General features: G+C 38.0%; 11 protein-coding genes and 1 long non-coding RNA gene across 18 annotated transcripts; 6 read left to right on the top strand and 6 right to left on the bottom strand.

Moving 5' to 3' along the window:
• The first annotated feature begins 8289 nt into the window (after positions 1–8289).
• Positions 8290–13002, top strand: LOC121795777 (probable zinc metalloprotease EGY1, chloroplastic). Its single transcript, XM_042194376.1, has 10 exons — positions 8290–8791; positions 9400–9855; positions 9989–10129; positions 10215–10316; positions 11038–11249; positions 11535–11585; positions 11656–11725; positions 12279–12347; positions 12553–12603; positions 12705–13002. Exons 1-10 carry the CDS (start codon positions 8456–8458, stop codon positions 12861–12863), a joined length of 1647 nt encoding a protein of 548 aa, XP_042050310.1. The 5' UTR covers positions 8290–8455; the 3' UTR covers positions 12864–13002.
• A 9983-nt stretch (positions 13003–22985) lies between these two features.
• Positions 22986–27798, top strand: LOC121795778 (cationic amino acid transporter 2, vacuolar-like). Of its 2 annotated transcripts, none has more exons than XM_042194379.1 (14): positions 22986–23554; positions 23835–24036; positions 24601–24685; positions 24925–25065; positions 25151–25269; positions 25412–25508; positions 25595–25767; positions 25861–25927; positions 26087–26245; positions 26360–26636; positions 26748–26856; positions 26965–27077; positions 27180–27255; positions 27339–27798. In XM_042194379.1, the coding sequence occupies exons 1-14, from the start codon at positions 23395–23397 to the stop codon at positions 27493–27495; spliced, it is 1935 nt and encodes a 644-aa protein (XP_042050313.1). In that variant the 5' UTR covers positions 22986–23394; the 3' UTR covers positions 27496–27798. The 2 variants fall into 2 exon arrangements, with proteins under 2 accessions (XP_042050313.1, XP_042050311.1); XM_042194377.1 differs by having other exon boundaries at positions 22987–23554; positions 26745–26856.
• Positions 27799–35857: 8059 nt separating this feature from the next.
• Positions 35858–38541, top strand: LOC121797372 (NADH--cytochrome b5 reductase 1-like). The gene is made up of 10 exons (XM_042196127.1): positions 35858–36016; positions 36141–36258; positions 36466–36607; positions 36679–36769; positions 36849–36926; positions 37152–37232; positions 37381–37470; positions 37840–37905; positions 38064–38150; positions 38232–38541. The coding sequence occupies exons 2-10, from the start codon at positions 36153–36155 to the stop codon at positions 38322–38324; spliced, it is 834 nt and encodes a 277-aa protein (XP_042052061.1). The 5' UTR covers positions 35858–36016; positions 36141–36152; the 3' UTR covers positions 38325–38541.
• Positions 38542–42642: 4101 nt separating this feature from the next.
• On the top strand, positions 42643–43810 carry LOC121795780 (probable arabinosyltransferase ARAD1). Its single transcript, XM_042194381.1, has 2 exons — positions 42643–43188; positions 43256–43810. The coding sequence occupies exons 1-2, from the start codon at positions 42889–42891 to the stop codon at positions 43808–43810; spliced, it is 855 nt and encodes a 284-aa protein (XP_042050315.1). The 5' UTR covers positions 42643–42888.
• A 72-nt stretch (positions 43811–43882) lies between these two features.
• Positions 43883–47008, bottom strand: LOC121795779 (replication factor C subunit 3-like). The gene is made up of 11 exons (XM_042194380.1): positions 46751–47008; positions 46556–46666; positions 46309–46341; positions 46015–46183; positions 45534–45715; positions 45231–45367; positions 45048–45146; positions 44689–44758; positions 44543–44617; positions 44321–44366; positions 43883–44207 (listed from the first exon to the last, which is right to left on the bottom strand). Exons 1-11 carry the CDS (start codon positions 46832–46834, stop codon positions 44149–44151), a joined length of 1065 nt encoding a protein of 354 aa, XP_042050314.1. The 5' UTR covers positions 46835–47008; the 3' UTR covers positions 43883–44148.
• A 6095-nt stretch (positions 47009–53103) lies between these two features.
• On the bottom strand, positions 53104–62014 carry LOC121795781 (probable polyribonucleotide nucleotidyltransferase 1, chloroplastic). 3 transcript variants are annotated; one of them, XM_042194384.1, is made up of 16 exons: positions 61824–62014; positions 61566–61754; positions 61387–61455; positions 61103–61209; positions 60973–61015; positions 60752–60835; positions 59926–59990; positions 59666–59822; positions 59350–59406; positions 58483–58596; positions 57567–57833; positions 57002–57076; positions 56346–56459; positions 55644–55736; positions 53704–55043; positions 53104–53621 (listed from the first exon to the last, which is right to left on the bottom strand). In XM_042194384.1, exons 1-15 carry the CDS (start codon positions 61899–61901, stop codon positions 53769–53771), a joined length of 2787 nt encoding a protein of 928 aa, XP_042050318.1. In that variant the 5' UTR covers positions 61902–62014; the 3' UTR covers positions 53104–53621; positions 53704–53768. The 3 variants fall into 3 exon arrangements, with proteins under 3 accessions (XP_042050318.1, XP_042050317.1, XP_042050316.1); XM_042194383.1 differs by having other exon boundaries at positions 53104–53551; positions 61566–62014; XM_042194382.1 differs by having other exon boundaries at positions 61566–62014.
• A 12519-nt stretch (positions 62015–74533) lies between these two features.
• LOC121793514 (cation/calcium exchanger 1-like) lies at positions 74534–76383 on the bottom strand. Its single transcript, XM_042191533.1, has one exon. It carries the CDS (start codon positions 76200–76202, stop codon positions 74586–74588), a length of 1617 nt encoding a protein of 538 aa, XP_042047467.1. The 5' UTR covers positions 76203–76383; the 3' UTR covers positions 74534–74585.
• Positions 76384–93389: 17006 nt separating this feature from the next.
• On the top strand, positions 93390–94732 carry LOC121793674. Its single transcript, XM_042191712.1, has 3 exons — positions 93390–93633; positions 93953–94202; positions 94488–94732. The coding sequence occupies exons 1-3, from the start codon at positions 93475–93477 to the stop codon at positions 94544–94546; spliced, it is 468 nt and encodes a 155-aa protein (XP_042047646.1). The 5' UTR covers positions 93390–93474; the 3' UTR covers positions 94547–94732.
• An 8173-nt stretch (positions 94733–102905) lies between these two features.
• On the bottom strand, positions 102906–104982 carry LOC121794584. The gene is made up of 4 exons (XR_006049318.1): positions 104489–104982; positions 104362–104402; positions 103320–103903; positions 102906–103195 (listed from the first exon to the last, which is right to left on the bottom strand). It is a non-coding gene; the product is annotated as an uncharacterized LOC121794584 (long non-coding RNA).
• Positions 104983–109028: 4046 nt separating this feature from the next.
• Positions 109029–110369, top strand: LOC121796911 (peroxidase 44-like). The gene is made up of 2 exons (XM_042195679.1): positions 109029–109229; positions 109602–110369. The coding sequence occupies exons 1-2, from the start codon at positions 109029–109031 to the stop codon at positions 110367–110369; spliced, it is 969 nt and encodes a 322-aa protein (XP_042051613.1).
• Positions 110370–112763: 2394 nt separating this feature from the next.
• On the bottom strand, positions 112764–114252 carry LOC121793908 (transcription factor CSA-like). Of its 4 annotated transcripts, none has more exons than XM_042191931.1 (4): positions 113876–114252; positions 113486–113794; positions 113221–113412; positions 112764–113140 (listed from the first exon to the last, which is right to left on the bottom strand). In XM_042191931.1, exons 1-3 carry the CDS (start codon positions 114084–114086, stop codon positions 113246–113248), a joined length of 687 nt encoding a protein of 228 aa, XP_042047865.1. In that variant the 5' UTR covers positions 114087–114252; the 3' UTR covers positions 112764–113140; positions 113221–113245. The 4 variants fall into 4 exon arrangements, with proteins under 4 accessions (XP_042047865.1, XP_042047864.1, XP_042047866.1 ...); XM_042191930.1 differs by having other exon boundaries at positions 112764–113109; positions 113207–113412; XM_042191932.1 differs by having other exon boundaries at positions 112764–113129; positions 113207–113412.
• A 14763-nt stretch (positions 114253–129015) lies between these two features.
• LOC121793636 (protein PLANT CADMIUM RESISTANCE 10-like) lies at positions 129016–131540 on the bottom strand. Its single transcript, XM_042191671.1, has 4 exons — positions 131386–131540; positions 130546–130778; positions 129859–130085; positions 129016–129323 (listed from the first exon to the last, which is right to left on the bottom strand). Exons 2-4 carry the CDS (start codon positions 130718–130720, stop codon positions 129153–129155), a joined length of 573 nt encoding a protein of 190 aa, XP_042047605.1. The 5' UTR covers positions 130721–130778; positions 131386–131540; the 3' UTR covers positions 129016–129152.
• Between the last annotated feature and the right edge of the window lie 12639 nt (positions 131541–144179).

Raw genomic sequence — 144179 nt, forward strand, 5'->3', positions numbered from 1 at the left:
CCTTCTACAGGGGAGGCACGCTGGAGGCAATGCGCGAACTGAACATGAGCGCCGGAGGATCTCTCTTGAAGTTGGGAGAAGCTGAAGCGCTTGAAGTGATTGAGAGAGTGGCTTCAAATGATGATGGATGGAGAAACGATAGAAGCAAATCCTATAGAGTGGCATCCACCTCCGATTTCGATAGGATGGATACAATATCCAAGCAGCTGGAATTCCTAACTGACAAGCTTGGGTATATGGGAACAAGGCAGGTTGGGACTGAGATGCAACAAGGAGTCGAAGATGTAAACTACGTTTACCAAGGTGGCAATAGCAGAAATTTCAACAATTACCGCCCCAACCTAGGAGGAGGCAATTACAACCACTATGGGAACAAGGGGCATCCCAACTTGTCCTACGGGAACCCAAATAATGCCTTGCAACCACCACCCGGATTGCAGGTATCAGATGGCCAAATCATAGAACCGAAGAAGGATGAGCTGAAAGATGTGTTAATGGCTTTTATGAAACAAACGGGAGAGTGCATGAAAGACTCCAACAAAAGGCTAGTGCAGGTTGAAACTAATGTGAATGCCTTTAATATTCACATGAAGAGCATCGATAACCAGATGAGCCAGGTTTCACAGGCTGTGGGTATTCAGCATCAATCAGGCCAATTTCCTTCACAAACGGTTGTAAATCCTAAAGACTGTAAGGATTGCAAAGCCATTAATCTGAGAAGTGGAAAGAGCTATGAAGGCCCAACCATGCCTGCAGAGAAGGAGAAAATCTCTCAAGAGGAGACAGTGGTAGAAGAGGTGGTGGAAGAAGAAGAACCAGTGGAAGAGGTGCCGCCTCCCAAGGCAAGTACCGTGATACCTGCACCCCCTGCTGAGGTTAAGATCCCATTTCCACAGCGCGTGCAGAAGAAGAAACTAGATGATCACTTCTCTAGGTTTCTCGACATATTTAGAAAAGTGAACATCAACATCCCGTTGGTAGAGGCGTTACAGCAAATGCCTACATATGCAAAGTTTTTAAAAGATGTGCTCTCCAAGAAGAAGAAGTGGACTGACTATGAGACGGTGAACATATCTGAAAACTGTAGTGCCATAATTCAGAAAAAGCTACCGGCCAAGCTTAAAGATCCTGGGAGTTTCAACATCTCATGCGTCATTGGAAATGACAGACAGACAAAGGCACTTTGTGATCTGGGGGCGAGTATAAATTTGATGCCATTATCGTTTTTCAGAAAGATGAAGATCGGCACTCTCAAGCCGACAACAATCACGCTACAGATGGCAGATAGAACCGTCACCTATCCCAAAGGAATTGTTGAGGACTTTCTTGTGATGGTACACGACTTCATATTCCCCGTCGATTTTGTAGTGTTGGATATGGAAGAAGACGTGAATGTACCGCTTATCCTGGGGCGCCCATTCCTTGCAACGGGAAAAGCATTGATAGATGTAGCAAAGGGAGAGCTCACTCTTCATATGGGCAACAAACGTCACATCCTATCTATCTACAATGCTATGAAGAGTCGTGAGGAAGAAAAACTTGTTATGAAGAAGGAGTGCAAAGCTGTGCACGTTGTAGAGGTCCAAAAGGCACAAGAAATTGAGTCCACATTTGGGGATTTTTCTTTACCGCAATGGATGTTTGCTTCATGTGGTGGATCAATTTCTAAAGAAGAGACTACATCAAATCCTAAAGTGAAGGTGAAGAAAACAAAAGCTGAAAATTCACCCAAAGTGGAAACCAAAATTTCTGATGGAGCTCTGAAAAATACTTGGTGGAAGAAGAGATTGGCTAGATCATATGCTTCCAATATTGACAGAAAGTCTAACACCACCAGTTATGGCGTGACATGATGCAGCTCATGGAGGACGTCGAGCCAACGACGATAACCAAAGGCACTATAGGGGAGGTAACCCCTAGTAGGTAACTTTTAATTTTACCGTTTCAGTTTGTTTTTGGTGTGTTTTGTGTTGCTTGCATACCATGTAAGTCTCCCTTCTCCACCAACTTTTCAAACTTATTCTTTGCATAGCTTTGAATAAGTTTGGGGGATGATATGGTGGATAGGACACTAATGAGGTACTTATTTTATTGCTTTATTTTTGCTTTAGATTGATTAGTTGTGATTGATTGAAAATTTTGGGCTTGAGTTGAAAAAAAATTTGGTAGTAATTGGGGTGAAGACTAGTCGTCTATGATAAAAGAACCATCCATTTTGAGCTATCACTTGACCATTGACTTGAGAGTTTGAGTAATAGGGTGCATAAGTAACGAATTGCTTGTTTGCCTTGCTTCATGCTATTTACCCAAGTGAGATTTTTGAGCCTTCAATTCTTTCATGTGTGTTTTATCATCAATTGTGCATGTGTTTCTATAACTTGCTCCTGGTCTTCTTGAGTCTACATAGTGACCTTAAATATAGGGGAAGATGTTAGGCCATCGTTGTTAGCCTCATTTTTACCTAAACACTAACCTTAGTATATAACACCCTTGTTAGCCAAGTTTGAGCCTTGCCTTTTCTTTTGTCAAGCTAATCAAGTGGATTGAGAATCCTAGACTCTAAATTTGTTGAGATTTGAAAAGAAGAGTTGGGAAAGTATAATTGAAAAAGGTTGGTTGAGTTTGTTCTTAAAAAAAAACGTGAACGAAAAAGAAAAAAAAAAGAGAAAAAAATGAAAAAGAAAAAAGAAAAAAAAATTGTATATAGAGAATAATTTGAGGTCTTTGGAAGTTGGGAAGAAATTAGACAAAGTCTAGTTATTACCGAGAAGTGTTTTGAGAATGGTTGAAGTTAAAAGTTGATTGTTGTGATTTCTTGGGATTTTACGTTTTGGGAATTTCAGTCACTTTAGCCAAATATTTCATCACCTTACCAAAGAGCCTACATTATAACCTAAATAAAAGACCTTTCGGACTCTTGATTTATTATCACACAAGGTAGAGGAGAGGTTAGACATTGAGCAAGCTTATGGTAAACCATGCATTTTTACTTGATTTGAGTGACTACTTGATATCTTATACACTTTTTACTGAGGTGAATATACACACACATATACATCCCGAGTGAAGCATGAAACCAAGGTGATATACGAGTTAGTAGTAAAAGTGCATTCGACAGCTTAACTTGATAGAATTTGTATTGTGATATGCTCCTTTATTCCATAATCTTTGAGACGATGATGATGTCTAAAACCCCTTTAAATCCAAGTCTTCTTTTAGTTCTTTTTCTTCATTACTCGAGGACTAGCAATTATGTAAGTTTGGGGGAGTTGACACACTTGGATTTTACATGGTTTTAGAGGGTGGTTTTGTATGAATTTGATCATATTTCATCTATTATTAGGCGTGTTTACATCTACTTCTGTATTATGTTGGTATATTGATCATTTTGTTAAGAATGTGTAGAAAAATGTGCAAAATAGGTGGATGTGCAGCAGTCTTGGCTTGAGACAATTTTACTGGAGATTTTGAAGTCCAATCAACCCCCAATGTACATCATTCTCTTTGTCTTCGAAAGAGCTTCGCGTAGGTACCTCACACGCCCCAATCGGAGTTTGGATGAGAGAGATATGGCCATTTTACGAACACTGCGCTGTCAAGAAAATCTCACGCGGCCGGGTGAATTATTACCCTGTAAATACACCCGGCCGGGTGTCTCAAATGGAGCAGAATCTGGTCGAAAATCATCACCCGGCCGGGTGAATTTTACCCTTTATAATTCCACCCGGCCGGGTACGTTGTTTTGACATATTTTTATGCCAAAAACGCGATTTTTGAAGGGGATTAAGAGGAGAAGAAGCCTAGGGTTCATTCCACACCACATCTAACGCCTCCTACACTCACACACCACCCCAAGCACACCTTTGAGAGAGAGAATTGAAGATTGAAGACTTCCAATCGGGAGATTGAAGTCACCTATCCATCGATTGATCTCACAGGAGTCTTACTATCTTTACTTCATGTATTTGTTGAATTCATTTGTTTTGAACATGGTTTTCTCTATAAACATGAGTAGCTAAACATCTCTTGTAGAATTCTGGGTGATGATGCACTGATTTCATAGTTTTTATCCGATTGATTTTGTTCTTGCCGTGCTCTTGTAGTTATTTGATTATTCTTGGGTTTATTCCTTTCAATTGCTTGATCACCACTTGATTGTGTAGGATTAATTAGATTAATCGGGAGATGAAATAATTAATCCGGAAAGAAGAATAATTCACACCTTAATACAATAGAACTCGGGAGAGTTGAGGTTTTGAGTGAGGTCATTGACCTAATCGAGCTTTTGGGAGTTAGGAGTTTAGGATTAGAAGGGGACTTCGATCCTAGCACCTAATCTACAGGTTTCTCACCTCGGGAGGGGGTTTAATCTATAATTGTGGTCGGCTTAGTAACTCTAGAGACACCAAAAGGTAAAGCGAATTGACTGGATAAGAGCTTGGAATTGTGCATCGGATCCTTGAGTTCTGTCTCCTTTATTCTCCTATTTATAATAGTTCATATTGGGCCCAGACAGGGATCTATGGAAGGTTTTGGATATGGGCTCCCCCAATTAGCTTTTTACTAATTAAATTGAACCCACAATTTAATACAAGCTTATATTGGAATATTACGAGCAGCCACTACAGAAGTAATATTGAACTCCCCATCCAAATCCGAAATTACAAGTAATCCGGGTTTCCATTTTGTTTATTATTTATTTCCCGCGCTTAAGATATAAATGTCCATTAATTAATTAAAGTTTGCTATGGACTTAATTAATTAACATCTTATTAATTCCAAGAGTGGACTTAGCAAGAAACACTTATTTATTATTCATGGAATAATTAAATTCCAACTGGCCAGTTTCCGAATAATAAAACCTTGTTCAAGCTCCTCTTGAGGACATTATCAAACGAGATTCACCTCGCGCACGATTCAACATAATAGCAATCCTAGCACCGCTAGATAATGATCACCACTACCCAATATACCTGGATCGTTGGGTGACGAAACCTTTGGTAAGTCAAAGTAGTAGATACTCAATATCGTATGCTCAATGCTAACGTATGTAGATTAAGAAATAGATATTTATCAAGACCCCGTCTTTCAGTAGATAGCATAAAGACTCGTCTTGTTGTTAGATCCATTCAGTGCTATACCACACCAACGTCATCTTATTTCAATAAGGCTTTGAAATAATCGGACTGACATTGCAACTTTCGCGATAGGTAGCCAAAGCCTATCTAGGTTGTGAAATTCTTCTTTTTCTTTTGCAAAGCATTGCATAGAACCGACTGTAGTTACCTTAAAGTGGACGACGCCCACAACCAGTCTACTAAGCAAAATACTTAGGCTTTGTTTACTTCTTATGCATTTAAATGTTTATAAAACATCTTATAAACGCACAAGCAAACACAGTGTAATAATATACTGATTCTATTCGTGCGAAATGCTCGAATAATACTGAATCGGGTCAAAAGTGGATTGTAGAGTTTTTTCGTACACAAGCAAGATTCTATTCGTGCGAACTCGCTCGAAACATGTTTTTCAGTATACTAAACCTAACACCATCTCCATATGCTGCAAGTAGGGATGTCAATCGGGCCGGCCCGTTGGGTTTCGGGCCAACCCTATTCGGATTGCGGGTCAATTGGGTGCAGGCTAATCGGGTTGTGATTTCTTTCGGGTTATAAAAGTTCAACTATAATCCTAAAAGGTTGGGTTTCGGGCTAGCCCAACGGGTTAATCGGGTTGCTACCGATAATATTAACATGCGGTCAATCCAATAAATAATGATTAAAATTACTAATATTCATACAATGTAAAATATTTAATTATGATATATTTTAGATATATGCTTAAACTCAATCATAAACATGATCAAATACTAATATTTGAGATATTTCATGGAATTTTAATGCATGTTTTAGAAATTTAAATATTTTGTTAGTGAATTTAAAGTTTTTAATTTATTTATCAATTATTATATTAATAAAAATTTTATATATAATTTTATATATTTTTTATAAAATTGAAAGTTATTTTTTTAGTTAAAATTAATCAATGAAGTGTCGAATTAGAAGTAAAAAAATAGAATAATTAAAATTTTATCCGGTTTTCGGGCTAGCCCATTGGGGTTTTGGGTCTGGCCCTAACAAGTTGCGGGTTAATCTGATTTTGATTTTATCGGGCTATAAAAATCCAGCCATAACCCTATAAATTTGGCAGGCTATTCAGGCCAGACTATGGGTTATGGGCTACATTGACATCCCTAGCTGCAGGGGAAGACCGACAAGATGAAGAGAGAGAAGAATTTGCTTTGCAATTAATACGCTTCTCAAGAATAACTGTTTTTTTTAAATTAACATCACCTTAAAGATAAGTAGCAAGGTACTTCACTCCATCTTCCATTTTCCCTTCAACAAAGGACAAAAGTGTCTTTTCAACCTACTTTTGATAAGTATAGATATAGATTTGAACTCTTAACTCATTTAGAAAGTGAATTCAAGCTCTTTTTTTTAAAAAAAATTCTCATGTATTTTTAAATTTATTTTAAATATTATAAATAAAAATAGTTAGTTATATTTATGGGATTAAAACTTTATAAAATTTTATATTGCTAAATAATTGTTATATTTGTTGGATATTAAAATTACATGAAATATGAAATTATCATTTATTGAACAAATATGTTTATTTAAGTATATTTTATTACAATTATTTTTTGAAAATACAAATATAAAGAATAATTTTGACAAATCCCATAAATTAAATAAAAATTTTAAGGAAATACTCCTTCCGTCCCACAACATGAGTCACATTTGTTGGAAGCACGAGTTTTAAGAAATGTAAATAGTAGTGGGTTGAAAAAGTTAAAGGAATATGGAGTCCACTTTTTTATACTATTGGTTTTATAATATAATAATGTGAGTGAAGTGAGTGAAGTGAGTATGAGATCTACTTATTATTTTATGTTAAAAGTGAAATGTGACTTTTGTTGTGGGACAGACCGAAATATCAAAATGTGACTCTTATTGTGGGACGAATGGAGTATAATTTAAATTATTTTAAAATTAGATGATCCTATGTCGGAAAGCATGTGCCTAACTCCTTTGTTGTGCAAATGTGTTTAATTTACAATGATTTTTTTTTGTAGCGCAGGAAATTCGGTCGGTTCGGTTAAAATCGAACCGACAACCAGATTAACCGAAATCAAAAGTAACTGAGATTGAAGCAACCGAACCGAAACCGAATTGGCCTCAGTTCGGTTCGGTTCGGTTCGGTTCCTGTTACCGAATAGGGTCGGTCGGTTTTGGTTAACCAAACTGGAACCGAATTTTTTTAAAAAAAAATTTGCGGTTCATAGGTATCGATCCTTGGATACTGGATAGGAAAAATGCTCACCCTAGCCACCACTTACACTACATTGCATATTTGGTATTTATATTTATAGAAATAATTATGTATGTACTTTGTATTAGAAATTAAAAAAATTAAAACAATCTATTTATAATATGCTTAATCCAACAAAACAAAAAAGTTTACAACCTGCTCAATCCAAAAATTGAAATATTTAAAAAAGTAAACAGTTCCAAGCTCAAAGCTTCCAAAACAACAAGGTCAATTAATCAAAGTATACAACCTACTTATAATATGCTTAATCCAAAAGTTGAAATATTAAAAAAAAAAAGCTTACAACATGTTCAATCCAAAAGTTCAAATATTCAAAAAAGTAAACAACTCCAAGTTCAAAGATTCCAAAACAACAAGGTTAATCCATCAAAGTTTACAACCTACTCAATTCAACAACCATTCAAAATTCAAATATTAAAAAGAAAACCTTCAAGTTCAATATTTTCAAATTCCAAAACAAATGCACGATAAATTTTACTTTAATCATGATCACTTAAATAATTTCTTTCCAATTCTCTCAATTCTGCATCTGTATCTACATTGTCCAATAGCCATGTTACTTTGCCATCCTTAAGGAGTGCCTCCACCGCGTAAAAACCAATGAATTAAAGAAAATGAGTTAAAATGTAGAATAAATAAATTTATTAGTAAATAGCAATAAATTACTCACTTTCATAGTATTACTTTCTTAAAAATGGTATTGGTTCTCCTTCTTGAATGAGTTCGGCAGGATAATTGTATACATCCCATATCATAATCAGCCAGAGATTATTTTCTGTGTTACACACAAATGTTTTCATTGTGTATTGTATTTTAAAAATTGTTTCTTAAATAATTAAATTAAAGTGAAAATAAAAATAAGGAAAACGAGGTTGTGATAGGCTGAGAATGATAGCAGAGATATTTTGAAATGGCGGAAGAGATATGCTTTAGATAAAAGCCTCAAATAAAATCTCTCGCAGTTTCTCCCTTTCTCCCATCTTATATTCAAATATAGGAGAGGAGTATTAATTTATCTGAAAAATATCACGCAGTGTAAGCTGTTGTTAATTTCCGTGAAATGGCAACACTATCCAGCTTCAGTTTCAGCTTAATCTCTCCGAATGGAGGTATTTACAGGGATAAATTTCAGAACAATCGGACCAATTGCTTACTGTGCGGTGAGATTTTGCTGAAGAGGCGACGGCGGTTGGTTGCCGGAGGGGATTTCGGGAGGTTGAATTCTGTAATTAGGTCTTGTTACAGTGGTGAAAGTAATCAGAGTGATGATAGTACTAGTAGTACCAGCAACGGTGAAAGAGAAAGCAACGACAGTTCGAATTTGGCTACGATGACGCCTGCTGAGAATGAATCCGAGGATAATGCCGATGATCCGCCGGCTTCTGCGTCTTCGCGGGTAAGCCAGTTCTTCAAAAATTTTGTGCTTTAAAATGGCGTGGTGGTGTGTGTGCTGCGAATGCCAATAGGAGTTTCACTTCGTGAATTGAAAACTTTTACTGTGTTATGAAAAATAAATATATATTATTAGAATTGTCACCAGTAGTAATAGTTTTATTACAAAGAGCGATTGCAATTAGTAGTAATTTATTGCTGCTTGCTAAATTTCAATACAATTCAAGGTAACATAGATTTATTACAAAGAAAGCTTCTGGTTTAGCACGCTTATGAAGATTGAGTTCGAGTTGAGTCTCATTCATAGTTCATACTACTTCACTTGGCTTGGGAGATATCTTTATCTCTATTGCAACTTATCAAGTATGGGAACTGCAAAGAACTTTAAAGTTGCGAACACGCGTTATAATTAAATGGTTGTGGTGCAAAAATATCCTTTTGCCTTGTGAAATTTGTAATTGCGCTCTGACGGCTGAGGGTGCTGCATAATTTAGAAGCAAAGGTTAAACGTCGTTTTATTTCCAAACAAGAACTTGTAGCTAACTCTGACAACAATTTGAGTCGAGATCAACTAAAGCTTATACCAACTCAACTTGTAAGTAATTTTCTCAGGAACCATCATTTACACCTGCCTACAGTAATTTCCAAGTAGACTCTTTTAAATTGATGGAATTGCTCGGCCCAGAAAAAGTTGACCCTTCTGATGTAAAAGTTATCAAGGACAAGCTTTTCGGTTATTCAACATTTTGGGTAACTAGAGAAGAGCCTTTTGGGGATTTTGGAGAAGGCATTCTTTTTCTTGGAAATCTTCGGGGAAAGAGAGAAGATGTTTTCGCAAAACTTCAGACTCAGCTGAAAGAGATAATGGGAGACAAGTACAAACTGTTCATGGTGGAGGAGCCTAATTCTGAAGAGGAAGACCCTCGCGGTGGCCCCCGTGTCAGTTTTGGCATGCTGCGCAAAGAAGTTTCAGAGCCAGGTCAAACAACACTTTGGCAATATGTGATAGCGTTTCTATTGTTTCTTTTTACTATTGGTTCCTCGGTGGAGCTTGGAATAGCATCTCAGGTATGTTTATCTATTTGGGAATATTTGTTAATTTATGGCTTATGTGAATATTCGTATCATAGTGAGTCAGTGACTAATATATGAACTCTCTCTGCGTCAATCTTCGTAATTAGTTCTGGTTTTCACAATGAAGGTAAGCAGACTTCCTCCAGATATAGTGAAATACTTCACAGATCCCGATGCTGTTGAACCACCAGATATGCAGCAGCTGGTTCCATTTGTGGAATCTGCTTTGCCTCTGGCCTATGGCGTATTGGGGGTTCAGATATTTCATGTAAGTATTACTTTTTCTCCCTCCATGACTATTGAAGTCATTTGTTGTCCTTTTCTTAATTTCTACATGGAATTATTCCCTGCAGGAAGTGGGACATTTTTTTGCTGCTTTTCCGCGAAACGTGAAATTGAGTATTCCATATTTTATTCCAAACATTACCCTTGGTAGTTTTGGTGCGATCACTCAGGTAAGCATGTAGATTGTAGCCACAGAGAGGATCTTCTGGACATAACTGTTCATGTACACAACTACTTATTTACAATTTAGTCCATCTGTTATTGATTTAACTTTTTTGTTATAATCTGTTTCTATGTTTGATATATTGCTTCTTTACGCATCAAATGTCTTTTTATTTTGTATCCTCATCTGATAATTTTATTGGACTTTGGTGCTTTTACTGGTGAACATACTACTTTGATATTCAGAAGGAAGGAGATACCATGACATAGTCATGTAAAAACAGGATGTTAAAGTTCATAATTATTGTCAAAATTCTTAATACGATGAAACATGAGTTACAGTCTATACTGTACTTGAGAAATTATGTCTACTTTAATACGGAGTACATTGTCAAGAATCAGAGATCAATTTTACTTTGAAATTGTCTTCAGTTATTTCTTCTGAGATCTATCAAAACATGAAGCTATCAATCTGATCTCATTATGCACTTGAAATAGAAGTATGATAAACCTATTTTCAAGTACCATTAGTATGTTAATAACCTTTCCAGCATTCTCAACGTGTTCCAGTTTTACTCATTTTTATGACGAGCTGATATCTAGCTGCATTTGCCTCTGTGAAATCTGACAATCTGAAATCTGGCAACATTTTTCTCATCATGCCTTCTTTCTTTTGTGCCATCTAGATTATTGTGGATTGCTGGGCTTATGTGGTGGTCTTTTCTGCAGTTCAAGTCTATTCTTCCTGATCGGAAATCAAAAGTAGATATTTCCTTGACGGGACCATTTGCAGGAGCAGCTCTGTCTTTTTCAATGTTTGCTGTTGGGCTGCTGCTTTCATCGAACCCATCTGAGGCGGGAGATATGATTCAGGTTCCAAGCATGCTCTTCCAGGGCTCTTTGCTACTTGGGCTTATTAGCAGAGCTGTTCTAGGTTATACGTAAGTTTTTTTTCACAACTTTGTCCACTATATAGTTCTAGTAAAACTATAGTGCTGGCATTATGAGATAGTACGAGATCTTAGCATGCATTGATTTGTATTCCTTCACAATTAGAAGATATATTCAATCTTATTTTTGTTTATTTTACTTTATTGTATCTCTGTGAGTGTTGCTTTCTAAAGCCTTCGTCCAGCATGTGTTATTTTCTGTCACCTTGGCTATCAGTAGAATTTTTTAGTTTCAGACCCAAGATAAATAGTGACATTTCTCATTTACATCAACAGGACTATGCATGCAGCAACAGTTTCAATTCATCCTCTGGTGATTGCTGGATGGTAATTAGTTTTACGTAGTCCTATGTTATGTTTTGAAGAGCATGCTTAACAATCAACTCTGTGTTTGTAGGTGTGGGTTGACAACATCAGCCTTTAACTTGCTACCTGTTGGATGTCTCGATGGGGGAAGAGCCATGCAGGTTTAGCAGTTTTCTTATTACGTTAGTTTTGTCAGTTGAGGTGCAGAATGGAGATAATGACCATTACCCACAAATAAGTCTAGAACATTGCCTCATTTAGATTAATACGTGAAAATATTTTCTGGGTTTTGGTATTTACTTTTATACATACTATGATGACTACAGATGTCATATACTGCTTGCTCCACATAAGGGCTTCAAACGACTGTATATAATCTACCTAACTTTTTCAGTGAACAATCTTCACATATGCCTATTCTTTCAAATCTCACGAAGGAGCGGTTTCTGAATGAAGGTAGGAGAGCTCCAAAGCTCTCAATATGGATTAAAAGCTCCATGTTTAAGAATGACATGACTCGTAAGACACCAAGGAACATACTAACTTATTTCTCAGATGGTTTCCTGATCGTAAACTTGGGTCTTAAATCCGTTATCCACCTGCTGCATGTGCTAATAACTGTACACATATTTTCATGTCTTATAGGAGGTTGAAGTTTGTGGTTTGGAACCTTCACATCCTTATTGCTGCTGTACATGTTGATATTTTTGTCAGGGCGCTTTTGGGAAAAATGCACTGATTGCTTCTGGTTTGGCTACATACAGTCTGCTGGGTTTGGGAGTGGTATGCCTCAACTTTTCCTTCTCAATATTAAGCCAAGTTCATGATCTGGATCTTCTCTTTGCAAAAGATAATTCTATTTTCTGAATTTAATAGTAATGACTTCCTGTCTGATCTGCAAAGCCCATAAAAATAGATTGTCATTCTGTTGGTCGGTGATTTTACCTATTACTCAGTATCTCCAACTGATATTTCGTTTTCCTATCAGCTGGGGGGTCCGTTATCGCTTCCATGGGGATTATACGTGCTGATATGTCAGGTATGAATACTTAGAGAATAAAATAAGTTTTTGGATGACGAGCATTTATGAAATGAAGTGGTGATGTTGGGGCAACTAAGGGTGGGTAATGAATGATGCAGAGGAACCCAGAAAAGCCATGCTTGAACGATGTATCAGAAGTTGGGACTTGGCGAAAGGCGGTGTTTGCTGCTGCAATTTTTCTAGTGGTGATGACGCTTCTTCCGGTGTGGGATGAGCTTGCAGAAGAGTTAGGTATAGGGCTTGTAACGTCGTTGTAGCTCCTACCCGCTTGGACTTAAAAATGCCATTTTTTGGTGGGATATACAGCTACTTTTCTTCCTCATATTGAACATGGTATGGTTGATATTTACATTTACCATTACAAAATAAATGAATCTAAAATCGGTATGGTTGATATTTACATTTACCATTACAAAATAAATGAATCTAAAATCGATGATAGTACTAGTCTTTATTCTAAAAGTCTTCTTTTTTTGTGTGCGTTTAGCATTTTGATACTAAAATTTTCTGCTCAGTGATGGGATAAATTATTATGGGTACAGTATAATTTTATTTTATATTTATTGACTTACGTGTAGGTACTTATTTCTTGTTTCTGGGCCCAACTATTTGATCTCTTCTGAATAACGTCTCATTTAAAAATACCAAAGTCTTTGATCTGTTTTAAATTAAGGACGTATGAAAGTAAAAGACTAATATAAATTCAAATAAAGGAGGTGACCATATTAATCCAAAGCCTACCTTGGTCAATTAATTAGTGGTCAGAAAAAGAAAAAAACATGAGTTTTACCTAAATAGAAAATTCCTAGTAATAAATACTCACGTTTTCAAAACCGAACCATTCTGAATTTAATTATCTTCTGAATCTGAAATTTTCATTACTATTATAAGGGCATCCGCAGGGGTGCGGATATCCCGGCGGACATCCTAAAAATACCTCCTTCCACGTCATAAGGACTTCCCAGTGTACAGTGGCGGACATCCTCAAGTACATCCTGACGGACTTCCCACACTAATAAAAATTCACCAAATTATACAATTTACGGAATTAAAATTTCGACACAAAAACGGAGAAATTACAACCACTTTATTTAAAAAAAACATACATAGTACAAAAAAAACATATATAATTATTAAAAGTATTTATCTTCGAAAGAAAAGTATTTAGAGAGAGATATTGTTGATTATTTTAATGTAATTGGATTAACTTGATTGATCAATATTATCATAATGAGACACCATATAAGTTTGGAAGTGCGGAGTGCACGCTTGTTTGAATTCATTGTGATTAGACGGGGTTCGGGGGCAGCACTCCCGAGTTGCAGGGTCCAAGGGGCGGCTGCCCCTGGCGTGGTCGAAGGGGCAGAGCCCTTGGCTGGGGTTGAGAAATGGAAGAGACTGATTTTTATTTCCATTAAAGTTGTTGGGTAGAAAATTCATCCGAAAATATATAATTATTAAAAGTATTTATCTTCACGCAATGCTTCGTGAAGAGACGCGATGTTTCGTTTCAGGCCGTATTTATAGAATTTTCGAAAAAAAATAATCAAATAATCAGGACGTCCGCGCCGACGCCCGTGGGGTCAACTCAATGGCAGACGTCCACAAGGACGTCGCGACGAACGTCCCGGGAACGTCGCGGAACTCCGGTGTCAGTAGCGGACGTTCGTATCCGCGTCACCCTTGCATAATGGCGGATGTCCGGCACGCCGGTCTGACGTACGCCGGGACGGGCGCCGTTGCGGATTATATATAAATGGTCCCCTTACCTATTGGTGTAAATAAAATAAACTGGAGTATTCTGATTCGGCCATTTCATCTAAAAATAAATAAAATAACCTACCCAGTTGCAGAATAGATATGGGGCGGCGATCACCGTTTTTGAGTTTAGCTATGATTGGTGGGCAACGCCGCAACAGATGACTAAATAATTGTAAACTAAAATTAAAAAGAAAACAAAAAATAGGAAAGGATTTTATACTCTAATTAACTTTTATTTGTGAGATGAGAACAATATACATTGGGGAAAGGATGATCTGATTAGGGATGTCAATCGGGCCGGCCCACCGGATTTCGGGTCAACCCTATTCGAGTTGCAGGTCAATCGGGTGCGGGCTAATCGGGTTGAAATTTTTTCGGGTTATAAAAGTTCAACCCTAACCCTAAACGCTCGGGTTTCGGGCTGGCCCAACGGGTTAATCGGGTTGCTACCGATAAAATTAACATGCAATCAATTCAATAAATAATGACGAAAATTAGTTATATTTATAAAATATAAATATTTAATTATGATAAATTTGAAATATATACTTAAACTCAAACACAAACATGATCAAATACTAATATTTGAGATTTGTGTAAAATAAAACATAAATTTAAATATTTTAAAGCATGTTTTAAAATTTTAAATATTTATTAATGAATTAGAAGTTTCTAATTTATTTATTTATTATTATATTAATAAAAATTTAATATATAATTTATATATTTAATATAAAATTGAATGTTATTTTTTTAGTTATCTATATTAGAAAAATAATCAATGAAATTGTCCAATTAGTAGTCAAACAAATAGACCAATAGAAATTTTATCGGGTTTTCGGGCAAGCCTATCGGGTTTTCGGGTCTGACCCTAACGGGTTACGGGTTAATCGGGTTAGAAATTTTCAACCCTAACCCTATAAATTTGGCGGGTTATTCGAGCCAGTCCACAGGTTGCGGGCTGCATTGACATCCCTAGATGTGATCTTGATTTCTCATATTTCACGTGATGATATTGAAATCATAGAATCTTCTAACACTATTAAATTTTGAATTTTCATTACGGAAATTTTTTAGTTCGACTGTATTATCTGGATGATAATTTGATTATAATAAAATATGAGTAAGAATTAATTAGTGGAACGTGGGGTCTACTGTCAAAAATGGTAAAAGTGAAATAGGACAAATTTTTAGGAACAGACGAAAATAGAACTAAGTGATAAATTTTTAGGGACGGAAATGGAGTATTAAAATAACAATTGACTGTTTTGACGTGAGATGCAGGGAAATGAGTAGTCCGGTTCACCTTTTATCTGAAGACTAATGGCTAAATTCCTAACGCCTATCAATATTTTGTTTTGTTTAGATGTCAAGTGTCAACCAATATTGATATGTGTATAATAAGATGATGATCATTACTAGTAATCAACATACTATTAATATAAGGAATCTACACAAGTTCGAAATTCACAAAGTTACCTTCTATTCTAAATAAAGGATGAGGAACTAATTTCTTCAACGTGAATACATGTTGTATTGAAATAGTTTGAACTAATTAATTATTTGGCCCTTTAATTCGTGGCCACATTATTGGTGCAAGACATATCTCAGCTACTAAATATAAGGACTGAACATCTTTTTTTTTCCTTTAATTATTGATTGGTATTAAGTTAAGTATTTGATTTGTCTATAATAAATGTTATACTTACTTTGGTAATCACACAAAATTTTAGCAAATGATGTTTTGTTTATTAAGTGGTGAGAAAATTATATTTTTATATACTGATTTAAGAGAACTTTTTCTAAAAAAATAAAATGTGATATCATTTATAGGATAAACTAAAAAAGAAATGTAACAACTATTCTGGGATAGAGAGTATTAAAACTTTAAAAATAGCATTAGAGGTCCTTCAATTTTTATTTAACATCATTTGAAATACTTTTCACTTTTTGAATATTATTTTGCTCAAAATATACCCTCAAGCCTCTAAAGAGCATTTAAGTCGATTACTTTTCACATTTTACACATAATTTCAAAATAAAGATGTAAACAGTTCATAAATATAACATCAATTATGCAAAAGAAGTTCATGTGTATTGTGTTGAGCTAACAAAGACTAAGGCTATAGTGAAGGCTAAACAAGATCAAGACAATTTATTGGATGAGTTCTACAAAGTGAAGTCGAAAGGAGTTGTTTCGAAGAAATTGTGGAGCCGGATGTCCCTTGGCCAAAACCAAAACTTAGAAACAAGGTGAAATGGAATACAAGTCAACTGTTACTCAGGTGGTATAACTTTATTCTCTCTTATTTTACAGTACTAGTTAGTGTTGGAATAATTGTGTGGACAATTACATAAAGCTCTCTATGATGATTAACCAAGAACGATAGAGAAGGAGCATAAACTGTAAAGCGGAAGCGTACCTTGATCCATAACGAATTGAAAGGCGGAATTGCTTTGCAGCGGTTATGGATCTTCCAAACAATCAGAGACATTCTTCATAATAGTCTGCCGAGAGAATAAAGAGATATCGAATGTTCTTCCGACGTCTGGGGACCATAACCGTAACTTATATTTATAAGTAATATAAGTTCCTTTATTTTCTATTTGGTCCCTCAACAAATAGAAAATCACAAATTAGTATCTACACTTATTTTCATAACAAATAAATACACTTTAGCTCAAACTGTAATCTTTATAGGATCACTTTAATTTGGCAACTGAAAGATAGTCATACACATTAAATTAGTCATGTGGAAGCTCAAATTTCTAACAGTTAGCATATAAGATACTCCCTCCGTTCACAAATAGGAAGTTGAGTTTTAAGAAATACTATATAATAGAAAATTAATGAGAGGAAGAAAGTGGAAGGAGGAGTCTTATATTAATTTTATAATAAAATATAAGTGAAATAAAATTAATTGAATATGAGGTTGGTTATTAAAAAAATAGTAAAAAAATTAAATATGACATTTATTACTATTGACGAACAAAATTAGTACTCCCTCCGTCCCATGCTACTCGCACTTTTCATTTTAGGCCGTAAATTTGGGATTGATTTTTTTGTGTAATTAAAAAAGAATTTTAGGTGTAATGAGACATCACTTAATAAAAGAGCTCTTAACTTAAACTAACATATTAATTAAATGCATTAATTCTAACTTAAATTATAAATAGTGTAAGGACTTTGTGACGAGCCGAAAAGCAAACGTGCGAGTAGCACGGGACGGAGGGAGTACAATTTTGTGGATGGAAGGGAATAGTAATTTGGACTTTGAACACATACGTGTCTACATATATCTAAATTGACACCCATACATAAGTTAATATACAAGCAACACTCTAGGGCATCCACTGTAGCGGCGCGCCGGTCGCCCCCAATGCGCCGCCGCCCCGCCGATCTATAGTGCATGGAGCGTCTGCCCCGAGGCGGACGTCATTTTTGGGGCGGAAGGTCCTCCGGCGATAATGGTGCGAGGACACGCCGGTCACGCCTCGCCGCGCCTATAGGCGCGCCGGCCGCCCCCAGTATTTTTTTAAAAATTATTTTTGAAAATTGTATTATAAATACCACTCCTCCACCACCCATTTTACATTATTTTCAAACACTCTCCATTAATTCACTCTCTACACTTTCACTCTAAAAAAATGCACGGTGGAGACGACGAATCACCCGGCACTGACGAATTGGGATATGGCGGCTATCCTTCCCAGCCGTGGGGTTGGAGTCAAACTCCTCCTCCGTAGGGATCGAGTCCAACTCCTCCTCCATCTCAGCCGTGGAGGTCGAGTCTCACGCCCCAACCTTTTTAGAGGAATTTGAACCGCTCGGCGTTTGGAGATTACAGACCCAACCTGGACGCGCTTAACCATCTGCGGTCGGAGACCCCTTTCCATTCCAGCCAATCTCCTTTCACCGATGCAGATCGAGACGCACTGGAGACGATGATGGGTCTGCTCAGTCCGGGAGAGAGTTGGCGGGTCCGGTGGGGCGGGTGGAAGCGGGGGCGGCGGAAGAGGCGGCAGCGGCGGTGGCAGCGGCGTTGGCAGTGGCGGTGGCAGCTCGGGCAGCGGTGCGAGTAGCGGCGACGGCAGCGAGGTAGCGAAGCCGGCGGTGGACGGGCCACGCACTAAACCAAAGCGGAGTCCATTGTTGTGGTGCGGGCGTGGGATGCCGTCACATCGGACCCCGTAGTGGGCACCGATCAGACCGAGAGGAGCTTTTGGAAGCGCGTACTGTTGGCATACAACGAGTTCAAACCTTGAGGCGCCAAACCGCGTGACGGGGAACAACTACGCAAAAAGTGGTCTAGGATTCTGCATACCACCAAGCGGTTCGCGGGCATAGTTTCTTATTGCTGCTCAGTGCTGAGAGTGGCCAAAGCGAAGCTGACGTGAAGGCGTTGTCTATGACCCAATTCAACAAGGGAGGCTGGCCGAAGTTCACCATGTGGGATGAGTTTCTTATTCTCGAGCACTGTCCGAAATTCAAGGCCATCTGTGCGCAAGAGCGAGCAAGAGCTCCTGGGGCGAAGCGTACTAGACACAACATAACCGGGGACTACAGCAACGGCAGCGGCTCGCAATCGTTCGACCTCAACGACGAGCAAACCGAAGAGCCCTCCGCTACACACTCTAGGCGCCCACGCCCTCCGGGACAACATGCCTCTATCCGAAGCGCTAGAGTGGATGGAAGTTCCTCCCGCATATCGTCGGCCGCGTCTGGATCGCGCATCCCGCAGCCCGCCCCTATACCGCAACCCATGGCCCCTTCACGAGGTCTTGAGAGAGAACCTAGATGTGCAGTTGATGAAACAACTGCAGGAAAACTGCCGTTTCTACGAGACCGCAACCGACCCGGTTATCAAGGGTATATACTGGAAACTCATAAGTCAGATCCAGCGTCGGCTAGGCTTGTCTGATGAGGATTTGGCAGGGGCGGCCGGCGGCGGAGAAGAGGAGGAGGAATCCGACTCCGCCACCGAGTAGACGATAGCGACGTCTTTATTTGTATTGTTTTTAAATGTTCGTTGTATAATTTTACCATTTCCAATACAACGAATATTCGGTTCCAATTACCTCATTTTCTAATTATTTACATTCCGATAATTTTAATTATAATTGATTTAAAATAAATAAAAAAAAAATAAAATGAAAAGTGGCTAAAAATTTTGGGGCTATTGGAAGTGTCCACCTTATAGTTGCAGATATTTTTTTATGGATGCGAACAAATAAATTGGGGCTATAGATAAAAAAGGGCGGGGCTATTGGAAGCATCCGTTTCCAGTGGATGCCCTTATAAAAGAAGAATTAAGCAGTTTGTAAAAGTGAATGTGGTCCAACCTAGGGCTGACAATTTTTGACCCGACACGATAATCCGACACGAATCCGCACGAAATAATTGGGTTTGGATCAAGTCTTATTGGATACGGGTCATTATAGGGTTGACCCAATAAGAACATGAAAAATTCGGGTCGGATGCGGGTCGGATGCGGGTCGGATACAGGTAACCTGTTAAAAATTAATATTTTATTATTTTTATTTTTAATTAGATTTAATTTAGCCACTATCACATAAGAAAATAATAAAAAATAGATTAGGGTTTTAGAATTACCCCCTCATGCGCCGCTGCATTTCCATTTTCCAGATTTCCCCTCCACTTCTCCAGTCTCCTACGCTCGTCGCTCGATTTCTCACTCAGCCACTCATAATTAAGAAGCTTTTTACTGCCGTTTGTTACTGCCGCAATAAATCGGTCGTCGCCGGCCACAATCAGTCACTTCTCATTCTTCCAGCTTCTCTCTGCATACCTCACACATCCACCATCCGCATCTGCCCAGCTCCGAGGAGTCAAGGTCCTTGAGTAGTTTTCTTATTTTGCTCGATTTTGCGTGTTTCCTTTTGGTTTTGGTTGTATTTATGTTTATTTGTGCGTGTGGTTGTCTCTCGCGTTTGTGAAATAGTTCATCAATCGATCTTAAAACGTTTGTGAAATAGTTTCCTTTTTGGTATTGGTTGTATTTATGCTTATTAAAACGTTGTTACTTGAACGGGTAAAACAAATAAATTTGTAAGCTTATGTTACAGTTTGGCAGCTTATGTTATAGTTTCCTTTTACAGATAGGTTATTCTTAATTTTCATATTCCTGTGCAGATTTCTCTTCAGTAGGATATTGCTTTATCTCTTTGATGTATTGCTGACTCCAGTATTTTTCAGGGCTTGTTATTGTTGTAGTGTTTACACATGTATAGTTGGCTTTGTTTTTGAGAAATAAAACGATTATGCATTTTTATTCTTGTATTGGATTGGCTGCAGCTTTAATTTGCACTAGAGATTGGTTGTTTGGAAAAAAGGTATTAACTTTTTATTTAGTTAATGTCAACTTTTATGATTATTATAGTTATTTTATTAATTCTTATTTTCTTTCAAAGGTATTAAAGGAGAAATACCAACAAATGACTTAGCCGAGGACTGTTTAAATGTTGATGATGAAGCTCATTGTGGAAGCTCCACAACCTAAACAACCTTGACTTTTGCTACTTCTTGAAAGCATCAAAGGTTAGCTTACTACTTCACTTGATTTGTACAAATTCCTTTCCTCCATTTGATTCTTATCTAAATACTCATTATTTGTTTTTCTTTCATTTTCAAGAATATAAAATTTGATAAATGGGCTGTGAGGAATACAAGTAGGAAATTGTTAATTAGTTTATCCTATTGCTTGAAGCTTTCAATACTAAATTCTTGAAGCTTATTCTCTATTAAATGGCTTAGAATAGATTTGATATGTGAAATCTATAATTTCTACCTTGTGAATTTACAGGTTAGGGATTTGAGGTTATCAAAACATGCTGCAGAGTGCCAATGAGTTCTTCTATTATGTCTGCAGAGTGCCAAGGAGTTCTTCGTTATCAAAACATGTATTTTGTTGGGTTTTTTGGATTTTGTTGGAATTTTATTGTTATTATGTTGAATCTAAGTGGTTGTTTGAAATGGAACATCTTCAATTCTTCATGTTATATGACTTTTTAAAGTCTTGATCAATTTTCGAAGCAATTTGTATTATGTAATCATGTAAATATGGTAGGTTCGTGTATCACTACCGGGTTAACCCAAAGTGGTTTGTGTCGTTATCGTGTTTAGGTTGTTGTCGTGCTGTTATCGTGTCGGGTCAACCCAAAGTGGTTCGTGTTGTTATCGTGTTCAGGTAGATATCGTGTTGCTATCGTGTCAGGTCAACCCAAAGCGGTTCGTGTCGCTATCGTGTTTGGGTCGTGTCCGGGTCGTGTTCGGGTTTGGAGGTGGCGGGTCGGATTCGTGTTCGGGTTTGGGGTTTCCTTAACAGGTTGGGTTCAGGTTTGGCCTTATTGGGTTGGGTAGTTATCGGGTTGACCCGATAACGACCCAATCCGCACGATTTGCCAGCCCTAGTCCAAGCATGTTAGTGTTAGGCAATCAGCAGTTCAGTGACGTGACGCTTATAATGGCTTTGGACACTTTATGGCAAGTTGCATATATTTTATAATTCTGTCATATTTTAACGTATGGTAGTAAATTATTTTCATGAGTACAGTAACATTAAAATATTATAATTGTATATGATGTTTATAATACAAATCTCGATTAAGTAATGAGCACCGCTACCCAATTCGGCAAAACTTTTTAATTAATTAAATGATTTACTTTGCTAAAATTATCAATAAATATTCGGTTTGAAGATATATCGGAACCGTTCTTCGTTTAACATTCTTGGTGTCGTGTCTCCACAATCTCGTTCTGCCCATTATAATTATCTGCAGATTAAAAAATGCATTGTCCACAAATAGAACTCAAATCTATAAAATAGAACATCAAAAGTGCAATATTAAATTTGTTGACTAATCCTTTATGGAATCTAATTCTCTCTATGTACATGCTAGTATTAGTAGTATAACTTGACAAAGAGCACCGCGTCACCCTATCCATGCATTTATACTTTTTTTATTTTACGCCTAAACAATAATGGAGTATATTATTTCACTATTACCTATTCAAAATTGCAATAAACTTCCATCTGTTTTTAATTTTTAAACACCATTTTACTGAGCATTTATATTACTCCATCCATTCCACGAGACTACACGTTATTTTAATTTTTACTTTATCCTATAAAAATATGCATTTTCTAATTTTATAAACTTTTTTTTAATAAGGTGAGACTTATTTTTCAGTAGTAATATTAAATACTTTTTTTCTATCTTTTTTTACTTTATGGAAGTTATGCATTAAAATCCATATTCTACTAAAAGTGCATACTCCCATTAAAAATGAATCCTTTTTGGATTATTCTATTAAAAATAAAATATTTTTTAAAATAGAAATAATATTATATCTACTTTTTCTTTTCTCTTATTGTATTTTCTTATTGTTAATTTACAAAACACACCATATAAAATCTCATATTAAAAAATACTATGTTTTATTTTAATGCGATAGGAAGGATTGCAAAGCAGTACTCAACTGGTGAATGAATTATGCTGGCTGCAGGGAATTGATAAATGAATTATATTTAATGCAACGTATAGTGCAGATTTTAATATGTGGAGTAGAAGTATTGTTTATACGTTGGGATTTGGGAATCTGATCGATGAAATGAATAAAAAATAAGAAAATGAGTGGAGTATAGAAGATTTAAGAACACAACACATTCATTGGGTAACCCACAAAAATCAACATAAATTCCGTCAGAATCTCGTCTCCTCCGCCTCATCAGCTGAATCTCTTCAACAGCAACCTCCATACCCTCCCAATTACCCCTAAGTCTGTCGAAAGTTTCAGTCTTTATCCTCTTTGGGGCTGCTCTGATCTTGTTATAACGTTTTCCATAACCGTTTGCTCTAGTTTTTCTTGCTTGTATGGAACTCTAAACCATCAAAAAAGAGGAAGAGAAATTCGGCCAAGTTTTAGTTTCTCTTTCAGAAAAAAATTCATACTTGGCAAGAAAATCAATTTTGAGACACCCAATTCAAGATATCTCGTGGGTTCTGATGGGATTTCTTAATGATGCCCAGAATGACAGTGGTAATGGAAATTACGGTTTCATGTCTCTCGTGAGGAGGAAACAGGTTGATTCTGATCGTGCCAAGACGTCGTTGTCTCATCATCATTTGGCTAAGGCTCTCACTATTCCTCATCTCATAGCGATAGGTATCACTGATTTTCGCTTCTCCTTTTTGTTGGATTCAGTTAATTTTGTTTTACTAATAACTTGTGCTTTTCGATTTCTTTAGTTTTAGTTCCCTTTTGTGGGATGTTTTGCTGATGATGTATGTGGTGGAGTTTGATTGTCTTTTTTTTTGGCTTGATAAGGCAGTATTTCGATTTTTATAGGTCAAAATATTTGTGCTTTTTTGAATCTTGTGATACAAATCAGGGGATAAGAAGGGTGCATATGGATGTGCTGATGAATTGGTGTTTTGAGTTGCAGGAGTTGGATCAACTATTGGTGCTGGAGTTTATATTCTTGTTGGTACTGTTGCAAGAGAGCACTCAGGGCCGGCGCTTACATTTTCATTCTTGATTGCTGGAATAGCGGCTGCTCTTTCTGCATTCTGCTATGCCGAGCTATCTAGTCGTTGCCCTTCTGCTGGAAGTGCCTATCATTATTCTTACATCTGCGTTGGAGAAGGGTATACATGTTTGAAACTGTCTGATTTGCTGAATGTTGTTTCATGTACAACTTTCCTATCTCGAATTTAAGGTTTGATCCAAGTAGATAGATGATGTGTCTTTTGATTCAATGCTCCAATATGGTATCTTAATTGTTTTTAGATTTCGGTGTTAATTCCGCTGCCCATTTCCTCCACTCTATAAAAAGGCCCAACTTCAAGTCTGTTTGTTGGTTAGCTGCAATCAAGAAATGCTAAGTGTCTTCCTCAGTGTTACAATGTATGGACTGTTTATTAAGAAAGAAAAAGATATAGAGAATGTCCAGCGAATATATTTTTCTTTGCTCAGTAGAAACTCCACTAGGAAAGTCCTGTGCGGCAGATTTGACCTAACGGTTTGATCTAAAAGGTCTTGGTAGGGATCTGAACTTGAAACTTGTGACCACGAGCTCATCCACTCCACTAATTAGGCCTCTTCCGAACAGCTGATATTTTTTTACTTATTGACTAGTGGAACTGCTTAGAAGACCAGTTTGTTTACTTATTGACTTGTGGAAATATCGATTTAACACATGTTTCACGCAGGGTTGCTTGGTTGATTGGTTGGGCATTGATTTTGGAATACACAATAGGGGGTTCAGCAGTTGCCCGCGGCATATCACCAAATCTGGTGTGCTTTCTCTCTGATTCTCACTTTATTAGGTGAAGTTGTGAGGGTTATAAATTCTGATTTATTTGTAAAGTGGAATTCTGTAGCTATATTATAATGGGAGATCTTACTCCTACAGCTCCAAACTTTGTTGTGCTTTACAATAGATCAATTATTGCTATCTAGAGTCCAAACATATGGAAAATAGCAATTACCTTGTTATGGTCTTGATTTTGTTCTTCTCTTTTTCTCTCATTCAGGCCATGCTTTTTGGGGGGGCAGATAGCCTCCCTATGTTTCTAGCTCGCTATGCCATCCCTGGGATTGATGTTGTAGTCGACCCTTGTGCAGCCGTCTTAGTTTTGGTGGTCACTGGACTTCTCAGTTTGGGAATTAAAGAGGTCTCTTTCTAAAATCCTCATTTTGTTCTAAGAATTTCTTTCCTCCTGATGACAACTGTAACTTACTTGTAGATGATTTCTGCAGAGTACATTTGTCCAAGGAATTGTCACTGCAGCAAATATTTGTGCCTTGATCTTCGTCATTGTAGCCGGAGGATATTTGGGTTTCAAGACTGGATGGCCTGGTTACCAACTTCAGTCAGGGTATGTGACTTTTCTTGCTTAAGTATTTGGTTTCCTTTTCTTATTTCATTTTTTTCAAAATTACACTTTTATATCTGGATCCTTTTATTCATATGGGAAACTCTTCTTGAAGTTAAGAAATAATTTTAATTACTTGTCTCAGATATTTTCCTTTTGGAGCTGATGGGATGCTTGCTGGTGCTTCAACTGTTTTCTTTTCCTACATCGGGTTTGATTCAGTTGCTAGTACAGCAGAAGAGGTATTGACTATTATCTCAAAATTTTCTTTTAAAGATTGTAGCCTGATTGCTCGGAAATCTAATGTTGGAATTTTATCCATATGCAGGTCAAGAATCCTCAGAGAGATCTGCCCATGGGTATTGGTCTTGCTCTATCAATATGTTGTGCCCTGTACATGTTGGTTTCTGCAGTCATTGTTGGTTTAGTACCGTATTTTTCAATGGATCCGGACACTCCCATCTCCTCAGCATTTGCTAGTCAGGGATGTAACTGGGCAGCGTAAGTAGATAGCTGTATCATGGTCTCACATTTGGGCTTAGTCCATTCAAATGCTGAACTCATTTTTCATGCCTCTAATTGGCTGTAATGCAGGTATATAGTAACGATAGGAGCTTGTACTGCTCTTTGTTCAACATTGATGGGTTCAATCCTTCCACAGGTAACTCTAATCTTTCTCGAAAAATGATTGATATGTGTTAACCTTCATAATCATTGGACCTTATCATGTGTTTGTGTAATGATCCGTATGTAGATGTATGCATAGAACATTTTCTGGATTAGTTTGAGATTAGTAATTTTTTTATGTTTGTATTTTCAGCCACGAATACTAATGGCAATGGCCAGAGATGGATTGCTACCATCATTTTTTTCAGAAGTCAATAAAAAAACACAAGTTCCACTGAAGAGCACCATAGTGACTGGTTGCCTTGCAGCACTATTGGCTTTTTTCATGGATGTCGAAGCGTTATCTGGAATGGTACGATGCTCCTCTCTTTCTCTGCAGTTTGTTGAAATTACTGTTAATTTTGTCAAGTTCCATATTCCATAGAATTCTTTATACTGGTCGTTATCGTTATGTTTCCACTTGCAGGTTAGTGTTGGCACACTTCTTGCATTTACTATGGTGGCAATTTCTGTGCTGATACTGAGATACGTTCCACCGGATGTTGTTCCAATCCCGTCATCACTTCAGGAAGCAATAGATTCAGTTTCTTCTAAATATAGGAGCACCACTGGTCTTATAGATTCTGATGCAGATGATGTCAATGCTAAAGCTATTACATCACAGAACCTTGTCCCAGTTCTAGTCAGCAAACAATCACCTTTAGAAGATCCCCTTCTTGAGAAAGAAGCTGTGCAGTTGAACTGTAAGTTTGCCCAATTCGGGAATACTCACTGCTTCTACTAAGCATTTGATGAATCTTTATTCTGTTGTCTCTAGTTTCTGAATCTCACTTTTCTTCTAAACCTTGCAGCAGGTTTCACTAGAGAAGAGAACCGGCGGACTATTGCTGGCTGGACAATCACGTGCACGTGCATTGGTGTGCTCATTCTAACTTCCGCTGCTTCAAGTCAGACCCTATATAGGTACGTTTGGTACAATCATCACTAGTGCAGGGATTTCAAATGTATGTTAGGTTTTCCCATGTTATGATTTCATGAAGTGAATAACCAAATAAACATAATTCATTCCAGCACTTATCGGTATTCTCTATGTGGAGTTGGTGGAGTTCTCCTTCTATCCGGTCTCATAGTCCTCACTTGGATCGACCAAGATGATGCGAGGCACAGTTTTGGCCACACAGGCGGTATGTCCGATAATTTCTCAGGGCATTTGTTTTGTTCTTTTTCGCTGCTGCAGTTTTTATCACGAGTCAAACGTGGTCATAGAAGCGTCGTTTCTCTTTCAGGATTCATTTGCCCATTTGTTCCGTTGCTGCCTGTTGCCAGCATTCTGATCAATGTCTACCTATTAATCAACCTTGGGTGAGTATTTATTCATAAGTTAAAATTTAGAAATCTTCGATGTTTTCTTCCTTTATTACGGTTCACGTGGGGCAAATATGCAGCGGTGATACTTGGATGCGTGTATCAGTCTGGCTGGCGATTGGTGCACTCGTATATGCCATTTATGGCCGGAACCACAGCTCGTTGCAGAATGTGATCTACGTTCCTGCAGCTCACGTTGATGAAATCTACGACAGCGTCTCAGAACCTCAGCCGTGAGATGGTCTCTCTGAAGAAGAGCACTCATGTAGTTTTAGTATGGAGGAGTATTGGATGAGGCATATCTGGGCTCTCAGATTACCCAACTTTGTTATATATGATGCCATATTGTGACATTACTTTGTTGAATTTTAGTTCATAGCTAATACGGGAAAAGATAAAGAAAGAGAGAGAGACAGAAAGAAAAAAAAAGCATTATAGTGTTGTGAATAGCACATATTTCTTCAGTCAGTCCTGCAATGGACTTGTACCAACAATCTGTACATAGTGTGGTATTGTTATTGGATTTAATGTTCTAAACAATTTTTATTGATTCTTTCAGTTTGATCAAGGATGACATGATTTCATCTTCACCTCAAGTGATGCAGGGGTTTAAATTTTTGCAGGTTATCATTTTGTTAAACAACTACTCCCTCTGTCACACTATAATAAAGGCGTTTAATTTTGAGCACTTGTTTTAAAAAAATATATAAATAGTTAAATTAGAGGGAGTAAAATAAGGAGATAAAGAAATGCTTCTACTGCCTGGAATGGAGGGAGGGAGTATCATTTATACGTTCATATATATAAAATAAAGAAATAAGAAAATATGCTGAGCTATAAGTTCGTGGACTTGATCCTCAGTATTGTTCCCCGTCCTAAATGAGAGCATTAGCAATGGAGCGCCTAAGGCGCGCACGTCAGCAGTTTTATCCTTCTACCTCCCCACCTGCAGTGGGGCGCCTAAAGGCGCGCCCTAAGGTGCGCCCTATGGCGTGCCACATCATCATTTTATTATTTTGTTTAATTAATTTAACTGTTTTCAAATAACAAGTAACGAGTAAATAAAAAACGGTCTAAATAACAAACGGCGAAGTTTTAATAAAAAAAAGTTACATCATTGAACTAATAAAAAAAAAACTAAGTCGGACCAATTCCCAACTTCCGACTCAGCTCATCGAAGTTTTAATAAAAACAAGTAATGTCCGGAGATATTCGGCTTCGTCGGGGTCGGTACACTTCTTGAGGGCCCTGTGCGTCTGCAACATCGTCCTTGCCATCGACGCTGTTGCTAACGACTCAAACGCGGTGGCCGTCTGGGTCGGGAGCTCTACCGGGACCAGAGCTTGGGTTGCAGCGGTCGACGATGAGGTCGTCTTCCCCTTGGCCTTCGCAGCCTTGACGCCGGGAGGACGCCGGAAGGACACCGGTGTGCCGGAACTCCCTTCATCCACGTACGTCCGGTTGAGGTCAACCGGGTGACTGCCGCTGCCGCTGCTCGTGTAGTCACCAACTTCGGTGACCTTCGTCCTCTTCGACGCACCAGTGTGCAGAATTCCACCTTGGAACTTCTGCTTCTCCCTCAAGAGCGCCCAGATGGCCTCGTGCTTGAAATCGCCGAACATCGACCGGTACGACAACATCGCTTTAGTGCGCACGTCGCTCGCGCTCTCGCCGCTCACCTGTGACCGCGTGAACTTCTCGAACTCCGCCGCGTACAAGTTCACTTGCTTCTTGACTTGATCCCAGTGCTTGCGGAGTTGCTCACGCTTGCGTTTGTACGCGGTCGGCTGCTTGACCGAATTGTAGAGGTCCGCGATGCGTTCCCAGTACGCGATCTGTCGCTAGTTGTTCGCGAATATCGGATCTTCCGATATATCTACCCAACATCGGGCTAAAGTGAGAGTTTCGTCGTCGTTGTAGTTCGTACGGCCGGGGACGTACTCATGGCAATCACCGGGAGGCGGCAACTTCTGCGCCCGCTGCCGGTTCCGCTTCTTTCTGGCTGGGGCGGAAGCGGTCGCGGCGGGGTCGGGATCGGCCGCTGCGGTTGGGTGGTGCGGAGACGGCTCTATGTCAGACAACCCATACGATTCCGTACTGAAATCAGGATCGTAATGGGTGTTGGTGTCGAACGAACGATAATCGTCGGGTTCTGTACCCGGCCAATGCACCCCTGCGCTAAACGTAGGACTATTGGGGCTTGAATCCATTTCGTAGTAATTATGTAAATGTAAGTTTCGAAAATGAAATCGCGTGAAATGAAATGTTACAAATGAATGGTATTTATAAAAAAACGAAACCGCGTGCCATCGTCCGCGGTCGATCGTCCGCGACCTCCACAATGGGGCGGACGATGGCGCGGACGATGGCCATCGTCCGCGACAGCCGCAATGGGGCGGACAATGGCGCGGACGATGGTCATCGTCCGCGCTATCCTCCGCGACCGAAGTATAGGGCGCGACTATCGTCCGCGCCCTATGGCGCGCACCCGCAATGGGTGCGGACGATGGATGGCGCGGACGATGCGCGCCATCGGGCGTGCCATCGTCCGCCCATTGCGGATGCTCTGAGGATCAAGAAGAAAATGAATGGGATGGACGAGGCCTTCAATTGACTGAAAACTACACTGTCCCGTTTGGATGTTTCACCATGATAGTACTCGTTCCGTTCCAACTAATTTGAGTCATATTCCTTTTTTAAGATGTCTCAACTAAAGAAGCCCAAGGTTAGTGAACCGGCGGTTAACCATGTAACCGAAACCGCATCATAAAAATGGAACCGGAACCATGACATTTTGAACCGCGTGCCGGTTTAGGTTCAAAAATCTGGAACCGAAACCGTGCCGGAACTGCCGGAAAACCGAACCAAAACTGCGAAAAATCGCTGAAAACCCGGCGGTTTAGAACCTAAATCGGAATCGCGGTTTTCGAACCAAAACCGTAAGCGCGAAATATGTTCAAGGTTCAATTCTGGTTTAAGATTTTCCGGAACTAGACCCGTGGTTCCTAATCCGGACAGTATCATTTAGCAGTTCTTATGTCGACCGCTTTGTGCAACTACTCCATCTGTCTCATAGAAATCAGTCATATTTTATTTTTCCTCTGTCCCATAAAAAGAGTCCATATCTATTTATAGCAATTTTTTTCTCCTGCTATTTTACTTTATCATTTATGAGTGTCATCATTCATTACACAATTTCAATTAGTTTTTCTACTTCTCTCTTATTTTACCAATTATGCATTAAAACCTATGTCAACCCTAAATGAATTATTTCTATAGGACGGAGGAAGTACTCCATCTATCCCATAAAAATATGGGCAATTGATATGACACGGGAATTAAAACAAAATTGATAAAGTAAGAGAGATGATGATAATGGTAGTTAAAGTAGTACTCACATGTCCCATTAAAAATGAAACGTTTGCTTTTTCACACATGTTTTGAAAAAATATAATAAATAGTTAAAGTGGAGAAAAAATAAAGTAAAAAAGAGAATAATATAAAGGGGACTCTCCTCTACATTATTCTCTCTCTTACTTCATTTTTTCACCACTTTAGTTATTTATTACTCCCTTCGTCCCATTAAAGATGATCATTTTCCTTTTTGCTTTGTCCCAACTAGGATGACTCATTACCAAAAATGGAAACACTTTTATCTCTACTTTATTCCCCCTCTCTTACTTTACTTTTTCCACTTAACACACAAAATAAAGTTGCATAAAATCTCATGCCGCCCAAGAAAGAGGTCATTTTCCTTGGGACGGAGAGAGTATAATTTTTTCAAACAAGCGCGCAAAAGCAAACGTGACATATTTAATGGGACAGAGGAAGTATTAAGGGATAATGAGACTCGCATTATTAGTAAGGAGTATTGTTTAATGGTGGTATAAGTCGTAAATAAGTTAATGTATATAGATAACTTTCTAAAAATGGAATGCACAAATTTTTATGGGACTGATGAAAATGTAAAGTGCATATATTTTTATGAGACAGAGGGAGTATATAATACCATATCTTACGTCAAATTTAATTTAGGAAAAATTAAACTCATGTAAAATTCACTAGTGTAAGTACCGACCAAATTTCTAGTTTATAATATCAAATACTAGAGCATTTTGAGAAAATATTCGGTGAATCTTCAATACCAAAGTGTCATTATGAGGTGGTGTATTCAACCATTTAATTTTTGACAAATGAAAACATAAATGATTAGACATGCCAACTAAGGAAGGAATTTTTAGAAGATATTTATTAAACCACTTTTATAGAATATTGCATAATCTTAATTCTTAAAGTATGAAAATTGTCAATATTTTTTCTTCCTATATATAAATATATTGACATAGTTATATAGTTATAATTTAATTTTTATTTTCATATTAAGTTACTAAGTAAATATATAACTTATTTAATGCATGGAAATATTAAAAAATTATTAAAACTTTTATGGAATATTATATAATCTTAAAATATAAAAATTGCTAGTAATATTTTTATATATAAATATATTTACATACTTAAATAGTTATAATTTAATTTTTACTTTTTTATTAAGTTACTAAGTAAATAGTATAACTCTTTAATGTACTAAAAACAGAAAAATTAAATTATGATCATACTTTTTGTTTGTGTGTATTTTTACTTACATATATATTTTTAGGAGGATGATCAAAGTATAACTAATATTAAGGGTATAACTAGAGAACAAATCTCAATCACTCATTATCTTAATCTAATGACTAAAACAAGTAAACATTTTTAGTTAATAAAAACTGCATAGAGGTATTTTAGGAAATCAACTTTAGTTAATAAAAACTACATAGAGATATTTGCTTTGTTGGCATTTGCTTTTGAATTTATGGCGACGGCCACAGTGGGGGTGGCGCCGGAGAGGATACTGGCGGCGGTGGGGGAGCTGGCAAAGGCGATCGGGATGGAGGGGCTGGTTGCGGGGCTGGTGGTGGACCTCAACTGCCTCTGTACCGCTTCCACTCCGCACATCATCATCACCAGTTGCCCTGCAAATTGATCGAGTATCAGTATAGGTTACTTAGTTTCCTAGCTGATTCATCACCATCATCATAGAGAGATATATAGGAAAAACACCTTCTGGAGAATTTGAAAGGAGAGAGATGGCCAGATGAGTCTGTAGCAGCCAATCCAAAGGCCTTCACAAGGTGCTCTGTTTCATGTGATTTTGCCATTTCACAAATTAGTAAGATATCAAAGAAAATAGAGAGATTATTGGAAATGTGTTTGTGATTGTTTGAAAGATGTAAGAATGGTATTTATAGATAAGTGTTGAGATGAATGCAGATGTCCAATTCCCTATCCCATTCGGCTGCTATTGTGTGAATACTGAAGCGATAATAAACGTAGACTGAAGAGAGTTTGTCAAGATAGGCAATTCAAATTTTGCATTTTTCTAGAAACTGAGAAGTAAAATCATACTAATAGTGATGTGTTTTGTTAATAACAGTGAAGTAAAATCATGTTAATAGTGATGTGTTTTGTTAACAACAATAAAGTAAAAATCATGCTAATAGTGATGTGTTTTATTAACAACAGTGAAGTAAAATCATACTAATAGTGATGTGTTTTGTTAACAACAGTGAAGTAAAATCATGCATAGTGATGTAATCCAAGGTTAGAGTGATGTTTCTTTGATTTTTGGCTATAGTGGATGTATTTTGTTAGCAACATTAAAGTAAAACACATGGTTATGGTGATATTACTTTTATTTTTTGCTATAGTGATGTATTTTATTAACATTAGTGAAGTAAAAACATGGTTATAATGATGTGTTCAACGGTTAGAGTGATGTTTCTTTGATTTTTGGATATAGTGATCTATTTTCTTCATACCAGTGAAGTAAAAACATGCTTAGAGTGATGTTTTCCACTAAAACTTACAGTATATCAAATAAAATGGGGAAGCAGATACATTCATTCTTAGCAAGAGCAGAAATATTAATCACTTGTTTGCATTAAGCAATTTTTCTATCCAGTGTATCTAACTTATTTTACTGGTACAACATCTATAAATACAAAGAATTCCACTCAACATCATCATCCTGCTCACCGTGTTCTATGCTCTAACAATATGAGACAAAATTGGCAACCATTAGCAGCATTTTTGCATCAAACTTCGACTGGCAAACTATTAATGCTAAAAAGTGACATTTTCAAATCAAAATACGAGCTCCTCCTGCTCAGCTGATCCATTTGATTATCCCTTAGGTCATCCGCAATGGCGCCTAGCGCACCGCCTAGCCGAGCGCCGGTGCTAGGCAGTCCATTGCAACTGCCCAGCGGATTTCGGAATTAAAAACCGCCAAACGGAATTTTTTTTATTTATTTTCGAAACACTATATATACGCGGTTTGCACGTCATTTTCATTCGCACCACTTGTTTTAACGAGTACTCTCTCTATCTTACTTTCTGCACAAGATCAACACCGAGAAATGGAGAACACCAACGAAGGTATTCCAGTGACGAGCGGGTCTCAAACTCCCCCGGTACCCGTGGGAGGTGGATGGGGTTCGATGCCAGGGTACTACAACATGTACCCGTGGCAGGGCATGATGCCCGGGATGGCAGCGGGGGGGGGGAATATGCCTGGGATGGCAGTTGGGGGAGTATGCCGGCGTGGAAGGGGGTACATGGGATGCAACCCGGTATGCAGATGATGCCGGGGTGGGCACCCGGGATGCAGATGATGCCGCGGGGGGAGAGGGGACGGCGATGCAGCACCCGACAGGGGGGTACCGGCGACGCAGGGGACGCCGGGGGAGGGGGACGTCTATCGACCCAGTTTTGATTTTTCGACTGCTTCTTCGCACACATCGACCCCAACGGATGCGCAGTTCACGCAACTTTAATGTTTTTTCCTTAGAGGAGTTGGAGTTTGATATTCTCGGAGTTCCGGATACGCCCGTTCAAACGGGGGGAGCAGTGTAGGGTCGTGGCGCTCCAAAGAAGAAGGGCAAGGGGAAGAAGGTCGGCGAGTTGTCGCAGCCGGGTGAGGACGACTGCTCGGTACGGAGGAGGTGGACGGATGCGGAGAACGTCGCGCTGTCCAAGGCATGGGTGGTTTGCGACGATCCTCTCGTTTCGAACAACCAGAGGATCGTCAACTTGTGGGGCAAGATAGCAGCAGCCTACCAGACATTTTGCCCGGGGGGGAGGCCACGCACCGGTGAGGATTGCCGGAAGGGGTGGGACCGAATCATGGCTGCTGTCTCCCGATTTTCGGGGTTGTACGCCAACGCCCTCCGCATGCAGAGCAGTGGCCAAACGGAGGATGACTGCAGGAGGATAGCGGAGAAAGCCTTCCCCCAGAAAGGGTTGTATAAGGATTTCACCTACTGGAACTGCTATGTTGTGCTGAACGACTCCGAGAAGTTCCGATTAGGTGTCGACGCTTGCTGGCCGAAGAAGCAACGACTGAACTATACCGGTGATTACAGCGGCAGCAGCGGTGGTTCCCACGACCTCTCCGAGACAGCCCAGGAGGTCCCGACCCCTCATTCGTACCCTAGCCGAACTCGCCCGGTTGGGCACAAGCGGGCTCAACGGGAGGCGAGGGGGGCAGCCGGGGGTTCACAGGAGGTCCAGTCGGCATCCCCCCTTGGCCAATCCATAGCGGATCTCAAATTCTTCGCGCGTCAACAAACGCGCAATCAGATGGTCAAGACGATGGCCGAATGGCGGGCGGCGGTGGACCTCGTGGAGAAGAGTTTGCTTCAAACTCTTCTCATGAGCATGCAGGACGAGTTGGAGGCGGCACGGAGGGAGACCGGCGGGGGTAGAGGCGGCGGGGACGGTGGCGACGGAGGCGGCGGCGATGGTGGCGACAACGACGGAGGAGACGACGACAGAGGCGATGAGTGAATTATTATACTTTTTTTTAATTATTGTAATTTTTTAAAATTATTGTACTTTTTAAAATTTTAATAGTATTATTAATGTTTCCAATATATGTCTCGTAAATTAAATTCCGTATATTGTGTGATTGTTAATTATTTCATTTTTATATAATTGTTATTAGTGATGTGGCTAGGCTATGGCTGAGCGGATTTTTAGTGTTGATGATGTGGCAGGAGAAATTTGTGGCTGGGCTATTGCTGGGCTACTCCTATTATTGAATTTGCCAATGACGTAATTTTGGCTGCAATGACAATTGTATCACCGCCTTGTTATTGTGGAGTAAATTTGTGATCGAGGTCGAACTCGTGACCTCTAGGATGGACGCGGTATCTAGCACCCTTTACCGCTAGGCCAATGGGCTTGGATAGACATGTCTAGTTGGATGTGAGCTATTTATTTTTCCATTTGTCAAAGATTAATTAGTTGGGCACACCAACTCCTAATGTCACTTTGGTATTGAATATTTTCTCGAGCATTTTAGTCTTTTAAATATTACACGTGACCAATAACTTCAGTTATATTAATTACAATATTATTTTACAAAAGAGTTTCTATTAATTACAGTATGAATATAGAAAAAGAATGCATAGAGAAATTCAAATATACACAGAGGAGTATAAAATTGGGAGATTAATAATACTGGTTTGATAAAACCAGGGGCCGCAGCAGCCGAAGAGGGAGTAGGTCATAATTACTTTTACAGAATCTTTCTTAATCTTACCATTTTCCCCACCAACTCCCCTTCCATTCTCACATACGCACACTTTTCATTCAGCGCTATTTTCATCTAAATTGGGTGCATTGTTCCTATCTCTGGCCTCAACCTCAAGTATTTTATCTCTATCTATTCCTTGGCATCAATTAATCATCAATCCATCTAAATTGTGCTGTTTATGTGTATGTATTAAGATAGTTCTAAATTTATAAGCTCCCTCCCATTCGTAAATTGTTAGGTTGTTGGAGCTATGGACTTCTTGGCAACATCTGAAGGCCAACTAGTAGTTGGAGTTGCTGTAGGTCTTGTAGCTATTGGTGCTGCTTATTTCTTGCTTTCCTCCAAGAAGCCCAAAGGTTTGCTGATTCAATTGTTTTTTACAGTAATTTTTTTTTTCTGGTTATTTATTTGCATGTAGCTTTGATTAGGTTTTTTCCCCATGTTGCTCAGGGGTTAAAGATTCAATCTTGCTTAGATTAGGTTTTGAATTCTTCACCTAATTAATTTATTCCAAACAATTCTCATGATTTTACATATGTTTGTTATTCATGGGTAATTGGCAGTGTGCTTGGATCCTGAGAATTTCAAGGAATTTAAGCTTGTGAAGAAAACACAAATAAGCCATAATGTGGCCAAGTTCAGATTTGCTCTCCCTACGCCTACTTCTGTATTGGGCCTTCCTATTGGACAGCACATAAGCTGCAGGTTCAATATCTAACTCGCTTGTTGTGTTGAGATACACTAATACTTTGGAATGCTAATTTTTATCTTCACAGGGGTAAGGATAGTCAAGGTGAAGAGGTCATTAAACCATACACTCCAACTACTTTGGATTCTGATGTTGGACACTTTGAATTAGTTATAAAGGTGCCTTTTGTCAACTTGCTATGCAGTTTCATAGTTTTGCTTTTCTTAGGTCTCATTTGATTTCTTTTTTCAACTACAGATGTATCCACAAGGAAGAATGTCTCATCACTTTAGAGAAATGAAGGAAGGTGATTATATGGCTGTTAAAGGACCAAAGGTACATGTTATATACTACTATTAAGACCTAACCTAGTGATTCATGCACATAATGTGAAACGGATCAACGATCAAAATTGGATAATTTTTTATCACTCCATTATGTAATATGACCTGTATGTTGCTAGCCATGGTGTGGTGTTTAGTCGCATACAGTTATTTATGTTATAATTTTGTCATGCATCTGGAAATTTACTATGAGTTCTGCTTTCTTTATCGACACTAGGGTCGATTTAGGTATCAACCAGGCCAAGTAAGAGCATTTGGTATGCTTGCCGGTGGTTCTGGGATTACACCAATGTTTCAGGTTTATACTCAATTACTCTACATATATATAACTATATATTTGAGTCAGATATATTATATCTAGATAATTCTTCTTTCAAAATGATGAATGTTTCTAATTACTAATTTATGAAAAATGCATTTTACGCACTTTTGGCTTTTCTCCATAGGTTGCCAGAGCAATCCTGGAGAACCCGAGTGACAGAACAAAGGTGCATCTGATTTATGCTAATGTTACATTTGATGACATTCTACTAAAGGTATTTTTTTTCCTATCTTATTTCTCCTGCCACGACTTAAATGATGTATGCTTAAAAGTTATGTATTGAAAAATATAACTTGAAATGGACTGGGTTTAGGCCTTCGTTTGAATCGGGTGTGAACATATTGGCAACTACAACTAAAATCCAATTTTAGCCCCCGATTGCTCACTTGGACATGGACTGGGATTATTCGTGAATCTTGTGTGATTAAAATCTCTGATAAGATTGGTGAATGTAGTCGAATCAATTTATTGTTCTTTGAGATTTAATTTTATGGATGTTTGGACTTTGGCGGCTGTATTGAATAACATAAATTAGTTTTTTAAGTATTTTACGATCCTGAATAACTGTAGTTACTTGCTGCAGGATGAAATCGATGGTCTTGCCAAAAACTACCCCAACCAGTTCCAAGTTTACTATGTTCTCAACCAGGCAAGTTTACCCTCTACAAATCCTAGATGAGGCTACCTGATCCATTGCACTTTAATTTGGCTTGATTTTTGCACTTAACCTTAAGGTTTTGCACACGACCATGACAAATATATGTTCCAACTAATGGATTGTTGTTTGTTCGAAAATAAATTCTTCAGCCTCCTGAGGTATGGAATGGTGGAGTTGGTTTTGTGTCAAAGGAAATGATCCAAGCACACTGCCCACCTCCAGCCTCCGACGTTAAGGTTTGAATTTGTTAATATATTAGAAAATGAAATATAGGTATGAAGTTTAAAGCGCCATTTTTGTTGCTGGACAATATGCAGATTCTGAGATGCGGTCCGCCTCCAATGAACAAGGCTATGGCTGCTCATCTTGATGCACTCGAATACTCAGCAGAGATGCAGTTCCAGTTCTAGCTTTGCCTGTGGTGGTTGAGACTTGATTTTATCTTCTTCTTGGGGGAAATTACTTCTTATCTGGACCTTGTAAGATAAAGATTTTCCCCCTTATTTTTCGAATGTAATACCGAGAAAGTTTAACCTTTTTTTGTTCCATTGAAATAAGCGAGATATCCCCTGCAGTGTAAACCTTTTTATTTCTAAAATTGAAATAAACAATTCCCCATTAGGTCAATTCATCCATCTGAAGTATTTCTCTATTCAAAAATATACTATTGAGGTTGGAAATTTCTAATGCTGAAACAATTTTAATAGAGAAGAAATAGTAGTATAATAAAATAACATCTATTTACCTATAAATTACTCCCAGTTTTTGATATATTTTTTTTATTTTTCGTATAACGTTTATCTTTTGAATTTAAATGGATATAAGCTGATTATCTCTGGAAATTAAAGCTTTTACTTATGCATAAGAAATTCCCAGGTGTATAAAAGTACATTGATCAGTGAAACAATGTCGTTTTTAATAAAAGAAAGAACTTCATAAATCGTCCCAAGATTTTTTGGGTTTGCATTTTAAGTCTTGGAACTTTAAAAATATCCTAGGAGATGGAGATCTGTGGACTTGGACTTTGATGTAATCACTTATTTTACATATTTTTGGATTGAAATGCTCCTCAAGCAATGGAGGGCATTTGTGTGTTTTTGAAAACTTAACTAATTTTGTCTCTCTTACTTCTTGTCTTTAAAAATATCCTAGATGATCCCTTAACTTTGATTAATTACATTTTTGGTGTTTTTACACTTTTGAAATATTTTTGGAACTAAAATATAAACTTTATTATGAATTACATTGCTAGCATATAAAATATAGATACACCACACCAATTTTCTATGTTATCATTTGAAATAGTGAATTTGGTTAACATGTTTAAATTTTGAATTAATTCCAAACTAGTTCTTCGAAATATATTATGCTTATTAATTTATATTTATGAACGTCATGACACCATATTTACAATTAGTTTGCCATAATAAAATATAAATTATTTTGAACTAAGCATACTTTTTTTCTTTATCTTTTTATAATTTTCATATTTATAGATTTATTATTATCAATTTTTAGTTCAATGATTGATACGAATTTTAGTACTGAAAAAAGAACTATATCCGTTCCATAGTGATAGAGTCATTTTTCCATTTTAGGTGTTCCATAGTAGTTGAGTTATTTTACTTTTTAATAAAAAGTAACTCATTTTCCCACTCTTACTTCCCCCCTCTTACTTTATTATCTCTACTTTTTCATCTCTCCTACTTTATTACTCCCTCTGTCCCACAATAATTGTCACTGTTTTCCATTTCGGTCCGTCCCACAATAATTGTCACACTTCATTTTTACCACAAATGGTAAGTGGTTCCACTAACTCACTTCACTCACATTTTATTATAAAACTAATATAAAAAAGTAGGTCCCACATTTCACTAACTTTTTCAACCAACTTTTCTTTACATTTCTTAAAACTCATGCCCACAATAAGAGTGACATGGGACGGAGGAAGTATTTTTTTTATCTAATACATTAAACACCTCTTTCTTAATCTTTTTGTCGGAAAAAATGTCTCCACTACTATGGAACGGAGGGAGTACATTCAAATATACACCCTCAATCCTAAAATATTACTCCTTTGTCCGCCTGCTATTAGTAGTCTGAGTTTACCATTTTAATCCGTCTGCTATTAGGAGTTCCGGTTCACTTTTACTATAAATAGTAGGTACACCTCACTTTCCATTAACTCATTCCACTCACATTCTATTACTCCCCCCGTCCCTAAACAATATGCACTTTGTGTTCGGCACGGATTTTAATACAAAATTGGTAAAGTAAGAGAGAGGTAGATAGAAAAAGTAGTAATTAAACTATTGTTAGTGGAAATGGGTCCTCCCTCACTAGAGAGAAAATAGTTTTCAAAATTGAAAAGTGCATATTCTTGTGGGATGGACTAAAAATGAAAGAATGTCTATTCTTGTAGGACGGAGGGAGTATAAAACTAATACTCCATCCGTCCCATAAAAATAAAGATACTTTCCTTTTTCGTCCATGTCATAAAATTATCTCTTTTCCATATATGAAAAGTTCACCCGAGATATTTTAAAGCTGAGACGTGAGAGAGACAAAATTAGTGGTGTTCATAGAAGTACACAAATGCCCTTCATGCCTCGTGAGACATTTCGGTCCAAAATATGTTAAAAAAGTGAAAAAGACCAAATATGTAATTATATCAAAGAGATCTATTTCTCAGGATATTTTTAAATCAAGAGACTAAAAATGTGCGAACCCCAAAGTTAAAGAATTCATTTTTAATAAAATAACATTTGTATGTGGATACAATAACTTTTGAGATTTTCTTGTTTCTCCCTTAAAATTTTTAGATTTTCAACGAGTTTCCTAATAACTTTGATTTTTTCATTATTTCTAACCATAGATTTTTCTCTAAAATCATACTCCCTCCGTCCCGCACTATTTGCACTTATTTCCTTTCTGGGCGTCCCAAGTTATTTGCACTCTTTCCATTTTTAGTAACAATTTATACCTACAGCCGTAATTGTTGACTTTGTCTATCACTCATTCCTTAATCTCCGTGCCCCAAAGGAAATGTGCGAGTAGTGCGGGACGGAGGGAGTATTAATGTCTAATATTTTGTTTGAAACTTGCGTATGAGTATTAGGAGTGCATATATTTCTAGTATGAGTATAACAAATATACGGGTCTCAATAGCGAGATGAGTTTTCAGATTGAATCCATGAATATGCACTCACAAATTAAATACCAATTCTACTACAATGAATCGTAAAAACGCCGAACCTAATCCAATGATTGACAAAAATTACAAATTCTCTATGCGCAATAGATTATAAGTTTTGTCATTCATTTAAAACATATTGTTCAATGTAATTCACAAAACACTTGTTATCCACACATGTTACCTAACATAATTTTGAAAATAAATAAAGTAGAGCTATTAACAAAATAATTTTAATTTGATCGGAATTGTTTGTTGAGGGAAGAATTAAAAAAAAAATCTTAAACTCATGTATTTATCATAAATAACAAATAATTATCATAAAATAAGCATTATTTAGATCGAAAACAATCGTGAATATCTATACGTGGAATTAGTTATAGTTCCAAGAATGGCATTGCAATCGTTATATAGTTGAGATGTATCACTAGCATTGCTGATGCAATGACCTTGGAATCATTTTCAATTGAGTTCAAAATAACCAAGACCAACTATATAGGATCTATCAATCCTTGCAATTAAAGTTGTATGAATTACTTTCATATTTGATTTGACCATTCATATTTGTGTTCAAAATAATCAGAAATTTCTGCCGACATAACTAATATTTTAAGGAAATTTGGGTTTCAACTTAAATGGCAGCCACCGTTAACATTTAATAACAACATCAAACTGTCACACAATATCAGATCTCAAGAAATTACAGTCATGTGACTGTTTTAATGTCTTTTTTTTTTCTTTTTTTTTAATCTTTAAATGCTATAGTAATGCAGAGAATTTTATATTGCAAGAAATGGAATTGAAAATGACAAGTTTCTGCAATAGAAAAGTTTGCCTAAAAAATAATAGTAATATTACATCTACTAGTTAAGTCCTCTTTTGAGATATTTGAAGATAAATAAGTCATTTCAACTTTTCCAAAGGAGGCTATTTCCCAGCTCTTTGTACCTCGAAAATGTGAATATTTAAAGTATTTATATGCTGCAACATAAACAATTCAATTCAACTTTTCCAAGACTGGGTAGGAAAATTAAAGAATCAAGAGGATTTTCGTAGTACATACGTTTAAGGAGATAAGAGAGGATGAGCCCTATTCTTCAGATGCTTCCTAGTCTCACGCTTCACAACAGAAGCAAACAAATTTCTTCAACACAGAGAAAAGAAATGAGAAGAAAAAAAAGAAAAGCCCATTCTTCCCCTATCACACACCAAATCAACAAAGACTTTTTTTTTTTTTTTTTTATCTCCACTCAAAACCCCCTTCACCTCTCTCTCAACTCCATCTCCATGCAATGCAATGCAATTGCAACCCTCTCTCTCAAAATGCCAACAAAATTAAACACCCTCCTCCTATTCTTGATTCCCACATCACTTCTTGCAATCTCTTCCCTACACATGCTAAGATCAAACACCCTTCCTCCTTTCCCTATCACACCACATCACACTACCAAATGCAACAACAAAATCCTCAAGGTCTTCATGTACAATCTCCCCCCTGTCTTCCACTTTGGCCTATTGGGATGGAAAGGCGCCGCCTGGCCCGACCTCCACCGCCACATTCCCCAGTACCCCGGGGGCCTAAATCTGCAGCACAGCATCGAATACTGGCTCACTCTCGACATCTTGAGCTCCCACTTCTCCAACAATCTCACCGGCCGCTCTGCTCTCCGAGTCCACGATTCGCGCGAGGCCGATGTCGTTTTCGTCCCTTTTTCGCCTCCATTAGCTACAACCGTTTCGGAAAGAGCCACCACAAGCGGGGCAAGAAGAGCGCCGACGATATGTTGCAGGAGAAGTTGGTGCAGTTTTTGGTAGCTCAAGAGGAGTGGGAGAGGTCTGGTGGGAGAGATCATATCATCGTTGCTCATCATCCAAATAGCTTGTTGTATGCAAGAATGAAGCTGTGGCCTGCCCTCTTCATTATCGCAGATCTCGGGAGGTATCCCTCCACGGTTGCTAATCTGAACAAAGACGTTATCGCGCCTTATAACCACTTGATTCAGCCGTTCGCCCACGACCACTCTGGCTTCCACGCCCGCCCCACGCTGCTCTATTTTCAAGGAGCTGTCTATAGGAAAGATGTGAGCCTTCTTCGTCTTCATCATCATCAATTGGATATTTCTCTTGATGATGAATTTGGTTTTGCAGGGTGGCACCATTAGGCAAGAGCTGTTTTACATGTTGAGAGATGAAAAAGATGTGCATTTCACTTTTGGAAGTATTAAAGGAGATGGGATTAACCAGGCTTCAATAGGGATGCACGCCTCCAAATTCTGCCTCAACATTGCCGGTGACACCCCCTCGTCCAACCGCCTCTTCGACGCCATCGTCAGCCACTGCGTACCTGTGATCATAAGCGACGACATTGAGCTGCCATTTGAGGACATTCTTGATTACTCCGAGTTCTGCGTGTTTGTCTCCACCGCAGATGCTTTGAAAGACGGATTTCTAATCGATTTTATTAGAAGCATCGGCAAACAAGAGTGGACTAGGATGTGGACAGTGCTGAAACAAGTGGAGCATCACTTCCGGTTTCAGTATCCGTCACAGGAGAAGGATGCAGTTCAGATGATATGGCAGGCAATCTTGAGAAAGATTCCAGCAAGCAAGAGGAGGATTAACCGAGCATCCCGGCTTTCTCGAACGCCAGTGGCCGGAGAGAGGATGGTCATCGCAAGCTCTCTGCCGAGGATTTTTTGGTGACACCTTAGCAAAACAGGGCAGCTATGTAGTAGGTGCCTGAGTTTACTAACTAGATGATAACACAAATATCCATAGTGTTCAAACCATTCATTTCAATCTCAGTTTGGTCTGTTGAAATTTAAAGTTTAGAGGAATTCAAGAGGAAACAAAGTAATACGACAATGAGCATGTTGAATGAGAATCAGAAATGAAACATAATCACATTGCGCATGCTGTTATGACATGGATGCCAATCAAAGTACGACTGCAGAACTGACAACGATCGGATAAAAATCCTCTCTTCTTCATTATGGAAGTCCGGCCAAAAGTACTCTCTTCCCGTCAGGATATGCACCAGTTCAGCCGAATGTCTCGATGAGGAAACCCTTGTAGATGCTCATGAACTTGGCTACAAATGCTGCAATTTTAATTAAAGCAAAATCAATGTGTGAGATTACTAAAGATTGGAAGGTTTGTGTCGTAACAACTGTATCGATTGTTCAGCAAAACTCAGCAAATCATGTGACATACCTTCAAGGTGAAATATTGCTTTCTGTCCAAGACGCAACCTATGTTCCTGAGAAGAGCAAGTTAATGCTTTAGTTATATTTCTCTGGAAACATAGTTGCGCATAAACTTAACAGTTCAATCCGACTCTAAATTGCTCTAAAATTCACTTGTCAGACATGCTGATTTTATGTTTCGAGTTACCAAGGGAGGGGAGGGGAAAATAATAATGCAAGCAAAGCTTACATAATAAGCTGCCCAATGAGAGATCTCATGCTTGAGCTCAGAGTCCAATTTCTTCAGCAGTTCATAAAGCAATCTCTGCAATGAAAAGAAAATGTTAGCTCACTCGAACAAGTGACTGGGTTGGAAAAGCACAAACAAATGTCAACCTTTAAAATGATTTCTGGAGGGATACAATTAACAAGTAACTCATATAGCTTTCCACGGACCTCAAACAACCTACATGAAGAAATGCATTAGACAGCGGCAAAAACAAATCAAAGTAATATTGTGATAAGTTCTATCCAAGCAGCATTCCAAAAATACAACGGTAGTATAATGTAACAACATTCACAGGGTACTGGATACAAATAGCTAAAATATAAGTCAGTTCTCAGCGATGACTATCCCAGCATTGCAACCCTACATGAAAATGTCATGAGCAGTTATATATTTGCAAAACTACCTGTAAGGGAAATGTAAACTAATTTTTTTAGCAATACTCTGATAAAACTTATTATTGTAAAACCTTTTAGGACTCTGCTCCTTAAATATGCTTGACGCTATTTCAGAAACATATTCCTCCCAATCCATAGGTGGTATAGCTTGGTTGGATGTAAAAGGATACCTAATTGAAAGTCATGGCATTAGCACACAGTCAGGTAATCATAGTGGAAAGAGTTAATATTTATAAATGCAAAACAAAACTCACTGTTGGACACGACAAGTCTCAAATAACAGTATTGCCCTCCTTAGGCTTCGATTAGATTGATGTGCTATCCGGTCAGTAAATCCAGGTGGAAGTTGCAATGATTCCTTCTTGCCAATAAATTCCAACACCTTCATGATCTGACATAGAAAACAAGTACATCAACAGAGCATAAGAACATGCTAGAAAACTACATTATGTTAAAATGCTATCTTTGTTAAAGTCAACTATGACTGCTACATACTTCAAACACCTATTTTATTCATGTGATCATGTCTAAATACAATAACAAGAGTTGAAAAATACCTCTCCTTCTGTTGGCGAATTTATACGCATGTTCAGACAACGAGAGCGGATGGCTTCAGAGACCTTGGAAGAGCTATTACAGCAGAGAATTAGGCGGCAAGATGCACTATATTTCTCCATCGTTCTTCGCAGAGAGTGCTGGGCTTCCCTTGAGAGTTTGTCAACTTCATTCAACACTAGAACTGATAAATGCAATTCTATGTTATTGGTAAAGACGAACTGCACTTATAAGAACTGATTGAAATCCATAAATAGTTTCTAATAGTTCATTCAAGAAAGTTGAGATAAAAGGAGAACAAGTACTGCAGACTCAACCCAGAATCCGTTATGCTGTATTTATTCCTTTATACCATTTCAAGAAGTAATTGTTACTATTACTCAATGACATAAGTCACAAAATAAATAGCTAAAAAAGCATCCACAACGCATCACAAGCAAATCCTATAACAGCATTGATACATGCAAGAAAGGGCAGAATTACCTTTGAAACCCTTCCTTCCCTTGATGTCAATTGGCCGGTTCTTTGCCATTTCCTTAATAATCTCTTGAACCACATACCGGTCCTGAAATCCTGCATCGCTGGGATTCAGTTCAACATGGTGTGTGCTTGATACTGTTGTAAGCTCTACATCAATTGCTCTCGACCCAGCCTGCGAACACAATAAAATTTTCGTTCAATCTATAACTTGTCGAAAAACAACCAATACAATCTAGGGCGGAGCAGAAAGCATCTAGAACATATATTATGCTAGAAATTTGAGTGAGCAATACTCACATCAACTCTCCAAGCTTTGTTTTCCACTTTAACCTGCACAACATCAAATGAGTCAAATTATATCGTTCACCAGATAGAATGAATAAAACTTAAAAAATTTAAATTTCTCACATCCTCATCAGCTAAGTAAGAGGTCAAGTGTTACCCAGAGAACTCAAGAAGCAACATATTACACAGTTTTTCACGCTAAATCCTCATTGCTAGTGCTATATAATTTGAACATCTAAAAAAACAAGTAAAATTTCACCTTGTCAGCTCCGGGACCAAAGATTTGTCTGAGAAGGGCCATGATAAGGGTTTTTTTACCCGACCCGGATGGCCCATAGAATAGGAGATGAGGACAATCCTGCTCAGTCACCTGTAATCCACAAAGCATAAGAATTTATGGACGAAAGGCAAACAAATTTCGAAGATTTGGCACGTAAAAACCATTAACAATTACCAGTTTCTTCAGATTTTGGGCAATATCTTCGTGGACCAGAACCTTGTCTAGGGTTTTGGGACGATATTTATCCACCCACAACATTTCTTCTTCGAATCCAACAAGCACTTGCTTCTCCTCTTTAAAGATGTACACACGCACACAATCAGAGACGGTGATTATGGAAAAGCTACTATGTCGTGGCTCGGGAGAGGAGGGGAAGCTTGGAAGTGGCGGGAAACGATAGGTTAACTTACGATCGGAGATTAAAGTTGTTATTGTAAGTAGCGACTTTCACTGACAATTTCCCGTCACTGTTTGGGTTATACTTAGAGCATCCACCACCGTGCTCTTGCCAGCGGCACGGTTGTGGGCCCTGGCGGTACTATTCTGTGCTCTTCTGCAAGGACGAGCACAATTAATTTAAAATTCAATTAAACAATAACATTTCCATAATATTAAAATTCATTTAAAAACCACAATAAATATTACAAATGACAAATAAAATTAAACATTACATAATTAAAATCCTAAAAATGAAAAATTACATAATTAAAATCCTAAAAATTAAAAATTACATAATTAAAATCCTAAAAATTAAAAAAAACCACTACTCGTTGCCGAATTTCGCCCACATGTGGTTGATTAGGTCTTCTTGTAGTTGATTGTGGATTCGAGTATCGCGCATTGTGTGTCTTGTCTCGATCCTCTGGCCAACCGTCGTATGCTCGCCTCGGCGTGGGGAAGACCTCGCTGTTGAGCTTCCGGCTTCGTCCTCGTCGTAGAAGCTAGCCGCCCTCGGCCCTTCGTCGGCTATAATCATGTTGTGTAATATAATACACGTGAACATGATGTCGGCGATATTATTCACGTACCACAGCCGAGCCGGGGCCTTCACAATGTTGAATCGAGCTTGAAGGACCCCGAAGGCTCTTTCGACGTCCTTCCGCTCTAACTCTTGACGCTGCGCAAAAAGAACCCGGCTCGGGTCGTGCGGGTTGTGGAGCGTCTTCACGAACGTCGACCACCTTGGGTAGATACCATCGGCGAGATAGTAACCCATGCGGTATGTATTTCCGTTGATGGTGAAGTCGATCGCCGGTGCTACACCATTCATCACATCATTGAAGAGTGGTGAAGAATAGAGCACGTTCAAGTCGTTGTTGGATCCGGCAACGCCGAAATATGCATGCCAAATCCATAGGCGATAGTCGGCGACCGCCTCAAGGATAAGTGTTGGGCCGCCGCCTTTGTGACCGCTTAAGTGTTGCCCCCTCCAAGCAGTCGGGCAATTCTTCCACCTCCAATGCATGCAGTCAATGCTGCCAAGCATTCCGGGAAAGCCATGGACTGATTCGTGAAGACGAAGCAACCGTTGGCAATCATCGGTGGTGGGTGCCCGAAGGAATTCATCCCCAAAAGCAGAACGAACGCCCTCGCAAAAATTCTTTAAACAAAGGATTCCAGTGGACTCACCGATATGCAAATACTCGTCGAAGATGTCGGCCGTTTGCCCAGTAGCGAGTTGTCGGATGGCACACGTACACTTCTGCAACGCCGTGATACTTTGCCAGCCGGCTGCATCTACACCTGTTTGAAAGTATTCAACACGTGCGGACAATGTGTTGACAATTCGCATGAACAAGCGCTTTGACATGCGAAAACGGTGCCTGAAGTAATCTGCAGGAAACCGCAGATGGTCGGCAAAGTAGTCGGCAACGAGCCTTTCGTGGGCTCCCTCCCGGTCACGATGGATGTAGCGGCGATTTGATCTAGTGCGTTGAGGAGGATGAGCGGGGGTATTCGCCGCGACATATGCTTCGTAAGCGGCACGATGTTGTTCGTAGTATTCTTGTTCTTCGCGCTCCGCTTCCGCCATGAGATGAGTGAAATCCATTTGATGTTTTGAGTGAAGGTTGAATGTGTTGATAGTTTGTATAAGAATTATGAATGAGAGATGAATTGATGTGATAAACGAGTGATGAATGTGTGTATTTATAGATGATTTTGGGAAAAAAAATAAAAAATAAATCAAAAAAATTCAGAAAAAACGGGAAAAAACGGCCATATTTTTGGGATTTGGAAAATATTTTTTTTATTTTTTAGCATTATTTATAATTAAATACCGATTTAAAAAAAAGTTTGAATGCAACGGCTACGCCGTTGCCCAATCCCGTGCCGCCACGTGTGCGTCCGCTGGCACGGACGTGCTCGATGCATCGAGCAGCGCCGTGCCAGCGGCGCGAGCGCAGCGGCGGCGACCCTTCTCCTTGCCGCTGGCACGGACGGCGGTGGCGACGACCGCCACCGCTGCGGATGCTCTTACTCCTAAACAAATTAAAATGGGCTTTTTTCTTTGAAAAAAAAGTTAATGGGCTTTCTTGTTGAATATTTGTCTATAATTTTAATTTATTATCCTAGCAAAGATCAACGCACGACGAGTCTTGTTTGAATCGTCACATAATCCACAACAGTAATCTATTCTATTATTCATATTATGAATATAAGTGTGGACAATATGTATCCTGGGTAGTGTTAATCTCATTTTCCTCCCTTAGATTTAAGTTCCTTCTTAATTGGAACTGTTAGATTTGAGGATGGACGATCAGGATGAGAAGCTTACTAATGATCCCGTCCTTGCATTATTAGGGCCCTTTTGTGCATTATATGGGTAAATTAGTAAATGTACAGTACCAAAACCGCCCAAAAACTGAATGTGCGAAATTTAAGAGGGATTTTGCTATCACCTTCCATCTACTCCCACAATTCATCACTGCAAATTGTCTCCCCACATTCCCACCACTCTCTAATCCCTAGCCGCCACCTGAAGCAACCGGAAATCTACAGAGATACCGCGATTTTTGGAAGGTTTGCCGTCCAAACATTATTCCCGTAGTGCGCGACCATCTTGTTGAAGGCGACGAAAAGGTAGGGTTTCAAAAAGGTTAATTTTTCTGTAATACTCACCGCGAATTGGCAATATCCGCCGCCTACCACCCCACCTTCTCATCGATTCAATAATTTATCCCCAAAAAAGTCTCTGTTTTCAAACTCACTTTGGTCTCGATTTGCTGAAATCATAAATTCATTTTCCTTTTTTATTAGGGTTCTGCCTATTATTGGGTGTGAAATTATTTTCTGGTTTACCATGCTTTAGTTGCAGATTTTGTCGACGAAATCTTAGTGGGTTTTGATATTTGTTTCGTCTCGTAGATACAATATGATGAAGAGAGGCCGATCTTCAAGATCTCAACCAACGTCGGCTGAAGATGAGAGATCTATTTCATTTGCATGTAGGATTCCCGGTGTTGATGTACATCATTTAGTATTCCTTGGTTCATTCGTCGGCGTTTTTTTTGTAAATGGGGAGTAGGTGAATGTAATTTTATGTTGTGCATTACTTGATTGATTGGGTACATTATTAGTCACTGTTTACACATTATTCGTCAAGTATTATCCATTATTTGACTGATTGTGTATACGGGTGATTGGATGAATACAATATTCCTATGCGCATTATTTGATTGAATCTATATATTATTTAACTATTAGTATTCATTATTTATCAATTAATAGGTATTATTTGACTGCTTGTGTACATGGGTGAATGGGTGAATGCAATATTTCTGTGTGCCTTATTTTATTGAATATGTACATTATTTAGCTAGTAATTTATATTATTTGTCAAGTATTGAGCATTATGTGATTGCTTGTGTACATGAGTGAATAGGTGAATGCATTATTCCTATGTGCATTTTTTGATTGAATCTGTACATTATGTAGCTAGAAGTTTACATTATTTATCAAGTATAAAACATTATTTGACTGCTTGTGTACTTGGGTGAATGGCTGAATGCAATATTCTTGTGTGCATTATTTTATTGAATCTGTACATTATTTAGCTAATAGTTTACATTATTTATCAAGTATTGGGTATTATGTGACTGCTTGTGTACATGGGTGAATAGGTGAATGTCATATTCCTTTGTGCATTATTTGAATGCCTGTGTACATTAATTATCTATTTTTATACATTATTTCTCAAGTATTATGCATTATTTGACTACTTGTGTATATGAATCTAGTTGGTGCAATGTAATATTTCGTTGTGCATTATCTGATTGCTTCTGTACATTATTTAGCAAGTATTATACATCGACCATCAAGTATTATACATTCAATCATGTTCTGATGTTGTATGTTGGACAACAGTGAAACAACTTAGATTGGACATCGATGAAGCGGTCAATGATGTAATTCCAGTTGGAATTGCCCAGAAATTCCGGGAGAGATTAGCAGAGGCAGGGACAAGTACAGCTCAGGAAGAGCCTGAGCATAGGAAACCAAGGGGGAGGAAGGTCGACCATCTATACAGCCTCAGATATGGCCACTGGTGGGGAAATGCTGAGCAAACTAAATTGTTGTATACAATCATAACAAAAACATATCAGGAAAAATTATACATTACAGTACATACATTGTACATCACTGATTAGATAGATTACATTTTACAGTATTATTTGTACATTACATTTATCGATTAATACTACCCCCTAGTCGAGATGATAAATAAACCCCAGAGGAAGGACTGATACTCATGGACTTTAGTTACGGTTGCGTTGCTTAAACCATACTACACCCTAGCCCCAAGGATTGCTAAACCCTTGGGGAAAAATTGAAACGTGCCCCAAACAAGCAACCAGTGCCAATCTTAAACTATTCATGAAATTGTATAACATAAACAAACAAAACGGTTCAGAAAACATATACATTGTTGTTCACAAATCGTCCATTATATAGTCAATAACATGCATTACCTAGTACAATTTGGTGCATTATGTGTATCGGCTTAAAATACTACCCTAGCGACGCTGATAACTAAACCATAGAAGAAGAACTGATACTCGTGGACTTTAGTTACGGTTGCATTGCTTGAACCATACTACACCCTAGCCCCAAGGATTGCTAAACCCTTGGGGAATTAGTTAAGCGTGCTCCAAACAAGCAACCAGTGCCAATCTTAAACTATTCGTGAAATTGTATAACATAAACAAACAAAACGGTTCAGAAAACATATACATTGCAGTTCACAAATCGTCCATTATATAGTCAATAACATGCATTACCTACAATTTGGTGCATTATGTGTATCAGCTTAAACTACTACCCTAGCGACGCTGATAACTAAACCATAGAAGAAGGACTGATACTCGTGTACTTTAGTTACAGTTGCGTTGCTTAAACCATACTACACCCTAGCCCCAAAGATTTCTAAACCCTTGGGGAATGATTGAAACGTGCCGCAAACAAGCAAACAGTACCAATCTTAAACTATTCATGAAATTGTATAACATAAACAAACAAAACAGCTCAGAACACTTATACATTACAGTTCACACATCGTGCATTATATAATCCATAACATGCATTACGTAGTACAATTTGGTGCATTATGTGTATCGGCTTAAACTACTACCCTAGCGACACTGATAACTAAACCATAGAAGCAGGACTGATACTCGTGTACTTTAGTTACGGTTGCGTTGCTTGAACCATACTACACCCTAGCCCCAAGGATTGCTAAACCCTTGGGGAATGAGTGAAACGTGCCCCAAACAAGCAAACAGTGCCAATCTTAAACTATTCGTGAAATTGTATAACAAAAACAAACAAAACGGCTCAAAACACTTATACATTACAGTTCACACATCGTGCATTATATAACCCATAACATGCATTACGTAGTACAATTTGGTGCATTATGTGTATCAGCTTCCTCTATGGTGCACTAAATAATTTAAGCCAATAATACGGTTTCATTGCAGCGTGGAAAAGGGGAGAGAAAGAGTTCAGCGACGGAGTAGGGAGAGAAACACGTTTGGTGGGTGTGATTTTAGAAGATAACCGCCAAGATCTTCAAAGGAGAAAAACATGGAAGTTACCATAACAAACAATTTAGTGATTCTCTCTTTTGTCCTTTTCGGTTTTTTAGTGTATTTAATTTAATTGTAAAAGCCAATAATTTAGGCCTTAAGATCTTGGAAATAAACGGCTGAGATGAAGAAGGAGATTTGAGAAAATGTGGAAAAAGGATATGATGTATCCTGGATCAATTGACTTAAGTTTTTTCTCAAAGTTTCTATTGAATTACGAAAATCCCCATTGAAAGCTTAAAATACTGGTATAACTAACGTCGCATGGTCATATACAAAAAGATTAAGATACAAAAATAGTAATTGAAATCTAGATATTTATTTACAGAGTGTCAAAAAAAATTATAGATGAAAGGTTGCTGATCGAGGCACAAAATATACCAGGTAAACAACCATGCACGATTTGGATTTAGCATGTTTGCACACAACTAACTACCTTGCTTACAGAAAGTAAAGAATCATTAATGTCTTCAGATTCAGATATGCCTTTTCTAGGCTGTATTCTGATAAATTTGTTTAGGAGCTTTTTCTGGCATCAAAACAGAGCTTCTTGACTACCTAGTTGAATTTGGCAGTATCATTCCAATCCATACATGCAGCATTAACAGAAAATCAGAACAACGCTGCACGACACGAGAAGTTAAAAGCGTATTGTTTGAATAAATAGCCTAACATGTAATCAACACGCTGGACCAGTCAAAATTTTGCTGACAAAATAGCAGTTTAGCTCAAGCAGAATGGTGCCGAGAAAGCAAAGGCATCCCTTGTCCATAACTATATTATGCAGAGCACCGTCCCCTTTTTCATGGATTTGAGGCATGTTACTTACATTCAGCAGGAGAGGCATGCTACTTACGTTCGGCAGGTGGTTGTTTTCGCGCCAGAACTCCTGATTTTGAGAAAAACAAGCTGAAATTACATCTGGTAGCGACTTACCATCCAGAAAACTAGTTCAGTCACTGTTCAAACACAGAAAACTAGGTTCACAAAAACTATGATTATAAGATACAATTGAAAGATAATCAATCCCAGAATGCATACCTTTCTTTTCACAAGTGGCATCATCCATCTTCCAGTCTCATGTATAATAAGGTCTTGGTATTCTTTTATCCAACTTTCGCTTCTCCATTTACAACTGGACTTTCGCTCGTTTTGGGGGTACTGACAGATTTGGTACTGGTTCTCTTGGACCTGCTTTTATTAGTTTCAGTTGCATCCTTTCCTGTGCTTATAGACTTCTTCACAAACTTATCATCCGTAGGTGTTTTAGCCTCTACTGTCTGATTTTTGTCGCTGACACCGGCTTTCACATCAGGACTAGTATCCTCAGGAAGGTCGACTTCGTCAAGTTTAATATCAAGATTAGGAACTGATAAAGTCTTCTTCAGTTTACCCTTGTCTGGGCTAGGTTCTGGAAGTAGCGCGCGACGGCTCAGCCGAAGTTGTCCTTTCTCATTGATCTCTATAAGCTTGACATCAACACGATCTCCAGCTTTAAAAGCATCTTCTGCCTTAGCAAGCCAACTCGCACTCAGCTCACTGATATGACACAGTCCCTCTCGGCCAGGTGCAATTTCGACAAAAACTCCATATGGAGCAATTGTTTTGATTTCACAGTTCCTGTAAATGTCACCAATTTTCGGAACCATTGTCAGGTTGCTAATAATGGCTTTAGACTTTTCCAGGCTTGACAAATCCTTAGCTGTTATTCTAACAACGCCATTATCTTGCGTCTCAATAGACTCAACCCCAGTTTCTTCAATGATGCTCTTCACTTTCTTCCCTCCAGAACCTATGATCATGTTAATTTTATCTGGATTCACCTTCATAACATGAATAATCGGAGCATATCTTGAGAGTTTCTTTGAAGGAGGAGGAGAGCATTTTGACATCTCAACAAGGATATGCTTCCGGCCTTCCTTTGCTTGCAGGAGAGCTTGCCGCATGATTGATAAAGTAATTCCTACAACCTTTATATCCATCTGAAATGCAGTTACACCATCATCATTTCCAGCAACCTTAAAATCCATATCTCCGGACGCATCTTCACCCCCTGTTATATCAGAAAGGATTAACGGAGAGCCATCTCCTCCGAAATCCTCAGTGTTCAAGACCATCCCCATGGCTATTCCAGCAATGGAACTCCGGACTGGAACACCAGCATCTTGTAATGCCAAGCAACCCCCACACACTGAGGCCATGCTTGATGAACCGTTGCTTTCTGTGATGGTGCTTTCAACACGTACGGTATAAGGAAATTCATCTTCAGAAGGCAATATCGGCTCCAGAGCTCTCTCAGCAAGCATTCCATGGCCAATTTCTCTCCTAGATGGAGCTCCTGCACGGCCAGCTTCTCCAACACACGAGGGAGGAAAGGAGTACTACACAAACAACCAACAATGGCAACCATCAAGCAAATGAGCATACTCCCGACAACATTTATATCAAAGGAAGAGTGGCTGGGGACACACTTCAACTGAATAACATCAATCAAAATCTTAATACATCATAATATTTCTATCCAGCACGACTTACTAGCTAGAAATATTACAATGTAATATGAATTTATGAGCTTGATTCGTGACTGATGTTAAATGTTGTTCATATTTACGGTACTGAAAATTATCAGTTAGGGCATTTTCCAGTGACCAGCACTGGAAACAAGGTCTGAATATAAACTAGTCAGCTTCAACATTATGTATGATTACCCAGAACTAGTAACATGTAATCATTTGCCTAGATCAGTAGAAAATAAATATACTTCTAGATGGCTGAGAGGAATATAGCCCTTGTGGAAATCCTAGATTAATATAGATTTGATAGGAGCGGGATTGCATGAGAGAAGATGTTCCAATGATAGCATTATGTGATAAATTAATACCAACTGTTAGCATTTTAGGAGAAACTAACGTGTGTTTTTTTATCTACACTAAATCTAACAATTTCAACCAGATATATATGAACATTTTGGGGAACCTCACCTGAAGGTAGAATCTCTTGAACTCCTCTTCATCCACAAGGTTGTCTATTCTCTGTGCCATTTGCTTATCACCAAGGGTAGCCACAGCTAATGACTGCAAAGCAAAAAATGAAAAAAATCAATAGAGCTACAGGTTTATTTAGTGGAGCCTCAGCCAACTCAAGTAATATTTGAAACATCACATTCACTGTTAATCTACATCAAAATCTGTGTATATTCAAATCTGTTATTCGATATTAAAACTTGTATATTAGGTTATTGCTTACTTCTATGTTTGTTCTTCTATAAGGTTTATAGCACCAAGTTGTGTAAATAGTTGAATAGTTTCAAAAATGAAGAAGACAGGTGAAAATCGAGAACAATATACATTGCAGGAACCACGGTGCGTGATTTGTTTCAGATATTATAGGAAGCCTAAGATACTACATGTGATAAGGCGTTAATTAATTACATCAGCAAACTGGAAACTATTCTCATATAAATCTATACTGCATAAATTACATGCATCAGAGAAGAATATTAAGGGAGAGATAATATTGTACATAAGATCTCCGAAAAGGAAAATAAATATGAAAATCCCCAAAAGATGCTATAAAGGTCAAGTAAATACAATGAGGGTCATGTACAAACAGCCTATTAAAAATAATGTGAACTATGCAGAAGGAAAAATTATTAGTCTCTCTACCAAATAAAAGGTCCAGACCTGGGTTTCGCCTCGCGTAAAAAGAGCACTTCCATGTGCCCGGGGAAGTAATCCACAGCGTGAATTAATCGATCGCAACTCCTCAGGATTTCTGCCGTCACTCCTTTTTCCACCCTGATAAATCAAGTATGATAAGACAGAGGAGCTATTTAGTAAAATAACAGCAAGACATAGTCCAACAGAATGGGCAGTGGATCTCAGATTGTAAGGACTTAGGACTTTCTATTTGTCAGAAATAGTTAGGGGCTGAAGTTGCACAATTAGCTGGAAAGTTTACGTTATTCAACATGTCCTCTCTACAGATCCATTTCCTCTATTTATATGTTTCTGCTTTTTATTAGGAAAAATGGAAAAGAAAAAAAATGCTACAACCACCTCGTGTAGCAAAATAATATCACTACTCAAATTTAATGCAAATTTTTTATTAGCATTAAAGCACACCAGATAAAATAACAAACTGTACAACGAAAAAATGTAATTTAGACATCTTTATTTGATTAATTAGGATCTTGCTATCTACAAGAAATTACAGGGTTCATATTAATGGTGAACAAATGATTAGTTGGTTTAACAATAATGCAACATCTCATATAAACTGCAAGTGAGATGGAACCATGGATACTAATTCAGGTTGCTTATTTAAATTTAAAACATACCTCCACAATACGTCTTCGTAAGAATTTTGATGAAACTTCTTGGTAAACTAGCTTCACATCTACCTCCGAGTATAGCTATAAGAAGATCATACATCAAAAAATTGATTCGATCTTATCAGACAAAATTGTAAATCTGAGCACGAAATTCAAGTTCCACTAGTCAGTTATAAAACTGTACTTTTTTACTATAAATGAACTTACTGAAAAATTATCACGGAAGCCCCAGTTTATTGATAGATAAAAAAAGCTTAGCATCTAATCATGTCTAGCTAATTTATCCCAATAAAATAACAATAACTGGATATATAGTTAGAACTTAGAAGTAGCATACATCTATGATGTGTAACTAGATCCCCAAAGCATTTCACCAATTCGGTATTCTTTATCACACATACACACAAATTGAAGGAGAAAGAGGCCAATCTACAGGCAGGCATTGCTATAAACCTCTTGTACAGCCATGCCATCCAATGGAAAAGTGAGTTGCATCACAACTTCAGATGATCACATCTTCAAATCTACTTAAGGAAATCACAATCAAGTTTCTCCAAGGACCAAGACTTACCATAGGGGCGGGCTTCTTCGGGACAGGCTTGATACGGACATCCCCTTCATCAACTTCACCATCAACTACAACCTCCTCGTCCTCATCTTCAACCTCTACCAAGTCAGACAACACCACTTCAGAAGGAAGGGAAGCTTCAGTTTTACTAACAAAACCCTCTTCTGTAAGTATGTTCAAAACTTTTGCCTCCAAAGACGATAATGCCTTTCTTCTAGGAATTTTCTCCTTTATTTGTAGTGCTTCAACTAATTCATCACCTGCAATTTCCTGAACATTATGAAACATCAATGTCATGAACTAGAGGATGCTTATGCCTTATATCACATTTTTTAGACAACAAACAACATAAGTGACTACATATTCTCATCCAGAACATTTGCAAAGAACGTCAAAATTATACAAATAAAACTGCCCCAAGATTGTCAAAATTCCTATGTTTGTTGATAATGTACTTGTAAACTTCAAAATAAATATTTGTTCACATAGTTAGCGCTATACTTGGACAAAAATCCAAAACTAGCTTACCATGGATAGCTTCTACCAAACCAATGGCCTAAGATTTCATCTAAAGAAGCATTATTGCTCCAAACTTTTGAATTACCAATTGAACATTTCAAGGCTAAATTTCGTGGTCTTGGTATGTCTCAGAAGCTCTCGGCTAATTAGAAGAGAGGTTTTGACAAAATTCACCTGGGTTTTTTAATTAAAAAAAACGAATCAAACAAAACTAACGTATGTATATACCGAGGTTTACAGCACAAAGAACCTCATCTTGCATAAAACCAAAAAGGAGAAAACATTTTCCACTCTAGGAACATGTTTCCACATTTACTACAGTGAAAAAAGATATGAACAAGAAAGCAATACAAAGAACGCTCTCGGACAAGCGACAAATAAAAGGTAATTGATAACATACCTCAACATGCTTATATAGCTCTGGAGGGGGTAATTTGACTGCATCCACCATTTTTGGTTTTCCACACTTCTTCACCAAGGATTCCACCTCCATGCATATAGCTCGTACAGCACTCTGCCATAGTAAACAATAAACACATTTTCACTAACATAGATCTTTCGCTGGTTTAACTGACAATGGTGTCATGTTGGACAAATAATTGAAGCTTGCAATAATTGCAACATGGAAAACAATCTCTTTGTTCACTCAAAATTTCCATTAGAAAAGTAACAATGAGATGAATAAACCATCCAGAAACGTCTTTGTGAAACCAAAGATACTTTTGTTGAAAAGGAACTGAAATACTCCCTCCGTCCACCATTTAAAGAGCCCTTTTGACTCGACACGAGTTTTAAGAAATTGTTTGACTTTGTGAAGAAAAGTAAAAGGAGAAAGTGAGTGGAATGTGGGACCCATTTAAAATATTAGTTTTATATTGGATTGTGAGTGTAAAAAGTTGGTGGAATGTGGGGTTTGCATACTAAAAGCGGAATAAAGTAAATGGTTCTATAAATCGTGGACAAACCAAAATGGCAAAATGGCTCTTTAAATGGTGGACGAAGGGAGTATTAATCACAATCACTCAAGTCCAATTGTCATCACACACGCACCTGGAGATTTACAAGATTTGGATCCCAAGTAAGTGGGAGTATATTGATGCCACAAATTATTAATGTGAGGCTGTAGGTTGTTTAACAAAAAATCATTAATTATGAATGTATAAAAACTAATTAATGAAATTTTGTTAAACAACCTACAGCCTCAAAACAAAATCATATCCTTGGAGGAAACCAACTCAAAGATATGACATGAAAGATATGTAAGCACCTGTCCAACTTCAACAGCTTCCAATAACTTCTCTTCAGGCAGGAAATCGCAGTATCCCTATGATGATCCATTCATTCAGAGAAATAATATGATCAGAAAAGTTTGCAAGCAAAGCTGATGACAAGATGTTAAATTCACACCTCCAATCATCAAGAACAGAATAATTGTATCGTTACAAATAGTGTACATAAATTAGTTAATAGTAAGACCAAGAACTCGTGAATGTTCCAAATAAATTTAGAATCATATGTACAGGCTTACAGAAAATCATTTATGTATCAATGAACTCAGAGATGTAGACAGTAATTGGTAACACCTCAATCATCAATATCGCACTCTCTGTCCCTGCCAGCAACAAATCCAGTTTAGAGTCCTCCATCTCCTTGATAGTTGGATTCACAACAAACTTATCACCAATGAGCCCAACACGGACACCAGCAACAACTCCAGAACTTGGCACTTCTGAGAGAGCTCTATTGTGTCCAATGACACACATAAGGATATATGTACCTTAGTTAGATTTCATAAGGTTAACTTTAGTACGCCACTAAAAGGGAACCAAAAAAATAAACATACACTGCAATCCCAGCTGCTGTCACCGCCAAAGAATCTGGAGGATGTAAACCATCATAACTCAGGACCTGCCTCATGGGATAATAGAAGATCAAAAGACAAGCTATGAACTCATGTTTCCTGAGTGAGGCAAGTGAACTCAGATAGACAGAAAACGCAAACAAAACATAAACTTGGTCTCGAAAAATGGCATGATTCATATTGGCACAAAAGGAAGAACCGACTAAAGATAAAGATGAATCTTAAATTATTCCCAAAGTATAAACTTGCAACATTCACATCTCAAAAGTTATAGATTCCAAACTCCACCAAATTTCAAATCCATCAAAAAATTTATTTCAGACCCATCCAATATAAGTAACAGTCTGAGTCCAGTAAACAAATTTCTAAAATTCTCAATTAACATATGAGGAATGTAAGTAAGTCAAATATCACCAACAACTCTACAGAACGTCTAAAATCATTCCTTATGCTCTGATATTTTTATTTAAAATTAGTTAAATTGAAAAACATGCTATGGATTTGAAAGGGCTTAATTGCAAAATATCACCAACAATTTTACCAAACTCCCAAACCCAATCCTTATGTCTAATAATTTTATGTTTAATATTAATTAAATTATTAAAGTAAAGTACAAGATATGGATTAGGATGAGTATTTATAGAAATGTTTCAAAAGTTGTGTCTAAACTGCAAATTCACTATAAGGTTTTCCATACAAAATATTCAAGAAATATAATAAAGTCAAAAGCATTTGAAAATCACTAAACTGTCCAGATGAAATAATCAAGGACACATTGTACATTAAAAAGTTCGTATGAAGGTCATACCCATGATAGTATCTGCGTTTCATGATAAAATCCCTTTGGCATAGTGGGCCGTAGAGGTCTATCTATTAATCTACAAATGAGAACCTGAAAAAAGATATAGCTAACAACATTAGTAGGTCAACAAAATACAGAAATTGTGAGACACAGCATCCATAGTTCTAAAACATTCTCGACAATCATTAAAGCAAAAGTTCCTCAGCATCAAATTGCAATGGGAATACCTCATGATCCTTTGTCCTCCCCTCTCGCTTGAAGAACCCACCACTGCTCAATGGCAGAACAACAGAAAGATAAGTTTCCACATCAAGCTAGGAGTTAATAAGAAGGAAACTGCTGAACTTAAAAAATTACCTAGTACGACCAGCTGCTGAAAATCGTTCTTGATAATGTACAGAAAGAGGAAAGAAATCCGTAGGCTCATTGGGATCGTCATTGAAACAAACAGTTGTGTAGATAACCTACAATAATTCATCAAACCATATTATTCATAAACACGAAGACCAATTTAAACCTTATCACCACTAGGGACATCAAAAGACATGGATAAACACAAGGGGTGATTTTTTTTCATAATCAATTGTGTCAGCTGTTCATGGAAACTAAGAAAATTAAGTCTAACAAAGTCTATTACTTACAGTTTCCCCATCTGTAACAGTAATGGCAGCACTAGCCTGTCTCCCAATGTGACCTGTCTCAACAAGTATCTGTGAAAGTCGAACGAAATTCAGAGGAAAGAATTGACTAAACCTATTTCCCGCGAAATTCAATTCGAAGAATCAAACACATAACAAATTCAAGGACCGAAAACACTTACATGACGATCACCGACGGGAATTTTGATTGAGTAAGGAGCAAAAGACTGGTGAGGAGCATCCGCGCTCAGAATGTCTGGCTGTGCAGCTACACAAGCTCCAATAGTAAACCTATTGAACAAGCTACCGCTGCCGCTGCTGCTTATTTTGTTTTTTCTAGTTCTCGGAGTCCGGTGAACATCATTTGACGGCTGAATGGATGAAATGTGAATTCTGTTCGTCGGAGGAAAGCAATTAACCGACGAAAAATTTGAACTTAATTTGAATTTCTTGGAATTCGAAGCTCTGGGTTTGGAAAGAGGGGCGTGGAAGCTATAATTAGGGTTGGCTGCCAACATTGCCGCTTCTTCTCCTTCACCCTCACCTTCACCTTCACCTTCACCTTCACCTTCACCTGCACGGTCAGTGTGTGTGTGAAGTGTGCATATTATTTGCAGGCTTATCCACTGTCTTTGCGAGTAATGAAAAATAAATTATTAAAGTTTGTGTTAAAATTCATTTATAAATATTAGGGCACTAAGTCAGCTGTGGGCTTGGACCAGGAGAAAGTTAGGCGCCAAACATGTCGAATAGAGTCATTGTGCCAGCCCAATATTGTAGTGGGCTTCAACCCATGAGAAAGCAGGGCCAGTGGCCCGGCCGCCATGGATCTCAATTAATTTTATATATGCCCAGTGTCATTTTTGGCACTATTTATTAATAAAAAATAATGTTACTCTCTCAAACATTGCGTGGTGAATCGGTCGTGCGGTTATAACTTGCGTGGTGACATGTTTAATTAGCCTACTAACCAATCAATTGGTTAGTCAATTCATTGAAAATTGATCAAAATAAAAAATACTTGCTCCGTCCCCAGATAGTTGAGACATTTCTTTTGAGCATGGAATTTAAGAAATTGATTTGTTAAAGGTTAAAATGGAGAGAGAAAAGTAAGAGAGAGAATAAAATAGGAGAGATGAAGAGGGAGTAAAGTAAGAGAGTGAATAAAGTTTTTATTAAAAATGAAATGACTCTACTATCTTAGGACAAATAAAAAAGGAATGCGACTCAACTATGTTGAGACGGAGGGAGTAATTTAATATCCTCTATTTTATTATGGTGGTCTCGGATGAGAATGAGACATGTAGACTAGTCCAACCCACTTAGGTGGGCTTAAGGTTCAATAGCCACCCGACCGGGCGAAGATCTTTTTACTTGTGATTTTAGCATTTATTTTAACATTTTTTAAAGATTTGATCCTTATGTAAAAATATTCATTTGAAGATCTTTTTTATAAACATTAGATCATTTTATCAAATCCGTTTATGCTTTGAATTACGTTTATATCAATTTCATTTTAATGTTTGCTTAAGTTAATTTCCAATTGCTTAGGTAAATGTATTCGTTCTAGTTCATAGATTGTGGAGCCAATATAAAGAGATTTTATTGGTTAAAATTATTTTTGGTTGTCTTTTATCGTCTTGAAGAAGGTTTATATATTCTAATAAGGTCTCAAATTTCATCCATTTCTCCATATTTTTTTCTTCCATCAATTCCTTTAGATCTGGCTTTTTGTGGGTTAGATTGTACCAATTTCCAAGATAATTATGGATCTAAACATAACTATTCACGTCATTTTGTATCGAGAGTCATATGTTCTTGCTCTTGGAAGTGTGACCCAACTTTCTTTATTTTTTTTTTGTTAGCCTACTTTTATTATATGATTATATTTAGTTATTATAATTAGATTAAGCTAAAATTTTAACCACTTGTTCTTTTATATGTTATTTATCTCTCTTTAAAATTGGGGCATGAATAACCCTGGTTTGATTGATCTATTATTTAATTGAAATTTGTTGCTTTGTGTCTTTTTTTATATATATAATTTGGGATAATGTGAAACTGAGTATCAATTTGAATATCTATCACACACTTGGATTTTTGTCTCTTGTCTTGTTCAAGTTTTATTGGTATAATCATATTTTTCCCATACAACATACTCCCTCCGTCCATGAAAAATAGACAAAATTGTGAATGACACATATTTTAATATATAATTGATAAAGTAAGAGAGAGATAGGAAAAGTAAGAGAGGGGGAAGAAAAATGTAGTGAAATGAGTGTTAGAGCATCCACAATAGCGCCTAGCGCACCGCCTAGTCGAGCGCCGGCGCTAGGCGATCTATTGCAGCCGCCTAGCGGATTTCGCGAAAAAAAACCGCCTAGCGCTCGGCGGTTCCGCGGCGCTAGGCGGTGCGCTAGGCGATCCGCTAGGCGCTATTGCAGCGTCCGGATCGCCTAACGCACCGCCTAGCGCGAATTTTTAAATTTTTTTTTGTTTCCGAAACACTATATATACGCGACTTGCCTGTCATTTTCATTCGCACCACTTGTATTAACGAGTACTCTCTCTATCTAAATTTCTGTACAAGATCAACAACGGTAAATGGATCTCAACAACGAGCCTACTTCAGGGAGTAGCGGATCTCAAACTCCCCCGATCCCCGTGGGAGGTGGATGGAGTCAGATGCCCCTATACTACAACATGTACCCGTGGCAGCAGATGATGCCCGGGATACCAGCGGGGGGAGTCCGCCGGGGGCGTTTCCGGCGATGTCGGGGTGGGCACCCAGTGTCCAGATGCAGGGGTGGGCACCCGGGATGCAGATGATGCCCGGGGGGTAACCGGCGACGCAGGGGACGCCCGCGACACGGGGGACGTCTATCCCCCCAGTTTTGATTTTTTGACTGGTTCGTCGCACACATCGACGCCAACGGAGGCTGCGCCTCCGGCCCAGTTTGACACTTTCTCCTTCGATGACTTGGGGTTAGATCTTTCCGGTGTTCCGGATGCTCCCGTTCAAACGGGGGCGCAGGGCGGGGTCGGGGCGCCCCAAAGAAGAAAGGCAAGCGGAAAAGGGTCGGCGAGTCCTCGCAGCCGGGTGAGGACGACAACTCGGTACGGAGGAGGTGGACGGACGCGGAGAACGTCGCGCTGTCCAAGGCGTGGGTGAGTGTTTGCGACGATCCTCTCGTTTCGAACAACCAGAGGATCGTCAACTTGTGGGGCAAGATAGCAGCAGCCTACCAGAGGTTTTGCCCGGAGGGGAGGCCACGCAATGGGGAGGATTGTCGGAAGGGGTGGGACCGAATCAGGGTTGCGGTCTCCCGATTTTCGGGCTTGTACACCAACGCCCTCCGCATGATGAGAGTGGGCAAACGGAGGACGACTGCAGGAGGATAGCGGAGAAAGCCTTCCCCCTGAAGGGGGTGTACAAGGACTTCACCTACTGGAACTACTATCTTGTGCTGAACGACTCCGAGAAGTTCCGAGTAGGTGTCGACTTTGGCTGGCCGAAGAAGCAACGGTTGAACTATTCCGGTGATTTCAGCGGCAGTAGCGGTGGTTCCCACGACCTCCCTGAGACGGCCCAGGAGGTCCCGACCCCTCGTTCGTTTGCTCGACGTACTCGCCCGGTTGGGCACGGGCGGGCTCAACGGGAGGCGATGGGGGTCGCCGGGGGTTCACAGGAGGTCAAGTCGGCATCCCCCCTTGGCCAATCCACAGCGGATCTCAAATTCTTTGCGCGTCAACAAACGCGCGCTCAGATGGTCAAGACGATGGCCGAATGGCGGGCGGCGGTGGACCCCGTGGAGAAGAGTTTGCTTCAAACATTGCTCCTGAGCATGCAGGAGGATTTGGAGGCGGTACGGAGGGAAGCCGACGGGAGTAGAGGCGGCGGCGACGGAGGCGGAGGCGATGGTGGCGACAGCGACGGAGGAGACGACGACGGCGACGAGGAGTGAATTATTGTACTTTTTTAAAAATTATTGTAATTTTTTTTAATTATTGTACTTTTTTTTAATTATTGTACTTTTTAAAATTTTAATAGTATTATTAATGTTTCCCGTATATGTCTCGTAAATTAAATTTCGTATATTATGTTATTGTTAATTATTTCATTTTGTATATATTTGTTAATAGTGATGTGGATATTATGTGGCTAGGCTATGGTTGGGCTATTGCTGGGCTATTTGCTTGTTTTGATGATGTAGCAGGAGGATTTTTAGTGCTGATGATGTGACAGTGGCTAGGCTATGACTGGGCTATTGCTGGGCTATTCCTATTGTGGATGGCCTTAGTGGATTGCGGGATCCACATTTAGAATGATGTGTAGGGTTAGTATTGGTTGAAAACTTTCCCTTTTGAACTTGGTTTATTTTTTGTGGATGGACCAAAATGGCAAAACTTGTCTATTTTTCGTGGACGGGGGAGTATTATACTTGGAGTTAATGCACAAATCATAAGATTAATGGTAGAGTACTAAGAATGACAAATGGAAAAGTTGCAAGTCATCGTCGATTAATTGAAAAATCTAAACCGTAAGTTATTCATTCTGTAGAGTCCATATGTAGGATTTATTTTCTATATACTATGAATTCATTGCATTCTTCGCATACAATATATAATTTACATGCGAAGTAATTTGATCTATTAATCACCATATTAAAATTCTAATTTTTACGTTGCAAACCCATCAATTGGTATTAAAGCCCGTTTTTCGGCTCTAATGATTTGGATTAATAGCATGATTTTTGTGTTTATTTGTTCAATGTTTCATATTACCATATGAATTGTTGAATGGGGGAATGGAATAACAGGATGAACGGGACGAATGAAGAAGACGTAGACGCTCAACCGAAGCGATTGCAATGATCGCGCGTGGAAGCCGTATAACCAAAAATCGTACGTTTAGTGGGAGCACGTATGTCAATAGCGTGGCGACGGATGACGGGAAAAGTCAACGTTAGAGGAGGACTATTGACCACTAGACTCGTTTCAACGATCGTCGAGCAATCGTCCTGCGGGGGCGGTCGTGATGCGACGTTGGTTGGTTAGAGTTTCAGTGATAACCTGTGCAATGTCACAACATCTCGTACAGAACTTTCCTAACACGCGATTTGGATTTCCAAAACCCTAGTTTCAATTATGGAAAATCATGATTGGTCATTTTATTCCTTAAGTCAAATCTTAATAATTTTGGATATTTTTAATCCGCAAGTGGATGGGCTCGGAGTTGCTCGCGGGGGGAGCTGGCTGCCCCCCTAATGTCGCCCTGCCTTGCTGCTTATGCAGCAACAATAACCTCCTCCATAGTCGCCAACAGAATAATGTTTTAGGATTTTTTTTATGTAATTATTTTTATTTTCTAGGATTTAAATTATGTAATTTTTTTAATTTCTAGGAATTTAATTTGTATTTTTCATTTTTTTTAATTATGTATTTTAAATGAAATGTTTTTTTTTAATTAATTGCATTTTTAGAAATTGAATAGTGAACAGTTAAGAGAAGAGATAGTTAGGAGAAGAAGGGTTGCATGCGTTGTCTATTGATTAAGAGATGGGGTAAAAAGTGGTGTAAGATATATAAATAGTGAAGATAATAGATAGATAGATAGATAGATAAGAGGAGGGTTGCACGTGTTGTCTCTTGATTAAGAGATGGAGTAAAAAGTTGTGAGACTAGACCATTAACAACTGAAAGACTCTCTCGTTGTTCTTGACTTGCACGCAATGTAATCAAAATTAACGCAGACTGATCAAGAGGCGACTCCTAAAGCTCTATCTACGTATCGTCGGGTTTACAATCCTAGAACGAAGAACCTTCAAAGCCTTCACCCTCAATACTATTAATTAGTAAAGGGAAGTAAGGGTCGAATCCCACAGAGATGAAGGTGTTTAGACATGTGTTGCAGACATTTTGGGATGGCTGCTGCCACGCATACAGAGTGGGTTAAGTTTTATCCTACTTGACTAGTTGACCAAAGAAAAGGTTTTACCTGATTAACTGGATTTAACTATGTGAATTCATGACAAAACTACTACTACTCCTAATTGATCAACTGGACTCGACAAAAGCGGAAGATACACTGTAGAAACAGAAAAGTAACGGGACCACTTCCTATTTAATGTGCTAGCAAATAAAGCTGAAACGAGAAAGCAACTGACGCTAAAGGTGACAGAGACCTACTCTACTAACTAACTACAGACATCTTCTTCCCTAAACAAACAAGCTAAACTTAACAAATCAACCATAGCAGATCGAAAATAGAACATGTAGCGAAAAACAGGAAAACAACCAATTAACACTAGATCCATACAATTCAACCAAGAAAACAACAGATCAAACATTGACCATTCTATTCCCATGCAAACTTCAACACATAACTTTAGATCCGACGTAAATCGAACACCAAGCAACTAAATTTAAGAATTCGAACAACGATTAAAACACTATGAACCTTGACCTAAGAAATCTGACGATAATCAAACAGAAAAAAACACATAAAATGCATAATTGAACTCGCCAACATCAGATCTAACCGAAACTCCAACATAAAACTTCATTTCAAAAGCTCTTTCACAAAATCTAAGTTGCGAATAACAACTTAACAACTCAAAATAACAAGATCCAACTAGAAATGTAACTTGCAAAGAGTTCAAACTAAGGAAACTTGGAAATCACATAATACTTAATAACATCTAGCTAAGAAACAGAAATAAAACGGCAAAAGAACAATTGTAGTGGCTCCTCGGAGCTTAAGACATCAAACGAAAGTTGATTCTCGCTAAACTAGGTTCTCTCCCTCCAAGTTAGGAGGTAGAGAGTATGCTTCTGGTGGAACTCCTTCTTTCCTTCCTTCTATCCTCCCTTCTCCATGCTCGTATCTCTCCCGGTGTAGAATCTAGAACTGAGTGTTTCTGTGTTGAGATTTTGAGGCTCTCGATGATTATTTTCCTTCAGGTTCCTCCACCTTTTATTGGACGGCTTCAGCTCTAATCCTTAGGGCATACCCTTCATGATTTGGCATTAATACCCTTGCAAAAGAAGACAACTCTGCATTCTCTCTCCTCTGACTCATCCTTCGCAGCTACATCATTAGCAGATCCTCTTGGTCAATTTGCACGGCTGCCTGGCATGGTCACTTAATCTCTCGTCCACTTGATCAGTTTGCTACGCTTTTTTTTTGGCCATTTTCCGCTTCTGCATTCACTTGATCAAGGTGCACCTACTGTTTGGTCAACCAGCTATTATGCACACTAAAACTTAACTTTTCTTGCATTATCCCCCAATTCAAACATATTAACCACTATTAAAACTATGCATGAAACAAGTTTTATCAACAACTCTATCTCTTATCTATCTATTCTCTTGATTATTAATGAGCCTCACACCACTTTTTACTCAATCTCTTAATCAAGAGACAACACCTACAACTCTTTATCTTTTAACCATCTCTTATCTTAACTATTCATGAGTCCTATTACCGCCTCCGTTTCAAGGTAGTTGAGTCATATTCCTTTTTTAGTTATCCCAAGGTAGTTGAGTCATTTCTTTTTTTGGTAACAACTTTATTCCTCTTTTACTTTACTCTCTTTATCTCTGTTACTTTAGTCTCTCTTTTACTTTCTTCTTTACACTTTAACCTTTAACAAATCTATTTCTTAAATCTCGTGCCCAAAAGAAATGCCCCAACTACCTTGAGACGGAGGAAGTATTTTATTTCTATTCATTTTATATTTAATTTAATTATTATGAAACTTAATTAAATTGTGTGTTTATTTAATTAAAATATGAGATTCATTAAAAATAACATATTAACATGCAAATTAATTGTAATTAAATCCACATGATAACAAAAGTATAAACATGCTATTAAAAAAAGCATAAACAAAAAAATACAATAAAATGAGAAAAATATAATAACAATCAAAATTAAATACAAAATGTTGGGTTTGTGTTTGCACCCACAACATCTATGATTTTTCAAGAAATAATTACAATCAGACTAAGTGTAAAATTAATTGTCCCACATCCAAATCACAAGAAAGATTGGAGTTGAAAACCTATATATCAAAGAATCATTTGTCCACATCGAAGTCACAGGGAATATTGAAGTTGAAAATTTATCTATAAAAGATTTACTCAAGCAATGCAAAACCTGCTCTTGTAATGTGAATGATTTATACTATACTACAAAATATAATCTATCACTAATTCACAGATCCAACTTTAAGTATGGATCACTGTAAAATTATACTCCCTCTGACCCATAAAAATACATGCATTTGAAATTACATGAGAATTAATAGTTTAATACATAATTGGTAAAGTAGGAGAGTGGAGGATAATGATAGTTAAAGTAGTGTTAGTAGATAGTGGGACTCACATTATTATCAGTGTTTAATGAGTTGTAATGGTGAGTCATAGTGGTATACGTTGTAAACAAATTGATATGCATGCGCAATTAGTTGGGGACAACTTTTCATAAATGAAAATGATCATATTTTTATGGACGGAGGAAATAGTTTTATTTTATATTGAAAAAAATATTTTTTTAATAATTAAAAATTAAATTTTAGTTAAAATCTATTTATAGAAAAGAAGCACACATGCCACTACCCAACGAAAGTGAACTACGTGGGGTTTGGCGCGCTAGCTCGCTAATTTACTCCCCCAACGCGATGCTTTGAGAGACAAGCAAGCCGCAACACGGTCTCGCCCCCCGAGACATACAAGAGCCGCATTGCGGCTGCCCTAAAACTCTCAATTCTTAACAATTTGGGTAATTAGCTAGTGATCATAGTCAATGGGCGGTTGGAATATTATTGATAATTAAAATGACGTTTCACACTAGTGACAAATTCCCATTGACAAATAATACCAAATCATGATAGAAGGATGGTTCTAATAGAAAACTTTTGCAATTATCAAGAATTTTTAAAACGAGTTTCCTTATAGTACATGAAAATCCGTATTCGTTGTCTGGGTTTTCATTAAATAAACTCAACCAGTCAGAGCGTGAGATATTAAAGCAACAGAGTATATAATCATCATGTTTCCTTTCTTGTACTTGTTATAGAGAGGTAAGGGGTGTTGCATGCATAAATTGAAACTGTAGTAATTTTTCATCATCATGATATATAGTAGTACTATCTTACTTCTAATAATTCTATCAATAAATACCATCAATTTTTTTAACTCCCGCACACTTGGAAGTGATTTTCATAAATATATTAATATTAATTTAAATATAACAATTTGGATGGTCCAAAACACCTAATGATGACACAAACGTTCCATCATGGTACAATTACAAAGATGAGACATTTCATTTCAAATGGTTGTCAAAATTGTTCAACTTTTGATATAGTCCAAATCTGTAATGTCATAATCGCAAGTATACATTCTATCTCAATATATGATGATAGAAAAATATCACACGTTTAATTGATGGATACGTTCTCGTTTGACACTTCAAATTGGCCGCCTCAGTTTTTGTGATCAATATTTGTAGTGGAAGAGTACAATAGTAAGATAACTACTGGAAAAACACAACGCCTATTACAAACATAATCATTATTAGGCATTGCAATTATGAAATGATCTATATATAGATTATTCTACAAGATCGTCACTTAAAACGATGTTGTCAAACAATATAGTTTTAAGAGTCGAAATTTGGGGATTCTGTGATGTGTGACGTTGTAATTATGATGTTTTGAAAATTGTATTGTAATTATAATTAAAATTATGGTGAAAATTTTGGTATTGTTGATGATCAATCATAAATGTTGTTAGATGTTGAATTTCAACGGGTCTTTAAAATAGCCAAATACAAATGGGATGAATTCCATTACTTATCAATTTTGAGCTGAAGTTGAATTGATGCTTTTTTTATAGAATAACATGTTCATAGTATCGAATGGATTTCTTTATTTTGCTTATAATCCTAATTAAATAATCTAAACTAAGTTCACCGGATATTTAATAGTACTGGTATTGTGATAGTTTATAACTTCAGATTTTACTATGTTTCAATTTATAATAACTACTCACTTTTTTTAGTTTTATAATTTTAATTTTGATTTATTTAGTTTGCATTTATATTTTTTTCTATTTATAGTCTCATTATTATTTTTTTAATAGTACTATGTTTGAGAAACATTTCAACCATAACCAAGTTTTAAAAATGGCGCAGAAAGTGTGACAGTTGGACGTTTTAATTTCACATAAATAAAATTGATATTGTTCATATTGACATTCAAAGAAAATGTCACAACCTAATATGTCTACAATTAATACGTTAAAACCAAAAATATAGTAAAACACAAAGAACAAAGACATTATACAATAAAGGCTACTATGCACAGGTCGTCATAATCAACTACAGAAAAGAAATATTTATAAATTACGCAAAGATTAATACTATGAAGTATTAGTATATATAAAAATTACTATCAATAGTTCACCCACTAAATTTGACAAATCTGTTCTCCACTTGGAAGACACTGAAAAACTGAGTGATCAATCAAACTTAACTAAGAAGTCAGCTAGCCTACGGCATGCACAAATCCATTTCTTAAATAATTCATTTAGTACATAATTCATGATCTTACACCATTTTTTTTTATCATAGTTCTTATATAGGAAACAATATTCACAATTTACCATTCCTTTACTTAATTATTCATGGGTTTTGTTTTATTAAATTTTTTCCATTTCTTTTATCTTAGGGAGTAATTTATTCATCCCAATTTTAATTAAATTGTGAAAAATTAATTAAAATCCTAAAATTATATTTATTGAAAGCTAAAAATACATAATTGAAATTCAAAAATTACTTTTATTGAAAGTGATAAAGTACAACTGTCATCAATTTGGATTTCATTCACCCCACGGCTGGGAACTAATGATTGGTTCTGTGTACAAAGATTTCGTTGTGGCCAAAATTTATCCAAATGAATTCTAATTAAACTATACCCGTAACTAAATAAAAATTAAAATATGAAATATTTTACTAGTAAAATTTTAATTCATTAAAAATGAAAAACAAGACAAAGAAAATCGCAAATATTGAAAAGTACTACTCCACTTGCTAAATAATAAAGCAAAACAGCTCATTGCAGAAATCCTGCAACTAAAGGCGAATTTTGCGTATGATCTTAGACATGAAGAGTAAGGCCATCCGCAACGCGTCACGCGGGTGGCTCGTAGCCCGTCACGCTGGGACGAGACTGCGGCGAGATGGGTTGCAGCGTCCCGTCTCGTCCCCGGCCCGTCGAGCGTCCCGTCCCGCCGAGACGGATGACGAGCCGTCTCGCCACGCGCCCGCGCGACGTGGCGCGCTCCAACGCCATGCGTGACGCCCACTCGCCGGCCCTCGAGTGGGCATCGTCACGCTGACGCAATAAATCATTTTTTTAATTTGAAATTAAAAAAAACGGAAAACGTAATATTACCGTTTTTTCGACCGTTTTTTCTTTATTATTATTATTTTTTTTACTCTATAAATACTCCTAATTCATCCTCATTTCACACATAAATACACATCTATTCTTCCCAAATCATCTTCATTTCCTCTCCAATTTTCATCTAACCTCTCATCACAAAATGTCCGGCGACGGAAACTCTGGCGGGTTTGACATCAACGCGTTCGGCGACTGTGGGCATGTACAATGTCCTGGGTGGTGGTTCCGATTCGTCGACGTCGGGGGTACCAACCACCCCATTTTGATATGGATGCATACGCCCGTCCCTCCGCCCGAGGTATTCGCAGGGATTATCCCAGATTCGGGAGGATTATTCGGTTGAACCCACTCCGGAAGGAGGCCGAGGCGGTGGAAGCTCCAGGGCGGAGGCGGACGAGGAGGAGGAGGAGGATCTAGGCGGGCATCCGTACAGCCCCAAGGAAACGCTGGCTGTGTACAACGCCTGGATCAGCGTCTCGTGCGATCCCATCGTCGGGGATCAACAATCCCGGAAGTGCTTCTGGGAAAAGGTCACCGAGGCCTACCACGAGAATAAGCCGAAGGGGCCCCGCCGCCGCACATTTAAGATGCTCTGCGCTCACTTTGACCGAGTCGACAGATAGGTCAAAAAATTCTGTGCCATCTACAAGAGTGAACCGGCTCATTACCAAAGCGGAGTCACGGGAGCCGACATTCTGAGGTCGGCTTTGCGAGTCTACTTCGACGACACCGCCAAACAATTCAAACATGTCGATGTTTGGGAGGTCGTCAAAGACGAGGAAAGGTGGGTCGGCGGTGTTCGGTCCAGCTCGAGCTCTACCTCGAAGCGCACGAAGCACACGGCGGGTGGCCAATACTCGTCTAGTGAGGGCGGTTCGGGCAGCGCCGCACAAGAGTTTGCCTCGCAGGAGGTTGAGGGCACGGCAGACGATGCCGGGGGTTCCTCCCGTGGGCGCCGTCGGCCGCAAGGGAAAAATGCGGCGAAGGCGACTAGAGGGAGGAGGGGTCGAGCCGAATCAAGCCAGGCGGGCTCGGGCTTGGGGGCACCCTCGAACTCCCTAATGTCCATGTACATGACCACCACAATGGCGGACACTTCCCGCATGACGCCTCCCCAATACCAAGCCTATCTTGTCGGAATTGAGTTTATGGCAAGACAACTCGGTATTCCGCCTCCAGGTGGCTTCAGTGCACCTCCACCGCCTTCGGGGGATGATTCGCCGGCGGAGTAGTTTTTTTTATTTTCTATAAAATTGTATTTTAAATTATGTAATTTTTATTTTTTTAGGATTTTAATTATGTATTTTATTTTTTTTTTTGAATTTTAAGTTGTATTTTTATTTTATGTTGTAATTTTATTTTATTTTATGAAGTGTGTTTTTTTATTAATTGAATTTGTTGGAAATAAAAATAAAAAATGAAAATGAATGAATAGTAATTTAAGAGATGGTTAAGAGACAGATAAGAGATGGAGGATTGCAGGTTCTGTCCCTTAGTTAAGAGATAGCGTAAAAAGTACAGTGGGGTCCAAGAATAGTAATTTAAGAGACGGTTAAGAGACAGCGTTGCAGATGGACTAACATAAACTAAGCACTCTAGATTAAAACCGGAGTGAACATCTAGATTTGCAAGAAAGCACACACTCAAGAATGACAGTATACTTTGTAATGAAAGTAAAATTTGGAAAAGCCAAGATTAGGCTAATTAATAAATTGTTTATAAGTAGAAATCCTAGCTAACAAATTGGAGTATTCCTACAGTCTTTAGAATCCTCACAAACAGGAAACACAAGTAAATCGCTAACAACCCAATCCCTAAGGATTTGTCAAGCTGCATGTTTCGCTTCGGCAATATCACAAGCGCCCAAAGCAATCCTCCCATCAAGAATCCCACCGTTTCATACACATCCGAATCATTCGGCACATCATACCCTTCCGGATAAACCTTCAACGACGCTAACACCAACGAAAACCCCAGCCCCACCAGCGTGTTGAAAAGGGGCCCCGCGTAGCACCCGGATATCGCCACCTGCGCCCCGTCTGCGCCCCCCTTCAGCGCCATCGCCAAACTCGAGATCAAGTCACCTAGCGAGTTCCCCCACGCTAGGACCGTGACTCCTAGTATCGCAGGGTTTATACCCAAAATGTTTCCGAATGCAACCAGCAACGACACGAGCTCTTGCACTGTAATGTATGTCCATGTCACGCTCATCAAGAAGCACCCCGCCAGCCACGGCAGCACCCACCTCTTGGGCGGCCCAGCCCCCTTCGTCAAGGCCAGCGACGCTGCCCCAAGGAGTATCCCAACGACGATGGATGCTAATAGCAGAGCGAAACTCTGCTTGATGCAGAGCGCTCCGATTAGCATTGGCGCCAGCGTCGCTGACGCCACGGCGAACAGCTTCGACCAATTCTCGTCCCTGACGTCCGGGATCGTCAGCCTTCTCGGCAGCGAAACCGGCAATTCCACAACATACACAAAGAGAACGATGCAGCGACGACACCAAGATTCGTCGCTAACAGAATCCGAAACAGACGATTTGTTATGCTCATCAACATGATCTAGCAAAGGCACCTCCACGTCATCCAAAACCTGGCCGCTACCAACCTCCTTCCGCCGCAGAAATTGCATAACGGAGACGAGGGCTATGTAGAGAAAGTAAACAGAGAAGAAACAGAGGGAAAACCAGAAATTAATCCTCCCGAAGATGTTAATCGCGATGACGCAGCACAGGACGAAGAGGAAAAAGAGCACGTCCCTGACGAAGCTGGCCCGGTCTACTTTCACCCCCCGCGACGAGATGGCGATGCTGACGACGCCGACGACGAAGCAGGAGATGAAGAAGGCGCCGCCGAGGACGCTGCTGAGGCCGACGTCGGCGTCTCCCGAGCCCGTGAAGGCGATCACGCTGGAGAAGACGTCGTTGGCGCCGTTCCCCAGCGGGAGGAGCGTGGTCCCGGCGATAGTCGGGGAGAGCCTCAGCACGCGCGAGAGGCTCTCCACGGAGGGGCAGAAGTACTCCGACGTCGTGTTGCCGAGGACGTAAAACAGCACCGACATCCACAGCAACAGACACAAATACCCAGCCGCGGGAGAATCTCCGCAAACGCAGTAGAAAATCTCGAGGTAGTTCAAGTAGCCATTGCTGCAGCCGCTGCTGGACCTCACGTAGGCGCATTTCGCTCGGTAATCGGAGATTTCACGAACGCCGCTGCAATCACCGGCCGCATCGTACAGCCAGTTATCCGACTGCGGAGGAGTTGAAGAAGTGGCGACGATGAATATGGAGACGAGGAGAAAGGAGAAGCTGGCACAGAGAGAAAGCGCCTTGTTTCGAAAAAAATCCATTCAGAATAAAAAAGGAATCAAGAAAAAAGTGTGATGATAAATTGAAGTAATTGGAACATAACATAACTATGCAGAGACAAGGGTAGTGTGTATCTGAGGTAGGAATGTTTGGTCCGAGCTTGTGGTTGGGACAAAGTTAATTAGGCAATCTCTTGGGAATTGTGATTATTGAAATTGGGGGTGTTTTCTTAATTCTATATTACATCAATCGGATACAGTCACAGCTATCGACAACGACGCTTCACACTTTTTCAAACCAAATATTTAATTAGTTATCAAATTTGCATTTGCTTGTGAATGCATCAAAGAATAACCTTATAACACTGGTAGTACATAATTATTAATTGGAGTAATGCAATTATTGTAGAGATCATATTTGTTTGGGGAAGGATAAGGTAAGAATCGGGCACCACCAGCGCAGTGAAGGAAGGAGTTTGTTTGACTAGATAAAGTTAGAAGGAAAGGAATTGTACAACAAATGAGATGAAGTTCAGTTACCCCTCGTGAACAGGATGCTGATTGCTCGGTGCAAACTTGTTTGGAATCATTCGATTCGGGTTTAAATCATTAGGAATCTTCACGAAAAACAACCAACATTTATTAACTCTACTTTTTTTACATGGGTGAGAAAAATATAGAATTTTGAAAATTTAATTCTAATAAAACTGAAATTTAATATTCGGTTCAGATTTTTGTACCGATCGGATCGGATTTTTTTTTTAAATCTTCGACGTTCGGATAGCATCGGATAATTTTAAAATTCAAAGTAATTCGAAATCCAAAATATATTTATATATATTATAAAAATATATTACAATTATAAACATGACAAAAATAAAAGTTTTATGTTGAACAATTCTAATGGTATTTGGGATTACATTTTTAGATTTTGGTGTTGGATTTTCAAAATTTTGGATTTTTTATAGGAGTTTTATATATTTGATGCAATTTTAATTTTTTTTGAATCGAATCGGATTTTTGATATTCTACCAATTCGAATCAGATTTGATTCAATTTTTGAGTGAACTGCAAACATGGTAACCGGACAATATAAGATGTATATTTGAGGCACTTTATGAAAATAAATTGTATCCGAGGTACCTGAACAAACTTTTAATTCGTCGGAGGTACTATTTCATTATTTTTAGATATTCTTTGCCCCTTACATCTAAATTATCTGTTTCTCTCTTTTTTAATTTATTTATGAGTTATAACTCTCATCTTTGCACACTCTTTCAATTTATTTATGATTTTTATTCTCCATCTTTTCTCTATTTTCCTTCTTTCTCATTTATTTTATTTAATTCTCTTAAAGCTATTAGTTATACTTTCAAATAATTAATATTTGAAAACACTGAATGAAAATAACATACAACAAAAAATTAATATAACTATATAACATATTTTAATTTAATAAAAATAATAATTTAAATAAATAAAAACTATAACTCTATCAAATAAAAAACGGTAAAAAACTTAAGTCTTTCAAATATAATTTTAAAATATCTAAATCATAATAATGTTGATAGAAAGTGTATATAATAATTGAATTTCAACATAAATAATAGTAATGCATATGAAATTAATTTTTCAGAAGTTTTATACATTACTTTTCGTTTCAAAATATTAATTATATGTGGAGTATAAATAATAATTTTAAGAGGGTTATTATATAAACAAGAAAGAAATAAAATGGAGAAAATATAGATAGGAGAAGAGAAATCATAAATAAATTGGAAGAGTGGGTAGAAAAAAGAGAGGAAAGATATAAATCATATAAGAATAAGAAATAGAGAGAATGTGATAAAAAAAAAGATCAATAGTGACCTTGAGGCTACAAAGGGAAAAATAGTAGGGCTGACAATTTTCGACACGACACGATAATCTGACACGAATCCGCACGAAATTATTGGGTTGGGTCAAGTCTTATTGGATCCGTGTCCTTATCGGGTTGACCCATTAAGAACCCGATAATTTCGGGTTGGGTTCGGGTCGGATGCGGGTCGGATACGGGTAACCCATTAAGAAATAATATTATTATTTTTATTATTATTTAAAAATATATATATTACTTTAATTTTTTAATTTCTTATAAATTAGGTTTAAATAGTATAAAATGAATTTTAATTGTGTAAATTAGGTTAAAAATTAAGGTTTAATCGTGTAATATTAGGTTTTAATCGTGTAATATCAGGTTCGGGTTGTTATCGTGTCGTGTCAACCCATATTATATCGTGTCGATAACGGGTTCGTGTCGGGTGCGGGTCGTGTTCGGATTTGAAGGTAGCAGGTCGGGTTCGTGTTCGGATTTACAGTTTCCTTAACAGGTCGGGTTCAGGTTAGGCCTTATTGGGTTGGGTCATTATCAGGTTGACCCGATAACGACCCAATCCGCACGATTTGCCAGCCCTAAAAAATAGGAAAGCAAAGGAATGAGAAAAGTAGGGGTATAGAAACAGGTGGTGGGTATCGGGTAATTTTCAACCCAACCCGATACCCGACGGGGATCGGGTATTCGCTACCCGACCGAAACGGGAAACGGGACGGGATCCGGTATTCATATTTTGGATTTTGCGGGTTACCAGTCAGTCCCAAGAATTACCCGATTGTTTATTTTTATATAAGTTATATTAGCATTTTATAATTTATCTTTTTCCATCTATTAATTAATGTTAAGTTTTTTAACTTTTTTTTATTCTTATTCTCTCACGTCTGTACCGACTGTCCTTCCACTTGCATCCGCCGTCGGCGACCCGCCAGCCTGTGCTAGTTCAGGAAGTCATGATTTTGTTTTTGTTTTTGTTTTTGTTTTTTTCTATTGTATTTCCTGTTTTCCTTCATTCCCATAATTCCATTCTATTTAATTTCCTTCATCTTTTTTTCTTTTACTGTTACTTGCTGATCTAGTACACATCTTGGATTTATTCTTAATTCTTGTATGTATATTTTAATTTCTGTATTAATTTCAAAATTATTGGGAAAGAATTCTGCTTTGTGAAGTAAAAGCTACATATATATTCTTGATTCTTAAATTGTGAATTTGTGATTCTTGATTCTTAATTCAACAATTTTCCACCCGCCGGCTGCCGCCTCCTTACAATAAAAATAAGATTGGAAAAAAACCATGGTCAGGTCGGGTACCCGCAACGTCGGTTGCGGATACCCAAGTCGGGTATCGGGTTATACCCGACACAGTGCGGGACGGGTATCAGGACTGTCATTATGGCCGAAATCGGGTGCGGGGTATCCACGGGTACCCGTTTTGACTCCCTTAGAGAAAAGTATCTCAAATGAAATCAATTTTTTTCCAGATACCTTGGATGCAATTTATTTTCACGAATTTTTTCAAATATGCATAGTATATTGTCCATATACGATTTTTACAGTTCACTCTTCATTTTTTTAATAAAAACTTCGGATTTTCGAATCGGATCAAAAAGGGAAAAAATCCGATCCGAAATTCGAATAATTTCCTCTCCTTGAGTCAAGTTACACTTCATCAAAAATAAATTGATTGACAAACAATGCGAAGACTAGGACCACAAAATAATTGGGACGTGGTAAGTAAGATGCGTCTTATGTACAAATACATTGCAAGAAATAAACGTGGTGATCATGATAATATAAAAGTATATTCTCTTAAGTTTTGGACTACACCAACGCTAAGTACTAAGAATATGATGATAAGATGAACTCGCGTGACCTGTGACAGAACTAGAAATACGAATTAGCCTATGTAAAAATTTAACAAAAATTATTAATATTAAAAAAATAATTTATACTCCCTACGTCCAATAAAAATATGTGCACCTTTTATTTTCATATGTCCTATAAAAATATGGGCATTTCTATTTATAAAAAAGTTATCTCAATATATTACTCATGTATATCAAGTTATTTATTACTTATACCATCATCAAAACACTAATAATAATGGATGTCTCACTATCCACTAACACTACTTTAATTATTCTTCCTCTCCTCTCTCTAACTTTACTATTTTTGTCTTAATTCTTATGTCATATCATATGTCTATATTTTCATAAATCGGAGGGAGTAATAAATATATATAATTTGATTTACTGTTTCGTTGGTTTCTGAAATCAAACAAACCAAAAAATAAAAATATGCAATCAAGTTAAGAACTAAATATATTATTTTAAATCTGAAAACAAGTGATCATGTAATTTATTAGAATAAAAAAATATCTATAAAAAGAAGTAAGTATTAGAATCAAAATTAATTTAGCTGTTGTAATTTTGAGTTTTTCTTTAAATTTGATTTTCTGTTTTTAAAAATAATGCAAAAAAAAAGAAATCAGAGAAATGGATGAGCAGATCGATGATTGTGTGCAAACTAATTATAATGTTGTATCTAAAATATTCAATATATGAAACTTTAAATTAAAGTTAATGAGATTAAAATTATAGTGACTGCAAACTTTATATTCTTTTATATTAAAATTTGGACAATTTGGTGACAAGTATCCCACTTAGGGGTGGGTCGGTACTGTATACCGCACCGATAACGTCATATCACATATCTTATCGAAAACTGCGGTATGACAAAATACCATACCGAATTTTCGGTATATCGGATTTCCAGTATACCGAAAATTCGATATAAATCATATGATTAATTTTTTATACCATTACCTTACGATTATTGCAGTATGCCGTGCTTTTACGGTATATCGAAGACTCGAAGTACAATAAGGTATACCGTAACACCCCTATGCAAAAAAAAATCTATTTTATATACAAAATATATAAAAGTAGGATTTTTTGGATATTTTTTCTTTTTAATTTAATTTTATATATAAATATAGAGGTTTATTAAATATAATGTAATATAGTACTCCCCCTGTCCACAAAAAATTGACAAACTTGTAAATAACAAGGGTTTTAATGTACAATTGATAAAGTAAGAGAGATAGAGAGAAAACCGGTAGTGAAATGGGTATTAGAAGATTGTGGGGTCCACAGTATAAATAATGTGTAGGATTATTATTTGTTGAAAAACTTTTCATATTTAGACTTTGTCTAATTTTGAGGGACGAGCCAAAATGGTAAAAATGGTCTATTTTTTGGGGATGGATGTAGTATGTAATATTTTAACATGTACCGATTTTCGGTATGCACTAAGGATTCGGTATACCACGATATAGGAAAATTGATAATGTTACTGTATCGAAAAACTAATATTTTTGATACGGTAAGTGTGATATTTCGGTATTTTTCCCCACCTCTAGTCCCACTCTTAATTTAAAAATGAAAATAGGATGGAAAAAGAGTAAATTAAAGAAATGAGCGAAATTGAGAAAAAGAATGTGGGGTATTAGTATTATTTAAACTTGTGCATGTTTTATTATCATAATATTCAATAAAAAATAGCATAATATAGTACTCCCTCCGTATCAGCTAAGATGACACATTTCTTGGCCGGCATGAGATTTTAAGAGTTATTGGTTAAAGTATTTAATTCGAGAGAGAAGAGGTGGGTGTAAGTATTATAATAGAGAGAAAGAAAGATGAATATTTTAATAGGAGTGGGAAAAAGTGGTTGGGTGTATTAATTGGAGAGAGAAAGTTTCCAAAAAAAGAAATGTGTCATCTTAATTGGGACAAACTAAAAAAGAAAATGTGTCATCTTAAGCGGGACGGATGGGGTAGTATAATAAAGGTTAAGGCCCAATTAAATATCAATACTACTATATGAACCGAAGCCCATCTATAATCATCTTCTTCCTCAAAATTCTGGCGGTGCTACTTCTCAACTGTGAATATTTTGGATTTGGTACCGACAGCCGAAGCGGAGGGCAACAATGGGTAGGGGTCTCCTGGATCGGCCAAGCCCCTAATTGAGCAGTGGCTTGGCCGCTGATACGTCCCATCCCTGCATGTGACGAACTAGTGTTTTAAAATAAAGGATATGTTTGTTCGATGAAAACGTAAAGCTAACAGGAAAAATGATTTCTAAAATAATAATTTTTAACAATGTTACCATCTTGTATTGGAAAATAAGATTTTAAGTTTTATATTTAAAGCAAGCATTAAAATAAAAATATAATAATTAATTTATTATACAAGTACTTAAAGGATACATATTAATCTTCCAAATGGATTAATACTAACAATTATTATTATGATAACTTCAATATATTTTATTAATATAAATATATGATTTTTTGTTTAAAATAATTATTGTAACAAAATAGAGCAATTGTGTAATCGAGATAAACAGAAACGTAAAAAGTCACAGAATTTACGTGGTTCACCAACGTTGTGTTGGCTACGTCCACGGGCAGGAAACGGAGAACAGAGGTTATTCAGATCGTTTTCAGATTACAGAGTTGTGTGCCCTACTTCTATATAAATAGGCACACAGACGACGGGCTAGGCCCAATAATCTAGCGTCAAACTATACAGATTCAAGGCATATTAACAGGCCAGAGCCTTTGTCCTAGCGGCAAGGACATTATTGTATGAGGTGCCAAGCTTTAGCCCTCTTGACCTCAGTTGTAATTTCCTCCTATATATAGGAATTTATTTAAAAAAAGCATACTAACAATAATCTAATAAATTAAATAAATATACATAATACAACACATTATTACTTAAAAATTATCGATTGCGTTTAAGTAAATGAGTTATAAAAATAAATAACAATTAATCCTTAAATAGAAATAAAAATAAATAGAAAGAGTTGAGACTTGCAACAATAAAAGTGAACTAATTTCAACTTAATAGATTGCTATCATGGGTTCGAGAAGACCATCTCAACCCATGGCACGCTACTTGGGCTGGACGCGTGTGCTCTTGGCTCTTGCCGCTGAGCAAAGCTCGCTAGCAAGAGCGTGCTTGTTGTTGGAAATATAGTAGCCTTTACACTGACAACCCTTGCTATTACAAAGAACACAAAACTGGAAGGTAAATGTAACAAATAAATTACAACGAAAGTAAAGAGATGCAAACTATAGTATTCTTCAAGTCGAGTCGAGGTGACACTCTCTCCGCAAGACGAAATACGCCCCGGCTAGTGCTCACGGATTGGTGTAATGTCCCCAAAGATGAAACGACTTTCCTCCTATCGAGTTGAATCACCTCAAACTCGTAGGCTCCGGTGAACTTGAATTGGAGGCGAGAACCGAGCTAGACAATGCTCCTAGAATGCCCACTAGAATGCTTGAGTGATGAAGAGGGAATGCTTGTTGGTTGTATGTTCTCTTCTTCCAAATCCTACCTATTTATAGGATATGAAAGCCTACATGAAGAGTCTTGATTTTAAGACACCTCATAATGCATTTGGAGGAGAAAGGCCAAAGGCCTAGCCTTTTGGCATTTCACACGTTTTTCTTACAATCCCCCACATTGGTTAGAGCGCTGCAAGCTCAAACCAACACCAGACGCAAATGCATGTATACAGACTCTTTGCTCAGTTCTCGAGAAACAATACTGTATTTGGAGAGGTAACTTGTGGTTTTGAACCTTCCATAGTCAACACTATCGGACATACCGGCGGGCTAGTGGACGCGATGCCTTGAACTATTCCTCCTTAGTGTATGCCTAGTCAATAGCATCAACACAATATAGTCTCAACTCCATCAGTTCTCACGTTTGTGTCCGTTTCGGCCGTGGAACACCTCTTTGGAATTCATAAGTGACTCACACACACGAAGCGGCCTCACTTCTCACTTACATAGGTGATTCTTTCATGAGTATCCTGCCATACTGCATCTCCTTAAGATTTCAAGAATCATTAAAAGTCAAAAGACTTAACCTCTTACCACGTGCATGTTACAAACACTCAATGCTTTCTAAAGAATGGGCGAAGATTAAAATCTTCTGAGTGTTACATCTAGATTTGTATAGCTTCGTTTTCCCATTGAACCAATCCCATGGGATCTCCAATCGTATGGTTGGGTTACCACTATATTCATCTTTTAAGATGTGGTTTTCACTCCCATTCCTTTTAGCAATTTATGCATTTGATCACGGTTTAAACCTTTTGTTAACGGATCCGCTAAGTTATCCACTGACTTTACATAGTCAACTGAGATAATGCCACTTGTGATCAACTGCCTTACGGTATTATGTCTCCGACGAATATGTCGAGACTTACCATTATAAAAGTCACTTTGTGCTCTACCTATAGCTGCTTTGCTATCACAGTGTATCAATACTGAGGGCACTGGCTTCTTCTAACATGGAATATATTCTAGGAAATTTCTGAGCCACTCGGCTTCTTCCCCTGCTTTATCCAATGCGATAAACTCAGATTCCATGGTGGAACGAGCAATACACGTCTGTTTTGTTGATTTCCACGAGACAGCACAACCCCCCACAGTGAACACATACCCACTTGTCGAAAATGAGTCTTTTGAATCAAAGATCCAATTTGCGTCTCAGTACCCTTCAAGTACTTGGGGATATCTTGTGTAATGCAACCCAAAGTTAATATTATACTTCAAGTATCTCAAAACTCTACACAGAGCTTTCCAATGTTCCTTGCTTGGGTTGCTCGTAAATCGGCTCGACTTATTTAAAGGACAAACAAGATCAGGTCGAGTACAGTTTGTGATAAACATCAAACTTCCTATGATCTTTGCATACTCTTCTTGAGCAACGGAATCACACATATTCTTGCTTAGATGGACATTGAGCTCCAAAGGAGTCTTTGCTGGCTTACAATCAAACGAGTTGAATTTCTTAAGCATTTTCTCAACGTAATGATATTGCGTTAAGGCAATTCCCTCATTAGTCCTCAATATTTTGATTCCAAGAATCACATCAGCTAGACCCATATCTTTCATATCGAAATTTCTTTTCAACATGTTTTTTGTCTCGTTAATAATGGCACTATTGCTGCCCATTATCAACATATCATCAACATACAGACACACAATAACAAAACCGTTATATGTGTTCTTAATGTAAACACACTTATCGCACTCATTGATAGAGAATCCATTTGCCAACATCACGTTGTCAAATTTTAAATGTCATTGTAATGGTGCTTGCTTCAACCCATATAATGACTTTACCAGTTTGCATACTTTACACTCTTGCCCAGGCACAACAAACCCTTCGGGTTGTTCCATATATATTTCTTCTTCCATATCACTATTCAGAAACGCAGTTTTCACATCCATTTGGTGAATCTTAAGATTGTGCAAAGCAGCAATCGCAAGAAGCACCCGAATGGAAGTGATTCTCGTAACAGGTGAATAGGTATCAAAAAAGTCATGCCCTTCTTTCTGCTTAAAGCCTTGGACAACTAGGCGAGCTTTGTACTTATCTATAGTACCATCGGGCTTATATTTCCTTTTCAGAATCCACTTGCACCCTAAAGTCTTACAGTCTTCAGGCAAGTCTACTACCACCCAAGTGTTATTTCTCATGATGGATTCAATTTCACTGTTTATAGCTTCTTGCCACCACGCTGCGTCTGGGCCAGACAAAGCTTCCGCCAATGACTTTGGTTCGTCATCCAACATAAAAGTTATGAAGTCAGGACCAAATGTTTTAGCAACTTTAACTCTTTTACCACGTCTTGGTTCAACATCCTCAGGACTTGGCCTCGTCCTTTTTGGAGGATTAGAACTAGTGGATTCATCCATCATTCTTTCACTAGAACTATCCTCTTGCCTCTTGCAAGGGTATACATTCTCAAAGAATATAGCATTCCTTGACTCAATCGTTGTTCCTTCAGCCACGCCAGGCAGAGCTGACCTATGGACTAGGAAATGATATGCACTACTATTAATTGCATGGCCAATAAAGATGCAATCGACTGTTTTAGGGCCTATTGCAACTTGTTTCGGAGGTGACACTTCTACCTTCGCTAAACACCCCCACACTTTGAGGTATGAATATGAAGGTTTCTTCCCTTTCCACAACTCATAAGGAGTCACATCCCTATTTTTTAGTGGAATTTTATTCAGGATATGATTCGTTGTTAACACAGCCTCCCCCCACATGTTCTGGGATAAACCGGAATTAATCAACAGAGCATTCATCATCTCTTTAAGTGTTCGATTTTTTTGTTCAGCAACTCCATTTGACTGGGGAGAATATGGAGCCGTTGTTTGGTGAATTATACCACTTGCATGACATAATTCTGCAAACGGGGCTACATACTCACCACCTCTATCACTTCGAACACACTTAATTCGACAATTAAGTTGATTTTCGGCTTCATTTTTGAAGTCTTTAAACGCTTCAATTGCCTCATCTTTACTTCTTAATAAGTAAAGGTAACAATACCTTGTGCAATCATCTATAAATGTGATGAAGTACTTTTTACCACCTCTAGTTTGCACAAATTTTAAATCACACACGTCTGTATGGATTAACTCTAGAGGTTTTGTGCTCCGTTCTACCGAGCGAAACGGTAGCTTGGTCATTTTTGCTTCAACACAGACTTCACATTTTTCTTGTGAGTTAAACTTATCTACTTTTAATAAATTAAGATTTACTAATCTTTTTATAGCATTTAGATTTACATGTCCTAATCTACAATGCCATAAATCGGAGCACTCAAGCAAGTAAGAAGAAGAAGCATTCTTATTATCATTCACTTGATTCGATACACGGCCCTTGGCCATTACATTGAGTTTGAACAAACCATTGGAAAGAAAACATTTTCCAAGGAAAGTACCAAACTTAGATAAAACAAACTTGTCAGAATCAAACACTAGCTTAAAGCCATGACTAACAAGCAAACTACCAGAAACAAGATTTTTACGGATGTCTGGGACATGCAGCACATCCCTCAGCTTTATCTCACGACCAGATGTCATTAAAAGCTTCACTTCACCCATGCCAATGACTTCAGACGAGTCTTGGTTGCCCATGTGGAGCTTCTTCCCTTCGACTTGCTTGTAGGTCAAAAATTGGCTACGATCGGAGCACACATGCACAGTAGCTCCGGTGTCAACAAACCAAGCCTTCGGATTGTCAATGTGGTTCACTTCAGAAACCACAGTAGCCAGATCATCATCGTTGAAGTCTCTCTCGACCATTTGAGCACTCTTCTTGAATTTCATCTTCTTAGGCTTTCGGCAGTCCTTCGCCATGTGGCCCTGCTTATCACAATTGAAGCAATTGCCTTCAAACTTTCGGCCAACAGTTTCCTTCCATTTGCCCTTATCTTTTGCGCTAGGGCGGGGACGTTTGGAGGATTGTCCCTTCTCTATCAGATTTGCCTTGGCGACTTCTGTCCTTCCCGACTTCTGATGGTACCGCCTATTGTCCTCTTCAATACGAAGACGGACTATTAGGTCTTCCGTCGTCATCTCATTTCTCTTATGCTTTAGATAGTTCTTGAAATCCATCCAGCACGGAGGAAGCTTCTCGATCATTGCAGAAACAATGAACTGGTCTGGTAAGGTCATCCCTTCAGCGTGGACATCGTGGACTATGATTTGCAACTCTTCAGCTTGCGCCACCACTGAACGAGAGTCCACCATCTTGTAGTCCAAAAACTTTGCGACTACATATTTCTTTGTACCAGCGTCCTCGACGCGATACTTCTTGTCAAGAGCCTCCCACAACACTTTGGAGGTCTTAGCCTCGGCAAAGATAGAATAGAGACTATCCTCTAAGTCGTTCAAGATATAATTCTTGCACAAGAAATCTCCTTGATGCCAAACATCATAGGCAGCTCGAACATTAAAGTCCGTCTCTTCCTCAGGTACAGTTGGAGCATCCTCCTTGAGGAAGTTGGCAACACCCAACGTAGTTAGGTAGAACAACATCTTTTGTTGCCAACGTTTGAATTCTAAGCCCTTAAATTTTTCAGGCTTCTCGGCTTGAGCCATGACCCTTGAGGTCGAAACAGGTGCCAACATTGAGGTGTTAGCGGCAGCAGAAGACGATCCAATGGTGTTGTTTCCGTTCCCTCCTGCTTCGGTCGACATGATTTCAGCAAGAGTATATTATTTCGTCTTGCGATTGTTGGAAATATAGTAGCCTTTACACTGGCAACCCTTGCTATTACAAAGAACACAAAACTGGAAGGTAAATGTAACAAATAAATTACAACGAAAGTAAAGAGATGCAAACTATAGTATTCTTCAAGTCGAGTCGAGGTGACCCTCTCTCCGCAAGACGAAATACGCCCCGACTAGTGCTCACGGATTGGCGTAATGTCCCCAAAGATGAAACGACTTTCCTCCTATCGAGTTGAAGCACCTCAAACTCGTAGGCTCCGGCAAACTTGAATTGGAGGTGAGAACCGAGCTAGACAATGCTCCTAGAATGCCCACTAGAATGCTTGAGTGATGAAGAGGGAATGCTTGTTGGTTGTATGTTCTCTTCTTCCAAATCCTACCTATTTATAGGATATGAAAGCCTACATGAAGAGTCTTGGTTTTAAGACACCTCATAATGCATTTGGAGGAGAAAGGCCAAAGGCCTAGCCTTTTGGCATTTCACACATTTTTCTTACACTTGTTCCGCTGGCACGAGCCCAATAATGAGCACGCGGCGTACCGTGTCGACGGCACGAGCTCCGCTCTTATTATGAAAAGTAAAAATACACGGTTATAGTTTAAAAATCTAATTGTTTTGGTTAAATGGATTAATTAGCAGAACACAGTTGTACGATTGATATTGATATCCGTTAGGCCATCCACAATAGGAATAGCCCAGCAATAGCCCAGCCATAGCCTAGCCACTGCCACATCATCAGCACTAAAAATCCTCCTGCCACATCATAAATAGCCCAGTCATAGCCTAGCCACATCATAAATAGCCCAGCCACATCAATAGCCACATCACTAATAACAATTATATAAAATGACATAATTAACAATCACACAATATACGAAATTAAATTTACGCCACAAAAACGAGAAAATTCACTAATATTAATAAAATTTAAAAAGTACATTAATTAAAAAAAATTACATAATTAAAAAAAAAACTAACGTCGTGCAGTCCTCCGCGCCCATAACTCTTCAATTAAATCCTTTTGGAGTCGAATATGAGCCTCCGTTTGGCGCATGTCGGCATGTGCTTGGAGGCGGCCGTCTTCATCGTGGGGTACCCCACTCCGTACGTTAGGGGCGGCTACGCCGTGGCTTGGACCAGCTTCATTATCGTCGTTGGCCCAATCAGTCAGTTGTCCACCTTCATCTTCGACAATCATGTTGTGCATGATTATACAGGCGTACATTATATCAGCAATGCAGTCGACGTGCCACAAACGCGTTGGCCCCTTAACTGCCGCCCATCGAGCCTGGAGCACACCAAATGCGCGTTCCACGTCCTTGCGCGCGGACTCCTGCCGTGCCGCAAAGTAGGCCTTCTTCTCATCTCCTGGGCATCGGATCGTCTTCACAAAGACGGGCCACCTAGGGTATATCCCATCCGCCAAGTAGTAGCCCATATCATGTCGGTTGTCGTTGGCGACAAAACTGATGGCCGGACCGGCACCCTGACACTGCTCGTTGAAAAGTGGCGACGAGTTGAGGACGTTGAGGTCGTTGTTTGAACCAGCTATCCCAAAATACGCATGCTAAATCCACAGCCGGTAATCAGCTACGGCCTCGAGGATCATCGTGGGATTCTTTCCCTTGTAGCCGGTAGTGTACATCCCCTTCCAGGCGGCGGGGCAGTTCTTCCACTCCCAATGCATACAATCTATGCTGCCTAACATCCCTGGGAACCCATGCTGTTCCCCGTGCATCCGCAGCAAATCCCGGCAGTCATCGGTGGTAGGGCTTCGAAGGTACTGATCACCGAATATTTCAATCACGCCCTGACAGAAATACTTCATACACTCCAGGGCAGTCGTCTCACCGATGTGGAGGTACTCGTCCCACATGTCTGCAGCGCCTCCGTAGGCCAACTGCCGGATTGCCGCAGTGCACTTTTGAATAGGAGTGTGGCCGGGTCTGCCAGCCGCATCGTGCCTAAAGCGGAAATACAGATATCGTTGCTCCAATCCATTAACAATACGCATAAACAGGGACCTGCGCATCCTAAAACGGCGCCTGAAAAGGTTGGCGTTGAACCGCGGCTCCTGTGCGAAGTAGTCTTCGTATAGGCGCTGATGTGCATCTACGTGATCACGATCAATCACCGCTCGGCGGTGTACCACTGGTCGAGGTCGAGGTACCGCCGGCTGCAAGGCCCTCTGCATCCATTGATCAATCTCACGGTTCGTATAGGCCTCTAGCGCTTCGTTCATTATACGCTCGTACTCCTCAGCATCCCCACCACTACCACCGGCGTTACTCATTTCTAGGTGTTGATCTTGTACAGAAATTAAGATAGAGAGAGTACTCGTTAATACAAGTGGTGCGAATGAAAATGACGGGCAAGTCGCGTATATATAGTGTTTCGGAAACAAAAAAATTAAAAATTAAAAATTCGCGCTAGGCGGTGCGCTAGACGATCCGGATGCTGCAATAGCGCCTAGCGGATCGCCTAGCGCACCGCCTAGCGGCGCGGAACCGCCGAGCGCTAGGCGGTTTTTTTCCGCGAAATCGGCTAGGCGACTGCAATAGTTCGCCTAGCGCACCGCCTAGCACCGGCGCTCGGCTAGGCAGTGCGCTAGGCGCTATTGTGGATGCTCTTAGTAACATAAATATTACTATATTGATTTGTGTTCAACTATAATGTGGGGAATAAGTTAATCAACATATTTTTATATTGTCTTTATGCAAGTTGTCGATTTGTGTAAGTTTTTAAAATTACGAATAATAACGAATTGTCGGTCGAATCTTCGCTTGTTTCTGATTGAAATTGAAATTTTGACTTGTATCTTAGTGTGATAATTCCATACTACTTATATAAGCAAGTTTAGCAAGGTAACTAATTAGTTTGATGAAGTTGCCAAAAGTAGTAATTAGTGGGAGAAGTCAAATTCTAAATGATGCCACCCCAATTTTTGGCCCTTTCCCAAAACATTTGGCCGACATTTAAATTTTTTTTTATATTAGATTTTAAAAATCAAAATTTTATATAGAATTTTCCTGCGACTAATTTGAAAAATTCGTCTCCCAACCCATATTAGCAAAAATACATTAGGTGCATTGCAAATTTGCACGCACCAAATTAGGTAGTTTAGAATAATACCCTTGAATTTATTTTAGACGAGAATTCGGCAATATCTTTGTTATATTTTCATTAGCCTTGAGTTAGATGAAATGCCACAAAACCATTGAAAATTATTGTATGGTCGAATTTCGACTGACCATAAAATTTAGGCGAGTTGACATTGATTTTTGATTGTTTATTTTTGGTGTTGGGTTGGGAATCGGTTGAATGAAAATTGACCCAAATACCAGATAAAACTATGAATTTTGTTCGACACTCAACAAATAAAAATTTAATTATTTTATTATTTTTAAAAATAGAAATGCGTCATCTTATTTGGGACAAACTAAAAAAAAGTGTATCATCTTATTCGGGATGGAGTGAATATAAATTTCCCAACTCAATTACGGACTACGTTGTACTCATGGGCTTCAGAAGCCATTAATTACTTTTTGAGTTTTAGAGGCCTCAATACTCGGTTGCTCCGATTATATAATAAGAGTTGAAACTAAATTGGAGCCCACTTCTATTGTAAAGAAGAAAACTTTTCGTGGGCTACATATTAATACGCTAAGCCCAAATAAAAGAAAAAATGGTAAATTATCAGAAAAAATTAAAATAAATAAAATTTTCACATTTACATGTAACTCTCGTCATTTGAAATAGTTTCAATATTTTTAATTTGTAACAAATACAATATCCCCATTTTTGGGCGAGTTTTGTTTTCAAATTATTCAAATACATTTATTGGGTTCTTGGTTTCATCCATCGGGCAACCGGCCAAGTGCAAGCATTACTTGAAATAATAAAAGATTGCTCAAAAACCAAAATAAAAGATCAACTATTTTTAAAAGAAAAGAAAAAAAAGTAGGGCAAAGCATAAACAAAGGACCAACAATTCTTAAGCAACACCGAACTTGCGAACAAACACACAACTGGTAAATCAAACAAAGTAAGTAGCATGATACTAGAAAGTGAACAATAAAAGATCATGGTCCAACAATAAAAGTGAGTATTGTTTCCAGCTATCTTTCTTGAAGTCTCTAAGCCGTCCACTTCCTTATCGAGCACTGATCTTGGCTATAAGGAAGTTTGAACACCAACCTTTAGTCCAAGTATCAAGACGTCATATTAACCCTTTATTTTCCATTCCCAGTCATATGCTAGGATTTGTAGTATGCTTCAGCTTCATGATATGTAGTAGCATTTCATGAAGAATGAGGACATTTTTTTATCAAGAAAATTCTTTAGGGGTTTTCTAAGCTATTTGGATTCAAATGTTTTAAGTTTGTGTCCGAAGTAGTAGTATTTTTTTGTTAGGAATTCTTGTATTCATCTAATGACCGCAGCGGAAATTGCAGACAAGAATAACAGATCTAGATTCATAATCATATTGCAAGTTGAGCACGTAATACACAACGGAACTAAATCTTACTTGTTGTGTTGTTCTTCTTCGATTGAATCCTACAAGTTGAATCCACTACTATCGAGGTCCACGTGCAATCCAATCCGATGCAGGAACTATCCCGGTACAATTGCTCCGTAGAAGAAAGCTAGGAATTCTCTCTACAGAGCTTTACGTATTTTCTCTCTAATGTTACGATATTTCTCATCCCCACAATGGAGAATAAATAACCATTATATAGACAAAGAGTCATTAGGGTTTCATGATTGTTGGGCTTATGGACTAATTATAATTGTAGTCCAACTATAATTATTTAATCCATATTAATCTAATCTAGCCCATATCCTTTCAATCTCCCACTTGGACTAGCATTAGATATAATACGCAATTCCAACTTTGTACCCTTGAGCGGATCAAAATACACTTATAGTGTGACCATACAAATGACGGGCAAGTCGCGTATATATAGTGTTTCAGAAACAAAAAAAAATTTAAAAATTCGCGCTAGGCGGTGCGCTAGGCGATCCGGACGCTGCAATAGCGCCTAGCGGATCGCCTAGCGCACCGCCTAGCGCCGCGGAACCGCCGAGCGCTAGGCGGTTTTTTTCCGCGAAATCGGCTAGGCGGCTGCAATAGTTCGCCTAGCGCACCGCCTAGCGCCGGCGCTCGGTTAGGCGGTGCGCTAGGCGCGATTGTGGATGCTCTTAATATCGAGGAAAGGCAGAGAAGAAACAATCCAAAATCAAATCATCGACCAGGCTTCCCAAATTGAGAGAACAGAACACACATATTTCCTTTTTTATTTTCGATTTGCCCAGAAATGGACTGTGCTCTGAGAATCGCCCCTTCGTCGCCCAAGGTTTCCTCCCTCCATCATCGTTTGCACAGTAATTCGAGGGTTTTTCACAGGATAGGCTCTGGGATTCCCTGCAATGACGCCGTCTTGCTCACTTCATCCTTGTTTGCTTCTCCCGCTAGGGTTAGTTGTTTTCGATTTTAAATGCTGATTTTTTTTATCATTAGTATCGAAATGAGGTAATACTTAGCTTAAGTAGTTGGAAATTAGTGTAGAACAACAGCTGCAGCGTTGTAATTTTGGACTCTGATTTTGGCAAATACCATACTATGTTATCTGATATGCTAGCTTGATTCTTCCAACTCATTTTGTATGTGTGTGTCTGTGTTTGTTCTTGGTCAATATATTGTGAGGTATCTCATATGGAAATGATTTGATGTGCCTTTGGCTAATATGATATTCTTGTGTGCATGATTTAAATTTATATAGAATGATCTTGCAGGTTGTTCGATGCGATGTCAGGCGAATAAGTAGTCTAGAATCTCTTTTCTGCTATGATAAACCTATTCCTGAGGAGATCATTGAGAAGCCTATTGGGCTTGCGTTGAACGAGAAGGATGTTGGAGAGAATCCTCGATGCTCTAGTTGTCTCTCTAAAGGAGCGACTCTTTGTGCAACTTGTTCAGGGTCAGGCTTATATGTGGACTCTATCTTGGAGAGTCGAGGAATCATCGTAAAAGTTCGATGTTTAGGTATTGTTCTATGAGTGTTCCCTGACATTGTTTGCTCTGTATGTGATTCTAATTGCTAATGGTCTATTTATCATTGGTTTGCCATTCATAACATGACTTTGATAGAGCCTTTTTTTAGAGAATATTTTTGCATATACGCTGTTAGTATATCTTAGACTAGACAAGCTGAAGAAACCAAAAATGACGGAGAACAATTGCATGCCATAAAACCTTTTGAGCTTGGGATCGAGAGGATGATGCTTTGGTAACAGAGCGAAAAAACTGACCTCCTATTTTACCGTGCAGGTTGTGGAGGAACAGGGAATACCATGTGTTCAGAATGTGGCGGCCGGGGTCATCTTTGATTTGGCTTCATGTTTGTTATTGCTCACATAAAAGGTCTGTTCTCATTTAATTAGTTATATCCCGGGGCATGTAATGCAAACCTGCAGAGATCCTGATTACAGATATTCAACATGTGTATGCTTTTGCTTTTAACTTCTCGTTGTATCATACAGCAATGGGAAAAAAATATATTTAAATATGCTATAGATCCTGCCCCCATGATTCTTGTTCTTTCCCAAATTAAGAAAAATAGAATAGAGAAATCTGCTGAAAGGTCATACTTCCTTTTCCTTGCCTTTGGAGGTCATAAACTGCTCTATAGATATTGTGTTTCTCATTGCTCAGGTAATAAGGAAATTATGCTGAAGGGTAATCACTGAAGTTCCTTCACATTCTCTGAAATATAAATGCTTGAGTACAAGACTTACTGAGTGAGGAAAACTGTGCAACACATTATGTTAAGACTAATTGGATATTCTAGTCTAAGCAAAATTTTTGTGCACCAACATTGTCGTAAAAAAGGGTGCAGCAGCTCATGGCATGTTTTCTCTATGGTCTAACATACGAATGCTGGAAAGTTCTCGAACTACCTATGCACACCATTTAGAATAAGCATGAAGAATCCATCATACATAGACCATAAGGAATTGTTTTCGGGACTTTACACTTGTGATCTTTGTAGCTCCTGCATATAAGCTGGGATGGTGTTACCAAATTGCTGGCTTTGGGGATTTTCTGCATATGCTACGTAATACGCCATTATGCTGCTTGTAGTCACACCAAGGCCACCCCTATTCTTGAATTTTGAAGTAGAATATTGTTCGAAGTTCATGACATTATAAACTCTCATTACTTCCTACAAAGAAGTAAAAGTAAATAGTAAATTTAAGATCAGCTTCCACCTTACAGTTAGATATCTAGTCAAGAATGTGTAGATGCACAGTTCTGTTGCATACTTCATGTGAATAACAAGTGACCAAGTACCTCCCTGTAGTGCACAGACAGATCCTGCTACCACGCCAGATAGGAAGCAGAACGAACTAGTCAAGTCAGAATTGATCAACTTTTCTATACCAGCTCTTTTAAACTTCTCCCATGTATCCATTGATGCCTGCACAATCCCTTTGTTGTATATTTCTACTTGCACAAAACCCCATCTGTTTCCATATGCCGCAATCCTTGATGCAACTCCTGAGCAACAGTTTGCACACAAGAACTTGAACTCGTCTACATCTCCTGAAACCTAATTTTCTGCTCGGGCTGAACCACGAATAACACCAAGAACTGGTTTAAGCATTGAGGCAAAGCAAATATTCCCCATTGAATAATTAGCTGCAGTTTTTACTGTTACCTTGAAATTAACTTGTGTGGCACATGTGAATTACATGTATTTGATGTGTGATACTGTGATGTTCATCATATTCTTGATGATTTGTGCTGATCATGTCGAGCTTCCTAGGATCAGGTTAATGAATAGAGTGTGGACCATGGTTCCGGTTGCAGTGGCCAAAGCATGAGTAGAGAGTACTTGCAATGGTTTATATAACTGCACTAGTCTTTACTTTTAGTGCCCGTTCGAATGCCGATACTACACCCAGACTCAATCTCAGTCACCGGATTATCCGACGTTCGGTTACTATGACAAAGTTATCTCTCGGCCCGTCTCTACTGATTATTTTTCACCCTAATATCGCGACTATTCATCTGTGCCCAACCCCTACAACTAAAATTGTCACATCTCTCTTCTCTCCGACTTCTGCTTCAACCAGCCGTGCACCACCAGCTATGCAGCCGATTATTTTGATCGATTTATTTCTGTGGGTGTGGATTGTTTCCTAGTATGAGAAGAAGGGCTGGGGAAATGGGTAGTCGTGTTAATTAAATGAAATTAAATACTGTATGTTTGGGGAATGGTGTTGAAGGAGGTGGTGAAAATTAAATAAAATTAAATAAGTAGTAATGCTTGTGCTATAATTATCCTTTATGTTTTGTATTTGCAGTAATCCTTAATTTTCCATTCTATTTTTATGATTTTGAGTTTTTCCTCCAACAGTGGTTATGTAGTTTCATGATCTTTCATAATTTAGTATTAATCTAATCTACCAAACATTATACTAAAATTATCTTACACATAATCTAGGCCCATCCTAACTTATCCCATATTGTATCTTCCTATTATTTAGTCTCATGAACCGAACAGCCACTTAGGGGATTATAATTATACACAACAGAAGCTTTTAGTATCCTGCTAGAATGCTCAGACATAGGACTAACCCAGGATGCATACAAGGATTGTAGTATTGAGAAAACTAGTGCAATTACTAATGCTGCTGGATTCTCTGGAGTGCCCATAGAGACGAGTAGAATCCGAAACGCAATGTAAGAAGAGGGCTCAGCCAGAATGCAGCTTTGAGAGTTGTTGATGGGTTGACACTTACCAATGCTTGCCATGAGAATCATATGGCTATGGCACAAGCTGTTAAAGTGACTGAGTAATCAAGGAGCATGCACAAAATTTGAACTCTCAAGGAGTATTTCTTGATTCATAAAATTTGATACAAGAAGGTCAAGAAACAATGCGAAAGAGAGAGACCTCGATTCTTGATGGAAGGCTAGGTTCTGGACATTGAGCATTTTAGAAAAATCTCATGGCTCTCGTGAAGCAGTTAATGGGGGCAGGGGAAGCATAACGAAGGTGGTGTTTATTATCATTGCTTTTGGTTAGCATATCTTCAAGGTTATAGTATTAAGTAGATGCACGACCCAATTTTTATTTTCTATTCGCACTAATTTGAAACTGTGAATTACATTTATGAAATGAGAACAATATTTTTATACTTTCCATGTCTCCAAAAAATAGAATAGTTTTTTTCATTTTGAGTTGTCCCTTAAAATTAGACAAAGTCTAGACAAGGAAAGTTTTGAACTACTAATAACGGGGATCCTCCAATCCACTAATACTACTTCTACTACATTTTCCCACTCTCTCTTACGTTTTCCTATCTCTCTCTCTTACGTTTTCCTATCTCTCTGTTATTTTACCAATTGCATATTAAAACCCGTGTCATATACACATTTGTCAATTTTTCGGGGATGGATAAGTATTAAGTTCTATACTCACAAATGTATACACTAACAATTTATTATGCAAGTAAAAATTAAAATAAGTTTTGAAACTTAGTTGCACACAAAATACACATCAATTAGAATACTTTTCGATCTCTATTATAAAAAGATCAACTACAAACGCATATTGATTACAATTTATTATTTACTTAAAAAAGCAGAGAAATTATTGATATATGAGCTGGGGCATGATTGACGTGTTCAAATCCAAATTAGAATATCTTAAATTGCATGTTTCAATATTACTACTTAATAAATTTATTTTTAGAGATAATTTTATATTTTAGATATATAACTTTTACGTTTAATAAATTTATATACGGTTCACTAGATTTTGAGTTTTTAAATTTACAAATTTATTTTATTAAAATAGCAAATTTTATTATGTCAAAGTCAAGGCAAACCCCCTCCGTCCTAAGAAGGATGACCTATTCTTTGGAAGATACGAAATTTATGTAAATTAATTTTGTGTATTGAGTGGAGAAAATAAAGTAAGAGAGATGAAATAAAGTAAAGATAAACATATTTTATTATAAAACTAATATATAAAAGTGAGACTCGTATTCCATTAACTTTTCTAACCAATTTTCCTTATATTTATTAAAATTAGTGCCGGAACTAAAGTGGACAATTATTAGGGGACAAAAGTAGTACTAAGTAATGAGTAATTAATCCATAAAATTAATTATTGCAAAATATAATGAGTCTTCATGTGTAAAACATAATATCTGGCATAACTGATTATTCTGCAAAATCAAATCCAATAAGAAATTAGCGTGAAAATTAATTAGTCACATTCTTTTATTTCCTCCATCTCCTATTAACTTAAACAGATTTTAAGAAATGTAGTAGAAAGTGGATAGAAAAGTTAGTGAAATGTGAATACTATTTTTATATATTAATTTTATGATAAAATGTGAGTTGAATGAGTTAGTGGAATGTGGAGTTCTTTACCAAAAGGAGGAAAAAGTAAGAGTGTCAATTAATTAGGGAGGGACGAACAAGGAAATTGTTGTCAATTAATGGGAAATAATTATTATATTTAATAAGTATCTTACTTAATACTCCATCTGTCACTGAAAAATATGAACTATTTCTTTTTTAGTCCGTCCTTGAAAAATATGAACTTTCTAATATTGGAATTTTGGTTACACAATTAATAATGTGAACTTCACTCTCTATTAACACTACTGCATTATCTTTTCTCCATCTCTCTTTTATTTTATTTATATATTAAAATCTGTATTAAATCAAATGTTCATATTTTTAAGGACAGATGGAGTACTTTGTAATAGTATTATGATATAATGAAATAGTCATTGACATTGTAAACGGAAAGAATGACTATTCTCAATTTCTCATGAAGAATAAAATGATAATTCTAAAATGAAATGGTAATTCCTTAATAAAATACTACGTATTTGCTTGCAAATGAATAAAATGAAATAGTAATTACATTCTCTCATTTATTTAAATTTATTTCATTATACCAAGGATTGTCCACGAGTATAAGAAATTAATGCGTGTTTTCTTATAATATAGAATTGTATTGGAAATAGTATGAATTATCCTCAAACCAGAAAATCTATTTACATCACTTTAAACGTGTCGTCTCATGAAGTATATATATTGTCTGAGACCATAAGACAATGCCACAAATTATGCGTTTCGCAATACGTGTTACAAAATCTTTTATTGTTTAGTTTATTTGATTAGTGTTAGAAAGAAATCATCAAGATCAATTAGAGAAGATCATTCATGAATAGTTGATTATTATTTTGCAATTGATTTATTCTCGTTTCCTAGTTACATTTTATTCTTTTCATAACATTCTTGTAAACCCTGTTTAAAGGGGTCGATTACCTCATTATATAATTAAGCGATGAAATACATTTATGTCTATTGACTCCCATATTATCTAATTCAACAATTACTACCATCTATTTTGAAGTTTTTTTTATTAATTCTCATAATTATCATAATATTTCAAATATACATACATCAATTCTTTCAAATCTGGTCAGGCAGGATATTGCATTCAATTAAGAGCATAATAAAATTAATGCAGTAGTATTCGTGGATTTTTAATTTCTTTTCACACTACTAATGGAGCGTTACGAGTTGAGTGAGTAATGACGCAACTGTCTAATTCTATTATAGTATATATTAGCATAACATTTGTCTTCTAATCATATATTATCACAATGAGAACAACTAAAATAATTTGTCTCTCTACTCTTGTAACTATTTTATTGCTCTCTCAAATTTTCTCAAGCTTTGCAATTCGAACAGCAAATCTAAAGAATGACGATATAGCGATTCAAAAGCACTCTCAGGTTCGTATCTCATTTTATTTTCTATGTTTAAGTATTTGACGGAATTAACTCTTATTATTGTGTGATGATTAAAAAGTGTTTTATTTTAATTTTTGTATGGGTAATTTTTGTAGAAGGTGGTTGATACCGTGAAGAATTGGATATGGCGACATTAATGGATTATAACCCTACTGGGCCCAATCCATTTCCACCTCCGCCACGTAAATAGATGATACCAAACACTAATTTTAAGTGTAATTCAGAATGATGTAGACGTACACACACATATAGTCGTGATTTTGGTAATATATTTGATGACATTCTGTTGTTATAAATTAGATTATCGATAAGTGTTTTCTCTATATTCATAAATTTTTACATCAACATAACAAATTTTGGCTTTTTTTTAAAGTTAGAAAGTAGGCTTAGTAGCAAATTAGCAATGTCGGCAAGGGGGAAAAACAATGCAATCAACTATCTTTATAAAATAAAATAAATAAATAAATAAATAATTTTACTATTTTGGCTTATACACGAAAATTAAACTAATTCTAAATATGAAAAGTTTTAAACAAATACTAATCTAAACATATCATTTAAATCTGGACCCTACAATCCACTAACACTACTTCTACTATCTTGTCTTTCGGAGCGGATCTGCTCATTCACTTAATACACCATTTCATACTACACTAATAAAATAATGAAATATGGATATTTATTAAATTAACAAAATAAAAGACTAAAACATTAATTATCATCTTACATATCCTCATACACCAACTTACTCAAACCAATAACAGATAATAACACTTCCAATTCCATCTTGTTGATTTTTATCTCTTCGTATAAGTACAAGGGTTAGACATATAAGCTTATATGAAATATGCTAAGGCAACAGGTTTTGGAACTCGCAAAATGGCCGCTCCTTAATTCAGTCTGCCTCTCTTTCTCAAGTCTGTCTAACTCCTCCCGCCGCTTCTGCAAACATACATAAACACAACTAAGCCTCAAAAGAGCTCTTCATATGCTTAAGCATGTATTTCGTTGACGATATAGCTCAACTCATAGAGGCAATTAAAATACCTGCACATGAGTGTGATATGTGTGTAAGGTGTAATTTTTATAAAAGTGTGTATTTGGAGTCTGAATAAGTCATCATAGTGGCAATTAAAATATCTGCACAATCTAACAGAACATGTATTTTAGAAAATCAAGAACGAACAAAATTTAGGAAACTTATGCATCAACAAAACTATGAGATCCAAGCACCGCTATAGAAGTGTCTCAATCAAAACTCCAGCTCTGTGCTACACTAAATTTTACATTGGCAATACTCAATGCATTCAGTTATAGAAAAATAGTTTCAAGGCATCTTAATGAACATCAATACATGACCACCATAAATATACCTTCATCAAGCCATATATAAGTAGTAGCCAGAGGCGCTCTTCTTAGGTGAGGACATAACTTGAGAGCAATAAAATTCATTGTATTTGTCCAGATAGTCCAAAGTAGTGACAATAAATGCGGAGTAAATTTTCTTTATGCCTTAGTTGCTCAAACTTGGGGACTATTCCTAGAAACCGAATGCCTAAAGGAATAGATGTCTTTAATATACATTTGTAGTTTGAGAGATGAGAATAATAAACAGTTCACAATCAGAAAAACAACAAATAAAATTAGTCGACTTTGAGAGTTTTTATACTCAGAACCTTGCAGACGGCAAGGAAAACTGATTACCTCACAGATTTCGTAAGGAAAATTGAGTTGTACTTATACGAAGAAATAAAAATCAACAAGATGGAATTGGAAGTGTTATTATCTGTTATTGGTTTGAGTAAGTTGGTGTATGAGGATATGTAGGATGATAATTAATGTTTTAGTCTTTTATTTTGTTAATTTAATAAATATCCACATGTCATTATTTTATTAGTGTAGTATGAAATGGTGTATTAAGTGAATGAGCAGATCCGCTCCGCTTTTCTACCCATCTCTCTTACTTTACAAATTGCACATTAAAACACGTGTCATTTACGAGTTTGTTTATTTTTTTCGATGGATGTAGCATATTTTTATTTTAGTAAACATTGCATGATTATAAAAGGATCGATTGAATGGTTTTTCTGAATATTATATTCAATGCCCGTGCTTTACATACTCTCATAGAGTAGAATTATATTCCCTCCGCCCCCTATTAATCGGCACAAATTTCTTGTTTCGTCCGTCCTCAATTAATTGGCACCACACCCTATTAATCTGCACATATTTCATGTTTCGTCCGTCCTCAATTAATTGATATTCTTACTTTCCTGCTTTGACACTATGATAAAATGGTCGATGAATGACTTTTCTGGATATTGTATTCAATAATCGATTTTTACATAATCTTAAAACTAGGGATGTCAATCGGGCCAACCCGTTCGGGTTCGGGCCAATCCGTTCGGGTACGGGCTATTCGGTTATGATTTTTTCAGGTTGTAAAAATTTAACCCTAACCCTAACCCTTCGGGTTTCGGGCTAACCCGCCGGGTTATTCGGGCCAAAGTATTTTCAAAAAGCTCGCATAGTAAAAAACACTAAGTGAGCTACATATAAATTACTTTCATGTCAATCTATGTTGAAACTTAAAACTAAAGATATTAAAGTACGATAAGTAGTCAAATATCACCAAGGTTTAACCCATTACATGTTTAAGAGAAACAACGAAGTACAATTAAAATAAAATCTAAGCATTTGAATGACGCTCTTCCACATCAATAACGTTTGAAGCATCAACTGGATCATTGGCTCGAGCTCATAGTCTTCATCATCTATTAAAAAAAAGATATTATATAGTTTTTGATAATTTAAGATAAAAAAAAACTTACCAAAAAAAAGATATTATATAGTTTTTGATAATTTAAGATAAAAAAAACTTACCATTGGAATATCCACGCAACCAATTATGTAAACAAATAAGAGCTTGCACTTTTTCAGGAAGGAGCCTATTTCTGTATTTATTCAAAACATGCGCTCCAATTCTAAATGAAGATTCTGATGCTACCGCTGTTATAGGAATGCTTAGCACATCACATGCCATTGTAGAAAGTTCTCCAAAGCGGGATGCATTATCTCTCCAATACTTGAGTAAATCAAGCTCACCATTTTCAGCCATCTGACCTTCCTCCAAATAAACACCAACGGTGACTTTGCTTCAGAAGTTGCACCTGCTTGATTCTTATATATCTACAACATTAATATTAGAAAATAGTCAATGTCATAAATAAAATAAGCACAACTATAAATGCATGAAATATTTGAATAAAAATTAACTTACAAAAGTACATGAAATATTTGATAAAAAACTTACAACAAAGTCGTCTTCCTCCCAATTCAACAATGCTTGATTAATTTCTCCTCCCCTTAATTCTTCACCCATGAATTCAAGTTCTCTGACTTGAGAACTAGAACTTCCACTACTAGCTTGAGGAACTTTAAATAAAGATACCCCAACACCCATTTTCTTATACTCATCATATAAAGCATACAATTTCATCTTCAGCTTCAAAATTTTATCCTTGCTTGTAAGAGGATCAATTCTTGAATAAAAATAATCCAAAACTTTGAACTTCATTCTCGGATCAAGCACTGCTCCTATAGAGAGTATTTCACTATACTCTTTCCAATATTTATCAAATTTCAGTTTCATCTTAAGAGCCATAGACTTGACCACTGCATCTTGATATTCGGACATTTTATTCAATAAAGATGCAATCTTCCAGATTTCCATAAAATAGAGATTGGAAGTAGGGTATGATGAACCAGAAATCAAAGTAGTGATATTATAAAATGGCTTCAACTTCAAGGTGTGGAAATAAGAATGCTCAAATGTGAGAGAAGGAAGCTTACCTGATGAATGAGTTCTGGCGTCAAGTTAAATGTCACACTGCTTGACTGAAATACAACAAAAGAAACAGAAATGAGAGGTCTAATGTTAATAAATAGAATAACCATGGACCATACTGACGTTATCAAAATTTATAATAAGGCAAGTTTCAGCTGATGCAATGGAATCAAGCTATATAAAGATTCCCGGTTAAGTATAATAAGTATTAAAAATACAACACAAAATATAATTGGTTAATAAATGCGATTAGTCTAATTAAATTTCTTTGACATGCTATATTCTTTCTTTCGATGAATTTCATCATAGCAAAGAAGAAAATAAGAGGGAGAGCCTTAAACTGTAGTCGAAGAGGAAAAACTAAAGTAAAAAATACTTTATTACTTGTATGATTAGATCAAAAGTGTTATCAGACATGATTTCAATATAATTCAAATGTACCATTGTATCTAAAGAATAGTTACGAAGAATAAGTAAAGGAAAGGAACAACTCAGTATCGTTTTTCACCTTAACTCAGCACCGAAAGCACAACAAGAACCACAATTGCCCTGATAAATAGAAAACAAATCAGGTAAGAATTTCCAAATATGATAATTCAAGTATGAGGAGTAGGGAGACAAGAGGAGCAAGTTACCTAATCTTCAATTTGAGAAAGACGTGAGGGAGTTGGATTTGAGAAAAAGGCAATATGAGATTTGAGAAAGACTTGAGGGAGTTGGATTTAGAAAAAGGCTACGCATCAATATAAGATAAGAAACCCTAGATGAAGTTAAATCCCTAAATATTAATATTAATATTTTTTTTAAATAGCAACCCGATGGGCCACCTCATTTTGCTGTGGAGTGTATGGCACAGTCTTGTGTCTCCTGATACCTGCATTTACACACAAGTCATCAATCTGAGAATTACAAAATTCTAAACAATTGTCAGTATGGGAGTCCCAATCTTCCTTCCAGTTTGGTTCTCTATAAGCTTCATCCAGTTCTGAAACTTAACAAACACACCAGACTTGTGTTTCATCAAGAAAATAAGAGTAAGAAAATAAGAGTAACCCCCATGTGTAGGAACTGAGGCAGGGCCCCAAACATCAGCATGTAGATATTCAAGCACATTAGCACTAGAGCATGTAGGCATAGAAACAGGAAAAGACACCTTATGCTGCTTTCCTTTCACACATGTATCACAAAAAGAGAGGCATGTTCACATCATCATTCACCAAGTAACCATGCTTATGCAAGATATGCAAGCATTTCTCACTCATATGTCCTAATCTATTATGCCACAACACTGTGTTATTCATCTTCACAGCATGAGCAACAGGAACATCACATAAGGGTTGAGCAGTGCACACATACAGATTATGCTTTTTCTCAGCTTTAAACAGGCACAAAGAACACTTAAAGATTTTCATCACCCCATTGCCCCATCTACCTTCTAACCCTTCAGCCTCAAGAGAAGCACAAGAAAGCAGATTATAATGCAAGATAGACACATATTTCATATTTTTCAAAGTAAACTTACAACCAGAATTAAACTTGAGGCAAATTGTACCAATGCTTTCAATCCTGTACTATTTGTTGTTAGCCATAGAGACAAAACCATTAGTAACATGAGTTAATACAGAAAAATATCTTTGAAAGGAGAAATATGGTATGTACAGCCTGAGTCTACCAACCACTTAGACTTATTAAACTCTTTACCCATAGAGGCATTCACAGAAATAACATAATGGAGCATGAAGCAGGTTCCATCATCATCTGACTTAACCACATTAGCAATCTGATCAGAGTCATCCTTCTTATTTTTCTTAAGTGGACACTCCTTACTGTAATGGCCAAGTTCATTGCACTTGAAACATCTCCTAGACTTTTTAGGGTCTTGAGATGAGGATCTAGACTTATTTCTGTGATGCTTTTTGTATCCTTTCTCAGAGGATTCACCATTTGCCTACTTGTCCTTGCCTTTGGTGTTGGATCTGCCTCTGACCTGCAAGGCTTTGTTTAGAGCAGCCTTGGAGCCACTTTTATCTTTCAGTTCCAACTCTTTGGATTTTAAGGAGCTTACTATCAGATCCAGAGAGGCACTGTCCCTCCCATATTTGATGGCTGCCTTAACATCATTGTAAGAGTCACGAATGAAGTTCATGAGAGCAATAGAAGTATAATCATCAATATTTTTGTCTCCATATCTCTTAATATCAAGCACAAGCTTAGAGAAACAGTCAATATTCTCATCAATATCCTTGGACATATCCAACTTAAATTTGAAAATTTTCTCAAGCAAATACATGCAGTTAGACAAAGAAGTTTCAGTATACAACTCATCAAGCTTGTCCCACAAATCCTTAGCAGCATCAACAACACCAACTTTCCTAATCACAGAGTCACTCAAACTCAAGAAAATAGTAGAGCAAGCCAACTCATTCATTTCTGCCTTGATGGCGTCAGTATGAGTATCAGAAAACTTTTGATCAATGGCTTTAAACACTTTCTGCTGAACTAAGACACACTTAAGTTTCTGTTTCCAGATGCTGAAATCACCCTTTCCATTTAAAGGAGTGAGCCCAAAGGGGAGATTTGACATTTTGAACAAAAAACCAGAGGCACACAAGCACAAAGCACGTGAGCACAGAGGAACAAAACCAAAAAACAACAAACCACAGCAAGGCCAACAGGAAACAGAAACAAACACTTGAAATTAATCTGGGAGTGATTCTAACATAGCAAGATCACAACAAGTAATCAAGAACAACAAAGCATCTGATCCCAGGATTTCCCAGTTCACAATCACTCTATTCTTCGAGGGCGCAGGGGGTCACTGAGATACACTTTAAGGCTCAATTGCAACCACACAGTTTCACAGACTACTTATAGTAACCTCAAAGCAAAATCACCTCAAAGATTAAAGCCAAGAAACCACAGAAAAAGAAGCACAACGGAAGAGCAAGAAGAAACACCAGGAAAAACACTGAAAACCACAGAAAGAGGAGTTCAGAATACAATACCCCCCAAGAGACCGAAGGATCTCTTGATTTACCAGATATCAACGATAGGAGAGAAGGCTGTGTGAATATCACAGCCTTGACTGATCCTAACGTGGCTCTGATACCACTGTTAGGTATAGATCAGCCGAAGGCTTGATATAATACAGGTCTAGCTATTACAATTATGAGGAGATCAACCCTCAGATTACAGATCTGATACAAGAACTAATGCTATAGCTGCAAGCAAGAGTAATCAATCCCGAAACACTAAATAAACAGTTAGTAACTTCAAGATGAATATCAAAGCAGAAAATAATCGAATAGAAACAAGAATAAAATGAAGAAATCAAAGTTTTGATGTGGCTCAAGTTGCACCAGGTACAACTACACAGATCGATATATCCGGTCCTCATATATCCAGCCAACTCCAATTTGCACCAAGGGAGAACACAGATCAACCGCAGTCAATCAAGGATAGTCACACCGGAACCCTAGATCCACAACCGCATATCATATACTCAACCAACCGCTCAACAACAGCTACAACAACAACAACACTCAGTTCTCAGAGGACTTCCTCTAAACCAGAAACCAAACATCTAGTCCACACCAACAAGACCAGAAACCAGAGGTTTCCACAGCCTCACTACTTCGCACACCTCAAGCTCACACCAGAGACGGAGGAAGAGAAGATATCTCTCAAGGTTACATAGAGAGAAGGCATCAAATTTCAGGAGGGAAAACCCTAGATTTAGAGATGAGAAGACCGAGAGAGAAGAGAGAGTGTGTATTGCAACAAGTGAGGCGGTTATGAAGAGAGGGAGTATATAAAAGAGAGAGAGAACACTCAATCACAAACTGACATGTAGCTAGGGTTAGGAGCAGGGTCAGCAACAAAATGGGCAGTGGATATTGGGCCCGGGACTCAACTCAGGCCTCCTGCATATGGGCCACATTTCTACACGCTCTTTATTTAATTTACTAAATTGTGGAGTAGTAGAATTTATCTATCTTTACCTAGTAAATCAATCGATCCGCCGCTTGTATACGTATTTATTCCAACGTGCGAACATGTCCATATGCATATATAATAGTTGTAATCTTATTAATAATTTATATATACACCAATGATCAATAGACATCACATAGATATCCCACAACTTCTATATTCGATATGGACAGAAAGTACAAAATTTCTATAAATTAATACTCCATCCGTCCAAAAAAATAATCCAATTATAAATAACACGAGTTTTAATGAAAAATTAATAAAGTAAGAGAGATGGAGAAAAAGTGAGTAAAATATGAGAGAAATGAGAAAAGATAAATAAAGTATGAGAAATAAACTTTCCATTTATAGAAATGAGACTATGGTTCGTGGACATCCCAAAATAGCAAAATATGACTATTTTTCGTAGACAAAAGGAGTAGTTAATTATTCCCTCCGTCCCACAAAAGATGTCACACTTGTGGTACTGCACAAGATTTTTGGAGGTTTTGTTTTGTGTGTTAAATGAAGAGATAAAATATAATTTTTATATTTATGTGAGAGAACTTTTCTATAAATGGAAATGACATCTTTTGTGGAACAAACTAAAAAGAAAAGTGTGACATCTATTATGGGACGGAGGGAGTACATTAATAATTGAAGATCGGTCTCCATATGTCAAATTTGCACTCGTCTATTACCAAGAAAATCCACAGCCAAGTCAAAGATTCTTTACTAATACTATAAAATAAAGTCTCTTGTCCACAATATAATGCCCATTTTTAATCAATTTTTGTACACAATTCTTGTCACATATTTTTGTTCACAATTCTTAAAACTGGCAATAAGCTAATTAAAACGAAACATTATATCACAGATAGGGAGTAGTAAAAATAGTATACGTAATCGACGACAATCATAAAAAAATGATTGGCCGTTGAAAACAAGATTTCCAGATTTTAGCATGCAGTTGGTTGAAGATAAACCAATTGCAAGTATAATAGTAGAGATAATATTCTGTTGCAAACGCGTATTTAAAACCGTCTTCTTTCGATTTTTTATTTGACTTTTACACGTCGCCAATTGTGCCACCCTCAAACTTCATGTACATAAAAAAAAAGAATGAATTTATTCACGTCTATATATAACACAAAATGATTCTAGCTTCTTCATCAAGATTATTGGATAACATTCTTATGCAAAATGGAGAAAATAGTAGCAGTTTTAGTGGTCTGTTGCAGCATTGTAGGGCTTGCTTCTGCTCAGTTAAAAGTAGGGTTTTACAGCTCAAGTTGTCCAAGGGCGGAATCGTTAATACGAGATGCCGTGCAACAACGTTTTAAGATGGATCGTTCCATCACGGCTGCGTTACTTCGAATGCATTTTCACGATTGCTTTGTTCAGGTACGTTGGCCTTCATTTTGAATAATTATATACTCACTACAAAAAACTTATCATTTCAGCACACACAAATTGAGACGCTCTTACTAGCGTTTGAATTTTTTTAAAATAACTATCATAATGTTTTGCTTTTTAAGGACGCTTTTGTTATGTCCACTAATTTCGGTTGAGACACCAACAATAAGGACACTTTATGAAATGTTAGTGGTATATTACAAATTAACGTCCTTAATAGCATTAAAATGTGTCTTTAGTTGTTTTTTCGTTATAGTGTATATAAAATATAAAAAATCAATGTTTTGTCTGGTGGTAATACAGTACTACTCATATATATATATGAAAAGTAGTAATGTTGGTTTAAATTGATGTTACTAGGGATGTGATGCATCAATATTAATACATTCCGAATCCGGGGACGCGGAGAAGGACGCGTTCCCGAACGAAACTGTCCGCGGCTACGACCTCATCGACATCGCCAAGAGGGCGGTGGAGGCCGCCTGCCCCAACACCGTCTCCTGCGCGGACATAATCACCCTCGCCACTCGCGACGCGGTGGCCCTCGCGGGCGGCCCCAAGTACGACATCCCCACGGGCCGCCGCGACGGCCTCATGTCGGACATCAGAAAAGTCGACCTCCCTGGCCCACAAGAGTCGGTCGCCCAGGCCTTCATCCCCTTTCGAGACAGGGGCTTCACCCTAAATGAAATGGTCACACTTTTAGGAGCACATTCCGTAGGCGTTGCGCATTGCAATTTTTTCGAGGATCGGCTCGCCAATTTCCAGGGCTCCGGGAAGCCCGACGCTACCATGGACGCGGGATTGGCGGCCCGGCTGAGGAAAATCTGCGGGACGGGGAACAATCCGGCGGTTTTCCTGGATCAGGGGACGTCTTTTGTGATGGATAATCAGTTCTACAATCAGATTTTGGCAAAGAGAGGGATACTGGAGATTGATCAGAGGCTGGCCCGGGATAGGTCGACCGGGCCGATTGTTGCGGGCTTCGCGTTGAACGGGACTGCGTTTCAGAGGAGTTTTGCGACGGCGATGGTGAAGCTGAGTAAGACTGGTGTTCTGTTCGGGAAGGCTGGGGAGATAAGGAAGAATTGCAGGGCTTTCAATCCTAAACGAGGCCAACGAGTTTAAGATTGATTATAGTATATATCATTCACGATTATTTGTTTGGGCCCGATTTGTGTAATCCTAATTATATGGTGCTCTAAATATTAAATTTGACGTAACAAAAGTAGCTTTATTATCCGATCCCTCTTACTTTATTTTATCACATATTCCCTCCATTCCTGAAAATTCGTCACATATAGTGTTAGTGGAAATGTGGAGTCCATATTATTAGTAAGAGAGAAGGGAAAAAAAAGTAAGAGAGAAGTTGTTGAAAACTTTCATTTTTTTAATGTGCCATATTTTTAGTGGACGGAAGGAGTAATAAATAGTTAAAGTGAAGAGAGATAAATCAAAAGAGAGAATAATATGAAAAAGATTCTTGTATACATTATTTGGTTCATGCTTGCCACAAGAAGATATTCACTCCAACAAAGGTGAAGTAACCAAATGTTGATCACCTATTTATTAGGTTACCGGGTCAATCTGCAACAGTATACCAATTAGTTCCAGGTAAGGTAACTATTTTTCTTGAGCAAAATTCTAAGTCTGATTGTGCTTTTCAGATAACAAATAATCCTCAATTGCTTTCATATGATTCGCATGTCTTTGATAAATGAATTGACCAACTATTCCAATTACATAGGCAATGTCGGCTCGAGTACGAGAAAGATAGATTAATTTCCCAACTAGATGTTGATATCTCCTTCACTCCGCCATTTCATCGCAATTTGTAATCCATGATCCATCAACCCTATCTCAGCTAGAAGGTCTAAAAACTGTACTTCTCTTGTCACAAAAAGATACTCCCCTCGTCCCGCCATTAATAAGCGAGGTGCTTCAAAACGCACGAGATTTAGAAAAATTATATTTAATACCTTAAGTGGAGAGAGAGAGTAAAGTAAGAGAGCGACTCGCTTATGACGCGACCGAGGGGTACCTCTTTCTAGTCTCAGAACTTCTATTCCAAAGAAATACTTCACCTCAAGTCTTTCATTTTAAATTTATGGGATAAACTTTCCATTAAATTTTTTACTTTCCTCAATGTCATCACATGTAATGATCATGTCTTTAACATAATTGATCAAATGGATTACCCGGTCACCTTGCTCTTTATAAACGGAGTGTGATCTGAAGCTGCCTAGAGGTCCACTGAGTTGATTTAACCCGTACAGTGATCTGCTGATTGTACCTAATGACCCTTGTCATGATTTTTAGTCATTTTAATCCCAAAACCCGTTGGTGATCGAAGGAGTGATCCATTAGACTTATATAGTTGTTTTAGTTTCTCTATTTACATCAATATGAGATATTAATATATTTATTTTTCTTTCATTTATCAACACTCTCCCTCAATCCATTTAAGGTAAAATTGGGAGGGGTTGAACTTTTTTATGTTTTGGTTCAATCAATCCACTGGCCCAAATTTAAAGCTAGATAAACTGACGGGTTAGTCAGTTTTTAGCTACAGTTCAGATTCTCTCAAACCCTACAAGGTGAACCTTGGAGGGATTATACTATTTATCATCTCTCTATCGAACTGGCCCAAATTTAAAGCCCAAATAAACTATAGGGTCGGTCATTTTTCAGTTATTGTTTAATATCGGTTGGTGATCCTGATACCATAATAGAAGTCCATAAAGTTACCACTTGGTGATAGGTGAAGTGGTCTAATAACTTGTATAATGGCAGTATCAATTTTCTCTTTGCACTTACGTGAGAGATTATAATGCTATCTATGTCCATGCACCAATAATCTTCTCATTTTGCCATTTCATTCAACCACCAATAAACATTTCATTTGTATTTTTACTACATTTGATAATGAATTCCACATTCTACAAACTTTATCTTACTCACCTTTTATTATACTACTATCTTTCTTCATTAACTTTTTATTAAATTTCTTCAAACCCATATCAAATTAAGCTGAGTCTATCATTTATAGACCGATGGAGTATCCATTTTTTTCATTTGCCAAACACTAAAATAGACAGGACATTAGGCATCTCTAAAAGAAAATTATAGAGATGTCCCATATCAAGGTGACACTGATTTTACTATTACAAAACAAATGTGTTGATATCGATATTAGTTTCAATCTTTCACCTTCACCCCCACTTAACATATGAAAGCTACCAATGATTAATTATTGTTCTGGTGGTTTACCCCATCCCCAACCCCACTCCAACAATATATACATAGAAAGGACAAAAATATTCAACAAACCACCCCAGAAAAAGATGGATTAAAGCCATATATTCCCTAGTCACAGTCAACAAAGGCCAGCAGACACAATATTGAAAAGTCATGAAAATAGTCTGATTCACTGACCATCCAGCCTCAGTTAAAAACACACACATAAACGGTACAAATACAAATCAAGAGAGCCCTTTTGGTTTGCTGCCAACACATTTTGTATTTAGCCTCACAAACAAAAAATACTAATCGCAATAACAAAGTTGATGGAGTAGTAGTAGTAGTACAATACAATGAGTTTTACAGCAGTAAAAATCTTCCCTTTTTACCATTTATGGGATTTACAATACGTACATAGAGTGAAGGGACCTCATATTTTTTTACCTGCTGCAAATCCCACCGATTTTTGTTGGTTTTCTCTCTTTTGCAATGCAACCAAACAGAGGTGCAATAAATGCTCCACATTTTTTAGCAGTTTACCAGGTCTAACTAGACTCTCATGACATGACCACTCTTGTTTCATTAGTTTTTGGCTTCTTTTCTTCCTTCTAATTCTCGGTCACTCTGTCTGCAATAAAAACTAGGATCCTAACCAGCCTTCCAAAACAAGAAACACTAATAAATATAGCCCCAAAAATAAGAAATGATGGAAATTGGAAACACACCTCTCTTTCTCTTTCTCTTTCTCTTTCTCTTTCTCTTTCTCAAGTGGCCCCCACTCCAAGAAAATCAATGAATGCTATGTTTCCCTTGTCATATTTCCCATTCTCATCTTCCCCACACCAATAAACATTGGCCCTACTGTTGGCTGCTGATTCAGATGAAGAAACTTCAGAGTTGGAATCCGATTGATGCTCCACATTTGCATCCCCTGGATCAAACAAAGATTAAAACTTTTTCACAACAAAAACTAAATTTTTTATTAAAAAAGTAAGGGTTAATACCATTTAGAAGATTGGTGAAGAAATGAGAGGGTTTAGCGGAGGAAGGAGTAGGGATTTGGGGATTTGGAAAAGAGGGTTTCCTCCTCCTGTAAACACTGTTGTGTTCCCTGTGTTTCCTGGCCATGATCACATGCCAATGGTTCTTAACTGCGTTGTCTGTTCTGCCAGGAAACAACCTAGCAATCATCGCCCATTTGTTTCCGTACATTGTGTGCGCTGCCAGCAGCCTCTCTTCCTCCTCTTCGCTGAAAGCCTTACGGTTGATTCTCGAATCCAACTGGTTGAACCATCTCAATCTGCAACTTTTCCCTTCACACTCACCAAATACCAAATACATCAACTCAGAATTCATTGTTAATTGTATTAGTATAGGGCTTAATATGTAATTACCTGATCTACCGTCGAGTTTCTCAGCGATGAGATTCCAGTTTTGGGGGCCGAATTGGGAGACCACCTCTCTCAGCCTAGCGTCTTCGTGCGGCCTCCAATGCCCTCTCGCACACACCTTCGATTTTCGCGCCATTTCTTCGAATTGGGGAATTTCCTTTTTCAGCTTCTTTGCTTCGTCGATTTGCCATGGGTAGTAGATCTTGTGCTCCATCACAAGAAACGGAGAGAGTTATTTATGTGAAATGGAGCAATAAATTGAAACGATGAAGTGGAAGAAACAGGCTTTCTGAGAGGAGTAAATATATATAGAAATATTGTGTGTGTTCATGCAAATCGAGAACCGCTCGTGTGGGTGGTGATGGTGGGAAACCCCATTCAACAACAGTGTTGTGTTGGGTTTGGGTGTGTAACTGCTCCTTTTAATTTATTTTAATATTTTTTTTTATCTCGGTTCTTTTGCTATTTCCGTGTATAATTCAATGCACCGAATCCGATCGCCATTCAAAATATATCAATTTTAAGGCCATCCACAACGCTGTCTCTATACCGTCTCTTAAACCGTCTCTTAACTACTATTTGAGCACTATTTGAGGGCCCCACTGTCCTTTTTGCCTCCATCTCTTAACTAAGAGACGGAACCTGCAACGCTCCGTCTCTTAACCGTCTCTATACCGTCTCTTAATTACTATTCATTCAATTTAATTTATAATTTTTTTTAAAACCCAATTCAATTTAAACAAACACACTTTATTAAAATTAAAACAAAATAAAAAACACACAAAATAAAAAAACACACAAAATAAAAAAAACACACAAAATAAAAAAACACACAAAATAAAAAAAAATTAATCGGAAGGGCTAATCATCCTCCGGAGGCGGTCGAGGTTGAGGGGGAGTCGGAAGGCCAAGTTGTGCTGCCATATGCACAATTCCGTTCCACCAGGCCGCGTATTGGGAGTGCGAGAAGCGGGAAGTGTCCGCCATTGTGGCGGTCATGTACGCCACCATAAGTGTGTCCGAGCCTCCTCGCGAGCCCGATCCTGAGGCCGGCTGGCTTGATTCGCCTCGGCCCTTCCTTGCTCTAGCCGCTTTCGCCGCCTTCGTCCCTTGCGGCCGACGGCGCCTACTCGCGGATCCTCCTGCATCGCCGACCGTACCCGCAAACTCCTGGGATTCAGCATCATGTTGGCTGATGCCTTCAGCAGTGTCACCACCAGACGCACAGCACTAGACGAGTATTGGCCACTCGCCGTATGCTTCGTGCGCTTCGAGTTTGAGCCCGAGCTGGAACGGAAACCGCCGGCCCATCGTTCCTCGTCCTTGACGGCGCGCCAAACATCAACAAATCTGAATTGATGTCCCTCGTCCTGGTAGTAGGCGCGCAAAGCGGACGTCAAAATGTCGGTGGCCGTGGCGCCGCTTTGGTAGCGCGCCTCTTCCGCCGAGTAGATGCCGCAGAATTTTTTGACCTGTCGGTCGACTCGGTCAAAGTGACAGCGGATCATTTTAACTGTGCGCTTGCGGGAGCGGTTCGGCTTTATTTGGTGGTAGACCTCGACAACCTTTTCCCAGAAACACTTCCGGGTTTGTTGATTCCCGACGATGGGATCGTACGAGACCGTGATCCAGGCGTTGTACACCGCCATCGTTTCGAGGTTGTTGTACGGATGTCGACCAAGATCCTCTTCCTCTTCCTCTTCTTCCTCCTCGTCCTCGCCCGTCTGGGGTTGTACACTGCCTCGGCCACCTCCACCGCACCCACCTCCACCGCCTCGGCCTACTCCCGGCGTGGGATCAACTGGAAAATCCTCCCGGATCTGGGATAATCCCTGCGAAAACCGCGGGACGTTGGGACGAACATATGCATCAAGGTCAAAATTGGGTGGTTGGTACCCCCCCGGCGTCGCCGAACCCTGGGTCCCCGGCGTTGACGAACCTCCACCGCCCAATGTGTTGATCATGTTCTCCCAATCGCCGAATGAGTTGAGATCCCACCCGCCGGAGCCGGAGCCGCCATAGTTGCCCTCGCCGTCGCCGGACATCTTGAGTTGGGTTATGAAAATTTCAGCGGAAATTTGAGAGAAAATTTAGATGATAGGAAGAATAGATGTGTAGTTGTGTGTAAATGAGGATGGGTTTAGGAGTATTTATAGAGTAAAAAATTTAATAAAAAACTAAAAAAATATAAAAAAAAACAAAAAACGGTAATAATACCGTTACAAAAATTTTTTTTTTATTTAAATTCGAATTTTTTTTAAAAAAAAATATTTATTGCGTCACCACGTGACGACGCCCACTCGCGGGCCGGCGAGTGGGCGTCACGCACGACGCCGGGCTGCGCCACGTCGCCTAGGCGCGTGGCGAGACAGCTCGTCTCGTGGCTCGGCGAGTCGAGACGCGCGACGAGACGCGGGACGAGACGGGACGAGCTGGAGGCTGCAACGCGTCTCGCCGGGGTCTCGTCTCGCTGAGACGAGACGCGAGACGCCGGCGAGACCCGTTGTGGATGGTCTAAAGCTGAGGTTTTTCTATTGTTTATACAAAGGTCTAATAATCCCATGCCGTTTATATCTCTAACTAGCTTCTTTTATACTATTATGTGATCCTAACTTGCTTCTTTTGTATCGAATCTTATTTTATTTAATTATAAGATTAATTAACCGAGATAATTGGTGAACAGCAGATAAAGATATCTAATTTTACAATGCTAGCTAGATATATTGCACATGAGAATTAGTAGTATTGTTTAATTATTCGTCTATCAAAAGGTATATTCATAACTTTTATTAATGTTGGATTATACTCCGTACTTATTTAAGTTGAAAAGTGTAGTCATAGTTTATCTATTTTACTCCCTCCGTCCGCACTACTTGCACTTATTTCCTTTCTGGGCATCCCAAGTTATTTGCACTCTTTCCATTTTTAGTAACAATTTATACCTACAGCCGTAATTGTTGACTTTGTCTATCAGTCATTCCTTAATCTCCGTGCCTAAAAGGAGAGGTGCGAGTAGTGCGGGACAGAGGGAGTATTATTTAGTTATGTAAACTACGTCTTATAGAAATCACTAGAAATCTCGTGAAGTTTAATAATGGTAGTAATGTGATTCTTTTTTAGCTCCATTTTAGTCAATTGTATTCAACGAAATGTGTGCACAGTCTCATATTTTACACCAACCAAAGTTTTGTATTCTTAAGTTGTGTTTTACACGCCTTCGTAGACATAGTACTATGTTTTAAAACATTTGAAGCACATGATATATATATAATATATGATAGTGATAAAATGCAAACTAATATATATAAATTATATTTGAAAACACATGATATATATATATATATATATATATATAGGATTGTAACGAACCACTCTTAAACCTTAAATGTCGAACAACATCATTATATGATAACATGGAGTTCATTATAATGAACTAATAACAAACATATAATGAATTTCAGATTTCTAAATTATGCATGATGATGTCATTGTTTTTAAATCTTAGAATTCCCTATAATGAACTACAAATAAAGTTGTAATGAACTTCACATAATTATATAATGATGTGTTTGGCGTTTAGTGTTTAAAACTAGTTTGGTATATAATACCACCTCTATATATATATATATATATATATATATATATTATATGATAGTGATAAAATGCAAACTCATATATATAAATTACATTTGAGAAGTATAGTACGCTTGAACAAATAGATGGTGGTAGTGGTGGGATATCAATTATGACAATTCTATTGGATTATCGAGGGCTCATTTTATAGTGTGGACTGGACATAGTATGATAGTTAAACTTTGAATTGAAATGACTTCTAATTAGTTGAAATTGATCAAGAGATATTTAATATCTACTCTACCACTAAGTTATCGTTTAGGAATCCATGGATGTAACTATTTGATGGAGTACGTACTAAACAAGCCCAACAGCAGTAAAGCCCAAGACAGAGTATCAGTTCGGCATGACTAAAGAGTATCAGTCCGGCGTGACTAAAGAGTTCAGTTCGGCACAACCAAAGAGTTCGGCCCCAGCCTACAGCTCGGTGAAAGCCAACTCATCAAGCTCTGCTCTCAGGTCGGCATCAAGCTCTACTCTCAGATCGGCAAAAGCTGCTCGGCAATAATTCAGCAGTTCGGTCTCAGTATTCGACCGAACTAGGAGATAGTGGACTCATGCAAGATTTCCACCTCCACTACACCGACGATCTATTTAGTGGTGTCAAGCAGTCATTAACTCATGCAGGATAGTGGACCCATGCAAGGTCGCCACGATCTCCACGACATCCACTACCTAATAAATGCTGCATGCCACGATCTTGGTTCACTGTATAAATAGAACCTAGGTCAGATAGATAACTTTTTCGGTTAAACTCATAAAGCTCTCTAGAGAGAATATCATAAAGCAGGCCAGTGTTGTAAGCTGTAATTTGCAGATCAAGCAATACAAACCTGCCCCCATTTCTCCCCGTGGACGTAGATTTACCTCAGTAAATCGAACCACGTAAAATCTCGGTGTTGATCTTCATTTATTTCCTGCATTTACTACCACCAAAAATTCGCCGCATCATCACTGGCGCCGTCTGTGGGAAACAGAGAACAAAATTTGTGATAAAGCGAATTTTTGACCCTTTTCCACCCCAAAAAATGCATATCAGATCACATAACACTCATAATACCGTTCGTGATAACCGAGAGGAAGCTAGTCCAGCTCGCAGGTCTGAAAAACGGCCTCGGGAGACATCTACCTCCGGTTCTCACGAAGAAGGAGCACGCCACTCCAGGAGTCATCGCACCGAGTCTTCCCAGCAGCCCAATTTAAATGAAGCTGTCAAGCTGTTCTTGGCCGAGAAGCAGGAGGAGTTCTTAACCTTCCTGCAGAAGAGCCAACAGCCGGAGAAGACAACGGCGGATTCTCCCTCCTCATCCAGACATGAAAGTCACTACCGCAGTAGTGACGTGTCTTCCAGGAGAAAGAATCCTCAACCTCAACATGCTCCTGCTCCTCCTCGGTACCGGAACCACAGGAGAACTCCATCTCCTCCGTACCGAAGAGATGTCGGGTTCGCCATGTACGGAGCATTAAAGACTCCGTTCTCGGACGATATCACCCGAACTCCTTTGCCGCGGAACTACCGGACACCGTCAATGACTTATGACGGGCTGGAGGATCCTCATGACTTCCTGGGACGCTATCAATATAATATGGCGAACCAGGGTCTCAATGAGGTCCACATGTGCAAGCTGTTCCCCGAGCTGCTCATCGGGAACGCCAGAAGGTGGTTCGACAGCCTTCCTCAAGGCAGCATCAGATCCTACCGAGATCTCATGGATGCTTTCCACAGGAGGTTCTTTCAGAAAGCGGAAGCCCGAATCACTTCGGCTCAGCTGCTTTCTATACGTCAAGGTCGCGACGAAAAGATCAGCGACTTCCTGACGAGATTCCATAAGGAATGCCTACAAGTAGATAATCTCAATGATCTACTTGTCATCTCGGCATTCCAAAATGGAATCCTGCCCGGAGCTCTCTACAGAAAGCTCGTGGAGTGCGGTCCGCAAACAGCTCAAGAAATGTGGGACATTGCGGACCAGTTTTCCCGTGCGGATGAGGCAGACCGTCGAAAACGGTCTTTAGACAGCTCATCCCGAGGAGACGAAAAGAAGCCCGATCATAGCGATCAGAGGCTTCCTCGCCGAACTCCTTTTGAAAGAATTCAAAGGGCACCGGTACAAGGCAGATTGGGACCACGTCTCAACCCCGAGAAGCCGCCCGCTCAGTTCGTACCGCTGAACAAGCCAACGATTGTAAGTCAAAGCTTCTACAGAAGATACAAGACTACAATTCAGCTTAAACAAGCAGTTCGTCCGAAACGAGCTGCAACAAGCCAACGATTGTAAGTCAAAGCTTCTACAGAAGATACAAGACCACAATTCAGCTTAAACAAGCAGTTCGTCTGAAACGAGCTGCAACAAGCCCACGATTGTGCGTCAAAGCTTCTAAAGAGGATACAAGACCACAATTCAGCTTAAACAAGCACTTCGTCTGAAACGAACTGCAACAAAAGTCCAATTCTCGCGATAAAACTTGCCTGAATTAGGACTAGGGAAAGTCCGATCCACGCGATAAAACTCGCCGAATTAGGACAAGGGAAAGTCCGATCCCCAAATTAGGACAAGGGAAAGTCCGATCCCCAAATTAGGACAAGGGAAAGTCCGATCCCCAAATTAGGACAACGGAAAGTTCGATCCGAGCGATAAAACTCGCCAAATTAGGACACAAACCAAGTCCGGTCAAAGAAGAGTTCACTTCATGAGACCGTGGACAAACATCAACTTACCCCATACTTTTATCCAGAATGCCGAAGTGATTCACTTCTCTTTTCGGGGGGGGTAGTGATGGAGTACGTACTAAACAAGCCCAACAGCAGTAAAGCCCAAGACAGAGTATCAGTTCGGCATGACTAAAGAGTATCAGTCCGGCGTGACTAAAGAGTTCAGTTCGGCACAACCAAAGAGTTCGGCCCCAGCCTACAGCTCGGTGAAAGCCAACTCATCAAGCTCTGCTCTCAGGTCGGCATCAAGCTCTACTCTCAGATCGGCAAAAGCTGCTCGGCAATAATTCAGCAGTTCGGTCTCAGTATTCGACCGAACTAGGAGATAGTGGACTCATGCAAGATTTCCACCTCCACTACACCGACGATCTATTTAGTGGTGTCAAGCAGTCATTAACTCATGCAGGATAGTGGACCCATGCAAGGTCGCCACGATCTCCACGACATCCACTACCTAATAAATGCTGCATGCCACGATCTTGGTTCACTGTATAAATAGAACCTAGGTCAGATAGATAACTTTTTCGGTTAAACTCATAAAGCTCTCTAGAGAGAATATCATAAAGCAGGCCAGTGTTGTAAGCTGTAATTTGCAGATCAAGCAATACAAACCTGCCCCCATTTCTCCCCGTGGACGTAGATTTACCTCAGTAAATCGAACCACGTAAAATCTCGGTGTTGATCTTCATTTATTTCCTGCATTTACTACCACCAAAAATTCGCCGCATCATCACTATTGTTGCAAAAAGATTGAAACCCCAATTCAAAGGGCCTCACATCCCGACCTGATTGTGACGGGATTGTGACGGGTGTTCAATCAAGAAATCGATGGAACTATTATTTCGTTTGCAGACAAATACTGCATCCAATAAACACATTGGTTAATGACTGCAAATTACTCTTGCTATAGAAACTATATTTGAATTATATTCTGTTTGTTCCCAATAATGGCTGTACTCTACTCATACACATCTAACTTTTAAAGAATTTAATGTGCCTAGAGTCCTAGCCTTCTTATTGCAGCAAGCGATTCTGTCGCCTTGGCAGTCCCCACACTCCGGCCCGACATTATGTGAGGGGGTTCAATTAAGGGGGAGGTCTTAACCCATTGGGGGCCAGAAGCCCATCTCCGAAGACCTCAAACTTATGTCTGAGAGATGGAAGCAACTACAGGACAGCAGTGGGATTCGAACCCAGACTCATTGCAGCAAGATCTGCCCCTCCGTTGCCAACTGCGCTACGCCCCTGTAGGCAGTCCTAGCCTTCTTAAATTAGGTATGTCGTTCCAAAGCAATAAAAGTACATGGGGATACTCATAAAAAAACAAAATCATAAATATATTGAATTTTAGATATTCATTAACAATTATAATAGGCGTGGAAGGACACATTTTATGTACTAGTACAAAACATGTAATAATAATGTTGCACACGCATCATCATGAATTACAATCTAATTAAACAAATAAAAATATACTAGGTATAAATCACACACACGCATATATATAGAGAGAGAGAGACGAATGTATATTTATTTGTACTTTGTTGAGAGGAAAATAAATGTAGAAGAAGGAGAGGAGAGGAGAGGAGAGGAGAAAAGGGAGAATATATTGTGACGCAGTGATGAAAAGTGTTATGGAAGATCATTGAGATGGTCACGAGGAAGACATTTGCGTAACTGAATGAACAACTTTTTCTTGTTTGACTCCTCCATCTTTTTATTATATATTTTTCAGTTATGTAATAATAACAATAATCCTCTTTAAATCTTTTCGAACATTTCCCTCCTCTTCCATTCACTGCCATTCATTTTTCCACACTTCCACTTTAGATCTTGTACTACACTTTAATGCTTCAAATAGTATACTTATATGTATAAACACTTTAACCCTGTGTTTATTTTGAATCATATTATTCACGTATTTATAAGTATAATCCAATTTTAAGTTATTATTTATTTTTATGGCTTGATTTAATTTTGAACATGTTTGAATCTCTTTTACCTCTCAAATACTCAAATCTCATATTTTATGCATTTATTTGATTACTCAAAGTACATGTTTATTTGTACTAAATCGTGAACCGGTCGAGTCTTGATAATATCACCAAAAGGTGTTCAGAATATAATTTTATTGCTCAGAAAATTGGTCAGTTGGAATTTATTCCAAGAACATAAATAGTAATGTTGAACTAGACCACTCTTAGAAAAAAAATGTTAATTAATTCAGTTAATAGCGGAATTTAATTAATTGATGGATATTTGTATCTTAAGTATGAAAAATAAAATATTAAAGAGAAAGCTCTGAATATTCGTAATTTGAGATTTGCACATACAACCAATATTAATATTTTATAGTTGCTGATAATAATATTCAGTTTGGCTTGAATTGAACTGATACTCAATTTAACTAATTCAAAGTCAAATAGGTAAATAGACCAGAGACAAAAGCCCTAAGGTTTTCATTCTGAAATTTTTGTCCCCCGAACCTAAGAACAAAATAAAAGTTTGAGAAACAATAAGAAGATCTTTGGTCTAGTTCTTGAAGATCATCACGTGGAAAAGTTGCAAGCCATTTTGATTCTTGATGGATCATGAAGGTAATATTCCCCAATAGCGTATCCAGGATATTTGATTAGGGGATGTGAAATAATTATAGTAGTACTTTATTAAGAGTACAAATTAAGATAAAAAAGAAAGACAAAAGTATTCATTAATATAAATTAGAATTGTGATAAAGAAAGATGTGTACAAATTGAGATAAAGAAAGGAAAATAGAATAGGTAAAAGAAATAAACCACAAATTTAAAGTAAAAGAACTCAAGTCTCAAATTGACAGACAAACTATTCATATAAATTAAAATTAAGATAATGAAAGAAGGGTACAAATACAATCAAGATAAAGAAAGAAAAAAATTGAGAAAAGAAAGAAGGGGTACAAATTAAGATAAAGAAACAAAAAATTGAGAAAAGAAAGAGCGTAGTATATGATAATGAAAGAAAAATGTAACAAAAATACTCCATCTGTCCTACAAGAGCATGCATTTTTGGTTGCGCACGAGTTTTAATACCCAATGAATAAAGTAAGAGAGATTGAAAGAAAAAGTAATTAAAGGATTGTTTGTGGAGAATGAGTCTCATCTCATTAGAGAGAAACAGTTTCCAAAATTAAAAAATGCATACTCTTGTGGGTCAGACTAAAAAGGAAATAGTGCATAGCCTTATTGAACGGATGAAGTAGAAATTAATTCCCAAACTTCACACAGTCCAAGGACTCAAACACTGGCCAATTTAAGTGAAAATGCTAGAGCTTTACCGCCGGATCACTTGCAATTATAGGAAATTTTTTCGCAATGTTAGTATTGTAAATTTTAGAAGTATATCAGCACCACTTGTTCTCACATGGATACGCCATTGTAATTCTCTATCTGTATAGTTCATATTTAGGGTTTACTATGCCTATTACGTGAATTAATTTAAGTTCTTTGCATGCAACATGTCATATTTCACAAATAGATTTAGTCTGAATAATCACATAAACAGATCATATGTTTGGATTTATTTAAATTGCAAAATATTATGGTACAAATCCCAACACCACTTAACACTCACAATTCTATCAATATCTTGTCCTTTCACTGATGAACTCACAATTCTATCAATATCTTGTCCTTTCACTTCTATTCATCAGTCATATAGTTTGTAATTATATATATATATATATATATATATATAGGGTAGTGATCCATGTATAACTAATCTTAAGTGTATAACTAGAGAACAAATCCCAGCCACACATCTTAATGGAACAAATATTATTTATTTTAATTATAGAAAATATGCTGAGGGTAATTTTGGAAATTACAATATGAAATTTAAATCTGCGTACAATTACACTGTTTCCTTAATTTGAACTACAGGGAATTGCTTCAAAACCTATACAAAGTGAACGCGAACAATTAAACGAAGAGAAATCGAAGAAGCAGAACCTCAGATATGGTATTGACGTAGCTAACATCAGCGGCTACACCAGGCGTTCCGGCGATATCATAGTGTGAGAGGTGTGAAACCATCGGATTCAGCTTCATTAAAAGAGATGGCGTCTGTCCGATCCCTCCGGCGGCGCCCAAAATCGCTACCTTCCATTGTTGCCCCGGCGGCGAAGCGAAGGCACGGATCGACATGTACGACGCTGCCGCGCTCCTCCGGAGAGCCCATCTCAAAAAGACGGTCGTCATTGTTAATTTTCGTTTATGTAAATATGAGCTTGAAAGTGTGTGCGTAGTGTTTGTATGATTATGAGAAGCGGTCAGTGTATGATTGCCTTTCTCGATACCACCTCGCCCCTCAACATGCTCCCTTTGATGTTTTCCTTGTCGCATTGCAGTCGCAGAGAGAGAGAGAGTCCTCCTTATCATCTCCTTTTAATAAACTTTTGCCATCAATATTCAATTAATCTCATATTGCATTCTAAAAAGAAAAGATGAAGAAGATAAAGATTGGAGATGATAATCCACAAATCCGAATCGGTGAAAAAAAAAAGAAATATTAGCGTGATTTTACTTCACTCTTGTTCACAAAACACTTCACTCTTGTTCAGAAAACACTTCACTCTTGTTCACAAAACACATCACTCTTATTCTGATTTTACTTCACTCTTGTTCACAAAACACATCACTCTTATTCTGATTTTACTTCACTCTTGTTCACAAAACACTTCACTCTTGTTCAGAAAACACTTCACTCTTGTTCACAAAACACATTACTCTTATTCTGATTTTACTTCGCTCTTGTTCACAAAACACATCACTCTTATTCTGATTTTACTTCACTCTTGTTCACAAAACACATCACTCTTATTCTGATTTTACTTCACTCTTGTTCACAAAACACATCACTCTTATTCTGATTTTACTTCACTCTTGTTCACAAAACACTTCACTCTTGTTCAGAAAACACTTCACTCTTGTTCACAAAACACATCACTCTTATTCTGATTTTACTTCACTCTTGTTCACAAAACACATCACTCTTATTCTGATTTTACTTCACTCTTGTTCACAAAACACTTCACTCTTGTTCAGAAAACACTTCACTCTTGTTCACAAAACACATCACTCTTATTCTGATTTTACTTCACTCTTGTTCACAAAACACATCACTGTTATTCTGATTTTACTTCACTCTTGTTCACAAAACACTTCACTCTTGTTCAGAAAGCACTTCACTCTTGTTTACAAAACACATCACTCTTATTCTGATTTTACTTCACTCTTGTTTACAAAACACATCACTCTTATTCCGATTTTACTTCACTCTTGTTTACAAAACAAATCACTATTTTTGTTAATTTACTTCACTCTTGTTTACAAAACACGTCACTCTTATTGTGATTTTACTTCACTCTTGTTTACAAAACACATCACTCTTATTCTGATTTTACTTCACTCTTGTTTACAAAACACAAAGAACAACACATAAATATGAAGTGATCTAATTCCAAACTCAAGCACCATCAAGATTCAAGAAATCAAATTCTCATAATAGTAGTGATAAAAAATATATGCCAGTGCAGCAAACACAAAATTGAAGCAAATTAAGTGCATTATTTAGCAACAATTATCCAAAACTGAAACTCTAATCAACAAAAATTAATGATTTCTGTGAGCATGGAAGTAGAATATGACAGCAGCAGCAGTGGCAATGGCTGTGACCATCCACCTCCTTCCACCGCCGATCTCCCTAATCACCATCTCCTTCTCATCAAAGCACATCTGCATTTCCTACTCCGCCAAATCTTCCGATTCTACTTTCTCCACAATCCTTTCCAAAACCTGGATTCGCTCATCTCTAGCATCCAATTCCGCCATCAGCGACGCCTTTTTCCTCCAATTCAGCGTCCGATTCCTGCAGAATGTGACGACGGCGACGCCAACATCGACGAGAAGGTTGAATCGCGCGAATTTTGCAGAAGAGAGAAGAAAAGGTTGAATCGCACAATGAGGTTGAATCTCCTGCCGCCGCTGCGACAACGGCAGGTACAAGGCGGTGATGAGGATGGAGAAGAGAAGAAGAGGAGATGAATTCTAATTTGCCGACGTATCCTATTTTTGGATATGCAATGACCATTATACCCCTGCCTTGTTATTGTAGAGTAAATTTGTGATTGAGGGAACTAATTTCTCCTTAAATTCAAAAAATAATACTAGCCCTTGATTTTTTTGATCTTGTGGCTATTATTTGTTCTCTAGTTATATGGTTAAGAGGTGTTTGCCATAGATCATGACCCTATATATATATATATATATATATAGGGTTGTGATCAAGATAGAACCAATCTTAAATGTAGAACCAAGGCCAAATTTGGATTGAAAACATGATTAGTGGGGTGGTTAGTGGGGTGGTTATAACCGATGCATTGTGATTATGTATGAAATTTGATCTTGACCATCATTTTTCCTCATCCAATGGATAAAATGTAGTTCTAGGTTATACACTTTAGATTGTTTTGTATATAAGACAACCCTATATATATATATATATATATATATATATATATATATATATATATATATATATATATATATATATATATATATATATATTTATGTATCCTAATTAAATTTATATGAAAACAATAAAAATTTACATATGTAACAAAAACTACAACTTCGTCAATAAGAGCACCCACAATGGGGCGCCCGATGGCTCCATTGTGGGTGCCCGCCCGATGGCACGCCCTAAGCTTCGGGCGAGGAAGAAGCGCGGACGATGGCCTATCGTCTGCGCCTTCGTCCGCGCCATCGGGCACCATTGTAGGCTCCACGGACGGTGGCACGCGTTTTTTTATTTTTTTTAAATGCTAAATTCAAAAATTTTGTATAAATACCCCCTACCCCAGCTTCATTTGTAACATTTCATTTCACGATTCCACTCTCGAAACTCACATTTACTACGAAATGGATTCAAGTCTCAATAGTCTGATGTTTAGTGGTGATGCGCGTTGGTCGGGTATAGAGCTCGACGAATATCGGCCGTTCGCCGCCAACACGCAGTACTATCCCGAATTCAATACGGATTCGTATAGTTTGTCTGACATGGAGCCGTCTCCAAACCGACCCTCCGCCCCCTCCTGCCGCGCCGCCGCCGCCACCCCATCCTCCGCCACCGCAAAAAAGAAGCGGATCCGGCACCGCGCGAACAAGTTGCCACCTCCGGCAATGAATGAAGAGTACGCCCCCGGCCATACGAACTACCAGCCGGATGAAACCCTCGTCTTGGCGAGGTGTTGGGTAGATATATCAGAGGACCCGATATTCGCCAACAACCAGAAGCAGCTCCCGTACTGGGAGCGCATCGCATAGCGCTACAATGAGGCGAAGCCGCCGAGCGCGTACAAGCTCCAACGGGAGCAGCTCCGCAAGCACTGGGATCAGGTGAAGAAGCAAGTCAACCTGTTCGCGTCGGAGTATGAGAATTGCGCGAGGGAGCAAGGGAACATCGAGAGCTTGAGCGACGTGCGCGATAGAGCGTTGTTGTCGTACCAGTCCCTGTACGGCGACTTCAAGCATTTGGGCATCTGGGCGCTCTTGAGGGACAACCAGAAGTTCCAATGCGGGATTCTGCACATCGATGCGACAAAGAGGACGAAGACCACCGCCGCTGGTGGTTACACGAGCAGCGAAAGCGGAACTCATCCGGTGGGCCTCAACCGGACGTACACGGAGGAGGAGAGTTCTGACACACCGATGTCCTCCCGGCGTCCCATAGGCGTCAAGGCTGCGAAGAACAAGGGGAAGGCGACGGCGACATCATCCTCAACCGCCGCCACCCCATCGCCGGTCCCGGTCCCGACCCCGACCCCGAGCCCGACGGCCGCCGCGTATGTGGGGTTGGCAAGAGCCTCGATGGCGCGGACGTTGTTGCAGACGCACAAGGCGCTCGAGAAGTGTACGGACCCCGCCAAAGCCGAATACCTCCAGGGGTTGATCGATGAGTTGCGCCGGGAGTTGGGAATTGCGTAGATTAGCCAACTTGAATCGTGTAACTTTTGTTAATCAATGCAGTCTTCGCTGGTTTTTAGCTACTCGTTGTGTTTTTTAATTAGTTTGCATTATATATTTGAAAACATTTAAATTAATTAACTAAATAATAGTAAAACATATAGGGCGCGTCTTAGGGCGTCCCTTAGGGCGCCCCATTGCTAATGCTATAATGTCTCAATTTGGCTGGAGAAATTGGCAGTATTTGTAGATTGTTGATTGTGTATTTAAGATGATTTATTGTAGAATTTGGAATACAAATTCCATAACATTGAATATTTCAAGGTTTCAAGTGTTGTTTAAACACCCGGCATATCGTTCCCTAATTTTGTCCAATCAGGTGACTCAATCTCAACTCTACGACATGCATCTTCGCTTGTGCCTATTATTCCTAGTGACGAACCTTCTCCCAAGTAATGGCGCATTTATTGTTCTCCATTAGAAGAGTGTTTGTCTTACTTGTGTTGCTCCAAATTGTTGAGAATGACACATAATTTTGGATTTCTAAGTATACCCTCTATACAAATAAATGGGCGTGAAGAATTTTATATGTCGATAATATGATAAGAGTATGAAAGAGGTATGAATTGTGGATCAAACCGTATAATAGTCTCATAGCTTGCTATAATGTTCAGCCTCTACACAACTAAAATACACTAACAAATTTATTAGAACTTGTCACATACTTGTTTGAAAATGTGTGGTTTGGATTGATAAGATTTTAAGGACGAAGTGGCTGAAAACTCTAAATTAACATATTGAGGACAACAAAGCTCAGGTTAATTGGTAAGCCGTTTCTCCTTCAAAAAAAAATACATATCATAAATTGAGGTAAATATTATGAAGACATGACAGAAGCATTCAGAGTGGTAGAAACAATACAAGGGAGAAAAGTCTATTTTGGTGAAGCTGGTCCCATATTCTGTACAGGAGGAGCGGCCAATTCCACCATATTCCGGCTACTGGAATTTAGGTCTTGAGATCTTTCGCGGATTTCTCTGTATTCTTGACACATGGCGCATAAGTGACAGAAGAAATGTGTGACAAAGTCTCCACATGGTGCTTCCTGCATCCCAAACACAAGATGCTGAGATTTATATGCCGGACTTATGTTATCGAAAGCTTTCGTGCACATGGTATCACGGTTAAAGATCCTAGCAGATAAGGGGTCTCATTAAGATTAGCTTGCGTGAGACTCACAAATAGTAACACAGACCTCAAATAACAGGAAATAAAGAAGATCAAGTGGACAAAGATAGAAACAGAACCGAAGAAGTAAATCAAATTTACGAGTGCAAAACTAGAACCCATAACCATACAAGGGACATAACACCCTAACTGGTCGAAACCAACTGATTCTAAGACAAATTGATTATTATTACTGGTCATGATGCAACGTAATACTATGTCCATGCAACATAGTCCATGAAGGGCATTTAGAACTAATGGAGGTGAAACATAACCAAGAAGCTTAAAGAAAACGTATCCCTTGAAACAATATTTTGATCAACATCAATGGCCAAGCATTGTGGTCTACAGTGAGTCAACACGAACACCAAACGTGCATGAATACATTGAATAGACAAGAAATGAAGATATACCTCCAAATTGTAGTTTTCCCTTAAAGTCCTCCGATAGCCACATGCATAACAGGCTACAAGGCATCCAGGGGCGCCCAACATAACACCTTCCGTCATCACACAGCATAGAGTATTCACAAGAGCCCATAATACAAAATGCATCATACACGATCCTATTAGAGTTCCAGAACCCAAAGACTCTGCGTTTCTCCCAAAAAGATAGCACGGGCAAATAAGCCCAACACAACCTGTCACGTAAATAATATCAACCCAGCAATTACTTGACTAATATATACTTCAGACTATATATTCTCAGTGAACCACTCAGAATGAATGCATCATAAACCATTTGAATCGTATGCAAGCCTTTTTCTTTCACAAACAGAAATCTTAGACAGACCAGTCCCCGTGTAGCACTAATCATGAACAACTTACATCACGCAAGGAAATCACAATTTCTTTAATGAGCGAGCACATTGAGTTAGCTAAATGCACTGCAATGCTCAATATCTGGTCTATAGATAGAGAGCAGTAAATAACTCTTAAAAACACTTTTTCCACACAATTGCCTATAACTGATCATTTAACTGCACACACATCACACTAGTTTGCAAGGCATGATCCAACACTCCAGCACTATCAAAAAGCACCTTTCATTCACTTTTTTGCTTCTGATAAATCAAGATCACAGGGCATAAAGTAGCATACAGCTCTGCATATCATCGAAACAAGCACAGATTCCCGAGGACCACTGCCCTGGAACACTACTGTTGTGTTGTGGTCTAGGATCAACATCTGAAGGAGGAGGTACTACATCTGCTTGTGCATCTGACTGCTCGAGGGGAATGTAACGTGGTGGAACATATGCGTTCTGGCCGACCATATTACTTGAAGACCAGAGAATTCACAGCTCTTTCCTGTTCACAACCTTGAGCAGCAATCTGCACCAGGCATTCAGAAGAGAGTCAAATAAAACTGATATCATGTCAAAGTTCCATGTAGAATTGCATTCTGTTATTTTCTCATCTTAATGACAAAATTGCATTTAACTCACTACTGGCTACTGAACTTTTTACACAGACATCTTCTGCTATTTATGCATACCATTTCTTCCAAAACATATAAACACCATTTCACCCCCTATTATGAACACACCATAAAAATTTAGGCATATGGATACAAATGAAAAAACCGTTCACAAACAAAGCAAGTGACCTATTGTTAATTCTCAGAAAAGTTCTTAAATTTAATTTTACCCTAAAATCATTTAACCCTAAAAGTTCCAAGTAAGATTGAACATTGAGATATTATCTTGCACTATGATTTGGGTTATTTCCCAAATCTAATCTCAAACACAAAACTAAGTGCAAGATTCAGGAAATAAACCTTGTAGTGACAATTCAAGATCAAATTTTGAAATTTTCCAAGAGCGGAACTGAATTTGGGAATTAATTAGCCGGAAAAGGATAGAGTAAAGAAAAGATGAAATGCATAGACATTGTTGAATGAGATAATGATAATCAGTGGAAGTTGAGAACGAGAACGCACCAGAGAACTGCAGAGAATTGTTCACAATTTTCAAATTTGAGGAGAGAGATTATAAATGAGTGTAGTCTGATTGAAATAGAGAGAAGCTTAATTTATTTTATTCAAGTCGCATAACGATTCTCTGATAAGTATAAAGGTATATGCGTCTGGTAATTTTCCGAAATGAAATTTCTTTACACTTACTAATAAGGAATAAATAATGAAAATAATTTTTGTATCTCATCTTGTGATTTAGGATGTCAATTTGGATACCAGGTAAACTCGATCTGATCATAAAATTTTCTGATATTGGATGCTCGATATCTGATTTTTCGAATATGAGTACAGATTTGAACAGTGCGATATCGATTTTTTCGAGTATCAGTAATATCTAAATGTCTGATTTTAACATAGTCAGTTTTATTCAATTTTACAAATAGGATAATTACTTAATTAGGCACTAGGAGACATCGATAATTCTCTTATTCTCAATCTCTCGCTCTCAGCTTTATTCTCTCTCTACTAATCTATCATATAGCCACTTTGGACTGCTTGCGCCGCCGTCTCTACTCTCTCGCACTCTTAACCGCTCGTCTACTTCCCACCTGCTAAGACGACGCTCGCCCGCCAAGACGCCTCCCGTCGTAGACTGCCGCTAATGGCCGACCAACTTTGTTCAAATTTTAAATGTTAGATTCTGTAATACAATTTGTGTTCTAGTTTGATTGTTTTGGATTAAATAAACCTGTTTGGTCGTTTTGGATGTCTCATTTAGAGGTGAACAAAATATTCAAAAATCAAATTTCCGAATTGAATCAAACCAAAATTTTGATATTCGGTTCGATTTGGTTTGATTTTAAAAGTATGAAATATTTTATTTTTCGATTGAAAGGTAAAAAAATTGAAAAACCGAAACACTGAATTATATTTGAATCTAATGTATATTATAAACTTATTTAACTAGCATTCCGTCTCATTCACTCTTCAATCATTCTTCTCTAACCCTAATCTCACCACCTCCAACTCCAATCCTTCGCAGTGCTATCCACCCATTGTCCTACTCCACCCGTCTCACTAAGAGCATCTCCAAGGGGAAAAGGTATATTGAGAAGGTATATTTCTCATTTATCTTCTTAAAAAGGTTATTATATCTTTTTAAAAAGTAATGGACAAAAATAACTAACTTTTTACCTTTTCTATCAAGAAGAGGTAAAGATACATTCTCAAAATGAAAGAATGTATAATACCTCCTCAAATACCCTTTCCATTGTAGCATGAAATTTTATGGAGAAGAGGTAAATATGGTAGTTATTTCTCTTTACCTCTCCATTTACCATTTCCCTTGGAGATGCTCTAAGAGTTCTATTTTGCCATTTTCTTTCGTCACACAATTAGAGTACTAAGTATTTCACTTAGTATGCAGTTTAGTGTTCAGATTTTTATTATTTTGCAGATTAAAATGGGGCACACAAAGGTAATCATCAAGAATTGTCACCTTACACTCTGCTTCTTAAATCATAAACATTCTCAGTGGTGCATTTAGGTAGTTGAGCAGTTTGAATCTGAAATAATTTTACCTGTGTGTTGTAGAGTAGAATTGTTGAACATGCATAAAACGTTATCAATTGACAGACTAAATTCAAATTGACGGCTGTCTTTATTTTCCAATCAATCAACTTGGAAAATGAGCTTACATATAAGCTTAGAGCATCCACTGCGTGGCGCGCCGGCGTCCCACGAGCTTACATATAAGCTTAGAGCATCCACTGCGCGGCGCACCGGCGTCCCGCGACCCGTCGCGGAGAGACGGGTCCGTCGCGCGACGCGTTGCAGCGCGCCGACCCGTCCCGCGCCCGTCCCTTGTCTCCGAGACAAGCAACGGGCCGTCTTGCCACGCGCCTCGGCGACGTGGCGCGACCCGGCGTCGTGCGTGACGCCCACTCGCCGGCCCGCGAGTGGACGTCGTCACGTGCTGACGCAATAAATATTTTTTTAAAAAAAATTGAATTTAAAAAAATAAAAATAAAAATAAAAGAAAAAAAATTCTTACAGTAATAATACCGTTTTTTGTTTTATTTTTTAATTAGTTTTTTACTCTATAAATACTCCTAACTCATCCTCATTTCACACAATTACTCATCTATTCTTCCTATATCATCTCAATTTCCTCTCCAATTTTCATCTAACAACTCTTCTCCAAGATAAAAATGAAGTGTGTTTGTTTTAATTGAACTGGGTTGGAAATAAAAATAAAAAATGAAATTGAATAAATAGTAATTTAAGGGACGGAGCGTTGTTCCGTCCCTTAGTTAAGGGATGGAGTAAAAAAGTACAGTGGGGCCCTTTAAGGAACGGTTAAGGGACGGTGGGGGGAAAGCGTAGTGGATGCTCTTAATATGTTAGGTCCAATTCCATGATATGCTCTTCTGAAGCCTCAAGCCGCGGTATCTTTATAGTGGGCGGCGCAGCAGCTCTCTGGCGATACTTTTCTGGACTGAAAACGATGTACGCGTTCCAGCTCCGGTCGATTTCCAGGTGGTACAGATGCATAACTGAAAGGATATGGGCTAGATTAGATTAATATGAATTAAATAATTATAGTTGAGCTACAATTATAATTAGTCCATAAGCCCAACAATCATGAAACCCTAATGACTCTTTGTCTATATAATGGTTATTTATTCTCCATTGTGGGAGATGAGAAATATCGTAACATTAGAGAGAAAATACGTAAAGCTTTGTAGAGAGAATTCCTAGCTTTCTTCTACGGAGCAATTGTACCGAGGGATCGTTCCTGCATCGGATCAGAATACACGTGGACTTCGATAGTAGTGGATTCAACTTGCATGACACAATCGTAGAAGAAAACACAACAACAAGTAAGATTTAGTTTCGTTGTGTATTACGTGCTCAACTTGCAATATGATTATGAATCTAGATCTGTTATTCTTGTCTGCAATTTCCGCTGCGCTCATTAGATGAACACAAGAATTTCTAACAGTGGTATCAGAGCTCGGGGCTCGATTCATAATTATTTTGTTCTGTTTGCTATAACATGTGGATTAATCATGTTATTGTAGTTGGGATGAATTTCTGGAAACAAACGGTTTTAATAAACTGCTTTAGATTCAAAATTTCGAATCTTGAATCAAAACTAAATTTTAGAAAAATCTTTCACTCTCTCCATATTTCCGATGAAATCACGTATCTCCATATTATGGCGGCTTATGAAAAGCATGAATAAATTAGGGATAGATAATGACTTATCTTTTAACAGCGATGGTTGCTCCTATTATAATGTAGATTATCTTTTAAACGAGCCGCTGCTTCGGTTACACATGAATTAATCATGTACACGCATTATAATATAGATTATTATTTAAATTCATTAATTTGATTACTGAATTCTAATAATAATAAATATATTATTAATATTAATTTAGAATTAATATTAAATATGTGATTATGTTAATTTAGAATTAATACATAAATTTTAAATCCACATTTAATTAGAGAATAAAATTTAATTTTATTCATTGAGCATTATTTGATATCATATGTGATAAGCATGCTATTTGATTTATGCTTATTTATTTAACTATAGTAGTTAGAGACCGTTTTATTGTCTGGGTAGGCGGCGCCCAGTATGTGTAGTCCGTGTTATACTATGTCTGGGTAGGCGGCGCCCAGTATGTGTAGTCTGTGTTATACTATGTCTGGGTAGGCGGCGCCCAGTATTTGTAGTCCGTGTTATACTATGTCTGGGTAGGCGGCGCCCAGTAATTGTTTGAAATTTAATATTGGATATTATATTCACAAAACTAGTATCACACTTTTCCCCATAAATATAAGTCTTGTTTTTTGAAACAAACGCGTCGTCCATCACAATTGTTTGATGTTCCTAGTCTTTTCGACCACGAGTTTTACGCCCTCGCGTTTACTCTAAATCTACAAGGTCTAGGCTCATTCATAGATGCATGGTTGGCATCGTGTGATGGGGTTGACTTGCTTAAATTATTTTGAGTTGCCCTCGCAACCAGAATAATTTATGGACTTATATTAATTAGATTAATAAACCAAGAATTGTGAAATTGTTGTTACAATTGGCTTGGAGGCCTACCTGGTGATATTATTGTAGTCATCAGCCCTCGCAGAGGCTACAACTATATAGACTTGGATCTTGGACCACTAAAATTTATATTTGATACAAATTCGTATTTTATGTTTGGGGGCATAATATATGTTAAAATTAGTGGGAGCTAATCAATACAATAAACCCTTGTTTGATTAGTGATGCGAATGTGATCTTTGTATGCTTTTCTGATTTGCTTTCATTTTAATTTCTGTTCAGATAAAATGTCAAACTTGGCTTACAAATGTTTGATGGAAACAAACAAGTTGACTGGGTCAAATTTCACGGATTGGCTCCGTTGTTTGCGCTTGGTGCTAAGACATGACAAGGTTGAGTATGTCTTGGACAAACCAATCGGTGTCATCCCCGATAAGGAATCTCTTGAGTTTGCTACGTTTGACGTTGAAGCTCATCAGAAACACATTGATAATACTTCTGATGCTCAGTGTGTCATGTTGTCATCTATGAGTTTGGAACTGCAAAGACAACATGAACACATGCTTCCATATGAAATGCTAAAGCACATGAAGAGTTTGTATGCTTCACAAGCTCAAACTATGGAGTATGAGATACTTCGCGATCTCTTCAACTGCAAGCTTCATGATGGAAGCAAGGTTTCTGAGCATGTGCTGAAAATGATTGGTTTGATTGAGAGGTTAGCATCGATTGGAACGATGCTCCCCGCAAATGTCTCAACAAATCTAATTTTGCAGTCTCTTCCTAGTAGTTTTGAGAATTTCATTGTGAATTTCAACATGAACAACACGAAGGTTGGGCTGCCAGAGCTGCACAATAAGCTTAAGACTTATAAGTCTTCCACTGCTAAGGTAAAATCTGTGCTCATGATGAGCTCTGCTGCGAAGTCTTCGAAATGGAAGAATAAGCAGCAACAGAAGAAGAAAGCATCTAAGGATGCTATTCTAAAGCCTAAGAGTGGAGGGGCCAATAAGAAGTCGAAATTATCAAAGGTTGAGTGTCTTTTCTGTCATGAGAAGGGACACTGGAAGAGAGACTGCCCAAAATTCAAGGCACAAGGTGCAGAAAGTGGGAGCTCAGGTATGTTTGTCATTGAGATAAATATGTCTATGAATAATTCATAATCTTGAGTATTAGATACAGCTTGTGCCTCACACATTTGTAATAATGTGCAGGGTCTAAGTGACTGCAAGAAAGTGAGACCTGGGGAAGTTGATTTGCGTGTTGGAAATGGAGCGAGAGTTGCTGCCGAATGCGTGGGAACTTATAGATTAGATCTTCCCTCAGGACATAGACTAGATTTACATAATTGTTATTTTGTTCCAGTTATTTCAAAGAATACTATTTCCATTCCGATGTTAGACATTGAAGGTTTTTCCTTCCATTTTGCAAACAGCAGATGCTCGTTTTCTTTTAATGGATTGTTTTATGGAAATGCCACTCTTGAAAATGGATTATATATGCTTGAATACAAACGAAATATTCTCAATGTGCAAAACAAAAGACCTAAGCTAAGTAATACGAATAATGCAACTTATCTTTGGCATTGCAGACTTGGTCATATTAATGAGAAAAGAATAGCAAGATTGAGAAAGTTAGACCATCTCACTTCATTTGATTTAGAATCCTATGGAGCTTGTGAATTCTATCTCAAAGGAAAAATGACAAGTAAACCATTTTCTGGGAAAGGGGTGCGTGCCAAAGATTTGCTAGAGTTGATTCACACTGATGTGTGTGGACCGTTTCCAACTCAAGCAAGAGGTGGTTATTCGTACTTCATAACTTTTACTGATGATTTATCAAGGTATGGATATGTGTATCTTATGAAAAATAAATTGGAGGCCTTCGATAAATTTAAAAGAGTTTAAGTGTGAAGTTGAGAAACAACTTGGGAAAAGAATCAAGACTCTTCGATCAGATCGAGGAGGGGAACACTTGAGCCGAGAATTTCTTGATTACTTGAAGTCACATGGAATCCAGTCGGACTGAACACCTCCTGGTACACCTTAAATGAATGGAGTATCTGAAATGAGAAATCGAACATTATTAGATATGGTTTGATCCATGATGAGCTTCGCTAGTCTCCATTTATTCCTATGGGGACATGCCTTACTAACGGCTATTTACATTCTAAATAGGGTTCCTTCTAAATCAGTCGAGAAAACACCATATGAGTTATGGTGTGGCAAGAAAGCAAGTCTTAACCATATCCGAACCTGGGGTTGTCCAGCTTTTGTTAAGAAAATGATGACTGATAAATTGAAAACTAAAAGTGAGAAATGTTATTTGTGGGATATCCTAAAGAAACTAAAGGGTACGATTTCTACTGTCCTGAAAATCACAAGGTGATAACATCAAGGAATGTGACGTTCCTTGAAGACAGTTATGTCTGCAAGGAACAAGGTCAAAATACAGTAAATCTTGAAGAAATTCAAGAACCACAAGTTAACAATGAGGATGAGGTATTATCCATTGGATTGGACAATAACTCAGTGGGAGTTTTTGATGATCTATTGGGAGGGGAAATTACTCTTAGAGAGGACCTTAGAGAGACTCTCGAAGGACCACCTCAAGACAATGAGATGCATCAAAGACAAGATGATACAATAGTTGCATCACCTCTACCTCAAGAAGATCATAGTGATATTCATGAACCTTCTCACATGCAGAATGAACAGCCTGAACCAGAGCAAAACCAACTCAATAGGCCTAGAAGGATTCGTCGTGCACCTGAGAGACTGAATCTAATGGTTGAGAACCAAGATGATGAAGTTGATTTAGATGATGATGAGCCTAAGACCTATACCGAGGCGGTGTCGGACACCGATCGAGAGAAGTGGCTTGAAGCCTTGACATCTGAATGGACTCGATGTACTTCAACTTAGTCTGGGAACTAGTTGACTTGCCAGATGGGGTTTACCCCATAGGTTGCAAATGGATCTTCAAAAAGAAGAGAGATGCAGATGACAAAGTACAAACCTACAAGGCTAGGTTAGTGACAAAGGGTTATAGTCAGCGCGAAGGCATTGACTATGATGAAACCTTTTCGCCAGTTGCTAAGATCAAGTCCATTAGGATATTACTTGCAATTGCTGCATACTACAATTTTGACATTTGGCAAATGGATGTCAAAACCGCATTTCTCAATGGAGAATTAGAAGGCGATGTCTATATGACACAGCCAGAAGGTTTTGTATCGAAAGAAAGGCCGAATGCAGTGTGCAAGCTAAAGAAGTCCATCTATGGACTTAAGCAAGCTTTGAAGAGTTGGAATATTTGTTTTGACAGAACAATCAAATCGTTTGGTTTTGTCAGAAGCAAAGAGGACCCATGTGTTTATAGTAAATGCGAGAATGGAAACGTTGTCTTCCTCATCATATATGTTGATGACATCTTGATTATGGGAAGCGATCGTTCCATGATGCAATCCGTGAAAGAATGGTTGTCTAGTTCCTTTATGATAAAGGATCTGGGTGATGCTTCCTACATCCTTGGAATCAAGATCTATCGAGATAGACCGAATAGGATGTTGGGATTATCACAATCCACTTACATAGACAAGTTGCTAAGGCGCTTCTCAATGGAGAATTCTAAGAAAGGTTTTCTTCCTATGGGACATGACATTGTATTGTCAAAGAAGGATTGTCCTTCTAATGACAAAGAAAGAGACAACATGAAAAGGATCATGTATGCTTCGGCTATAAGATCTATTATGTATGCCATGATCTCTACTAGGCCAGATGTGGCCTGTGCGCTTAGCATGACAGGCAGATTACAGCAAAATCCCGGTGAGGAACATTGGAAAACTGTTAAGACTATTCTTAAGTACCTTAGAAGGACTAAAGAATATTTCTTAGTCTATGGTGGACAACCAGAGTTATCAGTTACTGGGTACACTGATGCTAGTTTCCAAACAGACCATGACGACTATAAGTCTCAGTCTGGATATGTTTTTATCTTCAATGGTGGAGCAGTGAGTTGGAATAGTTCCAAACAAGGTAGAACTGCCGATTCCACCACCGAAGCCGAGTATATTGCTGCATCTGAAGCTGCCAAAGAAGCTGTTGCTTTGTTAGAGTTCGTTAAAGAACTGGGTGTCATTCCGAGTGCCAATAGGGCAATACCTTTGTATTGTGACAACACTTGTGTTGTTGCGCAAGCAAAAGAACCCAGAGCTACGAACAGGAACAAGCATGTTCCCAGAAGATATCATCTGATCAGAGAAATAATTGAAAGATGCGACATAAAATTAGAAAGAGTACCCACTGATGATAACTTGGCTGATCCTTTCACCAAACCGTTATTTATAGCAAAACACAACAAGCACTTTGAGAGCTTAGGTGTTAAGCATGTTGGTAGATGGCTTTGAATCAGTGGGAGTTACAGGTTTATATGTCTTAGAAACTTTTTGTGTTGAGACAATATTACTTGATCACATTATATGGAAATTTTATTTTCTATGGGTTTTGTGCACTTTGGAATAATTGTTTAAAATGTTTGCATTTATTCTAAATATTTGTTCCCTTGAATTATGACTGTCGTTAATGGAGTGAGACATTAATGATATAGTATAATTCTAAAATAGCCCTAACCAATGATCATCAAGAATGAGATATTGATGATATGTTATAGGTTAGCATGGGGTTTGCATCACATTCTTCGAGAATGTAGTTGTTCTCACAACTATGAGATATTAGATACTCGTGATGGACACATGGTATACTTTGGAGAGTATTGGTATACCCTACTATTAAACTGTTTTGTTGAGTGTCTACAGTTTATTAGTACATGAAGTATGTAATAGTCCTTGGATCTGAGGTCATTACACATTTTGTTTGTTGAGTGATGTGCTTTGACCTTGTACAACGCTTTGCCTCCCCTCGGAGGATTAAGACACGGACTTGTGTTGGGTACATCATAAGATAAATGGAAATGGTAGTTGAGCCAAGAATGAGATTCATTCCTCGATTAGAATTTCGAGAGAACACTCAAATTCTCTATATTACTTGACCATTAAGTCATTGGCCAATGCAAAGATATATTCAATTAAAGAAATTGAATATGATCGAATGGGTCATTTAATAATGATGAGATAAAGTGATTGAGCTATTTGGATGACACATGACAAATCTTAGGCTCAATCGGGTGGTTCGTGAATGAAAGGATGTTACTATAAACTTTGTGTAAAGGCTTGTTTACCGAATTCACGTAAACGTCCTTCATATATCGAGCTACGCTGCCAACGCAGTTTAGGAGTTTTGTGCAGACTTCGATTAGATCGTTGTCGATAATGAGGGCCTAAAGGGTCACACTATAAGTGTATTTTGATCCGCTCAAGGGTACAAAGTTGGAACTGCGTATTATATCTAATGCTAGTCCAAGTGGGAGATTGAAAGGATATGAGATAGATTAGATTAATATGGATTAAATAATTATAGTTGGGCTACAATTATAATTATTCCATAAGCCCAACAATCATGAAACCCTAATGACTCTTTGTCTATATAATGATTATTTATTCTCCATTGTGGGAGATGCGAAATATCGTAACATTAGAGAGAAAATACGTAAAGCTTTGTAGAGAGAATTCCTAGCTTTCTTCTACGGAGCAATTGTACCAAGGGATCGTTCCTGCATCGGATCAGAATACACGTGGACTTCGATAGTAGTAGATTCAACTTGCATGACACAATTGTAGAAGAAAACAGAACAACAAGTAAGATTTAGTTTCGTTGTGTATTACGTGCTCAACTTGCAATATGATTATGAATCTAGATCTGTTATTCTTGTCTGCAATTTCCGCTGCGCTCATTAGATGAACACAAGAATTCCTAACAATAACCCCCGAGGAGCTGATAAGACCTCTCAGATTGATCCATTGCAATTTGCAACACACACTTCACTTCTTCTGTGCCTGCGTACATTTATATCCATCAATTTTAGTAACTGAGAGAATGAGAATGCAGCTTGTTCAATCTGCGTTTGGTAAATGAATTCCAAAACTGCAGAAATTTCTTTCTCAAACGGCTGCTTTTGGAAGTTCATTTTTCTCAACTTGCAAACTCCTTCTCCGAGCTCCATCATCGCTCCCTTGTGATTCTGCATAGATTCAGTTCCCACATAAAAATAAATTTGAATGATGTGTTTTATTCAGTATGGTTGAAGAGGTGATGGAAGCCGACGGCGCATTGAAGAATGGCGTGGAGGAGGCTTGGGAGTTGTTCCACAAGTTTTCGAGAACGTCGTGGCATTTGTAGTAATCCCTTTTGTTGAAGAGCGAAACTGCCTCATCGAAGTTACAGATTTGGTCGTCGTCGTCGTCAGTGATTTGTTCGCGGGTGGTGATCCGGTAGGACTTGGTTATTGAGGATTCGATCAGTTTCTGTGTGGGGTGGAGGGAGATGATACTTGGACTGGAAAAGTGGTGAAGAATGCTTTGGTGTTGAATGATTTGAATGGTGGGAGAGAAGATGAGAAAGCAGCCATTCAAATTTTGCTCTGTTTCTGACGCTGCATTTTCTCTACTAAAATATCTTTGTGATGGGAGTATCATTTCTCATTTTATTCTTTTCGTATCATTATTCATCACATATCATTTCTTTTCCGGGAATTGGTAAATAAAGAATATATATTTATGGTATTTTATCAAATTTGACTATTTTTTTACTTTTCTATCATTGCTATGTTAGCGTCTATTTTAAAAAAATCTGAAATCTTTTTTAGGAATAATTTTTTAAAATCTTAAAAAAGTAAATATTTATATAGTTTATGCTCCTTCCGATCCGCGGTAGTACAATCATTTCTTTTCGTCACGCAAATTAAAAAAAGATGTATAGTGTATTAAATAAATACCCATTTTGTTCCTTGTTAATTGAGACACTTCTTTTCGATACAGAGATTAAGAATAGTGTGTTAAGTGAGTGGTGAATTAAGTAAGAAAGATGAAGAGAGATGTTTACTTTTTGTCAAAAATAGAAATGACTCAATTATCTTGGAACTTCCAAAAATAGAAAAATAACTCAACGAACATGGAACGAGGGTAGATAATAAAGTCGGAGAGAGGGAAAAGTAGAGAGAATATAGTAAGAGTGAGAAAATGTGTTATTATTTGCTAAAAGCAAAAATGACTCTATTACTATGAAATGTTTTAAAATGACTCAACTATCATGAAACGAAGGAGAGGAAGTAGAATATTAGATGATAGAAATACACATATACTTCATCCGTCCAACAAGAATATGCACTATTTCTTTTTTAGTCCGTCCTATAAGAACATGCACTTTCTAATTTTGGTAACTCTTTTCTCTCTAATGAGGTGGAACACATTCTCCATTAACAATACTTTAATTACTTTTTCTTTCTACCCCTCTCTTATTTTATTAATTTTGCATCAAAATTCGTGTCGAACCCAAAGTGCATATTTTTTTAGGATGGAGGGAGTAGTTCAAATCACACCTTGATTAAAACATAAAACATTGATCAAATGTTTAAGTATGTTGGTTTCTTTAGCATAAAATAAGGTTAAATAAGAGAGAATCTCGAAGATTCTACAAATGGTAAAATTTGTCCATAAAGCTAAAAAGGATGAAATGGAAAAGAAATAAGTATCAAAAAGTGAAAAATATCTCAATGAATTAAAACTTTAGTCCAAAAACTTATGATTCAGTTTTTATTTTTATTTTTATGAAGTGATATAAATATACATTATGCATTCATCATATACTAAATTGACGAAACACTTTTATTTTCTTCTACATTATCCTTACACGAACTTATCGTTAATCATTAGTTATCATTTACTATTTCTATTTTCCACGTTACCCTCGCACAGTAATATGTAGATGAAATTGGTGAAATCACAAAAATTTGTAATCAATATTACAGATTCTCGGTTGGTGAAATACTGTTATTATATATTATATTATATTATATTATATTATACTCCCTCCGTCCCGTGCTACTCGCACGTTTGCTTTTCGGCTCGTCACAAAGTCCTTACACTATTTATAATTTAAGTTAGAATTAATGCATTTAATTAATATGTTAGTTTAAGTTAAGAGCTCTTTTATTAAGTGATGTCTCATTACACCTAAAATTCTTTTTTAATTACACAAAAAAATCAATCCCAAATTTACGGCCTAAAATGAAAAGTGCGAGTAGCATGGGACGGAGGGAGTATTATATTATATACTCCCTTCGTCCCACATAATTGGACCCAGTTTTCCATTTTGGGTAGTCCCACATAATTTGACCCATTTCACTTTTACCATTTTTGGTAGGGGACCCAACATTCCACTAACTCATTCCTACTCATATTTAATTATAAAACTAATATATAAAAGTGGGATCCACATTCCACTAACTTTTTCAACTCACTTTTCATTACATTTCTTAAAACCCGTGTCCGGTCAAAGTGTCCCAAATTCTGTGGGACGGAGGGAGTATTAAACTACCAATTAAAGAAGGATTCCGTACAACCTGCCAAAAGAAATCAATAATTTCCGATTCTTTTACAAGTTGAGTGTATAGTATTAGTGAGTGGCCCATCCAACAAACTTGTAGCATTCCATTAAATCAAGGTGTAATTTGTCAACATGACTACTCTCATTAATTTCTATTCATTGCCCATTCTTTTGCCCAACATTCAATCATTCATTGCCTTGACACTGAAACAATATCTACTATGCAACCTTAGAGTTTGTGGTTA

This window comes from Salvia splendens, chromosome 3 (genome assembly GCF_004379255.2).
Source record: "Salvia splendens isolate huo1 chromosome 3, SspV2, whole genome shotgun sequence".
Classification (NCBI taxonomy): Eukaryota; Viridiplantae; Streptophyta; class Magnoliopsida; order Lamiales; family Lamiaceae; genus Salvia; species Salvia splendens.

Coding starts and splice junctions, on each gene's coding strand:
- LOC121795777 (XM_042194376.1), top strand. CDS start 8,456: ATGGCAACACTATCCAGCTTCAGTTTCAGCTTAATCTCTCCGAATGGA. Junction 11,586..11,655: donor CCTCTGGTGATTGCTGGATG/GTAATTAGTTTT, acceptor CTGTGTTTGTAG/GTGTGGGTTGACAACATCAG. Junction 12,604..12,704: donor TATACGTGCTGATATGTCAG/GTATGAATACTT, acceptor TGAATGATGCAG/AGGAACCCAGAAAAGCCATG.
- LOC121795778 (XM_042194377.1), top strand. CDS start 23,395: ATGGGATTTCTTAATGATGCCCAGAATGACAGTGGTAATGGAAATTAC. Junction 25,509..25,594: donor TTGCTAGTACAGCAGAAGAG/GTATTGACTATT, acceptor ATCCATATGCAG/GTCAAGAATCCTCAGAGAGA. Junction 26,637..26,744: donor AGAAGCTGTGCAGTTGAACT/GTAAGTTTGCCC, acceptor TAAACCTTGCAG/CAGGTTTCACTAGAGAAGAG.
- LOC121797372 (XM_042196127.1), top strand. CDS start 36,153: ATGGACTTCTTGGCAACATCTGAAGGCCAACTAGTAGTTGGAGTTGCT. Junction 36,259..36,465: donor TTCCTCCAAGAAGCCCAAAG/GTTTGCTGATTC, acceptor GGTAATTGGCAG/TGTGCTTGGATCCTGAGAAT. Junction 36,608..36,678: donor GGACAGCACATAAGCTGCAG/GTTCAATATCTA, acceptor TTATCTTCACAG/GGGTAAGGATAGTCAAGGTG.
- LOC121795780 (XM_042194381.1), top strand. CDS start 42,889: ATGTTGCAGGAGAAGTTGGTGCAGTTTTTGGTAGCTCAAGAGGAGTGG. Junction 43,189..43,255: donor GAGCTGTCTATAGGAAAGAT/GTGAGCCTTCTT, acceptor TTGGTTTTGCAG/GGTGGCACCATTAGGCAAGA.
- LOC121795779 (XM_042194380.1), bottom strand. CDS start 46,834: ATGTTGTGGGTGGATAAATATCGTCCCAAAACCCTAGACAAGGTTCTG. Junction 45,716..46,014: donor GGGAAGGAAGGGTTTCAAAG/GTAATTCTGCCC, acceptor TGCATTTATCAG/TTCTAGTGTTGAATGAAGTT. Junction 45,368..45,533: donor ATTCGCCAACAGAAGGAGAG/GTATTTTTCAAC, acceptor TTTCTATGTCAG/ATCATGAAGGTGTTGGAATT.
- LOC121795781 (XM_042194383.1), bottom strand. CDS start 61,901: ATGTTGGCAGCCAACCCTAATTATAGCTTCCACGCCCCTCTTTCCAAA. Junction 61,016..61,102: donor TCAGCAGCTGGTCGTACTAG/GTAATTTTTTAA, acceptor GCCATTGAGCAG/TGGTGGGTTCTTCAAGCGAG. Junction 57,077..57,566: donor CGAAGAAGCCCGCCCCTATG/GTAAGTCTTGGT, acceptor ATCTTCTTATAG/CTATACTCGGAGGTAGATGT.
- LOC121793514 (XM_042191533.1), bottom strand. CDS start 76,202: ATGGATTTTTTTCGAAACAAGGCGCTTTCTCTCTGTGCCAGCTTCTCC.
- LOC121793674 (XM_042191712.1), top strand. CDS start 93,475: ATGGACTGTGCTCTGAGAATCGCCCCTTCGTCGCCCAAGGTTTCCTCC. Junction 93,634..93,952: donor TGTTTGCTTCTCCCGCTAGG/GTTAGTTGTTTT, acceptor ATGATCTTGCAG/GTTGTTCGATGCGATGTCAG. Junction 94,203..94,487: donor CGTAAAAGTTCGATGTTTAG/GTATTGTTCTAT, acceptor TTTACCGTGCAG/GTTGTGGAGGAACAGGGAAT.
- LOC121796911 (XM_042195679.1), top strand. CDS start 109,029: ATGGAGAAAATAGTAGCAGTTTTAGTGGTCTGTTGCAGCATTGTAGGG. Junction 109,230..109,601: donor TTCACGATTGCTTTGTTCAG/GTACGTTGGCCT, acceptor TGATGTTACTAG/GGATGTGATGCATCAATATT.
- LOC121793908 (XM_042191931.1), bottom strand. CDS start 114,086: ATGGAGCACAAGATCTACTACCCATGGCAAATCGACGAAGCAAAGAAG. Junction 113,795..113,875: donor GAAACTCGACGGTAGATCAG/GTAATTACATAT, acceptor GTGAGTGTGAAG/GGAAAAGTTGCAGATTGAGA. Junction 113,413..113,485: donor CTTCACCAATCTTCTAAATG/GTATTAACCCTT, acceptor TGTTTGATCCAG/GGGATGCAAATGTGGAGCAT.
- LOC121793636 (XM_042191671.1), bottom strand. CDS start 130,720: ATGGTCGGCCAGAACGCATATGTTCCACCACGTTACATTCCCCTCGAG. Junction 130,086..130,545: donor TTTCGATGATATGCAGAGCT/GTATGCTACTTT, acceptor TTTACGTGACAG/GTTGTGTTGGGCTTATTTGC. Junction 129,324..129,858: donor GGGAAAACTACAATTTGGAG/GTATATCTTCAT, acceptor TTTGGGATGCAG/GAAGCACCATGTGGAGACTT.